We start from the raw sequence: 144179 nt of genomic DNA on the forward strand, positions 1-144179 counted from the left end.
GGAAAAAATATACTCTCACCCACTCTATTGGGAGGAGTTACAATGACACCTGATAATGTTATGTGAATGAATAATTTTCTAACAAGGAGAGAGTGAAGAATCTGTTATGGAGAACTTGGAAAAGTTATAGAGATCTTGGAAAGGTTACTTTAACCTCTCTGTGTCTTACATTTTTTCACTTGTGAAGCCAAAATATCAGGTTAGATGACTTATACTCTTGAATTTTAAACTTCTGTGACTGTAATTCTAGATCATCTTATTTTCTTCCTGGTTCTCAGGAGACAGAGACATTCCAAAGCATGAAACTAAAGACTATTTTTTAAATATAATTTTATTTGTTATTTTTGTCTGTGTTGGGTCTTCCTTGCTGTGCAGGCTTTCTCTATTTTCAGAGAGCAGGGGCTACTCTGAAGTTGATGAGCACAGGCTTCTCGTCGTGGTGGCTTCTCTTTTTGCAGAGCACAGGCTCTAGGATGCACAGGCTTCAGGATTGTGGTGTGGGCTCAGGAGTTGCATTTTGAAGGCTCTAGAGCAGAGGGTCAATAGTTGTGATGCACTGGTTTAGTTGCTCTGTGGTATGTGGGATCTTCCTGAATCAGGGATTGAACCCGTGTCTCCTGCAATGGCAGGCAGATTATTTACCACTGAGCCACCAGGGAAGCCCTAAAAGTGTGTATGTATTGATTAGGCTTATTGAACTTTAAATAAAGAAGGACAAAGCAGATGTCAGTGGGTATATTAGGGATTTTCCTCTATGAAATATCTTGTTCTCTTCATCTCATCCTACCCTTAAAATAATAAGGGGCACAGTCCATATAAATGTTCAGATTCAGATGGTAAAGTTATGTTACTGGAAGGTCATTAACATCATATATCTTGATGACCATATCTGCCCCGAGGATGTGGATATGCTAAAAATCGTCTAAATTGGAACAGAGAATGAAAATACATAGGGAGGAGGTATTATAACCTTTCTATAATCCTCTTTTTTGCTCAATGCCCAATACAGAAGACTCTTTTTCTTTTTTAAATGACTGTGCAAAGAGTACTTAGTTCAATTAAATCATAACAATAAGCTCTGAAGAATTGATGATGTTGCTGCTGCTGCTGCTAAGTTGCTTCACTTGTGTCCAACTCTGTGCAACCGCATAGACAGCAGCCCACCAGGCTCCCCCATCCCTGGGATTCTCCAGGCAAGAACACTGGAGTGGGTCGCCATTTCCTTCTCCAATGCATGAAAGTGAAAAGTGAAAGTGAAGTTGCTCGGTCGTGTCTGACTCTTAGCGACCCCATGGATTGTAGCCTACCAGGCTCCTCTGCACATGGGATTTCCCAGGCAAGAGTACTGGAGTGGGGTGCCATTGCATTCTCCTTGATGATGTTATCTGAGCACAAACTAGCCACAAAGTCATTCCCCAATGACTATGAATATTTTTCCATAATATGTAGTATTCTGCTTTAACAGAAAGTCTTAACACAAAGGCCACACACACGACCCAAAATTTTAAGCAAACTTTATATGATGTGCTTGGTGGGGGAAAGGGCCTATAGCTTTCACCAGATTCTGAAATGGGTCTGTGACTCAAGAAACTGAATCCTATTGAGAGAGTAACAGGCAGGAAGGCCAGCAGTCTCCAAATGGAGAATATAGGCTGCAAGTGTCAGACATTTTTTCAGTGCAGTTCAGGTCAGTCACTCAGTCGTGTCTGACTCTCTGTGACACCATGGACTGCAGCACGCCAGGCCTCCCTGTCCATCACCAACTCCCGGAGTTTGCTCAAACTCATGTCCATTGAGTTGGTGATGCCATCCAGCCATCTCATCCTGTGTTGTCCCCTTCTCCTCCTGCCCTCAATCTTTCCCAGCATCCGGGAAAGATTTTCAAGTGAGTCAGTTCTTCGCATCAGGTGGCCAAATTATTGGAGTTTCAGCTTCAGCATCAGTCCTTCCAGTGAATATTCAGGACTGATTTCCTTTAGGATGGACTGGTTGGATCTCCTTGCAGTCCAAGGTACTCTCAAGAGTCTTTTCCAACACCACAGTTCAAAAGCATCAATTCTTCGGCGCTCAGCTTTCTTTAGGGTCCAACTCTCACATCCATACATGACCACTGGAAAAACCATAGCCTTGACTAGACGGACATTTGTTGGCAAAGTAATGTCTCTGTTAAATGACAACGCACTCCAGTACTCTTGCCTGGAAAATTCCATGGACTGAGCAGCCTGGTAGGCTATGGTTCATGGGGTCGCAAAGAGTCGGACAGGACTGAGCAACTTCACTTCACTTCACTAGGCTGGTCATACCTTTTCTTCCAAGGAGCAAGCATCTTTCAATTTCACGGCTGCAGTCACCATCTGCAGTGTTTTTGGAGCCCAAGAAAATAAAGCCTGTCACTGTTTCCACTGTTTCCCCATCTATTTGCCATGAAGTGATGGGACAGGATGCCATGATCTTAGTTTTCTGAATGTTGAGTTTTAAGCCAACTTTTTCACTCTCCTCTTTCACTTTCATCAAGAGGCTCTTTAGTTCTTCGCTTTCTGCCAGACATTTTTTTACCTCTCCCTTAAGCAGCAGGAGGAAACAAACTACAAGTGTCAGGTTTTTTTTATCTTCTTCTCTGTACAAAATTAAAAGGAGGTTTTTCTATGGAAATGTTTTTCTTAAGCTATGTTAATGAAACTATTTATTTGCTTTGGAATTTGCCTTTCTTCAAAATGGTTCCATCTAAGACTAACTTTTTTTCTTTTCTCAAACCTTGGGCTGATAATAGGTCAATAAACCAGTATTCATATCAATTGTTTTATGGATGGGGAAGACACACCTCATGCCATCCTATCTCAAAAATGAATGTTGTGGGAGAGGGGCCTGGTGAGACTCCATCAGCCTTGAGGTGTCTCTCTTATCTGATTAATACTTTCTAACAGACATTAAACAGCTTGCAAAAGACAAGCAGGGGGACACTCTCCGTCCTGCTTCTGATGTATACGTCAGAACCTTTCTCTGTCCTTTTTATACTTTAATAAAACTCTGCTCTACAAAAGCTCTTGAGTGATCAATCCTGATCCCTGGTCCCGAAATTAAATCTTCTTCTTTGGAGATCACAAATCCGACACCGTTCACTGTAAGCTCTTACTATTGACTCCGAAACAAGCCATAGACACCCCTGCTTTCTCTCCTTTGGGCTTCTTTTGATATTAAGAACCATATATGGTTTTAAAACATTAAATTCAATCATTGCTTTTTTTTTTTTTTTTTTTTAGTCTACCATGTGTCAGACACTGTTTGAAGCACCAAGAATCTGGTCCCTAAATGTCTCCTCTGGGGATAGTAAGCCCTACAACAAAGAGGCTGATTTTCAGTAATGTGATGCTGAAAGATGCACATCAGGTTCTTGATCGCACATCAACAGAAAGGAGAAAAGATCATTATAAATGTGCAAAAAGTTGAGAGACTCCTGCAGGGAAATATAAAACAAGGCTTTATGGAACATAGTTTGAAAAATCAGTCTCCTTTGGAGCAATGTTATTAATCACTCATGAATTATGGCTACTTACTCAGCCATAAGTAGCCAGAATGAAAAGACCTAATGTTAATAAATATTGGTAACTTCCTCTCCCTGCCTCCAGAGTTTTCCTGATTAGTTGAAATCAATAAGGGAGATAACATCCCCATCTTTCAGATTGGAAAAAAAAAAAAAAAGAGTTGTTGGAAGGCACCAACCAGTTCCTATTTGGGGAACTAAATCTGATACAGATGTAATTCTCTGTCTCTACCTCCTTCATCCTCCACCCCTTTCTACAAAATAAGTCAAATGCCCTACAAGTAGAGTTGCAGAGACTGAGGACAAATGATTTCCTTTATCCTTGGTCAGTGGGTTCCTCAGACAGGCTTGGGGCTCTGGAAAGAGAATATAAACATTTATTTTCTTCCCAAGGCACTCCTGGCTGAGAAACAAAAATCAAACAATTGCTCAGATCTTTGAGGAGACAAATGCTTGTCTATTAGTTGTGTTTTTGATGATGATTGGTGTCTTAGTCTGCTTGGGTTGTGTAGCAAAATACCGCAGCCTGGGTGGCTGATAAACAACATTTGTCTTTCATAGTTCTGGAGGTGGGGAAGTCCAAGATCAAGGCACAGCAAGTGAGGGTCCTCTTCCTGGTTCATAGCCAGCAGCTTCTTACTGTGTCTTCACGTGGTGGGAGGGGACAGGGAGCTCTCCAGAGTCGTTTTATTAGCCCCATTTATGAGGGCTTCACACTCATGACCTAATCACCTCCCAAAGGCCCCATTTCCTAATATGATGATACCAGGCATTAGGTTTTCAACATACGAATTTAGCGGAGACACAAAAATTTGGACCACAGTGAACATAAGCTTTTGGAAAACTATACATCATCTTAAGAACTCTTTGAAATAATTAAAGTCCCGAAACAACGAAGTGGTGAAAGGGTTGAAATGAAGAATGAGTTCAGCACTATCCAGGGAAAAGCAACTCAGAAGGCAAATCATTCCCATTTCTGAGATAAGGAGCTGATTATAGACAAGAGGCCTTAGGATTCATGTTAGATTAGACAGTGCAGGTGGTTAGATATGTGGGCATGATTCCTGATTTCACTGAGGCTAATAGAAGTGTGACAGGGGACAGAGTTTGGGCTTGTGAACACTCTGAACCCTCATACTGCTTGTTTGAATCAATGACAGCTACTTATTGCAAGCGACAGAAATGTAACTAAAACTAGAGTAATAAAGAGGATGTAATGGCAAGGTACCAATGAAACTCCCAGGCCCAATACAAGATTGAACCTTTTAGAAAGGCAGGGATTAGACCAACTCTAGGAATTTCAATAACTAGAATGAAGGATTCAAATGCCATAAAGACTGATTTCTGCCTCTTGATGTTTCTTTTATTCACTGTTGCAGACATGTTTCTTCATATTGTGCCGTATGAAGGGATATGGCTGTGTACTCATATATTTATTACTTCAGTTCAGTTCAGTTCAGTTGCTCAGTTGTATCCAACTCTTTGCGACCCCATGAATCACAGCACACCAGGCCTCCCTGTCCATCACCAACTCCCAGAGTTCACTCAAACTCATGTCCATCGAGTCGGTGATGCCATCCAGCCATCCCATCCTTCTCCTCCTGCCCCCAATCCCTCCCAGCATCAGAGTCTTTTCCAATGAGTCAACTCTTTGCATGAGATGGCCAAAGTACGGGAGTTTCAGCTTCAGCATCAGTCCTTCCAGTGAACACCCAGGACTGATCTCCTTTAGGATGGACTGGTTGGATCTCCTTGCAGTCCAAGGGACTCTCAAGAGTCTTCTCCAACACCACAGTTCAAAAGCATCAATTCTTCGGCACTCAGCTTTCTTCACAGTCCAACTCTCACATCCATACATTACCACTGGGAAAGCCATAGCCTTGACTAGACAGACCTTTGTTGGCAAAGTAATATCTCTGCTTTTCAATATGCTATCTAGGTTGGTCATAACTTTCCTTCCAAGGAGTAAGCATCTTTTAATTTCATGGCTGCAATCACCATCTGCAGTGATCTTGGAGCCCAGAAAAATAAAGTCTGACACTGTTTCCACTGTTTTCCCATCTATTTCCCATGAAGTGATGGGACCGGATGCCATGATCTTCATTTTCTGAATGTTGAGCTTTAAGCCAACTTTTTACTCTCCTCTTTTACTTGCATCAAGAGGCTTTGTAGTTCCTCTTCACTTTGTGCCATAAGGGTGGTGTCATCTGCATATTTGAGGTTAATGATATTTCTCCCGGCAATCTTGATTCCAGCTTGTGCTTCTTCCAGTCCAGCATTTCTCATGATGTACTCTGCATATAAGTTAAATAAGCAGAGTGACAATATACAGCCTTGACGTACTCCTTTTCCTATTTGTAACCAGTTTGTTGTTCCATGCCCAGTTCTAACTGTTGCTTCCTGACCTGCATATAGGTTTCACAAGAGGCAGGCCAGGTGGTCTGCTATTCCCATCTCTTTCAGAATTTTCCACAGTTTATTGTGATCCACACAGTCAAAGGCTTTTGCATAGTCAATAAAGCAGAAGTAGATGTTTTTCTGGAACTCTTGCTTTTTCCATGATCCAGCGGATGTTGGCAATTTGATCTCTGGTTCCTCTGCCTTTTCTAAAACCAAAGCTTGAACATCTGGAAGTTCACGGTTCACGTACTGCTGAAGCCTGGTTTGGAGAATTTTGAGCATTACGCACCGGCTGCGATGGACCACGCAGAAGTGTGGCCAAGAGGAGCTACTCCTCATCCAAGGTCAGGGGCAGCGACTGAGAGTGCCAGGCTGCCTCCACACAGGGGTGGTGGAGAGGAGCTACCCCACATCCAAGGTCAGGGGCAGCAGCCGAGAGGAGCTACCGCACGTCCAAGGAGTGGTGGCTGCACAGGCACAGGAGGGCCGAGAGGAGCTACTCCATCTTCAAGGTCAGAAGGGGCGGCCATGAGGAGATACCCCTCGTCCAAGGTAAGGAGCAGTAGCTGCGCTTTGCTGGAGCAGCCATGAAGAGATACCCCACGTTCAAGGTAAGAGAAACCTAAGTAAGACAGTAGGTGTTGCGAGAGGGCATCAGAGGGCAGACACACTGAAACCATAATCACAGAAAGCTAGCCAATCTGATCACACGGACCACAGCCTTGTCTGCTGCTGCTGCTGCTGCTGAGTCACTTCAGTCGTGTCTGACTCTGTGCGACCCCAGAGACGGAAGCCCACCAGGCTCCCCCATCCCTGGGATTCTCCAGGCAAGAACACTGGAGTGAGTTGCCATTTCCTTCTCCAATGCATGAAAGTGAAAAGTGAAAGTAAAGTCACTCAGTTGTGTCCAACTCCTAGCGACCCCATGGATTGCAGCCTAGCAGGCTCCTCCGTCCATGGGATTTGCCAGGCAAGAGTACTGGAGTGGGTTGCCACTGTCTTCTCCTACCTTGTCTAACTCAGTTTATTACTTACTGCTCCCGTTTTAACAGTCTCAGGGAAGGACTCTGATTGGCCTGCTTGAGTCGTGAGCCCATGTTTATCTTCTCCTAAAACACAAGACTGTTTTAGAAGTGGGTCTCAGAAGGTTGGTTATTTTAAAGAACAAATTAGAATAGGCACATATTAATATGTATCTTTCTTTTTTGTTTGTCTTAAAAGGATATACATTTTCCAAAGAAGGTTGGTGTATCAGTTAACCATCACTGCAAAACAAATCACCCCAAAACTCCATGACTTAAAACAACAGTACCTTATTTTTCATGCTTCTGCAGGTAGGCAGAGGGCCAGCTGATCTAGGCTCAGCTCAGTTGGGTTAGCTTCAGTCCATATTCACTCATTTTCCTTGGACCAGTGGACTGGTTGTAACCAAAGGATAGTCATCTCATGGACACGAAAGAGACACAATAAGCAAACAAGACACAAAATCTCATTGTATGCCTCTATTTGTGTTACATCTGTTAATATCCTTTCAACCAAAAGAAGTCATGTGACTCAGGGATTTCTGACCTTCAAGATCTAATGCCTGATGATCTGAGGTGGAGCTGAAGTAATAAAAATAGAAATAAAATGCACAATAAATGTGATGTGCTTCAATAATCCTGAAACCACCCCGTCCCCAACCAGTTCATGGAAAAATTGTCTTCCATGAAACTGGTCCTCGGTGCCAAAAAGGTTGGAGATGCTGATGTAGCTGAACCCACCATCAAGGAGTGGTCAAATATAGTCCGCCTCGAGAAAACTGCAAAGACACATGGGAGATGGCATGGACCCAGAGGAGGGTAAAGAGTTTGGAAGATTTCATGCAATCTACCATGAGACAGTTAACACAACTATTTTGGATTTTCAAGTGATAGTATTTTAGTTAACTATTACTCTGGATCAGGAACTCAGAAAAGGCTCACCTGAATGATTCCGGCTCAAGGAGTCCTGTGCAGTTGCAGTCATATGATGACTAGGGTTGGACAGAGGGAGTGATGAAGCTGATGGCAGCTAGCTGGATATCTTGCCCTCATGGCCTGACCATGGAGTCTTTCTACAAGAGTTAGTTTGGGTTCCTTATAGCATAGTCTCAGGCATCATGGACTGCTTACTTTAAATAAAAGCCTTGAAGAACAAATATTCTAGCTCATGAAGTTATCACTGAAAGGCAAAATAATTTCACTTTTGCCACTGTATTCTATTAGTTACAACTACATCACAGCTGGTCCACATTCAAAGGAAAGATAATCTTCTATTTCAACTTCACTTCTTGACAGGCGGGTACCAAGCTACGATACACATTACTATGAATGTGTATCCATTGCAGAAGTGGATATACATTCATAGCAAGTGACAAACAAGAACTACAACAGAAGTCCAATTTTCTGCTTTATCATAATGCCTGTGGCAGATAACATATTCCAAAATATAAAAATCACCAACATCTCTTACCCCACATGCTCTAGAAGCTTCCTACTTCCCTGTCAAGAAATGAAGTTGAAATAGAGCATTATCCTTCTTTTGAATATGGACCAGCCGTGATGTAATTGTAACTAATAAAATACAATGGCAAAAGTGAAGTTACACTGCCTTCCAAGTCTAACTTCATGAGCTAGAATATTTGCTCTTAGCAAACATCAAAGGAGCATTCCACCCAAAGATGGGCACAATAGAGGAATAAAATCGTAGAGACTTAGCAGACGCTGAAGGGATCAAGATGAGATAGAAAGAAAACATGGAAGAAATGTATAAAAAAAGATCTTAATGAACTGGATTACTACAATGGTGTGGTTAGTCACCTAGAGCCAGACATTCTGGAGTGGGAAGTCAAGTGGAACTTAAGAAGCACTGCTGTTAATAAAGTTAGTGAATACAATGATATCCAGCAGAACTATTTGAATCCCTAAAGGAAGATGCCATCAAGGTTTTGCATCATTATGTCAGCAAATCTGGAAGACTCAGCAGTGGCCACAAAACTGGAAAAGGTCAATCCTCATCCCAATTCCCAAGAAGGGTAGTATCAAAGAATGTGCTAACCATTGGACAACTGCACTCATCTCCCATGCTAGTGAGGTCATGCTTAAAATCTTGCATTCTAGGCTTCAGCATTATGGGAACTAAGAACTTCCAGATGTCCAAGCTGGATTTAGAAAAGGAAGAGGAAGTGAAGTGAAGTGAAAGTCGCTTCGTGTCCGACTCTTTGCAACCCCATGGACCATACAGTCCATGGAATTCTCTAGGCCAAAATACTGGAGTGGGTAGCGTTTCCCTTCTCCAGGGGATCTTCCCAACCCAGAGATCGAACCCAGGTCTCCTGCATTGCAAGCGGATTCTTTACCAGCTGAGCCACAAGGAAAGCCCAAAGAAAGAGAAACTAGAGATCAAATTGCCAACATTTGCTGGATTATAGAGAAAGCAAGGGAATTTCAGAAAAGCATCTATCTCTGTTTCACTCTAAAGCCTTTGACTGTGTGGATCATGACAAACTGTAGAAAGCTCTTAGAGAGATGGGACTGCCTGACTGTTTTACCTGTTTGTGGGTCAAGAAGCAACAGTTAGAACCTTGTATGGAACAAATGATTGGTTCAAAATTGAGAAAGGAGCACGACAGGCCTGTCTGTTGTCACCATGTTTGTTTAACCTGTAGGCTGAGCATATCATGAGAAAGTCTGGGCTGGATGAGTCACAAGCTGGAATCAAGACAGGCGGGAGAAACAACAGCCTCAGATATGCAGATACCACCACTCTAATGGCAGAAAGCGAAGAGGAACTAAAAAGCCTCTTGATAAGGGTGAAGGGGAAGAGTGAAAGAGCCACCTGAAGACTAACTTAAAAAAACTAAGATCATGGCATCCAGCCCCATTACTGCATGGCAAATAGAAGGGGAAAAGGTGTAAGTAGAAACAGATTTCCTCTTCCTGGGCTCCAAAATCACTGTGGATGGTGACTGCAGCCATGAAATCAGAAGACAATGGCTTTCTGGCAGGAAAGCAATGACAAACCTAGACAGAGTGTTGAAAAGCAGAGACATTACTCTGCCAACAAAGGTCTGTGTAGTCAAGGCTATGGTCTTCCCAGTGGTCACATATGGTTGTGAGAGCTGCACCATAAAGAAGGCAGAATACCAAAGAATTGATGCCTTCAAACTGTGATGCTGGAGAAGACTCCTGAAAGTCCCTTGAACAGCAAGGAGATCAAGCCAGTCAATCTTAAGGGAAATCAACCCTGAATATTCACTGGAAGAACTGATGCTGAAGCTGAAGCTCCAGTATTTTGGTCATCTGATGCAAACAGCTGACTCACTGGAAAAGTCCCTGATGCTGGGAAAGATTGAGGGCAGAAGAAGAGGACGGCAGAAGAAGAGGACGTCAGAGGAGACGGCTGGAGGGCATCATCGATGCAATGGACATGAACTTGGGAAAACTCTGGGAGATGGTGAGGGACAGGGAGGTCTGGCATGCTGCAGTCCATGGGGTCACAATGGATATGACTGGGCAACTGAACTACAACCACAACAATGAATGTGTAACTTTAGACATATTCCCTCATCTACCAGTGTTGGTCAGTAATATACATCATGTAATATTTATCAAATGAGTGATTGAGTGGCTTCTTCAGAATTCAGTTTCTTCCTCTACATGGGATTAATAATGCCTAAAGAAAGTCATAAAGAATTAATGAGATGAAAGACTTGAAGATGTTTTGAAAATTTGAAAGGACAATTATCTATGGATATTCTTGTCCTTGTTCGTCAGTGCCTAAAACATTGTCTTGGGAATATTCTCAACAAAGACAATTATTTTGTCCTAAATAATTTGACTTTTGTAAGAGCTGAGAGTTATTTGAAGCAGGGAAAGGACTTATGATTTCACTGAGTAATAACATTTTGGGGTCTAAAATGAGATACCATTATGATATGATGAGACTAATATTTTTAAATTGGCTGGTAACCTGTTCTGAATGATATTTCTAAGAAAAGATTACAGAGAATATTTCAAGCAAAGGCAGGGAAATTGAAATAACTGTATGATGGCTGCAAATAAGGGAAAATGTTAATTTGAATATTTGCTTAAAAGTAGGATTAAATGCTTCCTCATCATCTCTCTTGTCTAGTATCTGGAGAAAGACTCAAGCATCATTTTTAAGATGGAGAAATTTCTCTTTTATTGAAGATGAGTTGAAAATGAAAGCTAATAGGAATTAAGTAAAATAACTGAATTTACAGGTAAGAACCAGCTATAGATTTCCAAAAGTTATTCAAAAGGCATCTTAGTTTAGTCATATTCATCACTTTAAGGTTAAATTACCTTGTCATTTTTTATTTATATATGTTTATTTCCTTTTTGTGGTCTTAAAGATGGTGAATGGGAATTTATTTTTAAGTACTACTTATATGGGTTTTTCTTTTCTACTTACAAAAAATAAATTATTTCTTAGTCACTGAAGTAAAAATGAATAAAAAGGAAAATGATTTCAGCAAATGGGGCTAATCAGTTACTGGCATTTTCTTTCTTAAAGACATATGGTAATAGTTCGTTTTCTCTAGGGAAACCTCATGTATCTGTGATAAAGTGGACAGCACTCTGATACCAAATTCAGCCAAGAAGAGTCCCATGAGACTACTTAGGTAATTTTGATATTATTTGCACATATAAAGTTTTTTTAAGAAAAAGATTTTAAAATAAAATTTTGTATAATTAAATTTTATTCCACATAATTTATACCTATGTTATAATAGGATGGATATATTTTATAAGTATACATAGTAAAATTGGGTGAGAGCTTTTAAAAGGTAAATATGCTAGAATCATGCACCAGACTAACAGTCTAGCTAATAGCATACTCTCCTAAAAAGTTCTCCAAAATCCATTGCATACTCATTTCTTCTCAAACATGAAAGTAGTGAGCAGCAGTCAGAGATTTTTTTGGTGGCTTATGGTCTGCTTGACTTTATGGAAAAGGCCTCCACTTAACTTCACTTCCCCACTTCCCTTTCCTCTCCTTCGATAAGGTCAAACTCAGTCCTAGACAGTTCAGACAGCCCACGGGCCATTGCTGATTGAACCACTGGCTGGTCTAGCCGAGAAGGAGGATATTTTTTACATTAGCCTGACAGGAAGTTATGAGCCCTGATTGGTCTTATATGAAAAGGGCCGGGGAATGTAGAATTCATGAATGGCTCTGATAAATGATGCTCATTTCCATAGCATGAATAGGATGTATAATTGCTGCTGCCTTGCTCCACATCCTTAGAGAGTTCAGATCCTAAACTCAAGGACCATCTCTCCTTGAGGGGCTTCTAACCTGAGACCCAGATGGGGCTGAGGGTAACTTATAACACAATATTTATAGCTCCTATTGATTAAAATTGTGTTAATTAAGTAATTCTACTTTGTGTTAGAGGTATTACTATTTATCTTGATTGCAGTGGGAAAGTTCTTTATCTTAAAGAATACAATATTAAGTGTCTTTATGAGAAGAAAATATATTTTAGAACCTAGCTTAGAAGGTAAGAAATATACAATAAACTAGCTTCAGAAGTATCTTCCTCAACTAAATGTCTGTTCAAATGTGCTGTATTACACCAGGTACCACTGAGCAGATATATATTTTGTAACAGAAGAGATATTTTTCAGTAATAGGAAAAAACTGAAACCTGCTTAGACATAATAAAAGATATTGGTTTTCCTAATGAGGTGGATGAAACTGGAGCCTATTATACAGAGTGAAGTAAGCCAGAAGGAAAAACACCAATACAGTATACTAACGCATATATATGGAATTTAGAAAGATGGTAACAATAACCCTGTGTACGAGACAGCAAAAGAGACACTGATGTATAGAACAGTCTTATGGACTCTGTGGGAGAGGGAGAGGGTGGGAAGATCTGGGAGAATGGCATTGAAACATGTAAAATATCATGTATGAAACGAGTTGCCAGTCCACGTTCGATGCACGATACTGGATGCTTGGGGCTAGTGCACTGGGACGACCCAGAGGGAGGGTATGGGGAGGGAGGAGGGAGGAGAGTTCAGGATGGGGAACACACGTATACCTGTGGCAGATTCATTTTGATATTTGGCAAAACTAATACAATGATGTAAAGTTTAAAAATAAAATAAAATTATTTTAAAAAATCCAAAAAAATTTTTTTAAGATATAACATTTAGTTTTTTAAAAAGCGCACAGTCATTTTTATCTTTTCTTAACTGATGCTCAAAGATACAGGTCACTATTTGTAGCTCAGTCGGTAAAGAATCCGCCTGCAATGCAGGAGACCTGGGTTAGATTCCTGGGTTGGGAAGATTCCCTGGAGAAGGAAATGGCAACCCACTCCAGTATTCTTGCATGGAGAATCCCACGGACAGAGGAGCCTGGCAGGCTACAAGGGGTCACAGGAGTCGGACATGACTTAGAGACTAAACCACCACTACTCCTATTTTTTGCCCTCCAAATTATAGCTCCACTCACTTTCCTAACTTTTTTTTTCCATTTTACCCTTAACTCATTCTTCCTCAGTGCCATGGTTCTTAGTTCCTTTTTTCCCCTCCACTTCCGGTCATCTTTGTCCTCCTTTCTCTCAGACTGTTCTTTCTGTGTGCTGAATTTATTCTTTCTCCTCCACCCTGGAATTTTTTTCCTATATCAGCTTTTCTACCTTTCCTATTAACTCCATGACCACAGGAAAGCCCCCCATTTCCTGCCATTTTTGTTGCCACTCCCGCTGCTCCCATTGGATCTTTCTTGGAGTCTTTCAGTAGCCTCTTAATCAGACCCCTTGGATGTGAGAGTTGGACTGTAAAGAAAGCTGAGTGTCGAAGAATTGATGCTTTTGAACTGTGCTGTTGGAGAAGACTCTTGAGAGTCCTTTGGACTGCAAGGAGATCCAACCAGTCCATCCTAAATCAGTCCTGGGTGTTCATTGGAAGGACTGATGTTGAAGCTGAAACTCCAATACTTTGGCCACCTCATGCGAAGAGTTGACTCATTGGAAAACATCCTGATGCTGGGAAAGATTGGGGGAAGGAGGAGAAGGGAACGACAGAGGATGAGATGGCTGGATGGCATCACTGACTCGATGAACATGAGTTTGGGTGAACTCTGGGAGTTGGTGATGGACAGGGAGGCCTGGTGTGCTGCGATTCATGGGGTTGCAAAGAGTCGGACACGACTGAGCAACTGAACTGAACTGAACTGAAATACAGGCAGATGGTGAAAGACAGGGAAGCTAGGTATGCTGCAGTCGATGAGGTCTCAAAGAGTTGGACACAACTGAGCGACTGAACAACAAAAACACAGGTAAGTTCTTTTTTAGGCAAGCACAAATTAGAACATCTTACCCCAAAATAGCTGAACCTCAGAATATAGGGCTAGAGATAGAGATGCTTTTATGATGAACCCCTATAAAATTTTATGCTTGCTTTTCCTGTGGACTGTGGGGACAGTTACATGTATCAGTCCATTTAACAGTTTAATTTCTGCCCACCCCCTAACCCAGTGTGGAAATTCAGCTTGGTCCCTGAAAACTCCGGTATACTATCTAACAGAGTTGCTTGCTCCTTCATGGAGGAAACTGTATCACATTGAGAGAGACCTTTGTTTAGACATCCCAGGATGAGCAGCAGTGGAACTAACTACACCTTCATCTATTATTGGTTTCATCATCATTAAACTCTTTCCAATGCAATGCACAAGAAAACACAAAGGCTTCTTATCCTATTTTGCATTTTTCTTATTGCTAACAATGGGGTTGAGCTTGTTTTATACATTTGTTGATAATGTGATTTTTCTGTGAATTGCCTACTTTTGTCTTCTACTCTGTTGGTTATTGGGTTATTTGTCTTGTATTGATTTGTAAAAGCGCGTCATAATATTGAATATTGGGATGGATACGGACATGTGTCGCCCAGATCCCCCTTTCAAGGAGGAGCTTGTTGTCTCAGCTGCAGGGAGTACTATTAGCAGAGAGCCTTCAGCTATCAGCTTCTTCTGGGATGGTGTCAGAAGTGAAAAGCCACATAGCCCAAGGTCACATCCTCACCACAGTGACTGATAGCCAAAGACTGACATGATGAAAGAAAGGTTTAAAGGTCCAGCCATTCTGGCCCAATAGGATATGATCCTGACAGGCCATTTTACCTCTAGAACTCCCTGTGTGGTCAACCAGAGTTGTTCTTTGGCTCTGTGATGCAGTGAACTTATCCCTTGGCCAAATCCTAAATCCTTCCCCTGCATTCACAGGGATTAATCCAAAAGTACTTCCTAACAAATATTCTGTCTCAGGTTCTGCTTCCTGGAGAATCTGGCCTGCCAAAAATATATATATTTCATATGTCGTGGCAAATGTTTTCTCAGAAAATATTTCTTGGGCACATATTGCCTTAGGACCTTTGCACGTTCTCTTCCTATATCACTTTACCCTGACTATCTCCTACCTCTCCTTTAGGTATCAACTACAATGTCATATCCTTACTGAGGTCTTCCCTGTTCTTCAACCTCATTCAAGTTTCCCTCTTATTTTCTGTCACAGCTTCCTATGTTTTCTTTCATAGCACTTACCTCAGCTTTTAATCCTATCAAGAAGTTTATGTGATTATTTGTTTATGCCCAAATTCTTCATCAGATTCTAAACACCATATGGATAATAAGTCTATTTTTCATCATTCTATATCCAGTTACTATCATAGTTCCTGACACATGAAACATCTTTAGTTAAATATTAGTTAAATGAAAGAAGGGATGAAAAAAAGGAGGGAGGGAAAGGATGAGTTCTCTTTCTAAAAACTTTCTCAAATATGGAAAACTTTCCAGGTACTGAGTTTCTAATATAAGCTTCACCAGCTGAAATTGTGAAACCATTCTGCATTCTTTTATTGGACCCTGAGATTCTTTTGTGGTATGAGCATTAGGTTTGATATAAACTAATCCTGTCCATATTTTTTTGCAATGGGTTATTTTAAATTTATTTCAAAGAACTGCCTTTAGAACCCAGGGTTCTTCTGAATTCAATTGGAAAATCTTTATTCCATGTAATTAGAACAGTATAAAAGAGGGAAAAAAGCAAGTTCTATGGTTAAGCCATTTAAAAACAGAATTAATTCCCACAGCTCAAGGCCTAAAGGGAAAAGCTAGAAAAGGGACAGAGAAAATGGGTTGTCTCATTAGATTTTGTTCAGGACCTATTATTACCAATATAGCAGCTCACCCCTGAATTGGATTAGAGTATTACTATGATCACTAGATTTATAATATTATGAGGGACTTATAATGTGTCATTTGAGGCTGAAATTTCTCATGATTATTTTAGCCTAGAAGCAATAACAATACTTAATCAAGCAAAACTTTCTATTTTTTTCATGCCATTTAACAATGTGTAGTTAAATCACATATGATTCTTGTATGATGGATAAATTTTATTACATCCAATTTAGTAGATAGCCAGAAAAACCAAAAGCTTAATACCAAATACATTCTGTATATCACTGGGACTTAGTTAAAAACAACTTGATTATCTTCTATTTTTAAGAGGTATAATGGCCTCAGGACACGGACTTATTTTCACATATATACAATCATTCAGAAAAGGATTTCCACATGCTAACAACATTTTTTTTTTTTTCAGACAAAGGGGAATAAAACTAATTTCTTATCTTTCAACCAATTACGTCTCTACTTGCTGGGTGAGTTTGCTTCTTGGGCCATTTGTTTCATCAAATCTTGGATCAACATCTTTTATAAAATAGGATAGAAAAAAAATAGAGGACACACAGATGTCTTATCTGCTCTTCAGTTTTAGTGATCTTAAAGAGGAATTCAATTCACCAACATACTTTTTTCCTTTGTCCTGTATTCTTCTATTCAGCTCTTCTTAATCACTTCTACCAAATTACTCCTAAGATCAAAGGGGAAATAATAGATGTCCCTTCCCCTAACTATATGTTTGCCTTTGGGGATTCTGAGGTAGAATTTTGGGGGTCAGTGAGCTTGGATTAAAAATAAGGATTATGCTTTCATTTTCTCTTACTTTGATTAAAATTTAGCCTTTATGAATGTAGGCAACAAGCCCTATAGTAGTGTTAGTACTATCTATGATTTTTTTTTCCAATAGAAATGGTACATAATTATTAAATTATTTTCCTGATATTGCAGACATCTCTGAAGATCATTTATACCCATCATTACTTCAAAATTATGATAGTTATTAATTCCATTTCACTTAATGCTTCAGTGAAGAAGCATGTCTATTGTTAGTTCACAATGTTTTTTCAGTATTTTTGTAAATACATTTCAGTGTAACTGGTCTACTTTTTAGCTATGTGTTTTATTTTATACATTTAGAAACACTGTTTTGAGGAGTTTTACAGGCCTTACAGGCAGCTAATGGGTTATATAGAACAATAATGATTAGGCATCTATAAAACATTTATTTCAAACTTCCTAGACCTAACTTTTTCCCTTTTTAAAAATTTAGGTGAAATTCACATACTATATAGTAAACCTTTTTAAAGCATACAATTCAGTGGCATCTCCTGCACTCAAAATATTGTGCAACCAACCATCTCTCTAGCTTCAAATGTTTTTAAAACCCCAGAAGAACACCACTTACCCTTTAAGTATTCACACCTTGTTCTTCCCTCTCCCCATCTCCTGAAAACTACTAATCTTTTTTTCAAAATATCTCTAAGGATTTGCCTATTCTGGGTATATCATATGGAAGGAATCATACAACACATGACCTTTTGTACCTGATGTCTTTCACTTAACCTTGATGATTTTGATGCCTATCCAAGTTGTATAATGCTTCAGAACTTCATTCCTTTTTATGGCTGAATAATATCCATTGTATGTGTATACCTCAACTTGTTTATCCAACTCAACAACAAAAAGACAAATGATCTAATTAAACAATGGGTAATGAACTTGAACAGACATTTTTCCAAAGAAGATATACAAATAGCCCAAAAAAGAACCACACAGGAAAAGATGTTCATTGGTCATTAAAGAAATACAAATAAAAACCAGAATGAGATACCACTACACGCCCAATAAGATGGCTATAATAATTTTTAAAGAAGGAAATAATTATGACAAGGATGTAGAAAAATTGTACATTGCTGTGGGAATGTAAAATGGTAGAGTTGCTTTGGAAAATAGTTTGGTGGTTTCTCAAAGTTAAAAATAGAATTGTCTTGTGACCCAGGAGAAATGAAAACATGTTTACACAGAAACTTACATATGAATATTTATAGCAGTAATATAACAGCCAAAAGATGGAAATAATCCAAATGACTATTAATGGGTGAATGGATAAACTAAACTTCCTTTTAAATAAGAAATCTTTTTGTAGCAACATCTTTACTTTCTTGAAATGGAATTGATAGATAATAAAACCTACTATGCTGATAATTTTTTTTAAAAGTCAATGTAATGCCCAACTTTCATATAAAAAAGATGTAAAGGAAAATAGTTTGTAATAAAATCACACATATTTCAATATTCAAATACTCAGGCACCAGTCCTTGTGATCTATGAGGTAGCTGTATGTAGGGACCCCTGCAGAGAATAACAATGAATTGAGTTGTAGGCACAGACTGATACAGTATTAGAGACTCAAATATCATGAGCATATTAAAAATGCAAAAATACTTTGTGTCATATACAAAATGACATTAGTTTTTAAACTGAGATAATTTGGGGGAAAAAACAGATTCTGTAGCTAAATGAATGTCTGAAGGGAAATTTGAGAGCAATGAAGGATGTAGGATAATACTTTCTTGGGTAGGGCTTCTAGACTTTTTGGTGTTTTTGGTATTAGGAAACTTTATGGTGTTAATTTAAGGAAGAATTCTCTAGGGAAAATTCTTTTTGCCATTTTCAAAAGAAAGCCATTGTTTGATTCTATTCAGTCGTAAAAAAAGAATGAAATTTTGTCATTTGTAACATCATGAGTAGACTTGAGGGTATTATGCTAAGTGAAATGAATCAGACAAAGACAAATACTGTATGATATTTAGAACCTAAAAGAATACAACGAACTAGTGAATGTAGCATAAAAGAAACAGACCCACAGATACAGAGAACAAATACGTGGTTACCAATGGGGAGGGGGAAGGAAGGAATGGCAGGAAAGGGGCAGGGAGTTTAGAGGTACAAACTACTACTGTAAAATAAATAAGTTCAAGGATATATTGCACAACACAGCGTATCTAGCCAATAATTTATAATGACTACAAATGGAACATAACCTTTAAACATTGTGACTCATTATGCTGTACCGGAAAGTTATCTATACCTCAATTTAAAAAAAAAAGGTCACTGTTTTGAATGCCACAGAACAATAATGTCTAAGAATCACACATCTGGAATGTCTGATCTTCTTCTAAGAGTATCTGGATCATTGGAAAATAGCTCACAACTTTATCTCAATAGGATTTTGTCTCGTTGAAACATCTGAACTTCAAAGGTTGATGGAATAATTACACTTTTTTTCTATATGAGGAAACAATCAAATCATACTACCACTCTGATATAAAAGAAATTTCCCTCTTTTTTAAGGGGAGAGTCCACCATACAGTTTTTCATCTGATCAAGATGACACATTACAAAGCAACTACTGTTGACAGAAACACTTTAGGATCTACTACCTAAGTAGGGAGTCTGTCTACTGACAGTATCTCCTAGAGATCTTTTTGGGAACTTGGGTAGATCAGTCTCCTAATTTTAACTGTCATGAAATAGTAATTGGAGATGCTAAAAGAACTCAGGTACCCAAGAATGTGAACCTTGTTCACAGCTGGAGTAGAAATATGTAAAACTTCTCATAGACCTAAGGAAAATTGAACTATAGGAAAAGAAAATGACATTTATGGCAGGCTGCTGGTTGTTCTCCAATTTCCTTTTTTTCCATAGTAGTATGGTTCCTAATTTTTATCTGGGCTTTTGATCATCCAGAAAAAGGACTTCTAGTTTATAGTCAGTGCATCACCGACTCAATGGACGTGAGTTTGAGTGAACTCCGGGAGATGGTGATGGACAAGGAGGCCTGGCGTGCTGTGATTCATGGGGTCGCAAAGAGTCGGACACGACTGAGCGACTGAACTGAACTGAACTGAACTGATGGGCAGTCAACTAGGTGCTGCTCAATGGGATGCAAATATATGTGGTATATGCAATATCTGGGATGTGTTGTTAAGGAAAGAGCACATCCTACTTTTTTTTTTCTTCTTTCTTGCTAGGTAGAATGAAGATGGGATGCTTGGAGCTGTGGCAGTCATTTTGAACTACAAGGGTTACCTTAGGACTGGAAATGGAACACATCAGTGTAACAGGATAGAAGTAATGTGGCTCCCTCATATAGGAGAGCCCTGTATCACTTACCTCCAGATACTGATGTTGATCAAAATCCTGGCTACTGCCTAGACAGATGTAAGTATTATCCCCTCTATTTAAGCTACGTGCTGACTATAGAGTCACCTTAGTAGGATTTCTGCATTCAGATTTTTGTGAGTAAAAGCTTGTTTGCACCAGTTTTTAAACATCTTATTTTATCTTGCTAACATTAAGAGCCAGAAGATGTAGTTTGTAGCCATGGAACAGAGAGTGTTTAACTAGTTTGAATTGAATCAGATCTGTACTTTTGAGTTAATTACTAGTAATTAACATAATATACATAAAAATGTTTGTCTTATCTTGCGAGAGCCAGGATTTTAAGTTAGAATTATATTTTTCATAAATTTATGTATTCATTGTACTTAACATTCCATTTATTAGCTAATTTTTATTATAGTAGTTTAAGAGACTATTATTTTAAAATGGCTTCTCTTTTAATTAAAACTATTTCACTTAGTTTTTGCAAAGATTGTAAGTGAACTTTTTTGCCTCTTGTAAAATTGTTACTCTTCTCTTTTTATTTTTAACTAAAAATGTATTGAGGTATAGCTGATATACAATATTGTTTCAATATTATGTTTATGTTGAACATAAAATTACTAGTCTTCTTGTTACACTTTTATAGACTAAATAACTGAAGTATTTAATTTTCTTTAAAAGTTTTAATTTCTAATGGAAAAGTACCTTATTTAATGTTCTCTTCTGGATTCTCTCATTCTGATTTATTATGGGAATTGACCTTTATATTCAATGAGTCACTGATAACCTGGTGAAGGTGGAGAAAGGAACCCATCTGCGGAGATGAGGGAAGAATATGAAAAAGAGATGGTACCTGTAGATGATATTTCCATAAATTTTTCTGGAAAGTTGATAATTTCATATGCTCTTAAGCTTAGAATTTCATATGCTCATGGCAGAGGTTTGGTAGAGAAGGAGTTCCAAGAACAATTTAACTCAACAACAAAGGAGCCATTATCTATGTAAGGCATGTTGGATGCTCCATTCTTCAAAAGTACTAAATCTCAAATCTTAAGTGCTTGGCATGTAGACAATTCAGTGCGCAGATCACGATGAAATGGGGAAGATGGTAAGTTTACAAACATAGGAGGCACAGTACCAGGTGCCACTGTAGGAAAGAAAATGTAAGAAAAAGGAACGATGAATCACCTCTACTTGGATTAAGTAGGAAGGGCTTCATGGAGAAGGCATTTGAGGAAGTTACCATTTGGGGGTCTGTAAGTTATGTCAAGTCTTCATAAGGAGGCCTGATTATGTCTCACAGTGATGTTTTCATGTGTGTGCATGCTTGTCTCCTACATTGGACAGGATATAGAGGGTGCTTGGGACAGAGCAATCAGTCAATATTAAGTCACTATGGCTGGGTGGCCACTAGTGGTAAAGAACCTGCCTGCCAATGGAGGAGATATAAGAGACACAGGTTCGATCCTTGTCGGGAAGATCCCCTGGAGAAGGAAACGGGAACCCACTCCAATATCCTTGCCTGGAAAATCCCATGGACAGTGTAGCCTGGCAGGCTACAGTCCATGGGGTCGCAAAGAGTTGGACACGACTGAAGTGACTTAGCACACACGCATGATAAATACGATAGTAAATGCTGTCTGGATGAGTGAGTAACGAGTGAATGCATGTATACATTAATAAGTGGCAGTGAGCTCCTCAAGGGTGGTGGGCCTTGAACCTCGGTCTCGCTGCGGGTACCCTTGTGCAATCCTGCCAATTTGCCAGGCGCTCTAATTTCTAGGAGCAGTCTCCACAGCCAGCGTGGCGGGGGCGGGGTTCCAAACCTCCGCCTGGGAGTGCCCACTCCGGGCGGTAGGGGGCGCCGGCGCGCGGCCGGGCGGGTCCCCCGGCACCACCCGCGCGAAGCCGAACCAGTGTCTACGCCATGCGCGCGCTGCTGCCACTGCTGCGCACCAGCTGGGCCTGGCCCGTGGGCGCTGCCGCCGCTGCCTCCGCCCGCCTGCTGCGGGGAGCCAGCGCAGGGCCCGGGCCGCGTCGGACCATGGCCCTGTACCGCACGGAGGAGCGCGGCCAGCCCCACTCTCCCGATTACCGCCTCTTTTTCAGTAAGTAGCTCGCGGGAGGCCCGCCGCGCGTCGCACCGGAGGTTGGGGATGGGAGCGTGGCCTCCATCCCTGCGTCCGGCGGGCACAGCGCGGTGGCCGCGCGGTCCAGGCCACGTTCCCTCACGCGGGGGCCCGCGCCGAGCTGCGGGAGCTGCCTGTGAAGGGAGCCGCCAGGTCCCCAGTCACGGAGCGCAGAGACGCAGGGCGACAGGCGGGGCCGCGCTGGGTCACCCTGAGCCGGGGCCGGCGTCACCTGCCCTGGCCCGCAGCCGTTAGCCCGGCCCCCGCCGGCGTTCCGGATTCAACTGTGGTGAACGGAGTTCCTGGGTCAGCCCGCCCTCCGGGTGGGCGTAACAAAGCTCCTTCGGCTAGGGCCGCTGGCGATTGGAGAGGCAGGCGGGACTTCGGAGATGCTTGGTCCAGCCGTTCTTCTTTTATGGGGCGGGGCTCTGATGAAGGCTCTCTCAGCAGCCTGAATTTATACTTGCGAGTTTGCACCTTGAATGTGATCCACGATCAAGGACCTCGTTGGTTCCGAAGTAACCCCTTCTCCTCTCCAAATTGAGCAAATCCAGAGGGCGAAGCGACTTAGGACCTTGACCTGGCCAGCTAAAATGGGAAAGACCCAGGTCTCCCTTAGTCTCATTTTTTTTTTTTTTTGCACCTGTATGTTTCACTGTGCAGGTTAGCTAGGATGTGAAGCAGCGAGGTTGGTTGAGTTGCTGTCATCCCTCACTGATCTGAGAGCCCCAAGGGGAATAGTACCTTTTTTTGTTTTTTCTAAAGTCGGCTTTGCCTTGCTGCTGCTGCTGCTGCTGCTGCTGCTAAGTTGCTTCAGTCGTGTCCGACTCTGTGCGACCCCAGAGACAGCAGCCCACCAGGCTCCTCTGTCCCTGGGATTCTCCAGGCAAGAACACTGAAGTGGGTTGCTATTTCCTTCTCCAAAGCATGAAAGTGAAAAGTGAAAGTGAAGTCGCTCAGTCGTGTCCGCCGACTCAGCGACCCCATGGACTGCAGCCTACCAGGCTCCTCCGTCCATGGGATTTTCCAGGCAAGAGTACTGGAATGGGATGCCATCGCCTTCTCCGACTTGAGCCTAGGCTGGAGGCATATTTTATAGGAGAGAAGACTCAATTTGCATAGTTTTGTGGTTACTATCTTTGGGTTGGAAGATGCCCTGGAGCAGGAAATGGCAACCCACTCCAGTGTTCTTACCTGGAGAATCCCATGGACAGAGGAGCCTGGTGAACTACAGTCTATGGCATCGCAAGGAGTTGGTCAGGACTGAGCAACTGAGCACACAGGCACGTGGTCATAAGGCAGCTGATACTAAAATTCCCGTTTTCTTTAAACTTTTCTCCATATTCTTTCCCATCCTTATTTGGTCAAGGCTAATGAAGTAGAGCAGAGAAGGCAATGGCACCCCACTCCAGTACTCTCACCTGGAAAATCCCATGGATGGAGGAGCCTGGTAGGCTGCAGTCCATGGGGTCACATAGAGTTAGACACAACTGAGCGACTTCACTTTCACTTTTCACTATTATGCACTGGAGAAGGAACTGGCACCCCACTCCAGTTTTCTTGCCTGGAGAATCCCAGGGACGGGGAGCCTGGTGGGCTGCCATCTCTGGGGTCACACAGAGTTGGACACGACTGAAGCAACTTAGCAGCAGCAGCAATGAAGTAGAGAGGAACCATTAACAGGAAGACCCAAATTTCTGATGGATTGTTGTAAAATGTTACAACACGATGGTTTGAGGAATAGCTTTCCATAGTAACAGTGTTAACAGATTGGCAGATTTCAAAGTAGATAGAAGCTAACTCCTAAAATGGTGAAAGTATTTTAGATTTGTTATAAATAGAGTAATAAATTATGAAGTGTGTGCTGGACCTGGTAGATGTGGCACTGAGAAAATTTTAGTTATGGGCCCAAGAGTTTCATAATATCGATATAATTAGTTAAGGAAAATATAAAAACACTAAAAAATATTTTATTTGAATGTTGGCTGAGAAAAAAACAGCCTTGAGGATCCTGGAGCATGTGGTGTAGCCTGCTGAGCACGGACTTTGGAATGGAGAGTCCTAGGCCTTGATTCTGGCTCTACAAATAACTCGCCGTATGCTGTTGGCAGGCCGTGGCGTCATCTCTTACGTCTGTAGCTGTGAAAGAAAGCAGTTGACCTACCAGTGCTCTTCAAGGCCCTCCTTAGTGCCAGTATTCCCTGGAGGGGATGACTAAGAGATACTCCTAACATTATCTATTAGGCATTTCTGAGGCTCTGTTGACCTCTTGCTGTGGTGTGGTTTTTTTAGTTGCTTTGTGTTTCAGACTCATGACTTTTCTATAGCTGGAATGCCACAAAATATATTTTATATAAATATAAAATATATTTATATCTCATTCAATTGAAATAATTGACAGAAAAGAAGAAAAATGATTTTACTGAGGTTGATGGGCAAAAATTGGAAGGAAGTAGTTTGGAGGAGAGGCCAGGCGGTGAGATAGCCATCGAGATTGTTGGGTTGAACAATTCCTCAATTAAACGCCAGATGGCGTCCTTGACCCAGGACAGTTTATAGTTTGCTGGAAGGGGTAGGACAAAGTGAAATGAAGCCCCTTCAGTGTTAGGTGGTATGCGGGAAACAGTGAGCAATTTACTCTTTATAAAGATAAATAAATTGGATATTTGTACTCTGGCAGTATCCGTGAGCAGTAATATGGTGCAGTTCTCTCCCTTCAAAGAAGAGCATCAGTATACCGCTTTTTTTGAAAAATGTTGTTTAGTATTGTTTAGCAGTGAAATCATTTCCCACATTTCCAAATATTTCCCAAGCCTCTGTAATACTAGTGAAGTTGGGAGGTAGGCTTTTTTCAATTTCATTTCTGTAAATGGTTCTCTGTACCACCATTCAGAAGAATTAGAATAAATGATAGATGCAGTACTTGGTTTTTCCCTTTTAATTGGTGTTAAACCTTGTAGGAATAGTATTGAAGTGAGACAAGGTGATGGGGAAGAGCATCCTGGTGGTAATCATGAGGCCTCTTGGCCCTGTAATTTACTTTTTGTGGGGACTTGTGTGAGTAATTGAACCTCTCACTACATCATTTTATTGAACCATGGAAAGAGGAGATCGGAATCAGTCATTTTCCAAACTGCTTAGTTGAGCACAAGCATCCCATGGTGTGTTATTAGATTTTCTTTAAAGGAAGAGCTTCATGGTTTATTAAATTAGCAAACCACTTCCCATTTTATTACCTTGGGGAGTCACCGTGTGCATATTAAAGTTCTTGGAAATTTTTATGTAACGTAACTTGTCCCAAACTTTTGAATCCCAAAGCCCCTGTTTCTCAGAACATTTGTTGACATTTTAGTAACTCTGGAGTTTCGTAGAATTCTATTTGGGAAGCACTGAGTTCTAGATTAATAGTCAAAAGACTTGGGTTGTAGAGGGGCGGGATGGGGAGGGAGACGGGAGGGAGGTTCAAGGGGGAGGGGAAGTATGTATACCTATGGCCAGCTCATGTTGATTTATGGCAGAAACCATCACAATATTGTAAAGTAATTATCCTCTAATTAAAAATTTTGTAAAATGGAAAAAAAAAATAGGTTGTAGGCTTGGCATCACTTGATTTCCTTTAGCTCAATTTCTCCATCTGTAAAATGGGAATGGCACTGATGATTTTATAGAATTGCTGTGGCAGCTAAACGATACCATATATGTAAAGATTATTAGTGTCTCCTGCTTGGTACACGGTTAATGTTTAAAAATACGTATTATTTCTTTTTCCCTTTTGACTTTAAGACACTAGACCAAAATTCTTGTTAGATTTTATAAAGGATGAGAACAGTGGGATATGGATAGAATTGGATACTTTGACTGTGTCCCAATTTATTAATTCCAAGTCTCAGGAGTTTTAATGGGTACTGATGACCTGTGATCTTTTGAATTAGTTGTGAAATCATAATGAAGTCAGACTTGTTCATATAGGACTAGAGACATAACATTGTATGCCAGTATTCATTTGGTAGTCTCCATGTGTTTCTTTTGTTCATAACTTATAATTCATTATTTTAAATTTTTTAAGTTTTCTGAAAGGATGAGGAGAAACTATGCTTTTCATAATTTGGATTTTTGTTACTGTGGGGTAGGTGACTGGTTCCAGAGAAGGCGATGGCACCCCACTCCAGCACTCTTGCCTGGAAAGTCCCGTGGATGGAGGAGCCTGGTAGGCTGCAGTCCATGGGGTCGCTAAGAGTCGGACACGACTGAGCGACTTCACTTTCACTTTTCACTTTCATGCATTGGAGAAGGAAATGGCAACCCACTCCAGTGTTCTTGCCTGGAGAATCCCAGGGACGGGGGAGCCTGGTGGGCTGCCATCTATGGGGTCTCACAGAGTCGGACACGACTGAAGCAACTTAGCAAGCAAGCAAGCAAGCAAGGTGACTGGTTCACTTAGAGAAATAATGCCATAGATAATTCCAGTTGCTTTTATTTAGCATGAGAATGAATCATGCAGGTTTTAAACAATGAATTTGTTTTATCATTTATAGTAAGCATATGTTTATGTTGAAATTATTAAATGTTTTCTTAACGTACATCATTTGAATAGTAGGAGCAATCTGCCATTGAATGTATCCCACATCTGGACTTAATAAAATTTACAATGAGTACTACACAAAAGGTGTGTTTTGATTCTTAAATATATGAGTTCTTATAACCTTTTTTTTTTTTAATTTTGCCTATATCATAGAACTTGAATTAACGTAATAGAACATAATGGTTATCGTGTGGATATAGAAACATTAATTGTATTTATTTGGTTTTGTCATTGCCACAGCTTCCAGTAAGAATGTCTATAAATGGTTTTAGTAATCATATGTGATAGTATGTTGGTACTTGGCCTACATGTAGCTATTTGATGTATATGATACATATAATCAGATACAGGTTTTGTAGTTCATTTGATTTTATCACTTGCTGATTTAAATGAACTTTCATTCTGAAACAACTTGCTATTCTAAGAGAAAAACATGTAGATAACTTACAAAGTGACAGAATGAAATCTCATTTCAGTCCAGTTGAAGGTAAAATTTTGACATTGTTTGGCAACATCTAATATATTTCCAGTGGTCATGTATGGATGTGAGAGTTGGACTGTGAAGAAAGCTGAGCGCCGAAGAATTGATGCTTTTGAACTGTGGCGTTGTAGAAGACTCTTGAGAGTCCCTTGGACTGCAAGGAGATCCAACCAGTCCATTTTAAAGGAGATCAGTCCTGAGTGTTCATTGGAAGGACTGATGTTGAAGCTGAAACTCCAATACTTTGGCCACCTCATGTGAAGAGTTGACTCATTGGAAAAGACTCTGATGCTGGGAGGGATTGGGGGCAGGAGGAGAAGGGGACGACAGAGGATGAGATGGCTGGATGGCATCACTGACTCAATGGACGTGGGTCTGGGTGAACTCCAGGAGTTAGTGATGGACAGGGAGGCCTGGCGTGCTTCGATTCATGGGGTCGTAAAGAGTTGGACATGACTGAGCGACTTAACTGAACTGAATATATGTTGATGGGCCTGATAGAATTTGTTAGCTAATGCCTAGTAGGTATGTAGTCTGATTTTTGACAAAGTGAAATACCACAACAAGGTGGTGGGGGTGACTCCCATTGTTTTTCTCTCTCCTCATAAATATCCAAAAGTGATAGTAGGTGGATAAAAAAAGATAACCCTGAAACAACAAATAAGAAGGAGCCATTAAAGCTGGTGATTTCAGAATATTTATAAAGGAAGAAAAGCAGATGGAGGTGTGGTTATTGGTGAAGAGGCACAGAGGAAGTCCCAACTTAAGTCTGTGTGCTAAGGGTCTGTAGTTTCAGAGGAAGCTGAGCTGCTTTGCAGAACCTCAGGGTCTGAGGACATGTTGATATATGGGAGAGAGTGTGAGAGAGAGAGAGATGTGGAGCTTGACACAGGAGGAGCCGTGTAAGTTGTATTATGGAATGGCAGGCACATGGATGTTTACTATGCAGGCCTGGGGCTTAGGCCATGGACTGATTCCTTCCCCAGAGGTTGAAGGACGTGTTTGGAGATCGGTAGGACAGCCTGATGGCGTTGCTGTCCCTCTGACTCGGGGATGTGCCAGTGTCACAGCGAGCTGCTTAAGCGCACATCTTCACAGGAAGCTGGCCCTTCGCCAAGCCTCTCCCACACACATCGCCTTTCCTAGTCTTTTATTCTTAACTATAGACCAGCTTGTCAGGGATCACCTTCAGACAGGTTTTCCTCACTGCTACTGTTATCTACCAAACTGCTTTGTCGAAAGGTGACCTTCATGTGGCAAATTAATGATCAACTGAAAATTCTCCTCCCAGGTGAATTCTCAACAGTATTTTTACAGTCTAACCCTCTTTCTGCCTTGAATTTTTTTTTTTTCCCCTCCTGGGACAACACTTTCTTTTATCTTCTTTTGATAGCTTCTCCATCAGCAGTTTCCTTTGCTGGATTCTCTGATCTGAACTCTAACCTTTGAAATGGCCCAGAACTCAGTACTTTGCACATATATCTATCTTTTCTCTCTCTAGGGCAGGGGTTGGCAAGCCCTTTCTGAAAAGGGCCAAATAGTAAATAGTTTAGGTTTTGCAAGACCGGTGGTCCCTCACAAACTCTGTGTTGTGGGGCAAAAGCAACCAGCGAGTAAAGGTATGGCTATGGCTATGTTCCAGCAAAAGGCTGTTTATAAAAGTGAGGACAGCCCTTGTGCTGTATTTGGCCTGTGGGCCAGAGTTTCTGTTGTTGCTTTTGATGTAGATGATCCCATCCATCGAGATATCCCTGCCTCCCAGATTTGTAATGTTGGCTCCCAGATTTGTAATGTTAGGCCTAGTCTCTTCTTGAGCTCAAGATTTACACATGCGGTAAATGTACTCTGTATTTCCACTGAAATGTCCCAGAAGTTAACCTAAAGTTAATGTGTAGAAAACAGAACTCCCTGTCCCTCACCCCTACCCAACTATTTCGGCCTTCACACTTATGACCAGTAACTTAGGAACCATTGTTGTGGCCAGTCTTACCCTGTATCTAGTTACTAGTCTGTCCTTTCAGTCCAGCTTTTGAAATGTATCCAGAAGACACTCATTTCTGCTGCCACCTGTGCTCCTGTATCCACGTCACCGACATCCTTCACTTGACCGATTGCAGGGGCCTCCTGGTTCTTCACCCTGCTCCACCACTGTCCCCTGAAGCCTGCTTTCCACCAGAAGTCATGACACATAAGTCTGATCATGCCAGGTCCTGCTCTTACTGTTGCAAGGTCCTGTGTGAGCTGATCCTGGGCTTCATCACTGAAGCCTTTGCTTACCTCTCTTCTTTCTGATCATTGTGCTCCAGTCTTCCTGGCCTCCGAGTGTCTCCAGATGCCCTGCGTTTTCTCGCCTCAGCACCTCTGTGCTTGCTCCTCGTGCAGTGTGCCTCCCTAGATGTCTGCTTGACCCTCTTCCTTGCTTCATTCCGCTTCCCTGGCATTTCCATATAAAATATTATCTCCTTCCGCCATTCTTTTCTTGCCCAATACCTGATCAAGTTAAAAGTATATTCATTGCTTCTATGCACCAACCCCTGACCAGAATATAAATTCCACAAAAGCAAGGACTTTGTATATCTAGTACCTAAAACAGTGCTCAGTATACTGTGTGTGTTCAGTAAGTATTTACTGAATGAATGATTTTAAGAAAACCGTATAAACTAAATGGGAAAAAAGAAAAGAGAACCAGAATTTTTCAGAGTCACACAGGTATCCACTGAGATTTCAGCAAGTGATTGCACCCATTAAGAAGGAAAAGGAGGCTATGAAGAAAAGGCAGTCAAAGAACAAGAGCTTTTGGAGATTAAAATCTGATAAAGACACAAAAGTTGATAGAAGGGAAGTGGGTAAATTGGTGTTCTGTTATTTTAAGCCACCAAGTGTGTAGTAATTGTTAGGGCAGTCCTGGAAAGCTGATGCAGAGAAGTTAGAACATACGGTAAAGAAATCTACCAGAAAGTAGAACAAAATGTCAAAGAGACAGCGGCGGGGGGATAAAAAAAAGGTAGAAGGGACATAGAGATTTACTCTAGGAAGTCTTAACATTTGGATACTATGAGTCCCAGAAGGAAACAACAGACAAAATGAAGAATTTTCAAAGGAATAGTGAAAGAGATCTAAGAATTTAAGTACCCAAGTGCTCTGAGTCCCTGACTGTTTACTGTGAAAACTCAGAAAACAGAGGCTTTTATAAAGAAGACCCTGAAAATCCCTGGGGTTGGGAGAAGGGGAAGGGGGGAGAACAGGCCACCTGCAGAGGACCAAGAACAAACTGGTATCTGACTACGAGCAGCCCTGAAAGCTCAGACTGGAGTAACGCTTCCAAAATTCTGAGATCGTTTTCCTTCTAGAATTTACCCTGGCAACCATTAATCCAGGGTGTAGGCTGAGTTAAGACACTTCAGGCATTTAAGGACTTTGGAGACTTACCTCCCCTGCGTCCTTTCTTACACTACACAAGTTAGGAATATGCTCTTGCAAAACAGGTAAAACAAACAAAGCTGAAAGCATGGAATCCAGAAAACAGATCTAAGTTGGAAATCAACAAAGCAGAGTCTAAGATGCCAAGAAAGCATCCAATCCAGATTGCAACAGAAAGTATGATTTCCAAAGGGAGCTATTTGGTTAGAGAATTCCATAGTTTCTGTGGAAGCTGTGAGACATTTGAATAATTGATAGATATGATTTTGACTGACTAAGGAAGAAAATTAGAAACACAACACAAAATAGAAGTTGAACAGAAACGGAAATTATCTGTAAGATTCTACTTGGCCAAAAATCAACATCTAGCAATGCTTCTTAAACTTGCCTGACTCGTATGCTTACTAATAATATAAATACCCAGATTTCTCTCCTTATGATTCTGATTAACTAGGTATGAGATCTGCTTAACAAGCAATCGAGGCTTTTCTGATCTTTAGGAAATACACTAACAGGAAAAGCATGGAAAACTCAACAGGATTATAGAACATTTTATCAGCTTTGAAGTGAAAAAATGTAAGTGCAGAAGATAAAAAATAAGGAAAAAGAATGAAGAAAGAGAAAAAGCCTTGTTAGTTGAGTCAAGAAATGCTGTTTATGTTTTGATGAAGCAAGGAGTAAAGCTGTAAAGTATTGGCCAATAGAGAATTTAAAGGGATTAGGTTGCAGTCAGATGAACTAAACTTACCTTTCAGAGCTGAAATTAGTAGATAATATTCTAATATTGTAAATTAAAAACTATATGAATATATTACAGTATTTGAAAAAGTAAATTGGCAACAATTTGGTTATAATTCTAAAGAAACAACCAGTCTGAGCTGCAGATAATGAAGTTCTAACCTAAGATTATCACTACTTTATTCTGAGCCTCTAAGAAAGGGCTGTTTCTGATGTGTGCTTCAGTTCTGTCTTGAAAAGGTGGCATGCGCTGCCACAGTGCTTGCTGTGTGTACCAAGTCTGTCCATGGCTCAGAGGTATAATATGGATTACCCCATTCATTTTAGACCGGATCAGAGAGGAGGCAATGGCACCCCACTCCAGTACTCTTGCCTGGAAAATCCCATGGACGGAGGAGCCTGGTAGGCTGCAGTCCATGGGGTCGCTAGGAGTCGGACACGACTAAAGTGACTTAGCATGCATGCATGCATTGGAGAAGGAAATGGCAACCCACTCCAGTGTTCTTGCCTGGAGGATCCCAGGGATGGGGGAGCCTGCTGGGCTGCCATCTATGGGGTTGCACAGAGTCGGACACAACTGAAGTGACTTAGCAGCAGCAGCAGCAGCAGGATAGATAGCACAGGTTTCTCTATCTATAAGTGGAGTGGTCCTATGAAATTATCCATCAGCTGAAATGTTTTAAAGAAGCAATACCTTAGGAGACCTCTTGCTAACGAATCACAAGATAAATGGAGAGAAAACACAGGTGCTCATGGACGTAGTTCAGAGCTCTGGCAACTTGCTGCTGAGATGCTGAGTGTAGTTCCCAGGAAAGGAGCTTGCCTGGCCACACTCACCGTTCAGGGCTGCTTGATGCCTCCATTAACAGCTGCTGAAAACACACTGAATGCTGCTTTCATTTCTTTTTTTTTTTTTTTGTAAAAGTTAAAATCCTCTTTGGATTTTTTGTTGTTGTTGTTGTTAGCAAAAACAGGCACTAATGTAGGTCTTTTATAAAAGTGAAGTGGCTTAAACCAAACTTTTGAAAAGCAGGGGATACCAGAACCAATCTTTAAACCTACCTTTAGAGAATCTTAATGTGTTTAAGAATCTTAATGCATTTCATGTTGCTTAGAACTCAACATTCAGAAAACTAAGGTCATGGGATCCAGTTGCATCACTTCATGGCAAATAGATGGGGAAACAATGCAAACAGTGAGAGACTTTATTTTCTTGGGCTCCAGAGTCACTGTAGATGGTGACTGCAGCCATGAAAGATGCTTGCTCCTTGGAAGAAAAGCAATGACCAACCTAGACAGCATATTAAAAAGCAGAGACATTAGTTTGCCAACAAAGGTCCATCTAGTCAAAGCTATGGTTTTTCCAGTAGTCATGTATGGATGTGAGAGTTGGACTTTAAAGAAAGCTGAGTGCAGAAGAATTGATGCCTTTGAATTTGGTGTTGGAGAAGACTCTTGGAGTCCCTTGGACTGCAAGGAGATCCAACCAGTCTATCCTAAAGGAAATCAGTCCTCAATGTTCATTGAAAGGGCTGATGCTGAAGCTGAAACTCCAATACTTTGGCCACCTGATGCGAAGAACTGACTTGTTTGAAAGGACCCTGATGATTGAAAGATTGAAGGCGGGAGGAGAAAGGGACGACAGAGGATGAGATGATTGTATGGCATCACTGACTCGATGAACATGAGTTTGAGTAGACTTCAGGAGTTGGTGATGGACAGGGAAGCCTGGCGTTCTGCAGTCCATGGTGTCACAAGAGTTGGATACGACTGAGCGACTGAACTGAACTGAATGTGTTTAAGTGAAGCCTAATATACTTATAGTACTGACTTTAGAACACTTCTGATGGATTCTTATCCTTTCTTTATATATTAGGTCAGTGATTCGCTCTCCGATTGTGCCAAGAGGACTTCTTTGTCTCTCAGTTTGTAGGATGATGCTGATCCTGATAATGTGTAGTGCGCACTAACTTAGCTGTAGGCATTGCTCACATTTTAGCACTTTTGTATTATGACATCTAATACATTGCTTTTTGCATACTAAATTGTATATTACTTAATTACAGGAAATTGAGAAAAGTGTCAGAGAAATCGAGTGACTTTATCAAACTCAGCAACTACAAGGCAGACTCTTGCCCTCTGTATTCATTGCTCCTGTACAAATTTATTAGTATTATGCCCATCAAAGCATTATAATTATCAGAGATCTAAGGCCTTTTTTTATTTTCCCAGACGTTTTTCATTTTTTTCTTTATTATTATGTTTTTATTTAAACTATTTCATGACCCAAATGGCTTCTAGTAGGTTTGGTTATCTGAGTCAAACCATTCATTTACCTGTATATTCTTTCTGCCTTCCAAAATGGCAATTAGAACATTATTTTAATGTATGTATTGGCACTGCCTTAGTGTTTGAATATATTTAGACCCCATTTTGAAGTGATAGATGTCAAAGAACACTTCTCACAGATCTTTAGCTTTTAATGATCACAGTCTAGGCCTATTTGCCCTCATACTTGAGTAGCACATACTTCTCTTACTTCTTAGTATTTGTTGAGACTTGTCCCCAGTTAACAAGAGCTTTAGGTAAACTTCACACCAAGTCAGTGTGCTAGAGGTATCATTTAGTCTTAATTCCAGGTAGCCCAGCTGTTCTTTCAAGTTTCCTGTACTTCATTAAGTTTAGTAACAAACTTTCCTGGTTTGTAGGATTTCCTGAATTCTTAGAGCTGCGGTGGTTGTTAATTTCCATCAGTGATAGGTTGCAAATGTAGCAACGTAGTAATGTGCTAAGAACCGCAGCTGGGTGATTGTTATTTGCAGTAAGTGCTCCTGTTTATACCTTAAAATGTACTATAGTTTTCTAAACTGCCTTCTTTTTTGTGTGAACAGTTCTGAGCTTTAGTAGAAATACAGACTCTTTTAAACACCAGCACAGTGATGGTGCAGAACAGTCTGTCACTCCCCCAGATTTTCTCCCGGCTCCTCTTTTAAGTCAACTCCACCCTATCCCCTCAACCTCTGGCAACCTCTGGTCTGGTTTTTAATCCCTATAGTTTTGCCTTTTCCAGAATGTTATCTTAGTGGAGTTGTTTGAATCTAGCTTCTTTCACTTAGCATAATTGCATTATAGATTTTTTTCATTTTCTTCTGTGTATCAGTAGTTCATTTTTTATTATGGACTAATGGCTGCTGCTGCTGCTGGACTATTGAGTAAAATGCCATTGTGTGGGTTTAATAGTTTGTTTATCTGTTTACCAGTTGGATATTTGAGTTGCCTCCAGTTTTTGTGATTATTGAGTAAAGCCACTATAAACATACACTGAGAAGTTTTTGTTTGAGCATAAGTTTTCATTTTTCCTTATTTCTGGATCATACATTTATAAGAAACTGTCAAACTATTTTCCAAAGTAGCTGTACTGTGTTCAATTCCCCACCACTATGTTTTATTTTAATAGAAAATATGTAAATGTGACCCACTTAAGTAACTTTGTTATGTATAGAAAAGTAAATAATCTTGCAGCAAACTGATAGTTTTGTTTTCTGTTTTTTTTTAAATTTTTTTTTATTGAAGGATAATTGCTTTATAGAATTTTGTTGTTTTCTGTCAAACCTCAACATGAATCAGCTATAGGTATTGTTTCCTGTTCTTTGTGTTGCTCATAGATGTCTTTAAAATCAGGCAGAGAATTTGAAATTTGAAGTGGTATGTGAAAGAGAAGTTTTTTTTTAAGGTGCATCCTTTTTAACTGATGGAAAAGAGCTTTATAGATCTTCAGTTCAGTTCAGGGAGAGTTTTATATCCTTTGCAACTTGTGTGCTTTTTCTTATCTTTATCATAGTTTGTGCATCGGGTCATACATAAGTCACTTTGTTGCTAGGGTGGGAGAGGGTAAATTATAGTAGAAGCTTGTACAGAAAAATGAAATAATAATAGAGATATTTGCTCAGCACATATTAACTGAATGCCTACTAAGTGCTGGGAACTTTTCTGGGTTCTGAGGATCCAGTAGAGAGCCTAATAGAACAAACAGAAACACAACAACAAAAGGTCTTCTTTCTTCAGGAACTTTAGTGATAAGTGGTAAGGAAAACCCACACAGCATGAGACAAGGAAATTAAATTTTGGTGGAGTGTGGGCCATTGTTAAGTTGTATATTTCTAATTTTATTGGACAGAAGCCATTGTTTGTGTTTGTTCATTTGTTTAAATAAACTTTATTTTGCAATAATTTTAGATTGGACAAGGTTGCAGCAATTGTACAGAATTTCAGTACATATCTTACCATGTTCCCTAATATTAACATCTTTCATTACCACTGTGCATTTGTCAAAGCTAAGAAACCAACATTGTTACATGTTATTAACTAATTCCACATTTTATTTCAGTGTCACTGATTTTTCCATAATATCATTTTTCTGTCCCAAGATCCAGTTCAGGGTACCACATTCCTCTTAGACATTATATTTCCGTCAGTCAGTTCGGTCGTTCAGTCGTGTCCAACTCTTTGTGACCCCATGAATCCAAGCACGCCAGGCCTCCCTGTCCATCACCAACTCCTGGAGTTCACCCAGACCCACGTCCATTGAGTCAGTGATGCCATCCAGCCATCTCATCCTCTGTCGTCCCCTTCTCCTCCTGCCCCCAATCCCTCCCAGCATCAGAGTCTTTTCCAATGAGTCAACTCTTCTCATGAGGTAGCCAAAGTACTGAAGTTTCAGCTTTAGCATCATTCCTTCCAAAGAAATCCCAGGGTTGATCTCCTTCAGAATGGACTGGTTGGATCTCCTTGCAGTCCAAGGGACTCTCAAGAGTCTTCTCCAACACCACAGTTCAAAAGCATGAATTCTTCGGCGCTCAGCCTTCTTCACAGTCCAACTCTCACATCCATACATGACCACAGGAAAAACCATAACCTTGACTAGACAGACCTTTGTTGGCAAAGTAATGTCTCTGCTTTTGAATATGCTATCTAGGTTGGTCATGACTTTCCTTCCAAGGAGTAAGCATCTTTTAATTTCATGGCTGCAGTCACCATCTGCAGTGATTTTGGAGCCCAAAAAAATAAAGTCTGACACTGTTTCCACTGTTTCCCCATCTATTTCCCATGAAGTGATGGGACCGGATGCCATGATCTTCATTTTCTGAACGTTGAGCTTTAAGCCAACTTTTTCACTCTCCACTTTCACTTTCATCAAGAGGCTTTTGAGTTCCTCTTCACTTTTTGCCATAAGGGTGGTGTCATCTGCATATCTGAGGTTATTGATATTTCTCCCGGCAATCTTGATTCCAGCTTGTGCTTCTTCCAGTCCAGCGTTTCTCATGATGTACTCTGCATATAAGTTAAATAAGCAGGGTGACAATATATAGCCTTGCCGTACTCCTTGTCCTATTTGGAACCAGTCTGTTGATCCATGTCCAGTTCTAACTGTTGCTTCCTGACCTGCATACAGGTTTCTCAAGAGGCAGGTCAGGTGGTCTAATATTCCCATCTCTTTCAGAATTTTCCACAGTTTGTTGTGATCCACACAGTCAAAGGCTTTGGCATAGTCAATAAAGCAGAAATAGATGTTTTTCTGAAACTCTCTTGCTTTTTCCATGATCCAGCAGATGTTGCTGACACCTTCTCAGTCATTCCTTTCATAAGTTTGTTTCTTGATGACCTTGAGACTTCTGAAGAGTATTGGTTAGGTATTTTGAGAATGTCCCTCAGTTTGGGTGTGTCCAATATCTTGTTGATAATGAGACTGGAATTATGGGTTTGGGGGAAGAACATGGCAGATGTGAAGTACCTTTATCCCGGTGTATCAGGGGATCCATGCTATGAACACGACTTGTCCACTGGTGATATTAACCTTGATCACTTGGTTAAGGATACTGATCGTCAGGTTTCTCCATGGAAATGTTTTTCCCCTTCCACACTCTGTTCTTTGGAAGCAAGTCACTAAGTCTAGTCCACACTTGGGGAATAGGGTAAGCTTTATTTTTTTTGTTAGGGGAAACATCTATATATATTGTTTAGGATTTTTTCTGAAGGAAGATTAGTCTCTTCTGTCATTTTTATTTATTTATACAATCATTTATTTGTATTACTATGGATCATATTTATTGATCCATATAATCATATTTATTGATCCATATATTTATTGTATACTTTGGATTATAATGCATTACAGGCATACCTCACTTTGTTGTACTTTGAAGATACTGAACGTTTTACAAATAGTTTTGTGGCAGCACTGTGTCGTGCAAGGCTGTCAGTGTCAGTTTCACAGAAGCATTTACTACTTGGCGTCTCTGTGTCACGTTTTGATAGTTCTCGAAATATTTAAAACTTTCATTATTATAATATTTGCTGTGGTGATATGTGGTTGATGATCTTTGGTGTTACCAGTACGATTCATTGAAGACTCAGATGATAGTTAGCTATTTTTTTTTTTTAGCAATAAAGTATTTTTTAAATGTATAAATTGCTTTTTTAGATATAATGCTATTGCACACTTAATAGACTAAATGTAGTGTAAACATAACTTTTATGTACATTAGGAAACCAAAAATTTGCATGACTTTCCTCATTGCGATATTCGCCTTACTAACAGTGGTCTGGAACCAAGCCCGTAGTGTCTCCAAGGTTTGCCCGTAACTGTTATTTATTTTGTTGCTCAACTTGCTCCAGCTTTGGCCTTTGGGAGCTCTTTCAGGTTGGCTCCTTTCCCCTTTGACGTGCCTGTGAGTGAGTGATCATCGCTCAGTCATGTCTGACTCTTTGCAGCCCCATGGACTGTAGCCTGCCAGGCTCCTTTGTCCATGGAATTCTCCAGAGAAGAATACTGGAGTGGGTTGCCATTTCCTTCTCCATTGACATACCCGTAACTTTTTGTTTTTTTGAGCACTTGGTCACTTTCTGGTACTCCAGGATATTCCAAGCTCATCTTGTATTTTCTTTGCCCCGGGCATAGAATAAGCCCCTTCTTCAAGAAATCCTAGTTCTTCTCACTGGAGAATGGTACTTAGAAACCAAGATTTGGGTGTTCTGTATACTTGTTGCTACTGGAGTGTTAGCCAGTCCTCACTTTATTTATTAAAATATTTTTAAAGTCTAAATTTGAAAATTATACCAAAGAAGTAGCAGGCCAGAAGTAGTACATACCTTGACTTTGGAAATTACAAAGTGAAAATTTTCTATGGCTATATTAAGCCCAGCTTTTGGAAACACACATTCCAATAAAAGTATGCATTCATATTTTATTTAAATAATATATACTTTTAAAGTTATTTTACATATATATTTCAGTATGCAATGAGGATAAAATAGTTTTAGTTATTGAAGTTTGTTTTTGTTTTAAGCTTACCTTAATATTAGCATCCTTATCACTGAGTGGAACAAATGACTTGTTTCTTTTATTTTGGTAGGACTTTTAATCCTTTGTTTCATGTGGGTTGTAGGTGGAAATGAGGAATTATGTTGTTAGGTTTTTCTTGGGAAAATTGACATCAGTTTTAACCCAGTTCACCTATTCATGAGCCTCTTTTCAAAAGTCAGATTTTTTCATATTTGGAGTTTTAGTCTAATTTAGACTTTTTACTTTGGATATTTAAGCCACAGGGGTAAGTGAATGGTTTCAGCAGCCCAGATATAGTTGATTTGGTGTGTACAGCAGTCCCCCTTATTTGTGGTTTTGCTTTTCACGATTAAGTGTTCAGTTACGTGCCACTGTGTTCTGAGTAGCATGGTGAAGTCTGGTGCTGTCCTGCTCTGTCCCTCTCCTGGGCCTGAGCCATTCCTTTGTCCAGCCTTAGTAGGTAGATGTCTTGGTTGTCAGACCTTGTGTTCAGGTAACCCTTACTTAATAATGGCTCCAAAGCGTAATGATGCTGGCAATTTGAATATTCTCTTACTGTGCCTAACTTGTAAATTAAACTTTATCATATGTAGGTGTGTACAGAAAAACAAAACAAAAGCTATGTGGGGTTTGGTAGTGTCATTTTCAGGCACCCACTGGGGTCTTGGAAGGCATCCCCCAAAGATAAGAGAGGGCTATCGTTTTTCTCTTTGGTCATCAGACTGGAGCAAGTTTTAAAAGTTGAATTAAACCTTAAATTGGGAGTTAAAGTTAATTTTGAAAAAACATTATCAGCTTGTTCAAAATTTAAAAGTGGGTAAGAGTACAGTTGCTCTAAAGAAGAAGCTCGTTCACTGCTTTAATTCTGTGTTTTTGTTTGTTTTCCTTTGCAGAGAATGTAGCTGGTCACTACATTTCCCCTTTTCATGATATTCCTCTGAAGGTGGACTCTGAAGAGGTATTGTTTTAACTTGTTTGGGGCATGAAAATATCTACTTCTAGTATCACCATAAGATGCTTTTTGGAAGCATTTCAAAAGAAATGTTTTGGTTGGCGGTAGAGAAGGGCAGAGGAGAATTAGCATCAGTTATCTTTGTAACAGGATTATAAGCCTTCTTCATGATTAGAATTTGGATAAGAATGGGTTTCTTCCAGGAGGACTTGGGAAGAAAGAAGTGTTAGTAGTTTATGAGGCTTAGAATTTGGTAGCAAATAAAAATTTAAGGTTAAGAATTTGGAAGTTTAACCAGAGGCTTATTTTTAATAAGAATAGTAGTGGTATTAGTAATAATAAGATAGTAACATTTGTGGATTATCTGCTGTTTGCTAGCCACCATGTCAACATATGCCATTTTATTTAATCCTTATAAATTGCTATTATCATCCCCAAGGACACTGGAGCTGAAGCGTCGTTGACTTGGACACTTTGTCTAAGGTCACATAGCTGGTGAGTGGCAGAACAAGGATTTGATTTAGCATTTCTGACCACAGAGTTCATGCTCTTTAACTACTCTACCAGATCGATGCTAGAAAGATACAGTTGGAAAAATGGTAGTCTTTGAATAGCTATTCTTTTAGAACCCAAAATTACTTGAGAGGTGGGAGGGTAGAAGGGACGTAAGTCAGGTTGGAGGAAATCTGCTGAAGATGGACCTAGGAGGGACTCAGAATATCGGCGCACTCCTGGGGCTCTCCTGACTAGTTGGCGAGATGGCATCGTTGGTGGTGGATGTTAGTAGTCACCTCAACCTTGGCAGTTCTTTCAGTAAGATCCGAGTAGTTAACTGGCTTATTTCATTACCACGTTTTTCAGTGACCAGAACTACATTCCAGGATGAGATTCCATGGGGCTGGTTAGTGGGGTTGGGTTTTCCAGAACCGTGGTGGGATCAGTGTGGAGCAGAGGCCAGGGAAAAAGTGGGAAGCTGCTGCAGCTGCAAGTCTGGTTTGACCTTTCCAGTGTTACCTCAGGGGCCGACTGCCAGGTGTCACAGTCAGGTTATGGAACATGGGAATAGGATGTATGCTGCCTTCTGGGTCTTCACAGGGTTGGACTGTCCATAACAGTGATAACGGGGGGCAATGAGAGCCGAGAGTTACTGAGTGCCCCTCGTGCTTAGCCAGGCACTGTGCTCAGAGCTTGACTTGCATTATTTCAGTATGTCCAGGGCTACTGTTACCGTTTTTATTTTGCTAATGAGGTGAAGTGCCTTGCCCATGGTCACAAACATGGTCTGTTGTGGAGATGAGACTTGAACATAGGACTGTAACTCCACAGACTGTCATTTTTTTTTTTTTAACATTTCTTCGGGTTTTATTTTAAATAATAGCAGGTGTGAAGTCAAGAAGACAGTAGGCAATGGTGACTTGATCCAGTAAGCAAAAGGAAAGGTATTTTATTCTAAACTATTATTTACAAACACATTTAAAACTATAATCATTTCCTATAATGTCTATAAAATTTTCCATAAATAATTATCCCAGAGACAGCCAAGGAAGAGGACGTTCAGCAGCATCCTCTACAAAGTCTGTATCTTAGCTGCTCTTGTGTAATCCTTCTAGCTCACTACTTCTGAGTAATATTCAGCTACAGGACAAGGAGTCATGTAATCTGGAGAGAAAGGAACCGGTGAGAGAGCGTAGAGAACTCTACAGTACTATGTGTGTCTCTGAGTGTGTGTGTGTGTGTGTGTGTGTGTGTGTGTCTATGTCTTGTTTTGGCCAGTGAGCTGTCCAACCTAGGTATCTCACATCTCCCAACCACTCTCTTTGTTTTGGCTTAAAGAGGGTGCATTCATCTATTTATTTGTTAATTAATTTATTCATTCAGTAAACAGTTATTGCATGGTTACTATGAGTCAGACAGTATTTCGAGCACTAGAGTTGCAGTGGTGAAAAAGGTGAATATAGTTCCCGCTCAGCCAGAGGAGACTAACAACCTGAAAATAAACAAGACAATCAAATACTGTAAGGTGCTAGAAAACTAGAGGAGAGTAGTGAAGAGTGACTGCTGGTGCTGCTTAGCGGGGGGTGGTGCACTGTGACAGTCTCTATACCTCATAGCAGTAGCAGTGATAACAATATTATATGGAGGAATTGTGTAGTAGGTCGGGGTGTAAGTGGAGCAAAGAATGGGCTTCCTACATCCCGCTGAGTAATAATACTCTGCCTTAGGAGGATGGGTTTGGGGGAACATGAGATTTGGGCTTATGAAAAATTGGTAACGGCAGAACAAAGTGAAACAGGTTGTGCGAATGAATTCTGGGCCTGTGGAGATTGGTACATACAGTGGCTGTGTAAATAGGCTTCCCTTGTTCCCAGACATAATGATTAGAGAACTCTTGCACCTTATACTTTGGGTGGTGGTATTTTAGGAAAAGAAATGGTGTTTCAGGGCTGACTTGGAATAATTGTTTTTCTGTTTGTTTCCTTCATTAGCTGTTTCGGTGTGTAAAAGTTACATATAATGTGTGAGCATTTGTGAATGGTGTAATTTTTCTTCCCAACCCGCCGAATAATGCTCTTTTAATTTAAAAGTGCTTGATGGAGACTTGGTAATCACACCTTGGTGGAAATCACAGGCAGGCGGCGCAGCCGAGTACTTTCATGGCTTGTTAGTCACACTCCCTGGAGTTTCATTTCAACAATGAAATGACTGTTTTAAGCATGATTACTGGAAACTGCCAGTCTTTCCTTAAAGACTGAACTGAGCCTTTGCTTATTTTGTAAAAACTAGGAAAATATACTTGAAAGAGATTTAGCTTTTCTAATAATTTGTTTTATGAAGCGCTGAAAACTGCATGAGTTTTTGATGCTCATGCACTGGGGGTGTAAATGCTGAGAGAAAACTGCACTGGGTATTTGGTGGATTCTCTGTTGAATCAGGTTTCTGGAAACCTCTGGTGGAATGTTTATACGATAGGCATATTTTTATTGCTGTACGGTCAATACAGCTGTATTTGTTCATGAAATATTAGAGTCAAAAATAGCATCTTTTAAAAATTGAAGTGTAGTTCATTTACAGTGATTCAGGTATATAGCAAAGTGATTCAGTTTTATATTTTATATATATATATATATATATATATATATATACACACACATATTCTTTTCAGGTTCTTTACCATTATAGGCTATTACAAGATATTGAATATAGTTCCGTGTGCTATACAGCAAGTAGGTCCTTGCTGTTTATCTATTTTATATCCAGTAGTGTGTATCTGTTAATCCCAAATTCCCAATTCATCCCTCCCTGCCTTCCCCTTTGTTAATCATGTTTGTTTTCTATGTGAGTCTATTAATATTTCTGTTTTTGTAAATAAGTTCTTCTGTATCATTTTTTAAGATTTCACATATAAATGATAGTTTATGATATTTGTCTTTGTCTGTCATACTTCACTTAGCATGTTAATCTCTATTTCTATCCATGTTGCTGCAAATGACATTATTTCGTTCTTTTTTATGACTGAGTAATATTCCATTATATGTATATAAAACATCTTCTTTATCCACTCATCCGTCAGTGAATATAGATTGCTTCCATGTCTTGGCTATTATAAATAGTGCTGCTATGAGCATTGGGGTCCAAGTATCTTTTCAAATTAGAGTTTTTGTCTTTCCAGAATATATGCCCAGGAATGGGATTGCTGGATCATTGGTAGCTCTTTCAAGGAATCTCCGTGTTGTTCACCAAAATAGCTGCACCAGTTTCCATTCCCACCAGTAGTGTCAGAGGGATCCCTTTTCTCCACACCCTCTCCAGCATTTATTATTTGTAGGCTTTATTATGATGGCCATTCTGACCAGTGTGAGATGGTACCTCATTGTATTTTTGAATTGCATTTCTCTAATAACCATCTTTTCTTTTATAGGAAAATGGCATTCCTACAAAAAGAGCACGAAATGATGAATATGAGGTATATCTAAAGGTTTTTATTTGTGTGTATCACTTATATTGTCTTTTAAAGACCCTGATGGTAGTCTGCATTTGTAAAGTGATGCTGAATTATTTTCCGTCGCAGAACTTATGAATGCATCCTGATGTTTTTATTCTAGTCTCTCTTTAAGGCAGCTAGGGACAATATTATCATTTTACTTTATTCCCTTATGGTAAAATATATGTAACATGACATTTACCGTATTATTTATTGTACACTTTTTAAGTGTACAGTTCAGCAACATTAAATTCTGTACCATGTTATACAATCATCACTGCTATCCATCTCCAGAACTTTTTCATTTTTTCAAACTGAAACTCTGGACCCATTAAGCAATAGCTCTCCACTCCACGTCCACACAGCCCCTGGTAACCACTGTGCTACTTTCTGTTTATAAATCTGACTATTCTAGGATCCAGGAATATATGCTATATTCCAACTATATGCTAAAATAAATACATTCTAAATCCATCTTTAAATATATGACTGTCAAACTTTTAATTGTTTTTGACTTAGGACCAGAACATTTAACTGATATCTGTCTTCCCATTTCTTTCTGTTGATTCCTTTTTATCTTGCTGATTCCAGGAAACATTTCCTGCCTCTTAGCCTTCTTTTCCCTTCCTAACCTTATTGCCCTCTAGTCTCGTCTGGCTGAAACTTTTGACCCCAGCCTTTGAATCTACTTCCAAGCATAGCTGTGGGGCTGTTTAATTCCTATCAGCTTTTCCTGCCCCCCATCTTGTATTTTACTAAACTGATGTTTGTCAGATGGTCCTAAACCATCTGCATTGGAACTGCTTAGGGCACTTGTTAATATTTCAGATTCCTGGTCCATTCCGTATCTACTAAATTCATGCGGACTGGGTAGTCTTCACATTTAAGTGTTCTGTGCTCAGTCACTCAGTTGTGTCCGACTCTTTGTGACCCCTGGGCTATAGCCCTCTAGGCTCCTCTGTCCATGGGATTTCTGAGGCAAAAATACTGGAGTGGGTTGCCATTTCTTTCTCCAGGGACTCTTTCAGACTTAGAAATCGAACCTTTGTCTCTTGTGTCTCCTGCATTGGCTAGTGGATTCTTTCCCAGTGTGCCCAAAACAAGTGTCCCAGGGCATCCTGTACGCTCGGAAGTTTGAGAGTCATTGCTCTCCATAATGGATAAATAGACATCCAGGGGCTCAAGTCTTTATGGGTTCCTAGAGACTGTGAGTGTTAACCTGAAAGCAGTTGTTTCAGTGGCAAAAATGTTTACTGCGTATATATAGTAGTAGTGCTTAGTGAGTCAGTTGTGTCGGAATCTATATGACCCCATGGACTGTAGCGCGCCAGGCTCCTCTGTCCGTGGGATTCTCCAGGCAAGAATACTGGAGTGCGTTGCCATGCCCTCCTCCAAGGGATCTTCCCAGACCGGACCCAGGTGTGCCGCATTGCAGGCAGATTCTTTACCATCTGAGCCACCAGGGAAACCAACTTAAACTTTAATTTTTAGAACATAGTTTGTGTGTTGGTGACTACCTGATTTTTGATTTGAGATTTTTTTTTTTAATTCTTTTCTATTTCCCCCACCCCTCAGGCCGTGGCAACTACTTTCCTACTCTCTTTCTATGAATTTGGCTTTTTAAAACTTTTCAGATTCTACCTGGAAGTGGTGCATGCAGTATGTGTCTTTTTCTGTCTGACTTCTTTCACTGAGCATAATACCTTCCAGGTTCACCCATCCTGTCACCAAGGGCAAGATGTCGTCCTTTCTCATGCTTGGATACTATTCTCTTGTATATATAAAAAATGTATTTGTCCATTTGTTGACAGGCACTGAGGTTGTTTCTGGGTCTTGGCTATTGTGAGTAATGCTATAACGGGCTTAGGAGTATAAGTATCTCCTCGGTATCCTGTTTTCCTTTTTTTGGATATATATACAAAAGTGGGATTGCTGGGTTATGTGGTAGTTCTATGTTCAGTTTTTTGAGGAACCTCCATGCTATGTTCCATTGCGGCTGCGCCAGTTTACATTTCTACCAACAGCGGACAAGGGTTCCTTTTCTCTGCATCCTCGCCAGGACTGTTATTTCTTATCTTTTTTCATGATAATCATTCTAATGGGCATGACCTGGTATCTTATTGTGAGTTCGATTTGCTTTCTTTCTCTTGATGATTAGTAATGTTGGCCATCTGTTTGTCTTCTTTGGAAAAGTATTTAAGACCTGTGCCCCTTTTTTTTTTTTTTTTGATGGATTGGTTTTTCACTATTAAATTACATGATTTCTTTATATATTTTGCTTATTAACCCTTTAACAGATATATGACTTGCAACTGTTTTCTTCCATTCCATAGGTTGCCTTTTCATTTTGTTAATTGTTACCTTTGCTGCGCAGAGCTTTTTACTTGAGTATGTTCCCACTTGTTTATTTTTGCATTTGTTGCCTTAGCTTTAATGTCAAATCCAAGTTTATTTGATATTTTAAGGGTTAGAACAAGGATAGAAGGGTTATTTCCTTTCTTTTTACACCCCAAGAATATAGATAATGCAGTGTTAGAGAATCTGCCTGCCAATGCAGGAGACACAAGCGACAAGGGTTCCACTCCTGGGGTCGAGAAGATCCCCTGGAGAAGGAAATGGCAACTCACTCCAGTATTCTTGCCTGGGAATTCCCATGGACAGAGGAGCCTGGCAGGCTGCAGTCCATGGTGTTGCAGAGAGTCACACAGCACTGAGCACACACACACATAAAATCTACTGACTGCTTTTTCATCCTTTTTTTTTTTTCCCTGCAATAAAAATAGAAGGGAAAAAAATAGAAAAAAGAACTGAAGGAAGAGGTAAATGTCCCTAACCCAACATTCCGAATTTGAAACATGTCCCCTTGTGTCTTTGTGATTTTCTAATAAATTTCAGCAGGCTACTTTTGGTTTGTAATTAACATTAATCTTAGAATAAACAGACTGACATTAGCTTTAAAAAATTACAGGTCATGTGCATTTTAGCCCAAGAGAAGAAAAGCAGACTGGAAGTACACTCCTAGAGATCAGGAGCAAATGATGAGGAAGAGTGTAGTTTGCAGGCTTAAAATTCAAACCTGATCCATTGTTCTCCTGGCGTAATTCAAGTCTCTGTGAGGGGTTTTGGTGGGTGTCATTCTGTAAAAGGATTGGCACCAGCTTTGTCTTCTCTGTCACCTCTGAGTATTCATCTGCATGCATTTCTTCTCTTATAGCCAGACTTTCAGGGATGAATAAATTATGTGAACATCTGCCGTTTACTTAGGTTTTTCTTTTTAACAGCTACTTCAGACATATTTAAACAGGTGCTGGGGTACCTCATGAAAGAGCATAGAAAATGAAACATAACGGCAGGCCTGTATATAAGGCTGCTAAGATAGATATGAGGCGTATTTCTCAGGAGCAGTTGTTGAGAGTGCATTCTCAACTTTGTTCTTTATCTCATTATGAGTGTGCAGTTTTGTCGTGGTAAACTTCAGTCTTATCTAGAAGAACTTAAAAACCATCATTATTTCTTTGGCTTGATTTATATTTAATTGTGTAAATGGCATTCTTTAAGTTAACAGCATTCCTGTTTCACTAAGAAAACCCCAGATATTGTTTAGCAGTGCTTTAAACCAGAGGTTCTCAACTCTGGCTGCATATTAAAATTGCTTAGAGAGCTTTTAGAAATAAGCAATGCCCTGGCTTCACCACAGAACCACTGAATTCAAATATGTAGGAGATGGGGGCTCTAGAAATCTCTTAAAAAAAAAAATCAATTCCAGCTCTCCAGGTGATTTTACTGTGTGGCATAGTTGAGAATAACTATATTTAATCACTGCTTCTCAAATGATCTGTGGTAAAAGATAGTTTTTTGGTTTATTTCTAATCTTTCGTGAACTGATATTGATACTTTAAAAATTACAATCAAAATGAACTATTAGAAAAACTTAATTCAAGTTCCAAATACTTATTAATAGGTCTGACAGTCATAAAAATTACTTGGTCAAATTGTTATAAATGTTTCTAAAGGAGCCGGTAACAAGTTGGTAACAGTCAACTTGCAGCTTAGCCCTGGTCCATGACCACACTTGGATGAAGACTGTTTTAAACCGTTGCTTTGATAAGTTGTTAGTTACTGATATCAGAATGGGAAGCAAGCCAACTTTAAACATAGACCTTTTCTCTCTCTTTTTATAAAATAATTTTGTTTATTTTTGGCTGCGCTATGTCTTCTGTTGCTTGGGCCCTCTCTAGCTGCAGCGAGCAGGGGCCTCTCTAGCTGAGGTGCTCAGGCCTCTCATTGTGGTGGCTCCTTTTGTTGTGGAGCACAGGCTTTAGGGTGCATGGGCTTCAGTAGTTGCAGTTCCTGGGCTCCAGAGCACAGGCTCAGTAGTTGTGGCACATGGGCTCAGTAGTTGTGGGGCATGGGCTTATTTGCTCCTTGGTATATGAGATCTTCCCAGCCTAGAGATCAAATCCATGTCTCCTGCATTGGCAGGCAAATTCTTTACCACTGAACCACCAGGGAATCCCTAAGGCTTTTTCTTTGTAAGGCCATTACTGTAGAAAATTATTTTTAGTCACCACTGATCTAGAGTTTCCTTTGTTAAGTACGCTACAAGTTCAGAAATGGTAAAAAGAAGCAGTGGTTCTTTTGTAACTTTAGGGAATCTGAGATCATTAGATAATGTAAGCTAAGCTTTGTAACTCTTTGTAAGCTTTATAACTACCTATACTGATGGCCTCAATTTTACATTATGATAGAAATAACTTGGATTTAAATTTTTTTTTTTATGATTTTCAAAATATTTTACTTCTTAATTGTCTGTGTATTTTCATTTAAAGCACATAATTCGTCTTCACAACTTTGTGTGGGATGAGGACAGAGATTATCACATTTACTTTGCAGACTGGAAAAGTGAGACACTCAGTGCTCACTTTTGTTTTAGTTGGAAAGTAATTGAAACATGTTTCTTGGCTCCATTCTGATTCTGTCCCTACCTTGCAAAGGTATTTCCAGAAATGTAGCAACTTCTGACACCGTGCAGTAGTGGTCAAGTAACATAATCAGGCTTAAATTCTGTTATACTTTAACCAACTTCTCTAATTTTTTAGTAGGAATTTAAGGCATAGGCAGACATATGATGCAGACTTTTTACATTTTTTGTAGGAAAAAAATAAAACATTCTCATGCAGGAGATAAGTGAAAAAATAAAAGATGACAACATTAAAAAAATGTTTTCTTTGTTGTTTTTTATATTGCAGAATGTGTTTAACATGGTTGTGGAAGTACCTCGGTGGACAAATGCTAAAATGGAGGTATGAAATATCCTATTAGCATCAAATGGAATAATTAATAATGATATAAAATTTTGTTTCAAGTTGTTTGTCATAATATTTTGAATTTGGGATGGTTGACAAGTTTCTTTATAATGGACAATGGAAAATATTCTTGCAAACTTACTTTGAATCTATTTTCAAAAAAGAAAATATTATTCCAAGCTGAATTTACACTTTAAAGAGAATATATTCTTTTTTGCCTCTCTATTTTGTTATACACATATTTATTTAATTTTCCTTGACTCCTGTGTCTTTGAAAATAGCAAATACTTTTAAGGTTTTCTTAAATAGGTTCTGAGATGTATTTTGTTCATAGACACAATTGCAGCATATTTGGGGCTGACAATTTTGGTTCCTAAGGACTTAATTCTCCGAGGAGTTAAAGTGTTTTTCTGGCCAACTCTTGATTTCTGAGTACTTTCTAAGAGCATCTAGTATTCCCCTGGTTAGTTTTTAAAATTAATGACTTTTTCTTGATTTTTCTTGATAGGTGTGAACCTATCAAGAACTTCCTTTTTGCTTTTCAGAATTTTATTGTTTGATCTTCAGTTAAGTAAGGTCCCTATTTCTGAGTGAAATTTAATTTATGGTACTTTGTTTCGTTATCTAAGTTTTCTGCAACTTTGGATGTGAAGGTAGGTATTATTTTACATGTTTAAGTTAAGATAGTTTTATCAGTATATGTTTTGCAGATTCTATATTTGGAGAATTATTTCTCTAAATATAAAATAGTAGGTTTTTTGGTCAATATTTTAATAGGAAAAAGTAATTAGATTCTTCTTTTGCTCATCTTGCTTTTGGTACAATGTTTTATTGTTCTTGGCTACTCTCTACCTCACTTGGGTGTAGGATCAAGAACCTATGAGATCTTACCTAATTTAAGCAGTGTTTATTCATTCAAACATGGCTTCAGTTATTTTTTGTTTACTTTTGTAGGATAGTTTTTTTTTTTTTTTTTGCCATGGCAATTTGAATATGTTTGATTGAAAGGTAACTTTGAAATGAAATCACTTAGTGAAAAATCTTTATTATAAGATTGATGGTAGAAAACCCAAGTAGTAACAAAAAGCAACTTGATTAATCCTTAGCTTCTCGCCATTTCAATAATATTTATTATTTGTGTTAAAAATAATGAGTTCATAAGTAATAGAGTGCCAAAATATATTATCTGACGTTTCCTTTCCAGTTTAATACAAAACAGTAAATTAGAAATAACAACCAGCTTAACTTATTTTTAAAGTTATCTTTGATCAATAAGTTGGAATACAAATATTTAGTCTGATAATGGCAGATTTAAAAATCCTGTTTGAATGTAGGATTAACCATTTTATGTCCCACACCCCTTTTCTCCCACAACCTGCTTAGATTGCCACGAAGGAACCACTGAATCCCATTAAACAAGATGTAAAGGATGGCAAGCTTCGCTATGTGGCAAATATCTTTCCTCACAAGGGTTATATATGGAATTATGGTGCCCTCCCTCAGGTAACATTTTTGTTATAATGGTAAAACTTCTCTGTCTTCTGAAAAAATTGCCTTGTAAATCCTGTGAACTACTTGAATTTAAATTGAGGACATGTCAGTGAGAGATTTGTAAATTTAAAATTTTTTTAATGTGGAATTTTATTGTATCAATAAATTTTTTTTCAAACTGTATATATGTCTGTACTCAGATTCTCAGAGTTAGGTATTTAGAATACTCACATTTGGCATTTTGAACACATTTCTGTTTCTGAGCTTGGCTATTAAGAGTCAGTGGAAAATATTTTATCTCCTTTATCTGCAGTCATTTTTTTGGATATGACAAGTTATACTTGTATATACATTCATACATGACAGCATGAATTTTATTTTTTAAACTTTAACAGATGAACCTATTAAATTGTTACCTCTTTCAGAACTCATTGTGAATTGAATAAGGCAACTTAATTATATATTGTTAAGAATTTATGACTTTTCAGTAGGAAGCAATGAAAACAATGGCTAAGTGATGGTAAAGCAGCATTCCGATTAGAGAGTAACACTTGCTATTTGCTTTTCTTCCTTTTTTCTCCTTTTTTGTTTTTTTTCTTATGTTTCCTCATTCCTAGGAAGTGGTAACTCCTTCCAGATAATTTAGTGAGTAACACTCAGAATATGCAGAATCAGAAGTCTAGGTTTGGAGACATAAAGAAGCATCTGCCTTTATGTTTATAAAAACCTTTAGAGCATCTGTCTATCTGGATATTTTTATATTTTAATTTTGTTTATTAATTTTAATATTTTGTGTGAAATTCCAAGATTCTATTTGGGAAATATCTGAGAAAAGGGGTTCTTGTTTTATCTAACTCAAAAAAAAAAAAAACAAAAAAAAAACCAGCTGCCCATGTAGAATAAACAGTTGCAGGAAAAGAAAAAAGAAAATTGTTTTCTAAAGAGTCAGACTGCCTTTGATGGCAGTTAGACCACCCACATGGATACATTCTTGGTTAAAACAGGCGCTTCTAAAATGGTGTGCTAAGAATGAGGATGTTTGTTGAAACTAAGACCACAGGATTTCTGACTTCCCAGGTGCCTAAGTAGACATTCTGTTTGACCTGGCAGTGAAAGGGTGAGAACCTTTTTGTTAAGCTTAGGGGATACTGTCTGCAGAAGATGGAGAGATGAGGAGAGGGCCTAACAAGCCACTGAATTAAAGGAAGACAAAAATAGACCTTTGAAAAGTAGAGTAGTTGTTATTGATCAGTCCTGTCCAACTCTTTGCAACCCCACAGACTGTAGCCCTCCAGGCTCCTCTGTCCTTGGGATTCCCCAGGAAAGAATACTGGAGTGGATTGCCATTTCCTTCTTCAGGGGAAAAGTAGAGTAAGCAGAGGATAAACTAAAGTTCATCTATTTATTTCATTAAACATTTATTAAGGATTTATGTGCTAGACTGTATTTAGGTGTTGGGTAGACACAGAAAAATGAGATATAAATATAAGATTAGTGCAGCATAAGTGATAAGAATGTTGATTTTAGAGCCAGCTTGCCACCAACTAGTAATGTGACTTGGGCAAGTTCTTTTGTTTTTCTGGACCTCATTTTCTTCATCTGTAACAGAGAGATGATAAGATACTGCATGTGGTCCTGTTGAGGTTAAATGAGTTATTGTATGTTCATGTTAGAATAATGCCTAATGGACAGTGATCACATTGTTGTTACCACTGGTACTTTTACTATTATCTGGTTGTTTTTTTTTTTTTTTTAAAGCATTTATAGTCTCCTGGAGGTGGGATGATCAACAACTAAATTAGTGGCTACAGTGGAGCATAATAGATTCTAATTAACTCATCTTTTGTAGTTTATCTATTTAAAGTTATGACGTATTTTTGTATTCCTCTGGATGTGTTTGAATGTTCAAGGTGCTCTTCCATGCTATTATATTAGTCTGTGAGGTGCAATAGTTCTTCAGCTAGAGCAGAAATTAGACTCTTAATCTTGGTTCTTAATGTCCCCTGCATTCACCACTGCCTACTGAAATTTCATACTCCACCTAGTATCCAAAAATACCATTTTTGTCCATATGAGACCCTTTTAATGCCTTCCTATTGCTGAAAGGATAAAATGAAACATTCCTAACATAGCTGCTCAACCCTTTCATGGTCTGGCCCTACTTAGCCAGCCTTACTCTGCAGCCTTTTTCCTCCTCGCTTCCCTCCCACCACAGCAGCATCTTCAGTGTCTCAAGTTTCCCTTGTCATTTTCACACCAGCTCTTCCTTCACAGAGCTGTTCATTTCTTCAGGACCCATTTTTTGAGTAACTGATGTTTGCCAGACCATGTTCTAAGTACTGGAGGTAGAGCAGCGATATCAGTGACAAAAATTCGTATGGAACTTTTATTCTAAGAGACAGACAAAAAAAAAAGTAAGAACGTATAGTATGTCATATGGTGGTAAGTGTGTTGGAGAATAATCAAATAGGAAATGGGTCTAGGGTGTGTGGGAATTGTTGCAGTTGGGAGGAAGACCTCAGCGTGGAGCTATTTTCTAACAGGAGACCAGGAGAAAGTGAGATGGTGGCATCTTAGAAAGTGAGTGCCATCCCAGGCCATTTAGAGGAGCTCATCAAGAAACATGAGGTATAAAAGTCTAGAGGTGGAAGGAGGGCTCGTGTGTCTCAGAAAGGAGGCCACTGTGGATAGGATGGAAGTGAGGAAGAGGAAATAGACCTGTATTCTCTCTGCCATTTTTAACCAGAGATCTTTACTCTCTTTTTAAACCTAAACTGATGGTGGTGGTGGTGGTGGTGTGTGTGTGTGAGAGAGTCCTCAGCAGAAAAATAGATTGCACAGAAGTTAACACCAAGCAAAAATAACTACATTGATTCATGTTTATATAAAGTTGAAATTAAGCCAGTTGTTTATGGACAAGGTAATGTACCCAACTGTCTGAGCAGTGAAGAACTCACCTGCCAATGCAGGAGATGTGGGTTTGATCCCTGGGTGGCAAAGAGCCCCTGGAGAAGGAAATGGAAACCCACTGTAGTATTCTTTCTGAAATTTCATGGAAATTTCATGGACAGAGGAGCCTGGTAGGCTGTCACAAAAGAGTCATACACAACTTAGTGACTAAATAACAACAAATGTACCCAGTATTTTTTTTGCATCCTTGTCAACGTTAAGACAGAGTGAGCCTGTTAAATTGAAAGCCAGCCTCTGGCGCATTTATGTTTTTGATCTCATGTCCAGCTTCTCCTTCTGCTCCTCCTCCTGCTCCTAACCCCAACACTGACCTCCTCATGATTCCTCTGAGGCTCTAGGCGTACTCCTGCCTCAAGCTTTCACACTCACTGTGTCCCCGGCTCTGGATATATTTTCCCAATGTACACAACGCCCTCCTTCCTTCAGTGTTTGCTCATCAGTTGCCTCCTTCATGATGTCTGCCTCTAACATCCTTTACTGTTTTAACCCTGTGTACTCCCATCGTTCTTCCATACTTTTTTTTTTCCCCTTTTCCATTACACCTGTCAACTTCTGACACGCTATATAATTTGTGGTGGTTTAGTCGCTAAGTCATGTCTGACTCTTGAGACCTCACGGACTGTATGTAACCTGCCAGGCTCCTCTGTCCATGGGATTCTCCAGGCAAGAATACTGGAGTGGGTTGCCATTTCCTTCTCCAATATATAATTTAGTTTTTAAGTTTATTGTAAATGTGTTCTAGTTAGAATGTAGTCTCATGAGGGCAGGGATTCTGTTTGTTTTGTTTGCTGTTGTCTTTCAACTGCCCTGGTTAGTGTCTGGCACCGAGTTAGGTGATCAGTAAATATTTGGGGGATAAGTGAATCCATGAATGCATGGTGTGTATTGCATATGGTTTGTAGGCATGTGTGGGTTTTGCTATTCTCTTGTGATACATCTTGTAACAGTGGGGAATTTGTTCAGAGCAGTTACCAAGCCAACCATGCTTGGAAGAACACTGAAGCAGCAGAATACTGTTTAAGCAGAAGCCTCTCCATGTAGTCGTCAGTGCGCTCTTGTTGTTGCAAACCTTCATCTGCCTAGACTGTGTAACCCTACTGATAACTTCTCCTGCACTGGCGATGATGACTTCCTCAAAGTTTGAGTTTGGACTAGGCAAAATCATCTTTGTTTGTCTTCCCCTAATTGTTCATATTTCCCACATATTATTCAAGTGTTGTAACTTTCTGTGTAAATATTTAGAAGACTCATCTAAATAATGTCAAAGGACTAGAATCACTAAATTCAAAATTTCTTCAGTCTTACTGGTATATCATTGTGTTATTATTTGAACTTCATTATAATTTGGTTCCTTGACCCCAAGTTGCATTTAGTACTACTTCTTAGCTTTATAACCTGGAACCAGTGACTAAATGTAACCAGGCCTATTTGTTCATCTGTGTCACCCTGCCATCTACCCCACAAGGCTATTGTGGAATTCGAATGAGATGACCAAAAACAAGGTTAAGCCCTCAATGAGTGTTTGGTGGTATTATCTCAGTGATGACACTGTTGCCACTGATATTAGCTGCTACTAGTGAAATAGCTTTTGCTCCAAATTGAAGCTGGTGAAGTACCAGTAGAAGTTGAGCAGATCTTACTTGACTTGGAGATAGGAGTTCTGCTTGATCAGGAAGTAGTACTCAAGAAGTCTGTATACTCAGTTCTGTACCATTCAGTGATATTTTGGCAAGACTTAAGGACCAGAGCATGGTAATTACTGATGTATTGGTTAATATTTATAAGATTATAAAGTAATGATCTCAGGTACCTGCATGAGGATGAGTAGATTTGTTTTAGGTTAGATCAGTAATCTGTGTATATTGAGGTTTTTTTCATAGCTTTATAGCTATGCTTTGTATTAGTTTAACATTATTTGTATTCTTGAGAGATTTTTAAACTTCTTTAAAGCTTTTCATGAATCTGTGCTAAAATTTTTCTGTGTACATAATATGTATACATATATACTACTACTGGGTATATATCTATAAGTCAGATTGCTAAGTTCTGAGTTTATTTTACTAGATATTCCCAAATGGTTTACAAAAGAAGTTGTAACAATATGCACTCCTACCAGTAGTAGCGTTTCAGGCTTCTTACATAATTATGAGTATTTAATGTTATCAGATTTTTTAAGTTTTTGAAATAGTGACTCATTTTGGTTTTAATTTGTATTTCTCTGATCAGATTGGTTATCTTTTCATATATTTATAAGTCATTCATGTTTCCTCTAAGAATTACCTGTTCCTGACTTTGACCCATTTTGTATTGTTTTGCTTTCTCATACTTAGTTGTAGAAGTTATTTCTAAAGTCTGGATGCTCGCCCTTGTCAGTTTTGTGAAACAAATATTAAGAATAGGGATTTCATCTTCTGGATATTTCTTTGCTAGCTTGACTGCTTTTCAAGTTGTTTCTCTGCCTAGTTTTAAGCCTAGACACTTAAAACTCCACTAGAGAGTGTGATTAAAGTTTTAAATTTGTCAAGATTTCTTCTGGTGATTGCTTGAAATTATACTGTATTTTCAAGTTAAGTTAGAAATCGTTTAGTATGACTCTCTTTTTGTAGTAAAAAACCAAGCCCTGAAGATATAGAGCACTGAATGCGGAACTAGAAATAGAAAGAACCAGTATGGTGTTTTTTCTGGTGAGGGAGATCTTGAAGAACTGGCCCTAAAATTGACAGCATTGTTATAGGTTAAGAAATTTGCCTGTATGTATTTATTTCCTCAATAGAAAGAACTAAATTGATAGGTAAAAAATGTAATTGGAGTTTCTGAAGAGAATGAAGACAGTTTTTGTGTCAATACGAAGAAGGACTTTTGTAGAAAAATTAACTCTGAACACAGTGGGTTAAGTTATTTCATTAATTTGTGAGCTTCCTGGTTACTGGTAGTATTTATGCAGATTATGAAGGACCACTAACAATCATAGAATTCAGAGATAGGATGTATCTAGCAACTGTCTTATTGAAGACCTTCTTTTTATAGGTGAGGATACTGAGGTCTGAATGTTTTGGCCTAGGTAGTTTGTGGCTAAAATAGGACTAGAATCTAGGTATTGTCCTTCAGGCTAGAGTGACTTCTAGCTTATCACATTTGCTCCCTTCTGAGAATGAGAAGATACCCCTCGTCCAAGGTAAGGAGCAATGGCTGCGCTTTGCTGGAGCAGCCTTGAAGAGATACCCCATGCCCAAGGTAAGAGAAACCTAAGTAAGACGGTAGTTGTTGCAAGAGGGCATCAGAGGGCAAACGCAAATGAAACCATACTCACAGAAGACTAGTCAATCTAATCACACTAGGACCACAGCCTTGTCTAACTCAATGAAACTAAGCCATGCCCCTGGGGCAACCCAAGATGGGTGGATCATGGTGGAGAGATCTGACAGAATGTGGTCCACTGGAGAAGGGAATGGCAAACCACTTCAGTATTCTTGCCTTGAGAACCCCATGAACAGTATGAAAAGGCAAAATGATAGGATACTGAAAGAGAAACTCCCCAGGTCAGTAGGTGCCCAATATGCTACTGGAGATCAGTGGAGAAATAACTCCAGAAAGAATGAAGGGATGGAGCCAAAGCAAAAACAATACCCAGTTGTGGATGTGAACTGGTGATAGAAGCAAGGTCCGATGCTGTAAAGAGCAATATTGCATAGGAACCTGGAATGTCAGGTCCATGAATCAAGGCAAATTGGAAGTGGTCAAACAGGAGATGGCAAGAGTGAATGTTGACATTCTAGGAATCAGCGAACTGAAATGGACTGGAATGGATGAATTTAACTCAGATGACCATTATATCTACTACTGCGGGCAGGAATCCCTCAGAAGAAATGGAGTGGCCATCATGGTCAACAAAAGAGTCCGAAATGCAGTACAATCTCAAAAACGACAGAATGATCTCTGTTCATTTCCAAGGCAAACCATTCAATATCACAGTAATCCAAGTCTATGCCCCCAACCACTAACCCTGAAGAAGCTGAAGTTGAACGGTTCTATGAAGACCTACAAGACCTTTTAGAACTAACACCCAGAAAAGATGTCCTTTTCATTATAGGGGACTGGAATGCAAAAGTAGGAAGTCAAGAAACACCTGGAGTAACAAGCAAATTTGGTCTTGGAATACGGAATGAAGCAGGGCAAAGACTAATAGAGTTTTGCCAAGAAAATGCACTGGTCATAACAAACACCCTCTTCCAACAACACAAGAGAAGACTATACATGGACATCACCAGATGGTCAACACTGAAATCAGATTGATTATATTCTTTGCCGCCAAAGATGGAGAAGCTCTATACAGTCAGCAAAAACAAGACCAGGAGCTGACTGTGGCTCAGACCATGAACTCCTTATTGCCAAATTCAGACTGAAATTGAAGAAAGTAGGGAAAACCACTAGACCATTCAGGTATGACCTAAATCAAATCCCTTATGATTATATAGTGGAAGTGAGAAATAGATTTAAGGGCCTAGATCTGATAGATAGAGTGCCTGATGAACTATGGAATGAGGTTCCTGACATTGTACAGGAGACAGGGATCAAGACCACTCCCATAGAAAAGAAATGCAAAAAATCAAAATGGCTGTCTGGGGAGGCCTTACAAATAGCTGTGAAAAGAAGAGAAGTGAAAAGCAAAGGAGAAAAGGAAAGATATAAACATCTGAATGCAGAGTTCCAAAGAATAGCAAGAAGAGATAAGAAAGCCTTCTTCAGTGATCAATGCAAAGAAATAGAGGAAAACAACAGAATGGGAAAGACTAGGGATCTCTTCAAGAAAATCATAGATACCAAAGGGACATTTCATGCAAAGATGAGCTCGATAAAGGACAGAAATGGTATGGACCTAACAGAAGCAGAAGATATTAAGAAGAGATGGCAAGAATACACAGAAGAACTGTACAAAAAAGATCTTCATGATCCAGATAATCACGATGGTGTGATCACTGACCTAGAGCCAGACATCCTGGAATGTGAAGTCAAGTGGGCCTTAGAAAGCATCACTACGAACAAAGCTAGTGGAGGTGATGGAATTCCAGTTGAGCTATTTCAAATCCTGAAAGATGATGCTGTGAAAGTGCTACACTCAGTATGCCAGCAAATTTGGAAAACTCAGCAGTGGCCACAGGACTGGAAAAGGTCAGTTTTCATTCCAATCCCAAAGAAAGGCAATGCCAAAGGATGCTCAAACTACCGCACAATTGTACTCATCTCAGACGCTAGTAAAGTGATGCTCAAAATTCTCCAAGCCAGGCTTCAGCAATACATGAACGGTGAACTTCCTGATGTTCAAGCTGGTTTTAGAAAAGGCAGAGGAACCAGAGATCAAATTGCCAACATCCGCTGGATCATGGAAAAAGCAAGAGAGTTCCAGAAAAACATCTATTTCTGCTTTATTGACTATGCCAAAGCCTTTGACTGTGTGGATCACAATAAACTGTGGAAAATTCTGAAAGAGATGGGAATACCAGACCACCTGATCTGCCTCTTGAGAAATTTGTATGCAGGTCAGGAAGCAACAGTTAGAACTGGACATGGAACAACAGACTGGTTCCAAATAGGAAAAGGAGTTCGTCAAGGCTGCATATTGTCACCCTGTTTATTTAACTTATATGCAGAGTACATCATGAGAAACGCTGGACTGGAAGCACAAGCTGGAATCAAGATTGCCGGGAGAAATATCAATAACCTCAGATATGCAGATGACACTACCCTTATGGCAGAAAGTGAAGAGGAACTAAAAAGCCTCTTGATGAAAGTGAAAGTGGAGAGTGAAAAAGTTGGCTTAAAGCTCAACATTCAGAAAACGAAGATCATGGTGTCTGCTCCCATCACTTCATGGGAAATAGATGGGGAAACAGTGGAAACAGTGTCAGACTTTATTTTTCTGGGCTCCAAAATCACTACAGATGCTGACTGCACCCATGAAATTAAAAGACGCTTACTCCTTGGAAGGAAAGTTATGACCAACCTAGATAGCATATTCAAAAGCAGAGACGTTACTTTGCCAACAAAGGTCCATCTAGTCAAGGCTGTGGTTTTTCCTGTGGTCGTGTATGGATGTGAGAATTGGACTGTGAAGAAGGCTGAGCACTGAAGAATTGATGCTTTTGAACTGTGGTGTTGGAGAAGACTCTTGAGAGTCCCTAGGACTGCAAGGAGATCCAACCAGTCCATTCTGAAGGAGATCAGCCCTGGGATTTCTTTGGAAGGAATGATGCTAAAGCTGAAACTCCAGTACTTTGACCACCTCATGTGAAGAGTTGACTCATTGGAAAAGACTCTGATGCTGGGAGGGATTGGGGGCAGGAGGAGAAGGGGACGACAGAGGATGAGATGGCTGGATGGCATCACTGACTCGATGGACATGAGTCTGAGTGAACTCCGGGAGTTGGTGATGGACAGGGAGGCCTGGCGTGCTGCAATTCATGGGGTTGCAAAGAGTCCCACACAACTGAGGGACTGAACTGAACTGAACTGATAGGGTTTAGCTCTAAGTAGCATTCCTTTTTAATTATCTCTGTAAAATTAGAGGAGCCAGGCTTAGATAATCTGAAATTCTAGATAAGATTCTTAAGATGATGTTTTCTGCCTATCTTATAAATATGAGAGGATTCATTTCAGGGAACTTCTACAGTTCTATTCAGAATCAGCTAATTATGAGGGTCTTGAGGAAGGATGGTGCATAAGGGATCCTTAAACTTGATAATAAATTTCTGTTATGCTGTTCATTGGAGAAGGCAATGGCACCCCACTCCAGTACTCTTGCATGGAAAATCTCATGGACAGAGGAGCCTGGTGGGCTGCAGTCCATGGGATTGCTAGGAGTCGGACACAACTGAACGACTTCACTTTCACTTTTCACTTTCATGCATTGGAGAAGGAAATGGCAACCCACTCCAGTGTTCTTGCCTGGAGAATCCCAGGGATGGGGGAGCCTGGTGGGCTGCCATCTCTGGGGTCGCACAGAGTCGGACATGACTGAAGCGACTTAGCAGCAGCAGCAGTAGCATGCTGTTCATTTATAAAAATGCCCATGTATATAGTTTGTAGGCAACAAGGTGTAATCTCTTCAGAAAACTAAAGAGTTGACATCTTTTCATGCTTTTGTCAAATTCTTGAGATTTGATGAAAAGGTGGAGGATCTTTTAAATGGAATGAAATGAGACAAAAATGAATTTTTCTTTTCTTTGGTAGATACTCTCTTGTTCTTTAGTTTATGAAGGGAAAACTGGGTTTGTTCTATTAGAAGTCATTTAAAGTATAGGAAGTTTATTTTCAAATCTGTAAAGCAAGACTCAATGCTCTTACCATGTCAAAGAAAGCAAAAATGGAGGCAGCAATTCAGACATTTTGAGAAACAAGGGCACAGACAGCAGGAACATCGGAAGTGAAGCTCCAAATAAAAGTGAGCATGAATTTAGACAATGACTAAACTTTTTTTTTTTTAAACTTATATTTGGCAAAACTAATACAATATTGTAAAGACAATGACTAAACTTGCAAGAAGAGTGTGTTTGGAAATACCACCCTTTCAGATGTGATTATACAGACAAGTGAGAGACAGATGGGAGGAAATAGTATAAATCTGTTTTAATTATTATGATGCTTAAGAATGTATTGCCATGTTGGCATTGAGCCTATTTAATTTCTGAGAATTTTTTCCTTGGATTATGACTATCTGTAAAACTTTATGATGATGTGGAGAGATTATAGAGAGTATTAACCTATATTCCACCCCTACTTCTGTTTTTTAGACTTGGGAAGATCCCCATCGAAAAGATAAGAGCACAGACTGCTGTGGAGATAATGATCCTATTGATGTTTGTGAAATAGGCTCAAAGGTTTGTTTCATAGAGTGTTGTTCTAACATATGTTCTACTTTAGTCATGCCATAAAATTTCAGTTCTTTTCAGAAGGCACCAGTTCTTCAACTCTTCAAAGTTCTTGCCTGTTTATCCCTCTCATAAGTGAAGTCACTCGGTCATGTCCGACTCTTTGTGACCCCATGGACTGTAGCCTACCAGGCTCCTCAGTCCATGGAATTTTCTAAGCAAGAGTACTGGAGTGGATTGCCATTTCCTTCCCCAGGGTATCTTCCTGACCCAGGGATTGAACCCGGGTCTCCTGCATTGCAGGCAGACACTTTACTGTCTGAGCCACCAGTCCTTTTTTGTATCTTTACTTCCTTCTCTTAAACTGTGTGTTGGTAAACCCTAGCCCATGGCTAGTCAAATCCAGCTTGCCACCAGTTTTTATAAAGAACACAGCTCCGGCCTTTCATGTACATGTTGTCTGCGCTGCTTTCGAAGCACCACTGCAGTTGAAGAGGTTGGAAGAGATGCTGCAGTCTCAAGTATTTGCTGTCTGTCCTCTTACAGAATGAGTTTGCTAAGTCCTGCTTCGTCATCCTTGCCCGTTATCCAGGCAGAATGTACAATGCTGATGAGAACTAGCTGGTGCTTTTTTTGTGTGCCTGCTTCCAGGTTACTGGGGACAAGCAAAACTTCCACCCTCATAGGTTACTACTACCTGCAGAATTCTGTGTGTCTTCGCTCACATTCTTTCTCCTGTTTTCTGCTGCCTTTATCGCCAGTATTTATTATTCTCTGTTAAACTCCTTGTACTTGGTTCTCACTCTCAGCAGAGCATGTTGTCTTTAATTTTGTAGAGCTCCTAGAAACCCGCAGATAAGCATCCCTTTACTCTCCCCTTAGGCTCTCAAACAGATGTGCCTGTAAATACTCCTCCTTCCCTTCCTTCTGTTACTGAGACCAGGACTTCCCCTGGGTTCTCAATCCTGTCCCTTCCTGCCATTTGAATGACACTGTTTTCTTGACTCTGTTCTGTATTTACAACTGCCCTTTCTTTATTAAGGGCTTCCCTGATAGCTCAGCTGGTAAAGAATCCGCCTGTAATGTGGGAGACCTGAGTTCAATCCCTGGGTTGGGAAGAGCCCCTGCAGAAGGGAAAGGCTACCCACTCCAGTATTCTGGCCTGGAGAATTCCAGGGACTGTATAGTCCATGGGGTCGCAAAGAGTCGGACACAACTGAGTGACTTTCACTTTCACTTTTCTTCATTGACTTCCTTCCATATTCCTTTTCATAAGAAGACCTGTAAAAAGAGCAAACACTCATCTCTATCTCCTCCTTCCCACTTAATCTTCAGTCAGTTTAAAATTGTTTTCATCCCCCCATTATTTCAATGAAACCACTCTTACAAAGATCATCGGTAGCTTTCTTTTAACCAAATCCAACCTGCCCATTTCATATGTTTTGTATGACTTGAATTTACCTTGGAATTTTATGCCCTTAACCTCATCTTCCTTCTTCTATCAGTCTCTTTGCTTGACATCAGTTGTATCAGAGTGACTTGGATATCCTCTAATTCCTCCTTGGTTTCTTTTGTAGGCTGCTTTTCTTCTGCCTGCTCCTTAAGCATTGCTTAGCTTGAGAATTGTGCCATTGTTCAGCTCTTTTTCTCATGTGAGGACTCCCTTGGTGATCCAGTCCCAACCGTTTGTGGTTTTGCTCTCAAATTACTATCTCCAACTCAGACCCACATTCTCAGCTATCTGCATTTACACTTGACTGTCTCCCAGGCATCTCACACTTGTGTCCCAAACTGAATTCCTCGTTTCCTCCTCTCCACGTTACTCCTCTCAGTGAAGGACACCTGTCTTCCTTCCCTCCTTGCCTCCAGATTCTTAAGACAGAAACTGAGAAATCTTACAGATCATCCTTTGCTTCTCTTCATCTCATTAGTCTTGAGGTATTGACTCTGTGACCTAAATGGCCTTTAAATCTCTTTCTTTTGCATTATCACTGGAGCTAGCTTTGTCTAGTCCTCAATTATATTGCACTTGAATTATTCCTGCCACGGCCCAGTTTCCTTGCTAAGTCTTATTTTCCCCACCATCATTCATAGCAGACTGTTCTCCTGCTGTGTCCTTGTTTAGGCCTTGTCCCCTGCTTTCTGACTTTCTCTCCCGCCGCTCCTTGTTTGCACGCTGCCCTGTAGCTGTACTGCCATTTCAATTCCCGTTAAGGTGTCTGCCCTCACTCAATACAGGCCTTCATACAAACTGTTCCCTCTGCAGAATGGAACACTCTTCTTCCTTCACTTTGTCTTACTTCCCCCTTCTTTTCGCTGCACATCCCCCTGCTCATCCGTTGGATCTCAGCTCTAGTATCACTTCTCGGAAGTCTCCCGTTACCCGCCATAGACTAACATACTAGCTCTTTGGTCTGTGGTTCCGTGGTACTAACTGTCTGTGTTATTTGCCTCATTGTCTCCTCTCAGATGGCTGTGAGCTCTCGGAAGAGAAGAGCCACCATTGCAGTGTTTAATTCAGTGTCTGGCACAGAGCATGTGCCTAATGAAAGACATGCCAAGTGTGGTCACTGCTTGAGCTGTATTCTTCTAGCTAAGATCAAATCAGTTATCTCTGGAAATTCATATTAGCACTTTCAGGCGTCCAGACTGTTGTTTTAGTAAGTAGTTTCCTCTGCTTCTTTGTTGCTTGTTTATGTGCTGTGATGCTTTGTTATTCTCTTCTTTCCTCTTTCTCCTCTTCTTCCTTATTCTCCTTTCTTTCTCCTGTTTCCTCCTCTTCATCCGCTTCTTAGATTTTCTGTGCCCTCTTTCGCTTTTTCTTCTTCTGTTTTTCCACTTCTTTTTTCCTTCCTTATACTCTTCTGTCCGCCCTCTCCCTCTGTCTTCTCTTCCTTCCCCCTGTCCCTTTCTGCTTTCCTGCAGGAGAGATCTGCATCCAATCTTGATTTCTAGTTTTATACCCAGATAAGGATGGACAGGGACTAGAGTTCGTTGGTGTGTGTGTGATTCAATAGTTCCTCTGTCTCTCCAGCAGAAAAATGGCCAGACTGTTTGCTTTAGTTCAGATTAAGCTATAGTTAAGAAAATTTTTTGGACATTTTCTCTCCAGAGGGATAGTAAAGGATATATAAAATGCATAGATTAGAAGGAAGAATATAACTATTTTAACGAGTACCTCCTCTCTTCTATCTTATAATAGATGCTCTGTTATATTACTTTGGTCATTTCCCTGTGTCTTCTTTTGTAATAAGAAGAGTTGCTAAATTAAGTAACATTACCTTGATAGAAAGGTTATATAGTAGAAAACTCTTCTTCTTTTGTTGAAAATTTATTTTATTGAGATGTAGTTGATTTACAGTATTGTGTTAATTTCCTCTTGGAGCAAAGTGATTCAGTTTTATATATATGTGTGTATACACACACACACACACACATTCTTTTTCATATTTTTTCCTCTATGGTTTGTCACAGGATATTGAATATAGTTCCCTGTGCTATATAGTGGCACCTTGTTGTTTATTCATTTATAGGATATATAATAATTTGCATCTGTTGATCCCAGAATTCCTCTGCAGGAGACTCGGCTTTGATCCCTGGGTAGGGAAGATCCCCTGGAGGAGGGCATGACAGCCTCCTCTAGTATTCTCGCCTGGAGAATCCTATGGACAGAGAAGACTGGTGGGCTATAGTCAATGGGATTGCAAAGAGCTTGCAATTGCAAAGTGACTTAGCACGCATGCACACATAGGAGAAATTGTATGGTATTTGTCTTTCTCTTTCTGACTTAACTTTATTTAGTATGATCATCTCTATGTCCATCCATGTTATTGCAGATGGCATTATTTCATTCTTTTTATGGCTAAGTAATATTCCATTGTATATATGTGCCACATCTTCTTTATCCATTCATCCATCAGTGGGCATTTAGGTTTTCTATGTCTGGCTGTTGTGAATAATGCTGCTATGAATATAGGGGTGCATGTATTTTTTTTTTAATTATAGTTCTGTCTAGATATATGCCCAGGATTGGGATTGCTGAATTATATGGCAATTCTATTTTCAGTTTTTTGCTAAACCTCCATAGTGGCTGCACCGATTTACATTCCTACCAACAGTGTAGGGGGTTTCCTAGAAAACTGTTACTCTGAAGGTATAATCCTTGGGGCCACTTGGCTTGTATAAGATGCAAGTTGTTAATTTAAATTCCTATGCAGATATTTAGTGAGTGAAAAGATTAAATGAAAATATCTTATTTTCACTGATGTAAAAATTTGACAGTGAACCTATAATTAATGAGATTGGTAACTGAAAATCATGCAAATCTATATACCTGGTAAATTGATTTATTATCTCTAATTTGTTATTGACTAAACAAAGGGATCTAAAAAGACTTGATGTACAGGCTTTTAAATAAACTTGTCAAAGTCATTAAATATCTAAAATAAAATTAAAGGTCTTAAATGTAAGTTATTTTTTTAAAGTGTACATAATTAATCTTGAAAGCATGCCTTTGTGTTTTACATAGAATGCTTGGTACATAATAGGTGTTTAGTTCCTTACCACTCAAAAATATGCTGACTGTTGTTCAGTCACTAAGTTGTGTCTGCCTCTTTGCAAGCCCATTAGATGGCCGCATTCCAGGCTTCCCTGTCCTTCAGTATCTCCTGGAGTTTGCTCAAGTTCATGTCTATTGAGTTGGTGATGCTATCTAACCTTGTCATCCTCTGTGGCCCCCTTCTCCTTTTGCCTTCCATCTTTTCCAACATCAGGGTCTTTCCAGTGAGTCAGCTCTTTGTATCCAGTGGCCAAAGTATTGGAGCTTCAGCTTCAGCATCAGTCCTTCCAATGAATATTCAGGGTTGATTTCCTTTGGAATTGACTGGTTTGATCTCCTTGCAGTCCAATGTATATATTATTATATATAATATATGTAGTATTATATACTATATAATATATAGTATATACCATATGTGTTTATGCATATACATATGCATATAACCAGGGAATATAGAATTGTTGTACCTGGACTCATGATATATGGAAACTGTGAGATAATAAATTTACACTATTTAAGGCTTTAGATTTATAATAATTTGTTACACTGCAGTATATACCTAATACACAGGATAACAGGTTTTAAGCAGTTTTACTTTCCGTGGTTTTTCATATTGATTGGGTCCAGTTCAAGTTTTACCTCATTCTTCATATAAATCCACATAGACGTTTCACTGTGGGTCATTGTCATATTCTGTTGATTGCAGATTCCCAGGAGTTAGCAGTTGACAGGTGTGAGCAGATACGTGTAGAGCCCAGAGAGAAAATTAACATCTGTAGAAGACCTCTTAGGAGAAGGCAATGGCACCCCACTCCAGTACTCTTGCCTGGAAAATCCCATGGACGGAGGAGCCTGGTGGGCTGCAGTCCATGGGGTCGCTAAGAGTCGGACACGACTGAGCGACTTCACTTTCACTTTTCACTTTCATGCATTGGAGAAGGAAATGGCAACCCACTCCAGTGTTCTTGCCTGGAGAATCCCAGGGACGGGGGAGCCTGGTGGGCTGCCGTCTATGGGGTCGCACAGAGTCGGACACGACTGAAGTGACTTAGCAGCAGCAGCAGAAGAAGACCTCTTATGTTATAGTTCATGTGTCTTTTGTTTCCTTTGTTCTTTTTCTTTACATCAAAGAATATGCGATATGATTTCCACTTTACTGTTGAGAAACCAAGTCCTGAAGTACTTTGTGGCTTGTGTGAAGTAATTGACCTCAATCACCTCTAAGAATGGGGGAGCAATTCACTCCCGCATACTTGTGACTTAAAAATCCTATCTTTTGAAATATTTTTGTATAATGGCTAGAACAGTCTATGATAACCCTAGTCTAGTTCTGTGTAAAATTTTGAGGCATACCTGTATTCTTGTTGCAGAATGTAAATTCATTTTGAAACAAGGTCAACTGTATGATTCCCAAGGAATTAGTAACAGTATCTGCTGTGTACATTAATTTCCTTGCAGAGTAGATGGAGAGTTTTATAATGGAACTGAGAAAATAGGTCTCATCTTATATCCAAAGCAATTTATTCCTTTAGTTAATGAGATGTGAAATAATATTTAGTAAACATGAATTACTTAATCACCATCTAAACAGTGGACCTTGGTTGAGACTGTGTGCCTGCTAAGTGGCTTCAGTCATGTCCAGGTCTTTGCAACCTCATGGACTGTAGCCCACCGGGCTTCTCTGTCCATGGGATTCTCCAGGCAAGAATACTGTAGTGGTTTGCCATTCCCTTCTCCAGGGGATCTTCGTGATCCAGGAATCGAACCCAGGTCTCCTGCACTGCAGGCAGATGCTTTACCCTCTGAGCCATCAGGGAGGACCTGGTGTTGAGGCTGTCCTCCTTTATCTTGCGCCTGGCTGTGCCTGGCTAGTTCTTAAAGCACCTGTGAGGAAGAGCATAGAAAAAAAGCCTCTTTTCACACCTTATTTGTAAATGGGCAAAGGGAAAGGAGCAGAGTCCTGGAAGTTGATACTAGACTTAGAATCACAGATACAGACATTTTTAAGGATAAGTTCTTTGAGAAGTATTATTCATTTGATGTCTAATGTTATGTGTGCTGCAAAATTTGTTGAATTGTGGGATCTTCATTAGAATTTTACCATTTGTCATTAAGCATCTTATCCTGAGTTTTTGTTTTGATTGAGAGAATTTTCTTTTCAGATTTTAAATGTGTTATATATAGCAAGACAGTGTTTTGTCTACTCCCCTTCTGTTGCTTGTGAAATCAAAGGGCATTTATCATTCTGATGAAACTTGATAATGCCCAGACATGCTTCCTGCTTGTCCTTATAACCATAAAAGTCTCAAAGTTATATTATATGAAATTTCAAAGTAAATTGATTTTTATGGATAAATATAAAACAATTTAAAATGTGCCTTTAAAAACTATATCAGTTCAGTTCAGTTCAGTCGCTCAGTCATGTCTGACTCTTTGCCACCCCATGAACCGAGGCACTCCAGGCTTTCCCTGTCCATCACCAACTCCTGGTATCCACCCAAATCCATGTCCATCGAGTCGGTGATGCCATCCAGCCATCTCATCCTGTCGTCCCCTTCTCCTCCTGACCCCAATCCCTCCCAGAATCAGGGTCTTCTCCAAAGAGTCAACTCTTCACATGAGGTGGCCAAAGTATTGGAGTTTCAGCTTTAGCATCAGTCCTTCCAATGAACACCCAGGACTGGTCTCCTTTAGGATGGACTGGTTGGATCTCCTTGCAGTCCAAGGGACTCTCAAGAGTCTTCTCCAACACCACAGTTCAAAAGCATCAATTCTTCGGTGCTCAGCTTTCTTTATAGTCCAACTCTCACATCCATACATGACCACTGGAAAAACCATAGCCTTGACTAGATGGACCTTTGTTGACAAAGTAATGTCTCTGCTTTTTAATATGCTGTCTAGGTTGGTCATAACTTTCCTTCCAAGGAGTAAGCGTCTTTTAAGTTCATGGCTGCAGTCAGCATCTGCAGTGATTTTGGAGCCCCAAAAATAAAGTCTGACACTGTTTCCACTGTTTCCCCATCTATCTGCCATAAAGTGATGGGACTGGAATCCATGATCTTCATTTTCTGAATGTTAAGCTTTAAGCCAACTTTTTCACTCTCCTCTTTCAATTTCATAAGAGGCTCTTTAGTTCTTCACTTTCTGCCATAAGGGTGGTGTCATCTGCATATCTGAGGTTATGGATATTTCTCCCGGCGATCTTGATTCCAGCTTGTGCTTCCTCCAGCCCAGCGTTTCTCATGATGTGCTCTGCATATAAGTTAAACAAGCAGGGTGACAATATACAGCCTTGACATACTCCTTTTCCTATTTGGAACCAGTCTGTTGTTCCATGTCCAGTTCTAACTTTGCTTCCTGACCTGCATACAGGTTTCTCAAGAGGCAGGTCAGGTGATCTGGTATGCCTATCTCTTGCAGAATTTTCTGGTTTCCAGTAATTCTGATAGGCACACCTGCCCCAGAGTCTACTCAGCTGTGGCACTATTGACAGTTTGGGTGGATGTTTCTGTTACAGGAGACTATCCTGAGCAGCATCCCTGGCCTCTTGTCACTAGATGCTAATAATACCCACCAAGTTGTGACAACCAAATGTGTCCCAGACATTGCCAAATGTCCTCTAGAGAGCAAAATTGCCTCTGGTTGAGAACCAGTGCTCTAGTTTATCACTGAGTTAGCCAGTGTAGTTACCTTTCCTTGATGGTTATGTGATAACTGAACATTTTTGTTTTATAAAGGACCTCCTGGCACGAGGTATGTAAGTCTCTCCAAGACGATTGCAAACCTCTAAGAAAGGAGGCGCTTTCTTTTTGTATACAACCCACTCCAGTGTTATTGCCTGGAGAATCCCAGGGACGGGGGAGCCTGGTGGGCTTCCATCTATGGGGTCGCACAGAGTTGGACACGACTGAAGCGACTTAGCAGCAGCAGCAGCAAACATGTGAGAATCTGGTCAATATAGTTGTGTATGTTCTCCTAAAAGTGGTATTTCAGTTTCGTTTACACAGTCACATTAATCTGTTGGTGGAGAAAGAAATGGCAGTCCACTCCAGCACTCTTGCCTGGAAAATCCCATGGACGGAAGAGCCTGATAGGCTACAGTCCATGGGGTCGCAAAGAGTTGGACAGGACTGAGCGGCTTCACTTCATTTCACTTAATCTGTTGGATAAACTGATTCAGCTTCATGCAGGTTATATTAAGATTTTAGATTCATTTTGCAAATGTTCGGGAAAAGATGTATTTGACTTTATGGTTTAAGATCTGCTTTTTTCTCTCAAATAATTTCAAGACACAACAGTGACTTTAATTTGCATACCTTGATTTCCAGTTGTAAAACTGCATTTTAAATCTTGAAGGAATTATTCTGAAGCATGTGTTCAGATTTCAGTTTACAGTGAAATTCTATAGCCAAATAAACCTTTAAAAATAAAAGGCTATAGAAGGAATGCATGCATATAAACTTGGTGTTGGCAACTTAAAGGAACCACTGAAATAACTTTCTTTAGCACAAGGAACATCTGCTTCAACATCATGCTATTTCTTGATTTCTCTTAAAATCTTTTAACACATTTTGTGAAATCTGCTCTGTCTGTATCTTTAACATATTCATAATTCTTTGATTGTCATTCATTATTCTAAGGCTGCATTCAGATATGGTAAAAATTTACTTTTCATTAGTAACTGATAAATATAGCTTGCAAAAAAGGTACTGTTAAGCAGTTTCAAAGAATTCTCATGTCTCTTTTTACCCCCAAGCCGTGTAAGCCAGATTTATACTATAACATGATGTACGTGGCTTTATTTCCTGTTTAGTATGAGTTTCTGGGCCTGCTACATTCAATTTTAAGATCTATACATAATTTCAGTTTCTAAAAAGGGATTAAGATATCTATTCTAAAAAGTATATCATAAAAAGCTTTATGATTGAGTTTATAATGATTTTAATTATTAAAGCTTTATTAAGTTTCAATCTGTAGTGCTTTTAATTTTTCATATGAATTTTTATAATATATGAGTAAACTTCTCCAAAGCCTTGCAGATTCTGAATTTCTTTTCTCTTTAAAGGTTCTTTCTCGTGGAGAAGTTATTCATGTGAAGATCCTTGGAGTTTTGGCTCTTATTGATCAGGGTGAAACAGATTGGAAATTAATTGCTATCAATGTGAATGATCCTGAAGCCTCAAAATTTCATGGTAAGTCTGTAACTCTCCAGAAACAGAAGTAGATCAGCGTGTCATTGGAATTCTTAGGATTTAAAAGGGGCTTGTGTAAAGCACAATGTATGTATTTGGGAGTTAAATTTATATGCTTTTTTCTAATTCTCTCTCCATGGACTATGAAGGGCAGTTCAGTATGATTGTGTCTGAGTTGTGCCATACTACTGGGAGGAACAGGAGAAAGAAAAGGATGCAGACAAACATGGTAGTTCACACTAAGAAAGTACATTGGATGGCTTTCCTTCCCCCTCACCTCTGTCCCTCTCACCCTTCCTCCTTTCTTAAATCCCTATTTTGTTCATTTGAATAACAGGAGAAAATAAAGTGGGGGGGGCGGGTGTTCATCAGGGACATGTTGGTTGTGTTAGTCACTCAGTCGTGTCTATTACCCCATGAACTATGGCTCAGCAGACTCCTCTGCCCATGGAATTCTCCAAGCAAGCATCGTGGAATGGGTTGCCATTTCCTTCCCAGGGGATCTTCCCAACGCAGGGATTGAACCCTGCTCTACCACATTGCAGGCAGATTCTTTACCATCTGAGTCACCAGGAAAGTGACTAGGGAAGCCATCAAGGACATAGACTGTTCTTATACCTAGTTTTTGTTTTCTCTTGTACAATTGAAGGGAAAGATAACTGCCCTCTAGCAAAATTTTGATGTCCTGGAAATTTAAATTCCCAAAATAGTTTGTGTGGTGAAGACTTGACTTTCCTTGGAGTCAGACAGACTTCAGTTTTCATTCTGGCTGTGCTACTTCCTACCCAAGTGACTTTGGATAAATCATTTAATCTTTCTGAATATCAGTTTGCTCATCTATCAGTGGAGGTAATTATACCTACTTGTGAGGTTGTTCACAGTATAAGAGATGATTTACTTAAAGAATCTGGCTGTCACATCAAGTGTTGAATATATGGCCACTATTATTGTTCTTTCACCAATTTTTCCCCCTGTTTTTCTAACCTTTCTCCTTTTGGTTTCATCCTTATTCAGGATCCTGTTTTTTTCTAGGCCTCAATTCTTATCTAAACTGGAAAGTATACCATTTCTGAATTGACTGAAACTCATTAACACATTTTTTCTCCTAATTTATCTGCATTTAAAATCTTTTCTTGAACATGGAGCAAGAGAAATTTTATGCCATTCTTGCTTGCAATTGAGAAAGGAAGGGGTCTGATAGGGTAAACTACATATAACCTCAGGGCCAAAACTAAAACATGAAAAGTACAATTAAAATATGAGACTGAGCCCATATTAAACCATATATATTTCTTATCTAATTATTTTACCCTGAGTTTCTTTATTATCATATTTCTCATATATATATATATGTATATGTATGCATATATATGTGTGTATGTATATGCAACAAGAGTAAATAACCAGCTTAAGAGTTTTTTTTAATACATTAGCTTCTCCTCTAATGAGACCTGATAATATAATGATGAAACAGCCAGCAAAAACAAATCATTCAGCTAATTCACTTGTGATGTGGCACACTAAAGTCACAAAATGTGCTGACGAATGTCCCTTTAAACTGGAGAGGCTGAGAGTCTAAGGAAACTAGTCTTTACCCAATACTGTTGGAGATGTGATTTAACATCTTAAATTCCCTAACATAGGCAAACACTGGTTATTATTCTTAATTTAGAAGACTCTCAAAGGATTTAAATAATTTACCCAAGTTTGCACTTTTACTAAGTAGTAGAACCATGATTTGAACTCATTTTGGTCTGATTATAAAGTCTGCTATCCATGAAAGGAGAAATTAACAATAACACAATAATAGTGGGAGACTTTAATACCCCACTTACACCTTTGGATAGATCAACTAAACAGAAAATTAACAAGGAAACACAAACTTTAAACGATACAGTTAGACCTAATTGATATCTATAGGACATTTCATCCCAAAACAATGAATTTCACCTTTTTCTCAAGCGCACATGGAACCTTCTCCAGGATAGATCACATCCTGGGCCATAAAGCTAGCCTTGGTAAATTCAAAAAAACAGAAATCATTCCAAGCATTTTTTCTGACCACAATGCAGTAAGATTAGATCTCAATTACAGGAGAAAAACTATTAAAAATTCCAACATATGGAGGCTGAACAACACGCTGCTGAATAACCAACAAATCACAGAAGAAATCAAAAAAGAAATCAAAATTTGCATAGAAACGAATGAAAATGAAAACACAACAACCCAAAACCTGTGGGACACGGTAAAAGCAGTCCTAAGGGGAAAGTTCATAGCAATACAGGCACACCTCAAGAAACAAGAAAAAAGTCAAATAAATAACCTAACTCTACACCTAAAGCAACTAGAAAAGGAAGAAATGAAGAACCCCAGGGTTAGTAGAAGGAAAGAAATCTTAAAAATTAGAGCAGAAATAAATGCAAAAGAAACAAAAGAGACCATAGCAAAAATCAACAAAACCAAAAGCTGGTTCTTTGAAAGGATAAATAAAATTGACAAACCATTAGCCAGACTCATCAAGAAACAAAGGGAGAAAAATCAAATCAACAAAATTAGAAACGAAAATGGAGAGATCACAACAGACAACACAGAAATACAAAGGATCATAAGAGACTACTATCAACAATTATATGCCAATAAAATGGACAATGTGGAAGAAATGGACAAATTCTTAGAAAAGTACAACTTTCCAAAACTGGACCAGGAAGAAATAGAAAATCTTAACAGACCCATCACAAGCATGGAAATTGAAACTGTAATCAAAAATCTTCCAGCAAACAAAAGCCCCGGTCCAGACAGCTTCACAGCTGAATTCTACCAAAAATTTAGAGAAGAGCTAACACCTATCCTGCTCAAACTCTTCCAGAAAATTGCAGAGGAAGAGAAACTTCCAAACTCATTCTATGAGGCCACCATCACCCTAATACCAAAACCTGACAAAGATGCCACAAAAAAAGAAAACTACAGGCCAATATCACTGATGAACATAGATGCAAAAATCCTTAACAAAATTCTAGCAATCAGAATCCAACAACACATTAAAAAGATCATACACCATGATCAAGTGGGCTTTATCCCAGGGATGCAAGGATTCTTCAATATCCGCAAATCAATCAATGTAATACACCACATTAACAAATTGAAAAATAAAAACCATATGATTATCTCAATAGATGCAGAGAAAGCCTTTGACAAAATTCAACATCCATTTATGATAAAAACTCTCCAGAAAGCAGGAATAGAAGGAACATACCTCAACATAATAAAAGCTATATATGACGAACCCACAGCAAACATTATCCTCAATGGTGAAAAATTGAAAGCATTTCCTCTAAAGTCAGGAACAAGACAAGGGTGCCCACTTTCACCATTACTATTCAACATAGTTTTGGAAGTTTTGGCCACAGCAATCAGAGCAGAAAAAGAAATAAAAGGAATCCAAATTGGAAAAGAAGAAGTAAAACTCTCACTATTTGCAGATGACATGATCCTCTACATAGAAAACCCTAAAGATTCCACCAGAAAATTACTAGAAATAATCAATGACTATAGTAAAGTTGCAGGATATAAAATCAACACACAGAAATCCCTTGCATTCCTATACACTAATAATGAGAAAACAGAGAAATTAAGGAAACAATTCCATTCACCATTGCAACGGAAAGAATAAAATACTTAGGAATATATCTACCTAAAGAAACTAAAGACCTATATATAGAAAACTATAAAACACTGGTGAAAGAAATCAAAGAGGACACTAATAGATGGAGAAATATACCATGTTCATGGATTGGAAGAATCAATATAGTGAAAATGAGTATACTACCCAAAGCAATTTATAGATTCAACGCAATCCCTATCAAGCTACCAACAGTATTCTTCACAGAGCTAGAACAAATAATTTCACAATTTGTATGGAAATACAAAAAACCTCGAATAGCCAAAGGGATCTTGAGAAAGAAGAATGGAACTGGAGGAATCAACCTACCTGACTTCAGGCTCTACTACAAAGCCACAGTTATCAAGACAGTATGGTACTGGCACAAAGACAGAAATATTGATCAATGGAATAAAATAGAAAGCCCAGAGAGAAATCCACGCACATATGGACACCTTATCTTTGACAAAGGAGGCAAGAATATACAATGGATTAAAGACAATCTCTTTAACAAGTGGTGCTGGGAAATCTGGTCAACCACTTGTAAAAGAATGAAACTAGAACACTTTCTAACACCATACACAAAAATAAACTCAAAATGGATTAAAGATCTAAACATAAGACCAGAAACTATAAAACTCCTAGAGGAGAACATAGGTAAAACACTCTCCGACATACATCACAGCAGGATCCTCTATGACCCACCTCCCAGAATATTGGAAATAAAAGCAAAAATAAACAAATGGGACCTAATTAACCTTAAAAGCTTCTGCACATCAAAGGAAACTATTAGCAAGGTGAAAAGACAGCCTTCAGAATGGGATAAAATAATAGCAAATGAAGCAACTCACAAAGAACTAATCTCAAAAATATACAAGCAACTCCTGCAGCTCAACTCCAGAAAAATAAACGACCCAATCAAAAAATGGGCCAAAGAACTAAATAGACATTTCTCCAAAGAAGACATACAGATGGCTAACAAACACATGAAAAGATGCTCAACATCACTCATTATCAGAGAAATGCAAATCAAAACCACTATGAGGTACCATTTCACACCAGTCAGAATGGCTGCAATCCAAAAGTCTACAAATAATAAATGCTGGAGAGGGTGTGGAGAAAAGGGAACCCTCTTACACTGTTGGTGGGAATGCAAACTAGTACAGCCACTATGGAGAACAGTGTGGAGATTCCTTAAAAAACTGGAAATAGAACTGCCTTATGATCCAGCAACCCCACTGCTGGGCATACACACTGAGGAAACCAGAAGGGAAAGAGACACGTGTACCCCAGTGTTCATCGCAGCACTGTTTATAATAGCCAAGACATGGAAGCAACCTAGATGTCCATCAGCAGATGAATGGATAAGAAAGCAGTGGTACATGTACACAATGGAGTATTACTCAGCCATTAAAAAGAGTACATTTGAATCAGTTCTAATGAGGTGGATGAAACTGGAGCCTATTATACAGAGTGAGGTAAGCCAGAAGGAAAAACATAAATACAGTATACTAACGCATATATATGGAATTTAGAAAGATGGTAACAATAACCCTGTGTACGAGACAGCAAAAGAGACACTGATGTATAGAACAGTCTTATGGACTCTGTGGGAGAGGGAGAGGGTGGGAAAATTTGGGAGAATGGCAATGAAACATGTAAAATATCATGTAGGAAACGAGTTGCCAGTCCAGGTTCGATGCACGATGCTGGATGCTTGGGGCTGGTGCACTGGGACGGCCCAGAGGGAGGGTATGGGGAGGGAGGAGGGAGGAGGGTTCGGGATGGGGAACATATGTATACCTGTGGCGGATTCATTTTGATATTTGGCAAAACTAATACAATTATGTAAAGTTTAAAAATAAAATAAAATTAGAAAAAAAAAAAAAAAGTCTGCTATCTATCTACCATACTATACTGAGTAGTTCATGTTTGTGTAATTTTTACAGTATTTGTAACTAGCAGTTTTGAAACCAAATTACATAAGATAAGTATGTTACTCCTAGAGTTTCCTAAAGGTTAGAATGCAAATATTAATGGACAGAGATCATTCCTAACCTTACTTTTTTCTTCACTACTTAGCCTGCTGTGTTGTCTGTGTTTTCATTAGCAGCTCTAAAGAGGAGAATCGGAAGGGATGAGAACTGAGAGATGCTCGCTAACACAGGGGTTGAAAGCTTCCTAAATTTGTGAAGAAATTTTTACAAAATCAGATTATATGACTTGATCACAATATTTAATAGCTCTATCTTGTATCACAATAATTCATCTTCTAAAGATACATAACTTATAATTCAGGAGAAGTTTAAGTATTGTAAGTACATGGCTTATTTTATATAATGTTACAGGTTAAAAATAGAACCTTGGCAAGGGTGAGGGGACCTCAGAAATAAAGGAATCAGCTTCATGATTTTGAGATTAGGGGAAATGTCTCTTGTAACAACTCATGGTTTAAATGTAGCACCATAAGAATGTATGTTTGGATTCATATGATTAAATAAATACTAGCGAATAGATGTTAAAAGTTTGATGCTATTTTCTATCGACTGTAAATCTTTGAAAATAAATCAACAGTATTTAATCTTAAACCAGGTAACTTTTAAACATTTTATTATATGTTCCTTTCCTTCTAAAATCACAAACACATGATTTTAGATGACTTTTTTTTTTTAATTATAAAAATAGTCATATATTTAGAAATAAAAGCTCAGAAGTATAAAAAAGATACATAAAATGAAAAGTAATGTTCCCTTTCCCACCCCCACCCCCAGTCTTACTTCTGGTATCTCCTTCCCGATATGTTTTTAGTTCTCGATTGGTAGCTTCTCTTCTGTAATCAATGTGCCTCATACCTCTGATTCTTTTCTTTCAAGTTGCTGCTTTGAAAGATTAGAAATTTAACATCTTATACATTTCTCAATTTTGTTACCACATTTCTTCTTCTGTTACTTAATAGCTCTAGGTATTACACTTCAAACTATATTTATTGCTTCATTAATTTTGAACAGTAACTCGTGGCTGCCCAGTGTAAAACCAGGACATTGAGGTTTCTACCCTTCTTTCCTTCTCTGCCCCTTGCCTCCCAGCTTCTCTCAGCTATACTATGAGTTCTCTAGTGTCAGCATTTATAATGTGTAGGTTCTGTTCTTTCACCATAGATGTTTATCATGTTTTGTCTCTTAAATCTGATAGTTGAAAACTACCAAATGGCATTTACAATATTATATGAGTGTCATTCACTTCGTTTATCATGCTGTTTATTGAATGACTGATCTTGGACAGGCCTGCTGCATAGCTGTCATCATGGGGTTTCTTTTCATTGCCTTTCTGGGTTATTGGTCCTATTCTTTCTTAGATTCTTTCATATTCTCTTTTTATTTTCATTTTTTGAATGGTGTACCTTTCCAAAAATTTTTACAGAAGATGCCTGGGAAAATTGAGCTCATACATGTCAGAGTCCAAACATGTCAGAAATAGTTTATTTTGTTTTGTTGGTCAACTTATACTTAAATACTCTTAAATTATCTAATGTAGTAAACTTAAGTATAAGTTACTGTATATGAGTTGAAATTTCTATCACAAAGGAGTATGATTTTTTAACAGTTTTAAACATTGTCATCTATACTTGGCATTTTTATTCAATATGAAGAAGGGTTAAAACCATGTAAGGAAGGGTAACTATCTGGAAATTTTTAAAAAAATCAGTAGTTTTCTGAAGATGTGTGCAATGTAGAAATGTGTAGAGAAATTTTTTTAATATTTCCTGTATATTTTAATTGTTACTTAGAAAGTAACAAAAAAATTGTTACTTAGAAATTGTTACTTAAAAAATAAGTCCCTGCTATTCATTTCTACTACCTTAAGAAAAGAAACTGTTTTTTACATGGTCAGTACCTATTTTTTCTTATTTGAAAACAAAGACAATTTATAGACAGTACACTTTATCTCTCTCTTTTTTTTCCATATTAATCTGAACACATTTATGTTTTTTGCAAGGAAGTTCTGGTGTTGTTTTATTTGTTAGGTAATAACTTCTTTGATCCTAATGAACATGTACAGACTTCAGTAGACTGTAATATCCTGTTTTAATGTGTATAGGTTTTTAAACTTTGACTTGACTGAACTAAAAGTGTCGTTGCATAAGAAAGCACATTTCAATTAGAAACTGGTTGCTAGCTATATTTGTTATTTTAACATTAATATTTAAATCTTCAAGTTTTGCCTCCTGAAATTGGAGTTCAGTTCAATTGCTCAGTCGTGTCCGACTCTTTGCAACCCCATGAATCGCAGCACGCCATGCCTCCCTGTCCATCACCAACTCCCGGAGTTCATTCAGACTCACATCCACCGAGTCAGTGATGCCATCCAGCCATCTCATCCTCTGTCGTCCCCTTCTCCTCCTGCCCCCAATCCCTCCCAGCATCAGAGTCTTTTCCAATGAGTCAACTCTTTGCATGAGGTGGCCAAAGTACTGGAATTTCAGCTTTAGCATCATTACTTCCAAAGAAATCCCAGGGCTGACCTCCTTCAGAATTGGAGTAGCCACTTTGAAAATCTAAAAAAAGTCTAAATAACACTTGCAAACAAATTCCTTATACTGTTTGGTAGAAAATTGGGCACTTTGACTGGGTCATTAACACTTGATGAGCACCAAGACTGTTTAATGCCCTGTAATTAGGTTCCAGCCCCTAATGCTCCTAATGGTACCTTAATTTGTAAGAGTTAATAAGACTCCTTATGTAGGGCAGCTAAGTTGTTAGTAGAGAATGTCTTGGCTGTTAGGGATAATAGTTCTTGGTTATGAAATAACCAAGTTCAGAGCTTTTTAAGAAGATTGAAATTGCAATCCTAGGGCATATGTCATTTCTTTGGTTAAAGCAAGCAGTTCCTATAATGTCAAGGTTCATATACTCACCAAACAGATGTTTGAACCTCTTCAGAACTGCCAATGATGCCTAAGGACCTCATGTCAGGTAAAGTAATGTCATGAGGAGATATTTTAAGCCTGGAGGCTATGTCAACTTGCAGAGTAATAAAAATTTATTTTCTTTGGTATTAAATGAAAACTGCTATCTGTTGTCCTGTAATAAATACTGCCTGTGCAATGATGTTAAAGTTTTCAAAAATTGATAAGCAGCACAATTATATTAATGTAGATACATTCTGGGATGAATAAATCATATGAGTAATAAGGGATTATTTAAAAGAGGCAGTTGAGACTTTTTCAAAGGCCAGCATTACACTTGTCCTGAAATTATCAAAATTTATCTTTATTTCATATTTGTATAATTTCACCTTACATTTAAAGAAATTTGAAAGTCAAACTATGTAGTTTCTTTTCTTTTCTTTCAAAGAAAGAAAGTGTTAGTCACTCAGTTGTGTCCAACTCTTTGCGATCCCATGAACTGTAGCCTGCCAGGCTCCTCTGTCCATGGAGTTCTGCAGGCGAGAACACTGGAGTGGGTTGCCATTTCCTTCTCCTGGGGATCTTCCCAACCCAGGGATTGAATGGGTCTCCTGCATTGCAGGCAGATTCTTTACCTTCTGAGCCACCAGGGAAGCTCATTTTCTTTAAAGGCCAAATATATTTGACTTAAATTTTCATGTGTTAACTAAATACTTCTAGTGCCCCTTCAATTATTATTTTAAAAATAAGCCAAATTAACTGATATTTGATTTGCTTAATTCCTGAAAAACAAGCTAATCTTGTCATTTAGGGAAAAAATAGGGCACAACATAGTAATCTTAGGGGAAAATATTCATGTTAACCTCTGTAACCTGAAAGGATGGCGTTGCATTTGCTTTCCTGCACATGTACTTGGTGCAGACAGGGGCTGGCATGTCACCATTGTCATCCTCAAAGCTCTAACACTTCTGGAACAACTACTGTATGTCTGGTAACTATGCTGAATGCTTCTTTGCAATATCTGCTTAATGTTTGCCTAAGTTCAGTCAAGATGTGCTGGTGTCCCCTCTCTCTCTCTTTTTTTTTTGAAATTAGGAAACTGAGAAATTGGTTGTTGGGGGCAGGGGTCAGTTGGTGACTTCTCTAAAGGCTTATGGGAGCCACTGGAATCCAGTTGCACTCCAGAGCCCATGCTCTTCACCACTGCATCACATCGCCCCTCATAAAAGTATCTGTGGCCTTGGTGTTCTGGGAGTGCTGACCACTTGCTCTTAAATAATTGAAACATCAGTGGGATAATTATGATTAGAAGTCCTAGTAAAAAAGATGGCTCTTTTGATCTTCATTCTTTTGATTTCATTAATAGGTATTGCTTAATAGGGCCTGGGTGGGTAGGGATGGAGTGTGGGAGGAAGTGGTTGAGGAATAGGAACAAATTGAGTAAAATGTACTGTAATTAAGAATAGAGTTAAAAAAAAAAAAGAATAGAATTAAATTACTGGGAATCTTTAGCCTTTTTTTTTGAACCTTGACCTCTACCAGTGTTTTTTCAGGCTTCAGTTATAGTCGTATGATGTGAGGAGTAGAGGAGACCTTAATTCTAAAACCCTCCCTTGTATGTATTAGTTATCAGACCTTAGAAAGGTCACATAACCTCCTGACGCATTCTTCATCTCTAATGTTGTGGGGTTGATCCTCTAGTCAGTAAATGGTCCCTAGAGTTTTTCTTCTCTAAATTTTGGTTGTTTTAGGAATATTTCAATCCATTATTTTTAGCCTGTCGTAAGACATCAATAATCTTCAGAGTTAGTGCTTAATGAAACACTTATAGGATCATGAGATAGATTTCTTGGGGACATTGGCACGTTTTTAGGAACTTTAGGGACGCTTTAAGTGGTGGAGCTGAAACTTCAGTGAAGGGCTGGCTGACCCAAAGTCTAAGCTTTTAGCCACTGGATTATGTGCTTCCAATTAAAATTAGGTTAGAAAAACATTTGGATTACTACATACAAGGCACTCGGATGGTTTTCATTTTGTTGGTCATGTAAAATTTCTCATGAAATGACAATGAATATTTATATTTTGGGAAATAAATCTACCAAGTCTTTTCCAAGAGTTTCTTGATACAGTACAGATAGTCTTTTATGTAGAAATGCTGTGATTGGTTTTAACTTATTTTGAAGTGTATTAATTTCCATTTTTTCATGATGTTAGTATATATTTTTAGTACAGACATTGATAAGATATGTAGACCAGTGTGGAAAACGTGAGAACCTTTGAGAGATCCCGAGTAAGTATAACAAAACTGTTCTCTGAGCTGGAACCTCTGTTTTTGATGTGGAAAATACAGTGAGTATTACAGGAGGCAATTATTATTTCTTATGAATGTTTATAAAATGTCATTAGAAACATATGTTCTGCTTCCTGTGGACTTTGTTTAGAGGCCGGTCACGCACATGTTTGGGCCTGTGAAAGCATCCTCCTCCTCCTCCTCCTCCTCCTTTCTTTTTTACTCTCTTTGGGCAGAACTTCAAACATAAGCACATTATCTATTATCTTTATTTTTTTAAAGTAATGTAAGGAGATATGGCATTACATTTGAGTTACTGGCTTTTGTCTAAAAATAGAGACAAAAATCCTCATCTGATTATAATGCTTTCCTCAGTTCATGTTGTCGTTTGTGAAAATAATGCTAGAGAAACAGCATTTTCATTTTCTTTTATCTTTTTCATGGAGGTACAGTTCTCCATATGGGGATGTGGGTGGGAAGTTAGAGGTGTGCATGATATATAGTTTGATAAATCTCCCTGAGTGATTTTATGGATTCTTTCTAGTTGAAAACCGTTCTGTTAATCTATCCTTCATTGCTGGCTAGATAATCCAGTCTTGGAACTAGAATAATTGATGACGGTTCTGATATATGTTCAGTTAGGAGATGAAATCACCTAACCAAATTTGATGATATTCGTCTCGCCACACATGTCCCTGGCCTCCATATTTTTCAGAAGTCTCCATACAGTTTTCCATAGTGACTGCACCAGTTTGCAATCCTCCCAGCAGTTTACAATGGCTCCCTTTTCTCTACACTCTCCCCAACATTTGTTACTCCTTGTCGTTTTGAGAATAGCCATTATAGCAGCTGTGAGGTGGAGTCTCATTGTAGCTTTGACCTGCACTTCCCTGATAGTGATGTTGAACATCTTTCCATATGCCTGTTGACCATCTGTATGTCTTTGGAAAAATGTCTGTTTAGATCTTCTGCCCATTTTTGAATTGGGGTTTTTTGTTGTTGTATTGTTATTGTAATGAGTTCTTGATATATTTTGGATGTTAGTCCATCATCAGATATACAACTAGCAAATATCTTCTCCCATTCAAAAGCAGGTTACCTTTTCATTTTAATAATGGTTTCCTTTGCTGCTCAGAAAAGCTGTTTAGGTTGATGTAGTCCCATTTGTTTATTTCTGCTTTTGTTAGGCTCCTCGCCTTTGGAATCAGATCCACAAAAATATTATTAAGGCTGATGTCAGTGAGGTTGCAGCCTGTGTTTTCTTCTGAGAAGTTTATGGTTTCAGATCTTTAATTGATTTTGAGTTAATTTTTGTATCTATTATATTTAGACCACTCTTTGTTTCACAGGTCGCTGAAACTCTCTTCATGTCTTTTCGGTCTTTCTTGCTTACTGTTCTCCAGACTGCATAATTTCCATTGTTCTGTCTTCTACTTGCCTGATTTTTCTGACATATCCAAGTTCTGCTATGAAATTCATCATTTTTCATTTCCGACTGTCCGTCATTTGTCTTCTTTTTTTGAAAGTTTCATAGTTTTTATTCCTCATCTGAGATTTCCACGTGTTCATGCATTGTGAACTTTCATATATTCCTGAAAGTCCTGGAGTATATTCATAATAACTACTTTAAAATCCTTGTTTGTATTGGTTCTCTCAGGATTGACTGCTTTTTCTCTTGATTAACTCTAGCAGATATTCCAATACATACAATAAATCATATGATTATCCTGCTTTTACCTGACAGGTATTTTTGTTCCATATTGAGTCAGCAGGGTGCTTTTTTGTTTTTAAGTATTTTGAGTTTTCCTTTTTTATAGTTTATCTATCTTGCTGTGGGTTAACTTGAGTGAATTTGTTGAAACATGAATTCTTTGCCTGATCTTTGTCAGATGTTTCTATTTTTTGTAAAGCAAAATGCTTTGGAAAGTTGCTGCTGCTGCTAAGTCACTTCAGTCATGTCCAACTCTCTGTAACCCCATAGATGGCAGCCGACCAGGCTCCCCTGTCCCTGGGATTCTCCAGGCAAGAACACTGGAGTGGGTTGCCATTTCCTTCTCCAATGCAAGAAAGTGAAAAGTGAAAGTGAAGTCGCTCAGTTGTGTCCGACTCTTAGCGACCCCATGGACCGCGGCCTACCAGGCTCCTCCATCCATGGGATTTTCCAGGCAAGAGTACTGAAGTGGGTTGCCATTGCCTTCTCCGAATTAAGTAAGAAGTTAGTTACAAATTCATTTGAGGACTGGTCTTTACCATAAGGAAAAATAGTATGTTTATAGAAGAATTTTATGAATATGTTATTTTTAGTGCTTATTTATATTATTCATGTCTATGCCTAAGTGGAAAAAGTGAAAGTCACTCAGTCGTATCTGACTCTTTGCGACCCCATGGACTATACAGTCCATGGAATTCTCCGGGCCAGAATACTGAAATGCGTAGCCTTTCCCTTCTCCAGGGGATCTTCCCAACCCAGGGATTGAACCCAGGTTTCCCGTATTGCACGTGGATTCTTTACCAGCTGAGCCACAAGGGAAGCCCCTAAGTGGAGAAGGGAATGGCAAACTACTTCAGCTTCTTGCCTTGAGAACCCCATGAACAGTATGAAAAGGCAAAGAGATAGGACACTGAAAGATGAACCCTCAGATCAGTAGGTATCCAATATGCTACTGGAGAATAGCAGAGAAATCACTCCAGAAAGAATGAAGAGCCTGAGCCAAAGTGGAAACCATACCCAGTTGTGGATGTGTCTATTGGTGAAAGTCAAGTCTGATGCTGTAAAGAACAATTTGTATAGGAATCTGGAGTGCTAGGTCGTGAATCAAGGTAAATTGGAGGTGGTCAAACAGGAGATGGCAAGAGTGAACATCGACATTTTAGGATCAATGAACTTAAATGGGCTAATTTAATTCAGTTCAGTTCAGTCACTCAGTCATGTCTGACTCTTTGCAACCCCATGAATCGCAGCACGCCAGGCCTCCCTGTCCATCACCAACTCCCAGAGTTCACTCAGACTCATGTCCATCGAGTCGGTGATGCCATCCAGCCATCTCATCCTCTGTCATCCCCTTCTCCTCCCGCCCCCAATCCCTCCCAGGATCAGAGTCTTTTCCAATGAGTCAACTCTTCACATGAGGTGGCCAAAGTATTGGAGTTTCAGCTTTAGCATCAGTCCTTCCAATGAACACCCAGGACTGATCTCCTTTAGGAAGGACTGGTTGGATCTCCTTGCAGTCCAAGGGACTCTCAAGAGTCTTCTCCAACATCACAGTTCAAAAGCATCAATTTTTCTGCACTCAGCTTTCTTCACAGTCCAACTCTCACATCCATACATGGCCACTGGAAAAACCATAGCCTTGACTAGACGGACCTTTGTTGGCAATGTAATGTCTCTGCTTTTGAATATGCTATCTAAGTTGGTCATAACTTTCCTTCCAAGGAGTAAGCGTCTTTTAATTTCATGGCTGCAGTCATCATCTGCAGTGATTTTGGAGCCCAAAAAAATAAAGTCTGACATTGTTTCCACTGTTTCCCCATGTATTTCCCATTAAGTGATGGGACCAGATGCCATAATCTTAGTTTTCTGAATGTTGAGCTTTAAGCCAACTTTTTCACTCTCCTCTTTCATTTTCATCAAGAGTCTTTTTAGTTCTTCTTCATTTTCTGCCGTAAGGGTGGTTTAATCATATATTTTTAGTTTTAAAATAAAAATTCCATTAGGGAGATTCCATATAATCTTTGTTAAGTAAACTTTGAAATTTGGAAACAGCTCGTTTATAGCGTAAATCATGGCTGTACACTATTTGTCAGAACTTAAGACACCTATTACGAAAATTTTTAAAAACAGGGTAATACCTATTTAGGTGCCTGCTTTTAGCTGTATTATAATTTGAATTGCTACTTAATGTTACAGACTAGTCCATTTTAGCTCTTTGATTCTTTAAATATTATGTAAGTCTGATTTTGGGGGCTTCCCTGGTGGCTCAGATGGTAAAGCGTCTGTCTGCAATGCAGGAGACCTGGGTTTGATCCCTGGGTTGGAAAGATCCCCTGGAGAAGGAAGTGGCAGCCCATTTCAGTATTCTTGCCTGGAAAATCCCATGGACGGCGGAGCCTGGTAGTCTACTGTCCATGGGGTCGCAAAGAGTCAAACACGACTAAGCGACTTCACTTCACTTTACTTCTGATTTTTACTGGGTTTTGTTATTTTTTGTTTTTTATTTCATTAGTGATTCATCTCAGTTCTGCTTTCTAAAATTAATCCAAAACTAACCATTTGTCATCACCTTCCTACAGTTACAATTATCAAAGCCCTCCCTCCTCATATTTCACCTGCATGTACACTCAGTAGCCTCATGTTGGATTTCCTGCTTCCCCTTCTTCCTCTGCACAGTCTTTTCCCTAAAAGACAATTAGAATTCTTCCTGAAAACACATACTCCTCTGCCCAGAATCCTGTACGGTGTCTCATCCCAAAGTCAGGTCCGTAGTGTGACCCCTGAAGTCCTACGTTACTGCTTCTTTAATCTCATCTCCTGACACTCTCAACTCTGCTCTAAATCCGGGCTTTCTTACCGTCTTCCTCAAGCATTCAGTGCACACTCATACCTTAGAATATTGGTACCTAGTCTTCCTCCCAGGACTCCTTTTCTGGATGTTTGAATGAGTCACTCCCACACTTCATCTAAGAATTTACTAAAATACTTTTTGTTAGAAGCTGTCCTTGACCTCTCATATCTAAAATCCTCTCCCCACCTCATTTGCAGAGTGACTGACACATAATTGTAGATTTTTGCGTCTTTGTTTCATCTTTAACTTACCCAGGCCTATTTTGACAGCAGATGTTTTTTAACAGTCTCTCTTATTGATTTCCTTCAAAAACATTCACAGTAATTTTATAGAAACAAAATCTCATTTTTGTACTGATAAAGTCACTGACTTATATAACATTTTATTAAATTTCATAATTATAACACTAGACATCGTTGGCATAAATATTTGGAAATAAATACACCTGATGCTTGGCAAAGCTAAAATTTAACTCGTGGGAGCAAAGTGCAGGCCTCATTCTAGGGTTGTCTGCTAGACTCAGCAGACTGACTACTGGCAACATCAGGCAGAATATGCTACAGAAGTAGAGAGTCTTTGTTAATCGTCCAGGGAATTGATTGAGTAGATCTCAATTAAAAGAGTTTGATTTGTAGTTAAAAAGAGAACCGAAATAAGCTTAGCTTGATTATATAAAGGAGCACTTCTAGAGTATTTTTTTATTTTTGGATTAGTTCATCTTGAAAATAAATTATATAATTATTTATAGTAGAAACTTTCATATAAAATTAATTCCAAGAGTGGAAGTAGATGACCACCAGAGAATTGCTGCTTTTCTTACAATGAACATATATTTTAAAAATTTATGAAAATGGCTAATAGATGGTTGTGCAACACTGTGGATGTACTTAATGCCACTGAAACAAACACTTAAAAATGGTAAATTTTATGTTATGGATATTTTACCATAATAAAACCAAAATAAAAATACATCTATACTTAAAAATAATATAAATAAACCTGTGACATATTATTAATGTGCAATATAGAAGAAAAGCTAGGATTCATGGAATTAGAAGACTTGTATTTGTATAATACTAGTTCTACCATGAATGAGTTGAAAGCATTTTACCCAAATTTTACATTTTCTTAGCTGTAGTTTCTTACATTTAATACAAATTTACTTACTCTTCACAACTCTCAGGAGTTTTATGAGGAACAAATGAGGTTATTTATATAAAAATCTTTAAAGAACTGTAAATCAGTTTATAGTCTTAGGTGGAATTTTTCATATTTTTGGAAGAGTAATTCATTGAACTGATTTAGTATTGTATGTAAAGTCTTGGCTGGAAGCATTTGCTATTGAGATTTTAAAATATTTAAATTACTTATTTTAAATGTTTTGGTTTTTTTGAAAATGCAGCTGTTTTTGATCCAGGGTATAATTAATTGAGAATGGAAAAGTTTGACTTATATTTTGAGAGTTCTACTTCTTATTGGCATTATTAAATGTTCAGGTTTTTTGTTATTGATGTCATTTCTTAACAGATCCCCTTTATAACTTCTGAAGGGAAAACCTTGCAAACTGAGGTGCATACTAAATAACTTAGCTTTTCCTTTCTTATTTGAAGTCAGTGTGTTAAAAAGCAGTTATTAAAAAAAAGGTTTATGCAGTGGGACAAAAAGTGGCAGATTGGGCAAGGTATAATGATACCATAAATCAGACGTGTGTGTGTGTGTGTGTGTGTGTGTGTATGTCAGTCGCTCAGTCATGTCTGGCTCTTTGCGACCCCATGTACTGTAGCCCACCAGGCTCCTTTGTCCGTGGGATTCTCCAGACAAGAGTAAGTAATAGAAAATTATTCATTTTGGACATTGATTAAAGTGCATTTCTGGTTGCTCACCTTCCATAGTCTAAAAGATATTTTTTTCCTGCCAGTAAGAAAACAGTGATTTGGAGGAGTTCAGTTAATTTACAGAGGTTTTTTTGTTTTTTGCAAAAATAGAGATAGAATGTAGGAAAATGGTCAGTACAAACTCACTTTGGCAGGAACTTTTTTGCAAGATAAAGGGAAAAAATCAGAATTTAATTAGGCGAAATCTATTGAATGTGCTATTGGGGCCGTAACAAAGAGCTCTGTGACCTGGTATACAGTGTACAGTGCTAAAATAATGTGATCTTAATCTTTGGAATTCACTGTTTTAAACATCTTCTGTCAATTAATATGTACTCATTCTGATTAATAGAGCTGGTGTAGTCTGTGTTCAGTTTCAAGGGATTCTTTTTCCTCTTAGTTAGTTGTAGCATTTCTGCAGTTTGCTCCAGAATTATTATTTTCGATAATGTGGCCCATTGGCATATTTTAAAATTTTAAATGTGAGTGCCTTTAGGCAGCATACTCAGTCGTTTGCCATAGTCTCTGCCATTCCTATGGTTTCTGCCTTACTACACTTATTTCACTTATGTGAAACACCTGGCCTTTAGAGACATGTCACTCTTGCTCAATTTTTACATAAAGGCACGGGCAAGCATAAAAAGGAAAAGGATAATTTCTGTCTGTTCAACTCATACCTTTTCCCGTCATGCCTAGTGAGTGGGGATTCCCACAAGGCTTGGATGAGCAGATCTGAAACTGAGTGATCGTTAAATTATCCCTATGCATGGTGTCATCTCCTGGTTTATTTATAGCTTTCTAATTTTTCAAGTGCTATTAGTGTGTCATTTGCCATAACATATTGTGAATAAAGGACTATGCTAAATTTCTGTTAAGCCACAGTCTACTGGAGGTAAAGACTTCCAGTTTTATCTAGATATTTCTCATACTTTTTTTCCTAAGATATGCAAGAATTTTTATGCTGTTCTTTTTTTGTTAAACAGAGCAAAATAAATTAGTGGAATATAAAGATAAGAGCTGATGAGCATGCCACTAATGGAGAAAAAGGGGTATTTTCTAAGAATTGGTTTTTTCCCCCATCCCATCTACCTTTGATGTCAATCAAAACATACCATTGGCCATTCAGTGCAATATGCTTGCTGTGCACATACACCAGTTGCTTCATGTACAATAAAGGAATGGGGAAGGGGAAAATGAAAGAATAGAGAAACTATATTGTAGTAGTCAGAATGTGGTGGAACCAAATTATAGTTTTCTAGTTGAAAATGTCTTCTTGATCTGGAGGAACGGAATTCTGAAGTGAAGTGTGAAAATGAAAGTCACTTGCTCAGTCCTGTCTGACTCTTTGTGAACCCATGGGCTACACAGTCCATGGAATTCTCCAGGCACGAATACTGGAGTGGGTTGCCTTTCCCTTCTCCAGGAGATATTCCCAACCCAGGGATCGAACCCAGGTCTCCCACACTGCAGGCAGAATTCTTTACCAGCTGAACCACCAGGGAAGCCCATGAATACTGGAGTGGGTAGTCTATCCCTTCTCTAGAGGATCTTCCTGACCCAGGAATAGAACCGGGGTCTCTTGCATTGCAGGCGGATTCTTTACCAGCTGAGCTACCAGGAGTAAAATTTAAAGTTCCCTTTTTAGTTGACACCTCCTGTCTGCTGCTGAAATACATTAATGGTATCTGCATCTTCCAACTGTGCAGGTGTGTCTGTCTCCTTGATTGGATGCGCATCAAATTGAGATCTGATCTGTCTCCTTGACAAACCCTGTTGTTCACAATAGGCTTTCATTAGTTTACTAAGTGGTGTATGCCTCTTAATTTTAAACTACACCACAGAACCAACCTGCCCCACCAATTTCAAATTAATATGATCGTTGTTCTCAGTCTTGACTCATGCTTGGGGTTTTTCGTCTGCCATGGCAAGCACCGGGAGCATCCTCAGCCCAGCCTCACAGGAGAGGTACCAGGTCCGCACAGAATAAGCACACAAGCAGCACTAGGAACTGCAGAAGGAGGCGGCAGCACTGGAGGAGGGAGAGGGCTTATGCCTCTCAGGCTTTTTGAACTGATACCTTTGGAAATGATACATTTCTTGGGGGCCTCTTTTGCGGGAGGAGGTCTATTACTAATGCAGTAATATTTCCAATTATATTAATATTTAAATGAATGTCCTCAAAATGGAATGGTTAAGGTGTTTACATGGTATTAGAACTTGAAGATAAACCCTATAAACCATTATTAATTTGAAATGAAAAACTCTGAACCATTCATGTATCATTCTATTTAAAATTGCCCTGACCACATTCTCTGTCTTTCTTACTCTGATTTATTTTTCTTTATCAGACTTTTCACCCCTTAAATTTTGTATTTGTGTCTCATCTCTTACTTCTGTGTACTCTTGTGGGCAGGGACTTGTTTCTGATTACTGTTCTGTTTCGTGGCTTACAACAGTGTCTGATGTATAATGAGAAACTTCCTAAATATTTGATGTAGGAGTCCATGCAACCCTCTCATGCAGCTGCCGTGTTTTCTATTATGGGCATGCCCTCCCCAGTCTACCTTCAGTGTCCTTTAGCTTAGTACATACGCAGTACAGATCCTGATGTTGTAACTCTTCCTACTCTAAACCCCGCATTGTCTTCAGAATGACAGCTGTCCTAAGTATATCTCACTTTAATGCAATTTGCTGTTTATCTGCCTGTGCATTTTTGGTTTTGCTTTTAATTAAAACTTTGATCTCCTTAAGGAAAAGAGTTGTTGCCTTCACCAACTTATCCCCTATACCTAACATGGTATCTGAAGGTGCTCAAGAAATGTTTGTACAATAAAGGTGTAGCAGTTTACATATGAAAAAAATGGAACTTCAGAGGTGATATGATACATGTTGGTGATTCTGCAGCAGAATCGGACTAACTCCCTCAGTCCAATGCTCTACCACTTAAAGGAGTGGATTTCTATTTTTAATGAAAAGTATTTTTGTTTCTTCACTTGCAGATATTGAGGATGTTAAGAAGTACAAACCTGGTTACTTAGAAGCTACCCTTAATTGGTTTAGATTTTATAAGATACCAGAAGGAAAACCGGAAAACCAGTTTGCTTTTAATGGAGAATTCAAGAACAAGGTGAAGTTGATCATCTTTATTTTAAAATGTGCCTGTGATACTTGTACTACATTTCTTTCACTTTGGGGGATTTCTTATGTGAATATTTGTGGATAGTATGATAATAGAAGGACTGTTTACTGACTTTCATGTTTAAGGACATTATTTTTATTTTTTAAAAAGTTTTAGGAGCTCTAAGTAAATCAGTAAGACTGATAAATACCTGTATCCATCCATTTCTCTATCAATATATCCTTCATCTCAGAAAATAAAAGATTTCCATGATCAGTCTAACTCTATAAATTGTAAATGAATAAAAATCTTTCATTTTACTGTTCTGGAGAGGAGGGAGTTACTTACCGTTAATGCAAATCCAAAGGGGCTTCCCTCCTAATTGTTCATTCTATCATGACTGAATTCAGCTACTTAACAGTTAAGAAAGTAAAAATTATCTTACTGTCAGAGGGTTTTTATATTAGAAAACTAAAAAGTTACCAAAAAGTGACTCTAATATGACACAAATGGAGAAAATGGACCTGAATTAAAGTCTAAAACTATTAGACTACTTCTTTTATTTATTTATTTTTACTACTTTTAAACGTATTTCCACTATATAAGTTTCACATTATAATCCAGCCTTTAAGTGAAAGTGTGAAAGTGAAGTCTCTCAGTCGTGTCCAACTCTTAGCGACCCCATGGACTGCAGCCCACCAGGCTCCTCCATCCATGGGATTTTCCAGGCAAGGGTACTGGAGTGGGATGCAATCACCTTTAACTGGGTACTAATAAATACAGTGTGTTTTGTAAGTAAAGTAAGCTATGGTCATCAAAACTTCAAAATTACAGTAAGTATTTTGTTATACAAGAGCTTATTGCTGAACGCAGTATTTTTAAAAGGTATATTAACCCTTAAGATCTTGAGGGCTTTGTCTCAGTTCAGTTCAGTTCAGTTCAGTCGCTCAGTCGTGTCCGACTCTTTGCGATCCCATGAATCGCAGCACACCAGGCCTCCCTGTCCGTCACCAACTCCCGGAGTTCACTGAGACTCACGTCCATCGAGTCAGTGATGCCATCCAGCCATCTCATCTTCTGTCATCCCCTTCTCTTCCTGCCCCCAATCCCTCCCAGCATCAGAGTCTTTTCCAATGAGTCAACTCTTCGCATGAGGTGGCCAAAGTACTGGAGTTTCAGCTTCAGCATCATTCCTTCCAAAGAAATCCCAGGGCTGATCTCCTTCAGAATGGACTGGTTGGATCTCCTTGCAGTCCAAGGGACTCTCAAGAGTCTTCTCCAACACCACAGTTCAAAACCATCAATTCTTCAGCTCTCAGTCTAGGATTTATTAAATATGGATATAAAACTACTAGGCTGTGATCTCTCACATAAAAATAAAATACTAAAAATTTATAAAATAAATTATTTTTTTCTTTTTCCTGTAAAATGTGTGTTGTATTTTATGTTTGAAACAATACACATTTCAAACCTATGTGTACCTTTGTGGCTCCTTATTGCCTTGGGGTTGGACTGCTAAATCATTCCATGAATTTATAAAAGAATGAGGTAGTTTGAGAATTTGGGGGGTTTGATTTCAAAAAACATTAATTTTTTTCTAAATGAAGACTGGGTCATTTATGCATCCCTTCAGAAAATAATCATTTTATGCATTGCTTTTTATCACTGCTGTTTAATATATTGAGCTTAACCCAGGAAAATTGAATTATATCTCTTCAACATGGTTGAACGGAGAAGGCAATGGCACCCCACTCCAGTACTCTTGCCTGGAAAATCCCATGGACGGAGGAGCCTGGTAGGCTGCAGTCCATGGGGTCGCTAGGAGTCGGACACGACTGAGCGACTTCACTTTCACTTTTCACTTTCATGCATTGGAGAAGGAAATGGCAACCCACTCCAGTGTTCTTGCCTGGAGAATCCCAGGGGTGGGGGAGCCTGATGGTCTGCCGTCTATGGGGTCCCACAGAGTCGGACACGACTGAAGCAACTTAGCAGCAGCAGCAGCAGCAGCAACATAGTTGAAAAGATGACTCTAGGCTGTAATCTAGATTTTTTTTTTTCATGCTGACTGCTTAAAGCAAGTACTGGAATCTGTTTTAATAATCAAAATTATCTGAATAATATAGTTAAAAATCTTTCCATGTATTTTCTAAATAATAAATTGACTTTTTGTCACATACCTTAGGAGTCTCTCCTGCACCACCTCACCAAGCATTAAGCCGTCTCCTTCATCTCAGGCAACAGCAGACCTGAGGGAAAGTTTTCTTCTCAGAAGTATATTTGCATCATTTTCTTCACATCATAATGTGTTTAGTTGTCACTGAAAAAGAGAGGAGCGAGTATGATTTAGTTAATACATAAGGACTCTGCTTAAGGAAATTTAGCAACATTTTGGGGGAAAAAATAAAAATGTTCTTCTTTGAAAAAATTAAGCAAGTTTTCCTTAAATGGTCTTACTAGATATGTGTCTGTTGTTGAGTTTTCATTTTTAGACACTATATGAATTCATGCTAAGAAAAAGATTTTTTAAATGTTGAGGTTTATTACCTTCAGACAGTGGATAGCCTAAAATGATTATTCAGTTAAACTACTTGCAGCATTGTTGATGATGAAATTATTAAGTTTGTGCTTATGTACAATCCAGATAGTAGGCTAATCGATTTACATGCAAGTCTTATTTATTCTTTCAGCAACGCTATGATTTAAATCAGGGATTGGCAACTTTTTCTTTTTCTGTAAGAACAGATGTGTTCTCTGTCACAAATACTCAGCTCTTCCAGTGCAGTCAGGGGCTGTGCACAAATGCATGGATGGACATGGCTGTGCTCAGTAAAGCTTTATTTACAAAAGCATGTGGCAGGCTGGATTTGACCCAAAGGCCCAAGTGCGCCAGCTCCTGATTTAGTTGATTTTCATTACATTCCATCTTAAAGAAGAAGAAATTAAAACAATGAGTTTGAATAATCTGCACAAAGTCACACAGCTGGTAAATAAGGATATGAGAACTTACACTTAGGTTTGCCTGACTTTAGAGCTCATGTTCTTAATAATTAACTGTCATCCTATGACTAGTTCCAAGTTATTACTAGTATAATGATGTGATTGCTATGTCTGTTTTTGGTTTTTAACAGGCTTTTGCTCTTGAAGTCATTAAATCTGCTCACGAATGCTGGAAAGCCTTGCTCATGGACAAGTGTGATGGTGGGGCCATAAATTGGTAAGAATTTGTCTTTTCTATGTAGTGTTAATTTTTATTATTAATTGGTACTAAAGAGCCATATAATACTACTCAGATCTTTTGTTTGTTTCTTTTAAACAGAATTGCAATTTTTTTTTTTTTTTTCACTTAAAAAGTGTTTAAAGAGCACCTATTTGGAAAGCATTGCCAAGTACTGGGCACTGTGAAATTAGAAATTGACATGATCACTTTTCTCAAGGGATTTATAGTTTAGTAGGGAATATTGTCAAGTAAACAAGCATTTACTCACAATGAATTGTGATATATGCAAAGGTAGAGCAAAAAACAGTGATTTTTCAACATGCAGACATATGATTATTTAATATATGTTATATGTACCACATCATTTCTTGGTAAGAGTAAAAAAAAGCCTCTTATCCAACATGATCTGGGTCACCAGATAATTATTAAGGGGAATCAAACAAACATAAGATGTATAATTCAAACATTTTATTTTAGTTTAAAACATTTAAATGTATGTTTATTTATCAATCTGTGGATATAAGGCTAAGACTTTTTCTGTAGGGATTCCATGTAGACTATATAATAGAATAATATAATAGACTATATAATGGAGAATGAAGATCAGATCCTGCAATCTTTATACTCCTTATACTTAAAAACCTGTGTACATTCTTAGAATTCTTTTTATCTAACCTTTTACACTTGTCTTGGTGATGGTTTAGTTGCTAAGTTGTGTTTGACTCTTGTGACCCCATGGACTGTAGCCCACCAGGCTCCTCTATCCATGGGATTTTCCAGACAAGAATACTGGAGTGGATTGCCATTTCCTCCTCCAGGGGATCTTCCCAACCCAGGAATCGAATCCAGGTCTCCTACATTTCAGGCAGATTCTTTACTGACTGAGCTATGAGGGAAGCCCTTATAGCTGGGTTGTCTTACCCACACCTAATTTAACACCCAAGTTTTTATAGTAGCTCAGAGGTAAAGAACCACCTGGCAATGCACGAGATGTGAGTTCAGTCTCTGTGTCAGGAAGATCCCCTGGAGAAGGAAATGACAACCCACTCCAGTATTCTTGCCCGGAAAAATCCCATGGACAGAGGAGCCTGGTGGGCTACAGTCCATGGGTTCACAAAGAGTTGGACACGACCTATTGACTGATCACCGACAGCAGAGCCTTGACAGTGTTTGCAGCCTCAGTAGTTTTAGAGCCTACTTGGTGTCCATAGAAATAATTCTGTTTCCACATTCCCTTCATCAGGGAGTATCATATAGCTTAAATCATGAAGTTATAATAACAAAGGCAACTGACATAAAAGATTTGAACATGAAAACAACTGACTCTTGGTAAGCCTAACTAACAAGCAAAAATACAGTCTTTCTGGCAAGCAGAAACCTACCCAAGTTCATTGTCCTCTTTGAATCAGAAAATGGGAAGCCATTTATTCTTTCAGTAAGTACTGATTGAGGGGCTCCTGCCAGGTACTGTGCTGGAGTACAGTGAATCTACTCCTTGTGCTCTTGGAGCCCAAAGTCTGGGAATCAAGAGGGAAATCATTAAAAAAAAAAAAAAGGAAATCATTAGACCAAAGGAATATGGGATAAAGAATTAGTCAGTCTCAGGGAATGTTTAATTCAAGTTCAGAGGCTTACCTTGTAAATGCTTGGGCATTATAGCTTCAGATTCTATTGCTCTCTTTTTAAAAAATTTTAATTATAGATGATTTACAATATTACATTAGTTTCTGCCCTACATCAGAGTATATCAGTTGTATGTATATATCCTTCCTTTTTTAGATTCTTTTCCCTTTTAGGTCATTACAGAGTACTGAGAAGAGTTCTGTATGTTTTACAATAGGTCCTTAATTAGTTGTCTATTTTATATATAGTAATGTGTCTACGTCAATACCAGTCTCCCAGTTTATACCTCCCTCCCTTCAACTCCTCCTTTCCCTACTGGTAACCAGAAGTTTTTTTTCTACATCTGTGACTGTTTCTGTTTTGTAAATAAGTTTTATTCTATCATTTTTTAAATTCCGTATATAAGGAATATCATATGATATTTTTTCTTGTCTGACACTCCACTCAGTATGACAGTCTCTACTGGTCCATCCATAATATGACAAATGGCATTATTTCATTTTTTCTGTGGCTGAGTAATATTCCATTGTATATATGTACCATATCTTTACCCATTCCTCTGGTGATGGATATTTAGGCTGCTTCTATGTCATCAGATTCAGTTTCTAGCATGACACTGTGGACTTCATCTTCTTCCATTTTTATTTTGTAGAACACTCTTTTTTTCCAGCATAGTTTTAAAAGTTAATTATTTCTAACATAAATATTGCAGTTTATTAACAAGAAAACTGGGTATAAATTAAATGTCATCTAGCCATTGCTATCCTAGTAACTAATAGGCTGAATTCTTCTTTCTGGGCAGATATCCTAAGTCATTTATTAATCTGATGGGCTCCCAGGTGGCGCTTGTGGTAAAGAATCTGCCTGCCAATGCAGGGGATACAAGAGACATGAGTTTAATCCCTGGGTTGGGAAGATCCCCTGAAGGAGGAAATGGCAATCCACTCCAATATTCTTGTCTGGAGAATCCCATGGACAGAGGAGCCTGGTGGCCTACAGTCCATGGGTTTGCTAAGAGTCGAATACGACTGAGCACAGAGACACACACATACACGCACATCCTCTAAAAAGAGGGGCTTCTGATTGTTCAAACACGCACGTGTGCGTGCACACACACACGTTCTAAAAAGAGGGGTTTCTGATTGTTCAAAGAGGTATTTGCCTGCTGCACTCAATATGCCAGCAAATTTGGAAAACTCAGCAGTGGCCACAGGACTGGAAAAGGTCAGTTTTCATTTCAATCCCAAAGAAAGGCAATGCCAAAGAATGCTCAAACTACCGCACAGTTGCACTCATCTCACACGCTAGTAAAGTCATGCTCAAAATTCTCCAAGCCAGGCTTCAGCAGTATGTGAACCGTGAACTTCCTGATGTTCAAGCTGGTTTTAGAAAAGGCAGAGGAACCAGAGATCAAATTGCCAACATCCGCTGGATCATCGAAAAAGCAAGAGAGTTCCAGAAAAACATCTATTTCTGCTTTATTGACTATGCCAAAGCCTTTGACTGTGTGGATCACAATAAACTGTGGAAAATTCTGAAAGAGATGGGAATACCAGACCAACTGATCTGCCTCTTGAGAAATTTGTATGCAGGTCAGGAAGCAACAGTTAGAACTAGACATGGAACAACAGACTGGTTCCAAATAGGAAAAGGAGTTCGTCAAGGCTGTATATTGTCACCCTGCTTATTTAACTTCTATGCAGAGTACATCATGAGAAACACTGGACTGGAAGAAGCACAAGCTGGAATTGAGATTGCCAGGAGAAATATCAATAACCTCAGATATGCAGATGACACACCCTTATGGCAGAAAGTGAAGAAGAACTAAAGAGACTCTTGATGAAAGTGAAAGTGGAGAGTGAAAAAGTTGGCTTAAAGCTCAACATTCAGAAAACTAAGATCATAGCATCCGGTCCCATCACTTCATGGGAAATAGATGGGGAAACAGTGGAAACAGTGGCTGACTTTATTTTTCTGGGCTCCAAAATTGTGACTGCAGCCGTGAAATCAAAAGACGCTTACTCCTTGGAAGGAAAGTTATGACCAACCTAGACAGCATATTAAAACACAGAGACATTACTTTGTCAACAAAGGTCCATCTAGTCAAGGCGATGGTTTTTCCAGCGGTCATGTATGGACGTGAGAGTTGGACTGTGAAGAAAGCTGAGCACCGAAGAATTGATGCTTTTGAACTGTGGTGTTGGAGAAGACTCTTGAGAGTCCCTTGGACTGCAAGGAGATCCAACCAGTCCTTCCTAAAGGAGATCAATCCTGGGTGTTCATTAGAAGGACTGATGTTGAAGCTGAAACTCCAATACTTTGGCCACCTGATGTAAAGACCTGACTCATTTGAAAAGACCCTGATGCTGGGAAAGATTGAGGGCAGGAGAAGGGGACGACAGAGGATGAGATGGCTGGATGGCATCACCGACTCGATGCACATGGGTTTGTGTGGACTCTGGGAGTTGGTGATGGACAGGGAGGCCTGGCGTGCCATAGTTCATGGAGTCGCAGAGTCAGACACAACTGAGCGACTGAACTGAACTCAGTTCCTTACAGTGTACTGTGTTGCTGCTGCTGCTGCTAAGTCGCTTCAATCGTGTCCGACTCTGTGTGACCCCATAGACGGCAGCCCACCAGGCTCCCCTGTCCCTGGGATTCTCCAGGCAAGAACACTGGAGTGGCTTGCCATTTCCTTCTCCAGTGCATTAAAGTGAAAAGTGAAAGTGAAGTTGCTCAGTCGTCTCCAACTCTTCATGACCCCATGGACTGCAGCCCACCAGGGTCCTCCACCCATGGGATTTTCCAGGCAAGAGTACTGGAGTGGGGTCCCATTGCCTTTGATTACCAAACCTTCCCACCTTCCTTTTTTACCTGTTCTCTCCATGTAAATAGGTTTAAGTCTGAACTGAAGGCAGTGTTTATCACAGTAGTTCTCTCACACAGTGTATATAGTACAGCGCAGTTACCTAGGGAAACCATCAGAAAGCTCAAGTTTGTTGTCCTCTTCTTTAAATCTGATGAATTAGGATCTTTGAGGAGAAGGATCTAAGTATCAGTATGTTTTAGAAGCTCTCTGGCTTCTGATGAGCCATTTGCTTAAAAACTATAAATCTAAATTTTTCAGAGAACAGACAATTGGTCCCTCTTGCCACGCAGCCTCATTTCCCATCACTTTTTGCCTTTTATTTCATGTTCCAGTAACTTAGAACCACCTGTCACTCCTCACAACTCTGTGCTTTTATTGATCTCTGGGGCATTTCTCATTTTGTCTCCTTTGCCATGATTTTCTTCTCACTTCTTAAACTGGCTGGCTTACTCATCTGTTAAGACTTTGTTTTGACTTCGCTTTCTCTGGGAAACTTTTCCCTCATCCTAGCCTTGTGCTCACTAAGGTGCCATTATACCTAGCTAAAGTGCTATTCCTTGCCCTGCTGTATAGTCTTATCACTGCATTTATTCATTAACTGCTTTTTTATGAATTTGTCTCCTCTGGAGTATAATTTCCTCAAACGTAGATGAATGAATAAAGATGCCGTATTCTTCTTTATATTCTTCATAAATATTCATATTTATATTCTACATGCCTGGCATGTAATAGCCACTCAGTAAATACATGTTGGAGTGATTGTTGGATAATATTTTAAAGTAAAAAAATATATATTGTGTTTTAAGTCCAGTAGTAACTCTTCTGTTTCTAGGAGCCCTGCATTTACTAAATTACTTCTCTTTTTCCAAATAAGTTTTATTATTGTTGTTTTTATTCTTTTTCCCCACTGCTTACTGTTTACTCTGGAAGCTGCATAGTTTTTTTAGCAGGGATAATTAAGTTATTGCTGTTTTTACTGAAAGCAACTTGAAATTCTCTGGAGGAAAAATACAGTTTTTGTCATTTGGTTTTATTACTCTTCAACTCTTCTCAGATTCTCTTTAATCACGATTTATATATCTACTTTATTCTTAAGAAATCAGGACTGAACTCTTCATTTCACCAGTTTGTTTTATGTCACTGATCATTATTCTGATCCAGATTTTTCAAGTTTTGACTGATTCTCAGCTGCCCTTCTAATTATAAAACTGCTTTAATTTCTTTACTCATAATTGTTTTATATTGTAGCTACTCTGTTTAACATCATCTTTACAAGACATACCATTAGATTTATCTTTGAAAAATACAGATGTGATTGTCATTTTTGTGCTTAAAATCTTCTTGTGACTCTCTTCAATTATAGGATCTAATCCAGCTCTTCTCTGTATTAAACATTGGGTCTAAACCGACTTTTCCAGCCTCATGTTCTTTTCCTCCTCTTTCATTGTCTTTCCTCCATGAATGCCTGCTCAGTCGTCAAAAAAAGCAGTTGAGATGTTACTTCTGCAAAGTGGTTTCATTTGTTATGTGCATGATTAACTGTACCCTCACTGTGTTCTCATATCGCTGCTTTCCATACATCTAGGTAGAACTTGGAGTCCGTTTTATTACTTTTTTTATGGTCTAAATTGAGTTTGTATTTTAGCCCAAGTGATAGGACTTGGCACATAGTAGGTAGTTTGAACATGCTTACTGAATGAAAAAATTATATAAATATTTATATGACATTTTCAATATATGTATATATGTTTTTTCATATATATGTATATATATTGTTTCAAATTATTTAAGTCTTGAAGCTGTTTCTACCTTTCCAGAGAAAGATATATTTAGTCCATATATAACTCCAGTTCTTTTAGCTTTATGTAGATTTACATCAATGCTAGTTTTCTTCAATGAACTCTGGAGGTTATGGTCCCAAATCATCATCGTCATTCGTATCTCTTTAAATCTTCTCTCTCCGTTGTCCTTGACTGTTTTGCTTTAGAAAGAAAAACCTTGACCAATCTGAATCTTGGACCCTGTCCTTGGGGATGAGTGTGGGCCTTTGTCTGATTTGATTGTCTTGAAGAAAATAATTTTCTCTTCACTAAAATTCCATATTGTTGGTCCTGTAAATTTCATCTTTTAGATATTTTTTATTATTTGCAGGTAATTTTCTCTTTCTGTTTCTTTTTATTTAATCACTAATTTTCCTTATTATGTATCTGTTAATTTTTTTATTATTTGTAAGTGAAATTTGGTTTGTTGTGCACAGAAATTTTGATGTTGTTGATCTTTTGGGCTAGTATGTCTGCTTGTTTTGGTCAGCAAATGATGTAGTCAGCAAAGGCTATACAATGATTATAAATTTAGAGCAAAATATTGAATGTCTTACTATTAAAAGGAAAGCAGCACATTCTTCCTTGTGATGATGATGATGATTTTTGGCTGCACTACATAGCATGTGGGATCTTAGTTTCTCAGCCAGCAGTCAAACCTGTGGCCCTTGCATAAGAAGCCTGTAGTCTTAACCACTGGACTGCCAAGGACATTCCCCTGCGTCTTTATTTTTAATCTCATTTATAGTAAGCACCATCAGTTTAGTCATCTTTCCTTGAAGGGATTGTACTGCTTTTCCTCCCGTAGGGCATAGACATAGCTAGAAAGAACCCTGAATATTTTAATGTCCAGGGAGGTTCCATGGTTCAGTATTGTGTCCCCAGCATTTAAAAATGTCCTAAATATGTTGGTATAAGAATAATTTTTTGAATCAATCAATAAATATGAATCAGTATAAATTTTTATATAAGGGCCAGTTCAGAGGAAATAAAAATATTTCTTGATAACTTGCCTTTTATCATACCTTCAAACATCCAAAGTAAATCCTGAGGAAAGCATATCGCAACCCAGGTTTTATTCTTCATTAACTAGAAGGTTATTAGTGAGGAAGGTGGCACTATTTGTAGCAATAAAATGCTATTATTATTGTTGTTGTTATTGTTGTGGTTACTATTGCAGCAATAGTTACAAGGGGCTTTGTTACTTCTTATCTCTCCTCTTTTGTGTGTTATATATTATGCAAGAGTCTCCTAAGTCCATTTGTATATACCTTCCATTTCATGCCTAAAACAGCCATGCTAATAATTTGTCCAGGGTGAAAAATGGCAAAGCCTATTGACTTTCCTAGGTTTTACTGGTTACTTGTCGAGATATTTTATTGGGGATACTTTTTAACTTACTCGGTTTTTAAAATTTACAGTACTGGCTTGAATATTTTTTCTTGCCTAACATTTCTGTTGATGGCTTTGCTTTGTTGTGGGAGTAGAAGTTTACTTTAGAAATAGGTTATCAGGTTTAACAGATAAAAATATAGGATACCCACTCAAATCTAAATTTCAGACTTTAAATGTCTCATGTAATACTTGGGGCATATTTATACAAAAAATAATTTGCTGTTTATCTGAATTTCAGACTTAACTGGATTTTCTGTATTTTATCTGACAGCCATTTTTACAGAAGACTCCCTTTTCTCTCATCATCGTTTTCCCAGAATCCCCACTGAATGTTTCCCTTTGGTGTAGTTATAATGTTAATAACCTTGTGGTGTTGTTGTTCAGTTGCTAAGTCGTGCCCGACTCTTTGTGACCCCATGAACTGCAGCATGCCAGGCTTCTCTGTCCTTCACTGTCTCCCTGAATTTGCTCAGACTCATGTCCATTGAGTCAGTGATGCCATCCAACCATCTCATCCTCTGTCACCTCCTTCTCCTCTTGCCCTCAGTCTTTCCCAGCATCAGGGTCTTTTCCCATGAATCAGCTCTTCACATCAGGTGGCCAAAGTACTGGAGCTTCAGCATCAGTTTTTCCAGTGAATATTCATTATTTATTTCCTTTAGAATTGACTGATTTGATCTCCTTGCTGTCTAAGGAACTCTCAAGAGTCTTCCCCAGTACAACAGTTCAAAAGCATCAATTCTTTGGTGATCAGCCTTCTTTATGGTCCAACTCTCCCACCTGCACATGACTACTGGAAAAACCATAGCTTTGACTAGACAGACCTTTGTCGGCAAAGTGGTATCTCTGCTTTTTAATATACTGTCTAGGTTTGTCACAGCTATTCTTCCAAGGAGTAAGCATCTTTTAATTTTGTGGCTGCAGTCACTGTCTGCATTGATTTTGGAGCCCAAGAAAATGACACTGTTTCCACATTTTACCCATCTGTTTGCCATGAAGTGAATAGGACTGGATGCCATGTGTATATACGTAAGACCTTATGTATAGCATATTCATTATACACCATGCTTTCTTCAGAGGAGTAGCACTTAAGACTTTGCAGTGTCTGTTTTTTTGCCTTGTTCCTTTTAAATTTAGATTTTCTTTAGAGAAATATCTCACTTATAAGACCTTACCTTTTTCAGTTTTTAGCTTACTTAAACAAGGGCTGTGGAGAAGAGAGTAGTTTATTCTTAAAGATGATAATGCCAGCTTTCATCAAACATCAACATTCATGCAAGGAATGAAAACAAATTCCACACTGAGTCTGAGTACAAAGCAAAATGACCACTTTCATAATCACTGTGTATCCAGTATCTGATTATAGACATATGTAGTTTAAAAGATAAATAGCTAGACAGATCTTTTTATCATATATGTCCCAGAATATTTCATAAAGCCATCGCCAAAATAAATTTGATAATGTGTATGCCTAAGATCTACTTGGGGAGCCTGTGTATGTATGTGTGTGTGTGTTTCATCTATTAATTATCTCCCTTAGGGATCTGCTAATCATTTATTTCTTCAATTTTGAAAAAATTAATTTGGTTTTAACTCCCTTCTCTACTACCTTTTTCTGGATCCACTTTAATCTGATTTCTTTGATGAAATTTTTTTAAAAATCAGACTTAAAAAGTTTGACGGGAGTAATGCCTATGCTTTCATCTGGGAAGTAAGGAAGACGTGGTGGGCGGCATACTTGTGGAGAGAGTAGGCTGGTCCGCACTGTGTTTGAAGGCTCTGGCCTCACAGAACCTTCTCTGACCGTGGGAGGAGCTGCTGTCCGTGCCTTGCTGCACTTGCGTACCTGCACAGAAGCTCAGTCTTGGTGTCATGTGGCTTCCTCTCACGACTCTGAGCTCAGCCTTTCATACCTGTCTGAGCCTCTACAGTGTTTACCACCTCACTTAAAGGAAAATTCTTCCTTATGATCCTCGATCTGTGGGTCAAATTTGTTTCTCTTTTCTTCAGTAACGGTGAAGAGTAGTGAAATGCCTTTTACATATACCAGAGTAGTATTTACATTTGTATACTATCATTTGGTTTTTTTTTCAAGTTCTGAAGAGTGCAATGCTGTGGAACACTCTCTAACTTTGCCTGAAGGAATGTACAAGACTCTCATTTGTCCTAATTTATATTCATGCAGGTTCTTTTTTAGGGTATCTTAATCACATTCCTACAGTGCTGTAGCATTCTACATTAGAAGATCCCTTGTCTCCTTTTGAGGTGGGATTAGAGGGGCGAGAGAGAGAGTGTGTGTGTTACCAAGTGAGATCTGGAGACTCTGTAACTATTGGCTGGGATCATACACTTAAATGTAAAGTGTTTGAGAGTTGGTTTTATTTTTGGTAATTGCTCCTTTTTTATCCTGTCTAACAGTTATATTCTCTTTTCCTCTCCAGCACAAATGTGCAGGTATGTGATAGCCCTTTCCATTGCTCTCAAGAGGAAGCAAGATCATTAGTTGAATCGGTAAGCAACAGATGTCCAAAGCATCCTTTATTCTAGTAAATGTCATGGGGAAGTCTAACAGAAATTCTGAAAAATCTATCAGTGAAATGTATCATATCTTTTGGGGAGGATAACATTAAAAACTAACATTAAAATTATTTTGTATCCAAGGAATTTAGATTTCAAACTTGTTACTGTTGTTCTGTTTTCTGAAGTACATTAACCATGTAACTAATTTCATATGATACTATTTTTCACCAGTTTATTATTGTTTAAATCCATTAGTGCTCCTCTGCACTAACCTGTCCTCACAAGTTATCTACTCAGTGTCTAAATTGTGACTGGCTGCTGGCATGGGTGCATTTTGTCTCAAGAAAAAAAAAAGTTTCTTTTCCTTTTTTTTTTCCATTTAGTTTGGTTACCTCACAAACTTTCCTTCTAAGGAGAATATCTTCAGATTTTTACAGGTCTTAGTGATAATGCTGCCTTGAGGCAACTGAATTTATTAGTAAAGTAATACTTGACTTGGAGACCACTAAATAAGAAAATTCAAATTCAGATAATCAAGTAATATTGCTGTGTAAAGCATGTTCAGGAGTGATCTTAGGCTAGAAATCCCATCTATAAATTAAAGGTTTCTGGGGTTTTTTCCTTAAACTAATTATCAGATAGAAAACTAGTGAGTTTAGCTCTTTACTTCAGGACCAACAAAAATGTTTACTCACAATGGCTGCTTTGAATTGTTTTTCACTAATTAATCAGCTGTTTAATTATTGCCTACTATGTGTGGTTAGATTCTAGGTACTGGAGATGCAGTATTACAGAGAAGATACAAAAACCTGTCCTCGTATAGCTAACATTCTAGTTGCAGTGATGGATAATAAATACTCAAGTGAAATATAAAGTGTTTCTGAATGTGATAAATGCAGTGATGAAAAATGAGCCAGGGAAGAGGGGATACAGTGCCTGGAGTCGGGGGTGGGGCGGGCACTGTAGTGCCTGGGAAGCAGTGGGGGATAGCCGCATGAACCGAGAACTGACCTGAATCTAGATTTGTAGATGGTCAGGGACTATGCCATGTGACTGTCTGAACAAAGAGCATTCCACACCGCAGACCGAAGGCCATGAGGCAAGTGGGTGCTTGATGTGTTCACGAAACACCCAAGAAACCACAGTGACTGGTGGAGTAGGGGAGTCTAGGGGAGAAAGAAGGAGCTGAGATCAAAAATGTTTGGTCTAGGGTGAAAATGGAGGCAAATTATTATGAAAGACCTTGTGGAAAACACCCTGTAAAGATTATTTTAAGAATTTCATTTCTTATTCTGAATAAGATGGAACCATTGAAAGGTTTTGAGCAAAGGTATGATATAATGATATGATCTGACTTAGATTTTAACAAGATCACTCCGGCTGTGTTGGCAAGAATGGGCTCCAGGGAGGCAAGGAAGGTTCAGGAGAGCCCTGATAATCATGCACGCTACGATGTCAGTTTATTTTCTCCAAGTTTTCAGCTTTGTATCTGTGTCAAATACATTCTGAACTTAGTTCTCATTTATTATTCTTTAAGAAAAAAATAGAGGAAAACAAGTTAATAACTTTTTATCTTTATTCATGTAGTCTCCCCTTAATCTCAGATTAAGACCATTCCACTTTATGGGACTTCACTGGTGGTCCAGTGGCTAAGACTCCACACTCCCAATGCAGGAGACCGGAGTTTGATCCCTGGTCAGGAAACTAGATCCCACGTGCAGCTAAAAAAAGAAAAAAGACTATTCATTTTTAGTTTCAAATTTATAAATGATAGGTATAACAGACTTGTTTTGAAGTTAGCTGCAAGATGAAAGTTTCTGTCTTACATCTTAAAAAAAAAAAAAATCCTAACATTTTAGTAGGGAAAGTCCTCTTAAAATAATTGGAGAACATGGATATGATCTAGGTAGTTAGATATGGGGGACAAGATTAGAATTCAGAAACATTAACATCCAGATTTAATTATATGGTTTGGTAGCTTTGCTCTGTTTCATAATGATGAAGAAGGTGCTATGCTGATTTTTCACTGAGAAAGCTGTAGTAGAAAATAAAAATGCAGAGAAAGCAGTCCTTCATCAGCTCTAGTGAAAATTACTGTATATGGGATTTCACCACTAAAAATTTGTAAGTCAAAGAATTGCTCTTTTAGCAGCCTCATTAGTGATTTTGGAGCTCAGATTAGGTAACATTTAGTCAAGAGGATTTTATCAGCTTGTAATAATGAAATTTTTTGTAGTCAGAGCATTTTGACTTGGCATTTTATCTCTTCCCTGGTAGCTCAGCTGGTAAAGAATCCGCCTGCAATGCAGGAGACCCCAGTTTGATTCCTGGGTTGGAAAGATCCCCTGGAAAAGGGATAGGGTACCCACTCCAGTATTCTTGGGCTTCCATGGTGGCTCAGCTGGTAAAGAATCCACCTCAGCTGGTAAAGAATCCGCCTTCAATGGGTTCGATCCCTGGGTTGGGAAGACCCCCCTGGAGAAGGGAATGGCTACCCGCTCCAGTATTCTGGCCTGGAGAATTCCATGGACTGTGTATAGTCCATGGGGTCATAGAGTCAGACATGACTGAGCGACTTTCACTTTATATCTTCAAAACCACATTGAGATGTTTGAATCAGCATTGCTTAGGTATAGATTCCCGTATCTCTCTATTGCTATATACTGAATGTTGCACTGACTTCAAAGGACTGTCGACTTTTATTTGTCCTTTGCTTGCTCAGAATAACTTAAGACATCACAGTCATCCATCAAATTTGATCATATTCATACCACATCAATCCTGGGCCTTTATGGAAACAAACTATAACCCCAAGGTTTATTAGTGGGCTTAAAATAAGCGAACTCATTCTTACAGGTTAATCAACTTAGGTAATATTATCTTAAGATAGATTTGAAGATGTTAAATGAGTCTGATCAGATCAGATCAGTTGCTCAGTCGTGTCCGACTCTTTGCGACCCCATGAATCGCAGCACGCCAGGCCTCCCTGTCCATCACCAACTCCTGGAGTTCACTCAGACTCACGTCCATCAAGTCAGTGATGCCATCCAGCCATCTCATCCTCTGTCGTCCCCTTCTCCTCTTGCCCCCAATCTCTCCCAGCATCAGAGTCTTTTCCAATGAGTCAACTCTTCACATGAGGTGGCCAAAGTACTGGAGTTTCAGCTTTAGCATCATTCCTTCCAAAGAAATCCCAGGACTGATCTCCTTAGGCCACAAAAAGAGTTGGAAAAAAAATGCTAAGGAGTTGAGGTAATGCAAACCACGTTCTCTGTCAGTAGTATAACACAGTTACCAATCAGTTAAAAAATATTAAAAGAAAAAATCCAAAATCCTTGTTGTTTGGAAACTAAAAACACTACTATATGTCATGCCAAAAAAATGAATTGTAACAAATTATAAAATATTTAAAATGAATAACTAAATCGCTCTGTGTCAAAACTTGCATGATGCTGCAAAAACAGTTTTTTTAAATATACAGCAGAAATAAAGAAAGAAAGTTGAGAGGCTAAATGTTCAACTCAAGAATTTCTGTTTTTTTCCTGTCTTTTCACATTATCGGAAAGAAAGTTATATAGGGTAGAGCAAATATTTAATGAAATAGAAAACAAGGAGATATGGAAAGGATCTGTTAAAACAGCAGCTGGGTTTTCATCATATAGAGCTGACAACATGGACAGACTTAATTCCCTGGTGACTCAGTCGGTCAGGAGTCTGCCTGCAGTGCAGGAGACCCGGGTTCAATCCCTGGGTGGGGAAGAGCCCCCAGAGAAGGAAATGGCAACCCATTCCAGTATTCTTACCTGGAGAATCTCATGGACAGAGGAGCCTGGGGGGCTACAGTCCACTGAGTCACAAGAGTCGAACACAACTTAGCGACTAAACCACCATTATAGGAAGGACTGTGAAAGAGAGAAGACATAAATAACAATATCCAAAATTAAAACAAAGACATTACAGACATAGGAGGTTTATAGGTGATCAGAAAGGAATACTCCAAGTTGCTTTTGGCAATACCTTTCTAAACATAGATGAATTGCCAGTCTTGTTTAAAATATAAATAACTACGTTAAATCAAGAACAAACAGACAACCCAAATAGACTTATCAACAGTTCAAGAGAATACTTAGTTATGAAAATGACAGTATCTCCCATGTTAATTAAAGAAGTCAATCTGTTTTTATAAGAATTCCAATAGGATTTTCACTGAACTTGGTAAGATAATCCTAAAGTTTATATGAAATATTAAAGGGGCAGGGATAACCTAAAGAAGACTGATAAATTTAAACAAAGTTTTTTTAATCTGTAAACAATTAAAGATACCACAGAATAAGTTAAAAGATATGCCACTGATTGGGAGATCTTTGCATGATGTGACAAAAGGATTAACAATTTATTCAAATCAACAGGAAGAAAATAACCCAGTAGGGGGGAAATGGGCAAGCAGTATGAATGGGCAACTCACAAGAGAGGGTATTTACGTTACCAGAAAACATGTGAAAATTTGCTCTATTTCTGCAGTGATCAGTGAAATCAAACTTAAGACACAGTGCAATTTCATGGTTATCAGATTGGCCAGCATTTTTAAGTGTTTTTAAACATGTGGAAAGGAGACCTCTCATACTAGTTGATGCGCTTGTGGGAGTATAAATTAGTATAACTACCTTGAAAAGCAGTTAAGTAATTTCTAGTATGGTTGAAGGTGCTTATAACCCACTACTCTGAAGTTACCTTTCTAGATATACATTCTATAGAGACACTAATACCTGTCTTTTTATAATCAGACATGGGCAAGTTGGAAACTGAACAAATGCCTGTCAATAGAAAACTGGGTAGATAAACTGTAGTATACTTATACAGTGGAATACTATACCATAGGTAAAATGTGTGAAATAAAACTATGTAACTCCACATGGATAAAATCTGAAAGTGTAGTGTTGGGTGAAAAAAATGTTTGCAACATTGTGTGTATTGTTGAAATAAATTTTAAAACACTCCAAGTAGCACGATAGATTTTTAGTGAATATAAACAGACATGTTTTTCACATTTTTAAAACATAAATAAGAACAATAAATACTGGTTTCAGCCAGTGTTCCTCCTAGTGGTTAGGAGAAGTTACTTCTGAGAAGGAATAAAAATAAATAAGGTTTTTATTTTTGATGAATAGGGAGAAAAAGAGACTTCAGTTATAAAGTTTCTGAAATAACAAAATGTTAACTCTAAAAAAAATCCAGAGAATAGATATTTGTTATAATGGTCTTTACATTTTCTGTGTTTTTGTAGTATTTAATAATTAACAGAATTTGAATGCCCAGAAAAAAAAATAATGAAACCAAAACTTTATTCTTTGTGAAGACCAGCAAAATTGATAACCTTTTAGCCAGAATGATCAGGAAAGAAAAGAGAAGACAAATCTTTAATGTCAGGAATGAGACGAGTGACATCACTACTGATTTGGGAGATAATAGGAGAACAGTCAAATGGCACCCCACTCCAGTACTCTTGCCTGGAAAATCCCATGGACGGAGGAGCCTGGTGCAGGGCAGTCCATGGGGTCGCTAGGAGTCAGACACGACTGAGCGACTTCACTTTCACTTTTCACTTTCATGCATTGGAGAAGGAAATGGCAACCCACTCCAGTGTTCTTGCCTGGAGAATCCCAGGGACAGAGGAGCCTGGTGGTCTGCCATCTATGGGGTCGCACAGAGTCGGACACGACTGAAGTGACTTAGCAGCAGCAGCAGCAGCAGAAGAACAGTAGAGAAATATTAGAAAAACTTTGCATCAGTTAATTTCAGAATTTGGATGAAACTGGACAGATTCCTTGAAATACATAAAATACCAAAGCTAACTGAAGAAGAAATAGGTGTAAACAAATTAAATCTGTACTTAAAATATCTTTCTGTAAACACAACCCTGGGCCTTGACTCCTGCTACTTTTATTCAGCATTTACCAAAGGTTCTAGCCAGTACAGTAAGGCATTAAAAAGAAGGAAAGGCATACAGGTTGTAAAGGGAGATGCATGAATGTCTATATTGAATATTCAATAAAATGAACCTAAAAGCTATTATAATAAGTGATTTTAGCAAGGTTGCAGGATTCAGGCTCAGTGTACAGTAAACAGTTGTGTTTTTATGTATTAGCAACAAAAATTAGAAACTAAAAATAAATACATTATTTATAATGGCTTCAAAAATGTGAAACACTTCAGAATAAATCTGGAAAAAAAATATATGAAGATCCTGAACCCTGAAAACTATCACATATAGCCCATAGATGTAGAACTAAATAAATGGGAAAATATTTCATGTTCATGATTTGGAAGACTCAATATTGTTATGATGTCAATTCTTTAATTGATCTGCAGGTTTAATGCAGTATCAATCAGATTTCAATACACTTTTTTTGTAGAAATCAGCAAACCCATGTATGTAAATACTAAGGACCTAGAATTAGACTCAATAACTTTGTGAGAACAAGGTTAGAATACTAATTCTACCTGACTTACAGTCATTTTACACAACTACAGTAATGAAAAGAGTGTAGTAATGGTGTAAAACTACAGAAAAGATCACTGAAAACAAGCCCACAGATAGACCTACATATATGTAGATAACTGATTTTTGAAGTAATAATCTTTTCAACAAATAGTTCGTGAACAGTTGATTATTCCATATGGAGGAAAAAAACACACTTTAATCCATACATTGCACTATGTATTATAATTCTCTAAAGTGTATCCTAGGACAAAATTTAAAACAGAAAACTAAACCAATTTTGACCTTGGGTTAGTTAGGCAAGATTTCTTAGATATAACACTAACTTCAGTTCAATTCAGTTCAGTTGCTCAGTTGTGTCTGACTCTTTGCAACCCCATGAACCGCAGCATGCCAGGCCTCCCTGTCCATCACCAACTCCTGGAGTCCACCCAAACCCATGTCCATTGAGTCGGTTATGCCATCCAAGTATCTGACCCTCTGTCGTGCCCTTCTCCTCCTGCCCTCAATCTTTCCCAGCATCAGGGTCTTTTCAAATGAGTCAGTTCTGTGCATGAGGTAGCCAAAGTGTTGAAGTTTCAGCTTCAGCATCAGTCTTTCCAGTGAATATTCAGGGTTGATTTCCTTTAGAATGGACTGGGTGGATCTCCTTGCACTCCAAGTACAATCTGTTTTGTTTAAATGTTAAGTTGAACTTCATAAAAATTAATTTTTTTTCTGTAAATGACAGTCTTAGGAGAATGAAAATAAGCTACGTGCTGCAAGAAAATGTTTGAAAGTTGTATGCCTGATAAAGGGACTTGTATCTAGAACTTAAAGAATCCTCATAATTGAATAATAAGAAAACAAAACATCACCCTCCCACCACAAAAACTGCAAAACATACGAATGGCTACTTTGCCAAAGAAGGTATGCTGAAAACAGGAGATGATGCTCAACTTTACCAGTCATTGGGAGGATGTGTATCTGCAAACCAAAAACCAAACTGGAGATCCCACACCCTGCTTGTTGGGATGCAAAATGGTAAAACTACTTTGGGAAACAGTTTGGCATTTTCTTAGAAAGTTAAACATATACCTACCATATGATCTAGCCACTTCACTCTTAATTAGATATTTCCCCAATAGAAATGGAAGTCTTTGTTCATACAGAGACTTATTTATGGTGGCTTTATTTGTAATAGACAAAAATTGGAAACAAACCATATTTCTATCAATAGAAATAAATTGTGGTATATTCGTATGAGGAAATAGCCATAAAAAGAAATGAATTACTGATACATGCTATGACATGGCTGAATTAAAGAAAAATTATATGGAATAGAAAAAGGCAGATATACATGTATTATACCATTTATAATTTTAGAATTTGCAGACACTAATGTATACTGACACAGAACAGGTGATTGGTTGGAGGGATTACAATCACTTACAGGGATGGAAGGGACTTGGGATTGATAGTGACTATGATTATTATCTTAATAGTGTTAATGGTTTCATGAGTATGTGTGTGTGTGTACATGTCAAAACTTATCAAACCGTACACTATAAATGTGTGCAGTTTATCCCATGTCAGTTTTGGTTCAGCAAAACTTCAAGGAAAAAAAAATTGTTTTCTGGAATCAGATTGCCTGCATCCAAATCCCAACTCCTATTCACAGTTGGAAACAAATTGCTTAACTTATTTATGCCTTGGTTTCCTTATTTATAAAATAAGGAACTAATAATAGTATCTTCCTTGTACTGAGGGCTGTTGTGGAGAACTGAATTAGGTAGTCCAGGTAAAATGGAGAGCAGCTAGAAAGTATTAATTAAATATTGGGGTTTATTGTCCCTATTGTATTAATAGTATTGTTGAACTAATTTGACCACGGAGAGAAGGTATCTTGAATATTTTTTGAGTATTCCAGCCTCTTCACTACTTCCAGTGATGAAGAGAGCACTTCTTCATGAGGTATCCCATTCCATTAATGCATGAGCAGTGGAAGAGTCAACCTAGTTTACATTATTGTATGAAAAGTAGTCTTTTTTCAGAGACTTAGCAGAAAGGATTAGGAGAAAGAGTGAGTTAATGTGCACAACATAACAACTCAGTGTAGTACTTAACCATTTATCCTGTCTGGGAATTTCTTGCCCTAAAATTCTCCCACACACTTCTTTCTGTTCAAGTACTTTCCTTGTATTCTGCTCTCTCTGGAAATGGACACCCTCTGGGCAGCATGCAAAGTTGGGAGAAGTTTGAATTAGGTTATTTGGTAAGAACTTAGTATGCGCTGATTATAGTTACTTTACTGGAAGGAAAAGAAACCAAAGTTTCAACTTTGTGAGATTCTGCACACAATCTCAGCGCACATAGGACTGAGAGAACCAGACCCACTGCAGTGGGATCCTGGCCTAGCCTCAGACCCTACGCAGCCCGGTGGCCACAGAGATTTAAAGCTGTTAGATTCTGCAATTCAGGCCAAAGAGAATCAGTAACCATACTCCTGCCTAGCTGCAGGGACCCAGTCCTGTGATACTGTGGACCTTTAGATCACAGCAGTGATGGAAAACTTCCCAAAAGGGGAAAGACGTCTAAAACTGGGAGGATAGAACACCTTCCAGGGAAGTCTTGGCTGTCTCAGTCTGACTTGTTTTCACCTTCGCCTGACCAGACTTCCACTGTAAGCTGTTTCCGGAGTGCAAATCTGGGGCACAGCAAGCTAGGAGATGACAATGCTGATGTGCATGGAGACATGGAGAGGAGTGCATTGAAGGAAAAAAGTGAGGGGAAATTTCAAGTTTAATTAAAAGTATTATTCTGACTACCTTGGGTAGATCTTATTTATTCAGTAAATCAGTATGTCCACAGTGCTGTGTGAAATTTTGGATGGTCATTTTATATTTGAGGTAAAGACTTCTTAGCTGAATTGTAAAGAGCAGTGCATTCAGGAGACCAGGGCCTTAGAAGGAGTTCCAATGGCATTTAACGCCATCAATATATACTCCAGCTGTCTCTCATCACTAAAGTTTACCAGCAGTCTTATAAATTGCATGTTTGTATTTACATACTAAATCAAGGATGAATCCAGATGAAGGACTTTATAAATCCATCATCAAGTGTCTCATGTGAGTGTGAGTCTTTTTTTAAAAAAAATTCACATCAAAGCCATATTTAGGTTTTTCTTGAAGTCCACAACAAAGATAATCGATAGACCAGGTAGTTTAGAAGTGTGTATTTTGGGGTTCTGTGGCCTAACAGGAAATTACCAGTGAGTGAATATTGTTAAATAGTTTCAAATATGAGGAGTGATAACCAGCAGAATAATGTTGCAGTTCATTAGAGTTGTTGGATAGGACTTTTAGCTGCGTGCTTCTCAGATGATCTCCTTTGGGCATGCCCTTCATCTCTGCTTAGAGCTACTGAGGATGGCAGCCACAGTTTCCTTGCACATCTCAGAACAAGATGACCATCCTTGGCGTCTGGTTGTTGAAATCAAGCCAACTCAGAACTAAGTTCTGAAGTCAGTCTGACTGGGAGGTTCTCTTATCTGGACTGCTTGGACTGCCTCTGCAAGAGACCTTCCCTCTGTGGGCACTCACTTTACATCTCTATCAAAGAGGACTGTGTTTCCCTTTAGAGGGGAGACTTTTTGTGGGTGTGATTTTTCTAATGAGGTCACACCACAATATTCATGCCATACAGATCTCTCTTACTTGTGATTCTGAAAATAAGCATCTTTGTGGCAGTTCACTATTAAAAAAACTTTAAATAAGGTATTTTCTTGATAAATCCAGATCCGATTCTAGTCACCTTATATCTCCTTCATTTTCCTTTTTTGCTTAAAAGCTTCACTGCATTACCACTCAAAGATCAACAAAGAAGGTGAAAGTAAAATAGAATTTTAGCCGATTGTATATGTTCATGAAAGGAAGAGAACATTTATTAAACTTAGACAAACTTAAAATACTCTTACATTTTGTTTATGGATAAATAAGAACTGGTCATGTTTTATTGACTCATAAATCAGAAAAGAAATTGTGAAAACAAAGTGAATGTACTTCCAGTTACCAAATAGGTGAATCATGGGATGAAGTGTACAACAAGGGGAATATGGTCAGTATCATTGTAATATCTCTGTGTGATGAAAAATGGTAACTAGATTAATCGTGGTGACTATTTTGTAATGTATAGAAATACCAAATCACTATATTGTGTGCCAGGAACTAACATAGTGTGGTAGGTCATTCATCACTCATAGAAAAAGAGATCAGATTTGTGGTTGCCAGAGGTGGAAAGTGAGAGGAGGAAGAATTAAATGAAGGCAGCAAAAGGTACAAACCTCCAGTTAGAAGTAAGTACTAGAGATATAATGTAAAGCATGATAAATATAGTTAATAGTGCTATATGTTATATGTGAAAGTTGTTAAGAGGGTAAATCCTGGAACTCCCCTGGTAGTTCAGTGATTAAGACTTCTTCCATTGCAGGGTGTATGGGTTTGATCCCTGGGGGCTAAGATCCCACATGCCTCATGGCCAAAGGGAACAAAACCAAAAAATAGAAGCAATATTGTATTAAATTCAATAAAGACTGTAAAAATGGTCTGTATAAAAAAATCTTTTAAAAAAGTAAATCCTGAGAAAAAATTATTTAATTTGTATCTATATGATAATGATGGATGTTCACTAAACATATTGTGGTAATCATTTCATGATGTAGATTAAATCATTATACTGTACACCTTAAACTTATACAATGCTGCATCTCAGTTATATCTCAATAAAACTATAAGAAGAAAAACATGAATATAGAGTAATTGCTTTATGAACCATGGAAACAAAATGCCAGGAGAGAATACCCAAGGTAATGTCATTCAACTGAAACCCTACTGCACTTGAATGAAAAACCAGAAGCTTTTTTCTTTTTAATTTTGAATCCTTCTAATAGAGTAAAAGAATATCAATTCTCATATCATGTAGTAAAGCAAGATTTTATGTTGGTTGAGTGTATCATGTTTATTAATTTGAACAAATGTAACCTACAGGTGAAAATGCTTTCACAAGGATCCAGTGGGACTATCTGAAGGAGTAAAAAGCAGTTGTATTAAAGTTATATTAATTTAACATGAAGTTTATACATGAATAGGGACAGAGGCCAGAGTAAGCCTTCTTTGGTTGATTAAAAGAGTAATATTTCGGTAATGAAAACACTAGATTTGTCTGAAAGAAATTAAAGAAATGATTATTCGTGAGAAATATTTTTGGAGCCGGAAAGGAGAGGAGATCACATGTTTAGAATGGGTGCATATTGTGGCTCAGTTGGTAAAGAATCTGCCTGCAATGCGGGAGACCTGGGTTCAATCCCTGGGTTGGGAAGGTCCCCTGGAGAAGGGAAAAGCTACCCAATCCAGTGTTCTGGCCTGGAGAATTCCATGGACTGTATAGTCCATAGGGTCGCAAGGAGTTGGACATGACTAAGCAGCTTTCACTCACTCACTCATAAAGCCATTCATTTTCCTGGAGAATTTATCTTCGATGAGTAGAGGGTGCCCGCATTCATCCCCTATAGAGAAATTAGGAGAAGGAAGTAACTGAAAATCCTCCCTTTATTTCTTACAAGGAAAATGTAGTGATGGTGACTCCTGGGAGTGAGGGTTGGGATTAGGTCGCTTTACAGTGTAGCTCTGTGCATTTTTGTTGTTGTTGCTGTTCTTCCATTTTCTGTAAGTGTTATGTTTAAGAATCAATTTAATGTTGCTCTCCCTTTTGGCATATATTAATATTATTATAGAAAAATGTGAAAAAACTTTATTCCCAGACTTTCATAGTTATTGTCTCTGAGTGTTATGGTTCGTTTTCTTTGACAAAATGGGGCTTTATACATTCTGAATATATTCTACCAACCAAGAAATTTATTTTAAGAATAAATAAATAAAAAGTTCTTAGAATTATCTTTTAAATGTAATGATAAATGTTTTAGTTAGAATAGTTTGTTCATTTCTTTTCTGTAATGCTTTTTAGGTTGAATACTCAGGTGTGTGGTACATGGTTCCTTTGGTACATTTGCCACTGACCTCAAATATCAGCCTCTTTCCCCCCGAGGCTGAGCAGATTGAGAGAATTAGAACTTGATGATTAAACTTGAAATCTGAAAAGTGTGTTATAAAATCAGAGTGGTGGTTATTCCTCAGGGAGAAGAGCCTATGATTGGGGAAGTGCCTGGCATGTTCCATTTCTTGACTTGGGTGATGGTTACATAGATTTTATTCTAATATTTTGGAGCTTTCTGCATTCTTTTCTGTGAGTAATAGATCTCCCAATAAAGTTTGAGAAAAAAAAAAAAAACTTTAAAAATGTATTCATAATTAGGAAAAAATCTTATATCTCAGAAAAACTTTTCTTTCAATCTTGTCTACCACAGATTATATCTATTCTAAGAATCTTGGCACAGTCATCAAAATAGAAAAATTAATTTAAATACTCTAGCACTCATGCACATGTGTGCTTGACAAAGAAGCACACACACTATTTAGCTGTCTAAATAGCTAAATTTAGCTGTGTGTGCTTCTTTGCACATGTGCATGCACGTCTATGAACGTGTGTGTCGGATTTTTATTCTAAAGCCCCAGCCAGGGAAGCAACTGAAAGAAAATGTCTCTTCATATTCTCAGTAGTTCCCATGGGTTAATGAGAGAAAATAATTTTAAGAATGCTTTTTATCTTATTTGACTCTTAAGCCTATGGTTTGTTTATTTAAAAGAATAGGCAATAATAATAAAAAGGTAAAGAGGAGTATTCACTTTTTTTAGGTTAGAGAACCATGTGTGTAAACTTTTTTCTATAATTTTATGTTTTGTTTTGTTTTTTAAATTCTGAGTATAGTTTGCACATCTAAACATTTGTTATAACAGAGACTCTGTTCTTGTCTTTCAGGTTTCATTTTCATTGAATAAAGGAAGTAATGAAGAAGGTATGGTATATGTTGGTTCTTAAGGAGCTAGATATGTAAATTTATTTGTTTACAGTAGTGGAGACCAAAAACAATACAATAGATTAAAAATGATATAAACTAAGTAAAGTACATTTTAAAATAGTTATTAAAACTTTCAGATGAAATCAGTTATTTTCTAATTTCAGACAATACATGTTTATTACTTTTAGTCTGGAAAGTAGTTTGTGCAGTGACTTTGTTGGTGAAGTTATCCAGCTAGTTCGGATAAATTTTAAGACTTCTAATGTCCGCGTTGGTGAAATTTTATTTATTATCTATCATTATTTTAATGAACCACTCATTTTATATTCTTACTCTTTGTTTACTTGGCTGCATCGGGTCTTGGTTGCGGCACGCGGGATTTTGCTGTGGTGCATGGGCAGCGTGTGGGCTTGGTTGCCCTGCAGCGTGTGGGATCTTAGCTCCCCTGGTCCCGACCAGGGATAGAACCTATGTCCCCTGCACTGGGAAGGCGGATACTTAACCACTGAACCACCAGGGAAGTCCCCATTCATTTTAACTGAAGATGTTAAAATCAAAATTTAAAGTAGAATTAAAAATAGAATTTTAAAATTACCGTTATTTAAAGCTGTTGTGAGAAAGAAAAATGTTCCGTAGTAAAAATTTCAAAATATGTATGTATCATCTGTCTTTTAAAATATTGCAAGGTTTTTTGTCTTTTTGTTTTAATATAAAATATTAGAATACTCAACTTGCAAGTTTGGAGGAAAAAATTAGAACTATTTGGAGCAAATCTATAGATAATAATTTCATGGGGAAGCAAGCTCTATTCCGTATAGGGGGAAGTAACATTGTTTCTTTGCAATACTATCCCATCTGGGCTATTTGACAGGCAGTCACATTTTACAGTACAGGGTTTGCCTAGACCTTTCATGCTGTAGCTAGGATACTTAACCTCAGTATTAATCAGTAAAGACTAAAGAACCCAGCAAGATGTATAAAATAAAGTGGGAGTCTCTAGAATATCAGACCTGAGCCAAATGAGAGAACTTAGAACAAGAGTTTAAAGGTGAGTGACTTTAAGTATAGAAATGTGTCACCCTAAGTTCTGATTGTTTTTATCTGTCTGAATACTTCTGGAAAGTCTAAATTTAATTTGTCTTCTCCTTTCTTCCCTCCTCCCTCCCTCTTCACCCCTTCCCTAACACCCTGCTTCCCCATTTTAAATACAGATCAAGTATGGCACTTCCTTGGCAAGTGATTAGAACATCTGAAGACCTGCCATCAGGATTCCAGTCTCTAAGAACGCCAAGATTCAACCTCCCCCAAGTGCTAGAAACAGGCAGAATTTGCTAATTAACTTCCTGTTGAAACTTTTTTTTTCTTCAAGCTTTTTGCAATATGCAATGTGTAAATAAACATTGACATTTTTGAATTAGTCGCCTTTGAATATTTATTGATATGAAAAGATTTTGTTGAATTTCATAGCAGAAGTTTAGAGGCACTGAGTTTTTTTTTAATTAGTTTATTTTAATTGGAGGCTAATTACTTTACAATACTGTGGTGGTTTTGCCATACATCACCGTGAATCTGCCTCGGGTGTACAGGTGTCCCCCTCCTGAACCCCTCTCCCACTGCGTTGTCCCAGTGCACCAGCTTTGAGTGCCCTGCTTCATGCATCAAACTTGCACTGGTCATCTGTTTGACCTATGGTAATACACATGTTTCAATGCTATTCTCTCATATCATCCTGCCTTTGTCTTCTCCCACATCATCCAAAAGTCTGTTCTTTACATCTGTGTCTCTTTTGCTGTCTTGCATATAGGGTCATTGTTACCATCTTTCTAAATTCCATATTGGTGTTTCTCTTTCTGACTTACTTCACTCTGTATATAATAGGCTGTAGTTTCATCCACCTCATTAGAACTGACTCAAATGCCTTCTTTTTTATAGCTGAGTAATATTCCATTGTGTATATATGTACCACAATGTCCTTATCCATTCATCTGCTGATAGACATCTATGTTGCTTCCATGTCCCAGCTATTATAAACAGAGAAACACTGAGTTTTGGCCAGTCCTAATTTATATGCATGAAGGAACCCAATGGTTTTATTAGCTTTTATTTATAAGGGTTAATGTAAAAAGGATAAATGTAGTAAACTAATAAGATTTTTGTAGATACAATGGTTCTCATTTTTATACAGTGTTATGTCTTTTTGAGTCCACCGCTGATAGAGACTTATTTAGCCAACCGCTGTCCTCTTAGTCCTGTGTAAATGTGTTTACATTTATTAAGACTCTTTCCTATAATTACTTTGTAAATTCTAAACTCTGATTCTCATTGAGTCCTATCAGATTTACTTCTCATCTCTATGGTGATGACTCCCAAGTCTACATAAGAAACTCAGGTCTTTGTCCTGGCATCTATTGGACATCTCTTTCAATGCCTTTGATTCCTCTTGTACGAAACTAAACTCATCCTCCCTTGTTCTTGAATTAACATTCTCCTAGTCACCCACGCAGGACCTTGATACCATATTGAATGGGCTTTCCTGGTGGCTCAGATGGTGAAGAATCTAAAGAATCTGCCTGCAGTGCCGGAGACCTGAGTTTGATCCCTGGTTTGGGAAGACCCCCTGGAAAAGGGAATGGCAACCCACTTCAGTATTCTTGCCTGGAGAATTCCATGGACAGAGGAGTCCAACGGCTACAGTGCATGGGGTCACAGAGAGTCGAACACAGCTGAGCAGCTAACACCTTCACACTTTCACTTTTCTCCTTTCTTTACTCAAGAAGACCATCTAAATGTTTCTTTATCCTCTTTTATTACTTTACACCCTCAACATACCCATTACCCCTTCATTTCACTTGGACCATTATAACAGCCATCTAGCTCTTCACCTCCAGACCCAGTGCCCTGCCTCATTCCCCTTGTTTCAGCCCAATTTCATGCCCTCTTGTCTCTTAACCAAGTTGTTGTCCTGCCCCTGGCTTTTCTTCCTCCAGATCATTTTCCACATTCCCAAAAAGTATTTTCCTAAAGCATAGATACTGCCTTAATGTTAGACTTTTCTCAAAATGCCTTTAGTGGCCTTTTGCATTCTTGAGAATAAAAATCCAGAGCACTATCTTTCAGCTACGTCATGTTACTCCTCTCCAAGCACATCTTGTACTTTTCACACTCCCAGTACTGTGCTTCTATTGCCAGTTCTGTTTTTATATTTTTCTCCTCTTTCTTTCTATTATCACTATGAACACATGGCATTTACATAATATGTTTTATGGTTTACATGGCACCACTACGATTATAGGTAGCTTTTCTTGAGCATCTGCTGTATGTTGTGCATGCATATGCCCTATAAGGTAGAGACTGCCCACTTCACATTGTGGCTCCGAGAAGTTCAATGACTTGACTGAGGTTGCACAGCTAGTAAGTTTCAGAGCCAGAAGTAGAATTCATGCATGGCTCTGAATGCTATGGCTTTTCCATCCTGCTGTGCATGCTGCTTGCCACCTACAGCCACCTTGTGATATGGGCAAAACCCAGAGCATGCCTGTTTTATAGATGAGTTTAAGTGATTAGCCCAAGTGAAATAGTTCACTTGAGATGTCTTTGGAAATGTGTAAACCTCTGATGGACATCAAAGAATGTAAAGCGAGAATCTATTGTTTTTAATTTTGTATGGTATAACAACTTGATTTAAGTTGAGGAAATAATAATACATACAGAGAGATACAGGGAACAACCATTGATACAGTCCCTTGAACAGCATGAGTTTGAATTGTGTGGATCCAGTTTTATGCACCCTTTTTAAGTAGTAAATACTACATGATCTGCTCTGATACTTAGTTTAATCCATGGGTGTGAACTGCAGATACAGAGGAACCACATATACAGAGAGCGAACTGTAAGTTTAAATACAAATTTTCAATTGTGAAGAGGGTCTGTGCTAAAGAATAAGCTGAATTATCAAAGAATAGATTATTGGCTTGTAACATGTAGCATATTAATCTCCTAAGAGTTGGAGAAGAAGCCATGTCTGGTGGCCTCTTGTAGAGTAACTCACACCTTGCGTTCAGCTCCCCTTCTCCTGGTGGTCAGTGGTACTTAGATGCTACTTGGTCAGTGAGTCTTGCTCACCACAGTACAGTTAATCACAGTTGCCTTCATAGTATAGGATTTTATGTAGTTATAATCTTAAATACATCATTTTGAATTTTATCTTTTCTTATAAGAATCTACATTGCCACATAGTCATTGTTATTACAGTGACAATTACATTTCAGTGAACATCTGTTTCATGCTGTTTGAGAGTATCTTCCAGACATATCTGGTTTTTGCCAGCCCATTCTCAAGGAACTAACTTTAACCTGAATAGATTTTACACTATATACTTATAAAGGAAAACTCCTGCAGGGATATGAAGGGGTAGAAAAAGAATGATTCATTTTTAAAAGTGCCTAAAACAAATTAGGAAACCCAAACCGACCCATGGATGGGATTTTAGGTAACACCCACAGCCAGTTCCATGGATATGAAAAAAATCAAGGGATGAACTGTCCAAGATTTATTTTTCTCAAACTACCTATTATTGCAAATATCTGAAACTTTTTATGAGCTTTTTTTTTCACTTACAGACTGAATCATTTTATATATGATACATTTCGTATTGCTCCATTATTCTGCAGAGGAAACTCACTGAATTTCATAGAATCCAGTCCTCCATCAAGGACTACATGCATTTTTAGCACTTTGTTTGCTCACCAATAGCAGCATTTGATGATTTGCTTCTGGGAATAAATCACTGCCTTGTCATAGGTACAGATGTCTTTTGTGACTGCTGATTTATTTTTATTACTTATTGTTGCCATCTTATTATACGGTGGATCACGTCTTTAAATTCTTGGGTCAGGTATGCTCTTTTCAGCCTCCTTGCTATATTCTGTCCAAGGTGTATATTGGTGTTTGCCACTGGGGTCTGTGAAACACTTGCTCTGAAATCACTTAGAATACTTCTTAAAGTACAGATTTCTGACTTTCCCTAAAATCTGTTAAATCAGAATTTCTGGGGGTGAAGCCATAACCTTGTTTTCCGTACCCCCATCAGTCTTCTAAAATTTTAAGCTCATTGGTTTAGATGATACAGGGATAGATCACACTGGGAATTTCGTCATGTTAATGTTCTGTTTGAGGTTATCTTCACCCTAAAAAAGAGCAGAAGGAAAACTAGATGTCTGCCTTCATAGTAGACTCATGTATAATATTATCACAACCTCCTGTTAGGAAAAAAATGAAAGGGAATAAAAGTTATATGAAGTTTAGTATTAAATACTAAATATAGTAATATTTAATATTAGTATTAAATATATGAAAATATTTTCCATTTCAAATCAGAAAAATCTATAAGTTTTTAAGATTTATAAGTTACCAAAGTTACTAGTTCCTTATTGCCAAATTCAGACTTAAATTGAAGAAAGTAGGGAAAACCACTAGACCATTCATGTATGACCTAAATCAAATCCCTTATGATTATACAGTGGAAGTGAGAAATAAATTTAAGGGACTAGATCTGATAGATAGAGTGCCTGATGAACTATGGACGGAGGTTCATGACATGGTACAGGAGACAGGGATCAAGACCATCCCCGTGGAAAAGAAATGCAAAAAAGCAAAATAGCTGTCTGAGGAGGCCTTACAAATATCTGTGAAAAGAAGAGAAGTGAAAAGCAAAGGAGAAGAGGAAAGATATAAGCATCTGAATGCAGAGTTCCAAAGAATAGCAAGAAGAGGTAAGAAAGCCTTCCTCAGCAACCAATGCAAAGAAATAGAGGAAAACAACAAACGGGAAAGACTAGAGATCTCTTCAAGAAAATTAGAGATACCAAGGGAACATTTCATGCAAAGATGGGCTCGATAAAGGACAGAAAATGTAGGGACCTAACAGAAGCAATAGATATTAAGAAGAGATGGCAGGAATAAACAGAAGAACTGTACAAAAAAAGATCTTCACGACCAAGATAATCATGATGGTGTGATCACTAACCTAGAGCCAGACATCTGGAATGTGAAGTCAAGTGGGCCTTAGAAAGAAAGCATCACTACAAACAAAGCTAGTGGAGGTGATGGAATTCCAGTTGAGCTATTTCTAATCCTGCAAGATGATGCTGTGAAAGTTCTGCCCTCAATATGCCAGCAAATTTGGGAAACTCAGCAGTGGCCACAGGACTGGAAAAGGTCAGTTTTCATTCCAATCCCAAAGAAAGGCAATCCCAAAGAATGCTCAAACTACCGCACAATTGCACTCATCTCACACGCTAGTAAAGTAATGCTCAAAATTCTCCAAGCCAGGCTTCAGCAATACATGAACCATAAACTTCCTGATGTTCAAGCTGGTTTTAGAAAAGACAGAGGAACCAGAGATCCAGTTGCCAACATCTGCTGGATCATCGAAAAAGCAAGAGAGTTCCAGAAAAATATCTATTTCTGCTTTATTGACTATGCCAAAGCCTTTGACTGTGTGGAGCACAATAAACTGGAAAATTCTGAAAGAGATGGGAATACCAAACCACCTGACCTGCCTCTTGAGAAACCTGTATGCAGGTCAGGAAGCAACAGTTAAAACTGGACATGGAACAACAGACTGGTTCCAAATAGGAAAAGGAGTATGTCAAAGCTGTATATTGTCACCCTGCTTAGTTAACTTCTATGCAGAGTACATCATGAGAAACGCTGGGCTGGAAGAAGCACAAGCTGGAATAAAAATTGCTGGGAGAAATATCAATAATCTCAGATATGCAGATGACACCACCCTTATGGCAGAAAGTGAAGAGGAACTAAAAAGCCTCTTGATGAGAGTGAAAGTGGAGAGTGAAAAAGTTGGCTTAAAGCTCAACATTCAGAAAATGAAGATCATGGTATCTGGTCCCATCACTTCATGGGAAACAGTGGAAACAGTGTCAGACTTTATTTTGGGGGGCTCCAAAATCACTGCAGATGGTGACTGCAGCCATGAAATTAAAAGACACTTACTCCTTGGAAGAAAAGTTATGACCAACCTAGATAGCATATTGAAAAGCAGGGACATTACTTTGCCAACAAAGGTCCATCTAGTCAAGGCTATGGTTTTTCCAGTGGTCATGTATGGATGTGAGAGTTGGACTGTGAAGAAAGCTGAGCACCGAAGAATTGATGCTTTTGAACTGTGGTGCTGGAGAAGACTCTTGAGAGTCCCTTGGACTGCAAGGAGATCCAACCAGTCCATTCTAAAAGGAATGATGCTAAAGCTGAAACTGCAGTACTTTGGCCACCTCATGCGAAGAGTTGACTCACTGGAAAAGACTGATGCTGGGAGGGATTGGGGGCAGGAGGAGAAGGGGATGACAGAGGATGAGATGGCTGGATGGCATCACTGACTTGATGGACGTGAGTCTCAGTGAATTCCGGGAGTTGGTGATGGACAGGGAGGCCTGGCGTGCTGCGATTCATGAGGTCGCAAAGAGTCGGACACGACTGAGCGACTGAACTGAACTGAAAGTTACTAGAGTCCATAATAATTGGCCCACAGCCCCACACCTGGCTTCTGGCTTCCTAAGACACAGTGAGAGTGAAGCAGCTTCCTGATGCTACAGCCTGTAGGAGTCAGCCAAGAGTTGGCTCTGCTCTGATGGGAGGAGAGAAAACAGTGGTGGGAGCAGGAGACAGGAGAGCTCCGTGAAACATGCGAGTCCTTGTCAGTCAGGGGCCAGGGTTTCTGTGGCGGAGCTGACATTTACCCTATTTGTTGGAAACAAACTCCACTTCTCAGGTTATTCCCCACCTTAAAAGGAGCCAGGAGCCCAGTGCAGCCAGGACAGAAGGCATAAGCTGTTCTTTCCTTCAGTCAAAAAATATTGAGCTCTCTCTTGTCAGGTCCAAAGCGCAGCTGTCCTTTTCCTGAGCACCAAGACTCTCCAGGTGTCCTCATAGCCCGCGAGGGAAGCCGCCAGTGCTTCCTCTTCTCTATTCAGAATCCCTGACACAGAAAGGGCTCTGTCCTCTTTTTAAAGTACCTGGTTTGAATGGGTCCAATCAATGCAGAAAGATTCAGGAATTTGATGACATCCATCCAGAATGCATCCCATTACTGTGATTTTGATTAGCCAACCCTCTGTTTTCAGACGTGCTTCCTCCTTTTTGCTATTTTAAACTTCACTCATTCAACAGTTATTTATTGACTCTCTATGTGTAAGGGCCATGTACTAGCCCAAGTTTTTAGGATATATCAGTGCAAAACTGACAAAAATCCCTGCCCTTGTGGATCTTGTATTCTGTGTGGGAAAGAAAGAGCACAAATATTGTAAGTAATTCTATAGTATATAGAAGAGAATGAGGGAAGGGAGAATCAGAAATCCAGCTTTTATTCAGGGCTGCTGCTGCTTCTAAGTCGTGTCAGTCATATCTGACTCTGTGCGACCCCATAGATGGCAGCCCAACAGGCTTCTCTGTCCCTGGGATTCTCCAGGCAAGAATACGGGAGTGGGTTGCCATTTCCTTCTCCATTGAGTGAAAGTGAAGTTGCTCAGTCGTGTCCAACTCTTAGCAACCCCATGGACTGTAGCCTACCAGGCTCCTTGGTCCATGGGATTCTCCAGGCAAGAGTACTGGAGTGGGGTGCCATTTATTCAGGGCTAGGAATGTGAATTAGAGTTTTGAACTGAGGAAGTCAAAGACAGGCATCTTAGGAAGATGAAAGCCAGGAAAAGGGTTGAGAAGCAAAATCGGGGTGGGTCTCTGCGGGAACAGAACTGAGGCAAAGGAGACCCTCAGGACAAAGGCCCTAAGGTAGGAGTGTGACCAACTTGGAGGGACAGCAAGGAGGCTGTGTGGCTGGAGGGGAGAGTGAGTGCAGAGTGACAGAAGAGGCAGCAGGGAGGGCCTTGCATAGCCTTGTCAGCCAATACGAGACTTGGCCTCTGGTTATGAATAAGGAGCCACAGGAGAGTCCTGAGTGGAGGACTGGGTTGCTGCCACTGCTAAGTTGAAAACAGATTGTGCTGGGTGGTGGAGAGGGTCCAGGGTTCATATAGCACAAGGATGGAAACAGGAAGACCCCTTATGAGATTTCTACAGTAGTCCAGTCAATTGCCAGGTTTTCCTTCTTTGAGCTCATTTTCTTAGTATAAATTCTATTAGATGGCATCATAGAATAAGGAACATTTTTTGCAAAAATATATTCTCATGAAAGTTTTTCCACTTACATTGCCAGCAGCTGTATTTGAGATTTTTAGTTTCTTCTTTACTATCCTTTCTAGGATAGGATATTTTGTTGTTGTTGCTACTATGATAGTTTTATATAAATAAATACATATCAGTTCAGTTCAGTTCAGTTGCTCAGTTGTGTCCGACTCTTTGCAACCCCATGAATCGCAGCACACCAGGCCTCCTTGTCCATCACCTACTCCCAGAGTTTACTCGAACTCGTGCATCGAGTCGGTGATGCCATCCAGCCATCTTATCCTCTGTCGTCCCCTTCTCCTCCTGCCCCCATCCCTCCCAGCATCAGGGTCTTTTCCAATGAGTCAGCTCTTCGCATGAGGTGGCCAAAGTACTGGAGTTTCAGCTTTAGCATCAGTCCTTCCAATGAACACCCAGGACTGATCTCCTTTAGAATGGACTGGTTGGATCTCCTTGCAGTCCAAGGGACTCTCAAGAGTCTTCTCCAACACCACAGTTCAAAAGCATCAATTCTTCAGCACTCAGCTTTCTTCACAGTCCAACTCTCACATCCATACATGGCCACTGGAAAAACCATAGCCTTGACTAGACGAACTTTTGTTGGCAAAGTAATGTCTCTGCTTTTGAATATGCTATCTAGGTTGGTCATAACTTTCCTTCCAAGGAGTAAGCGTCTTTTAATTTCATGGCTGCAGTCACCATCTGCAGTGATTTTGGAGCCCCCAAAAATAAAGTCTGACACTGTTTCCTCATCTATTTCCCATGAAGTGATGGAACAAGAGCCCAGAAAAATAGTCTGACACTGTTTCCACTGTTTCCCCATCTATTTGCCATAAAGTGATGGGACCAGATGCCATGATCTTCATTTTCTGAATGTTGAGCTTTAAGCCAACTTTTTCACTCTCCACTTTCACTTTCATCAAGAGACTTTTTAGTTCCTCTTCACTTTCTGCCATAAGGGTGGTGTTATCTGCATATCTGAGATTATTGATATTTCTCCCGGCAATCTTGATTCCAGCTTGTGCTTCTTCCAGCTCAGCGTTTCTCATGATGTACTCTGCATAGAAGTTAAATAAGCAGGGTGACAATATACAGCCTTGATGTACTCCTTTTCCTATTTGGAACCAGTCTGTTGTTCCATGTCCAGTTCTAACTGTTGCTTCCTGACCTACATATAGGTTTCTCAAGAGGCAGGCCAGGTGGTCTGGTATTCCCATCTCTTTCAGAATTTTCCACAGTTTATTGTGATCCACAGAGTCAAAGCCTTTGGCATAGTCACATATATGTATGTATATATATATATATATATATATATAGTATTTAATTACTTTTTCCCTACATTTTTACTATAGTGTCTTTTGTGAATGTTGTCTTTTTTTTTTTACTTTCCCTGTTTATTTACTGGATCTTAATGTTTTTAACAATTTGTATAATATCCATATTTTCAGATGCAAAATTTGGATCCTGAAGGCTGGATTCATGTGTAAATAGATTTACTCCCATTCAGAAATCTAAACCTGGGCCCTGAAAATATTTATCCTGAGCTAATGTGGAATGCATGGGTTAGTTGTACTAATTTTCCTGGTTTGAGGCAGGACTAGCTGTAGGACTATCCTTATTATGTTCCCTTATTACTGCTTTTTGTTCTCTGTTAAAAGTAAAAAATGAGGGGAGGAATGGAGAGTAAAAATGGAAAGTTAAATTTTTTAAAGGTAATACCTTAAATGAAAAACAGATAAAATAGTACAACCAGTACAGTTTTAAAAGAAACATTGGAAGAAGGACAAACAATGAGTTTACCCAATTAAAACAGCTAAAACTGGATGGCAGGTGTCCATCTGTGGCCCTCCACCAGAAGAATTTGGCAGTTAGCAAGGTCGGGGATTACTATCCTAAAGCATGGGTTCTCCCCACTTGGGGAGTAGAACATGAAGACTAGGATTCAGGCCAGAATCTCATGGGTTGGTCTCATTGCTGTGAACAAGTAGGCCAAAACAGCTCAGCCCACATGAAATCTGTAAGTAGCCTTTGCTGTTCTTCCCTGTCTAAGCAAGGCGGACAAAGCCCCGTGTTCAGGGCCCTTCCTGTGCCGGAAATGCCTCTAGGCGAGTGAATGGTGCGGGCAAATGTGGAGCAGAACCCGGGATGTTAACGCCAAGACTAATGCCCTTTCCCCTATATCTCCTTTCTTCTTGAGCTCTTTCTTATCCTCCAAGTTCAGCTCAGATGTTGCTTTTCCTGTGAAACCTTTCCCACTCTTGACATTGCAATCAATCATTTTCTCCTCAGGAAGAAGAGTATAGCACTATTGATTCATTCCTCCATTACAGGATTTCAGTCAGTCTGGCTTATATTAATATTAGAATCGCTCATACTGCCTTTGTTGCTGGATTATACTCACCAAGAGCGGAGACTGTGTCATGACAATTTTAGCATTTTTTTCATACATTAACAATTCATTTTGGTTGTATTAAACTGAAACAGCATCCTGTGAGGAAGACAGATACTCTGTGTCTCTCTCTCTCTCTCTCTCTTTTTTTTTTTTTTTTGTCTTTTACTTATTACATTAACTGAAGTTTAGAGGTTCCTGGAAATCATCTGAACTTGGTGTCCTATTATTGCATAGAAAGCTTTTTGAGGGTGTCTTTCTGCTCTATTCCAAAGCCAGGTAGGATTTTTGACATGTAAGAATCTGTTCCTTTTAGGGATCTCTGAAAGAGGAGATTTAACATATCTAGCCTACATACCAGTGCTGTTGTTGTTACTTTATATTGGAGTATATTTGATTTACAATGTTGTGTTAGTTTCTTTTGTACAGTGTAATGAATCAGCTATGCATATATCCACTCGTTTTTAGATTTTCCCACATAGACCATTACAGAGTCTTCAGTTGCTTGTGGTATACAGTAGGTCCTTATTATCTATTTTATGTATAGTAATGTGTATATGTCAATCCCAGTCTCCCAGTTTATCCCTCCTGCCCCCCTACATACCAGTGCTTTTAATTTCACTTTATTTTTAATGTGTATGAACCTGATCAACTATACTCAGAAAACTCCTCATAAATCTTAAGGCATAAACTTAAGTATTAAATTTTATTTTTTTCTTCAAGCCGAATAATTCTTGCTTCCTAAAATTCTATTCATCAGTGATATTTTTCTCGAAAATCCTTCTATTTTATTGGGGTTTTCTGTTTGCTTGCTATAGAGTCCTCAAGTGAAAACAGTAAGCATCTCTCTAGTGTTTAAAAAAAAAAAATCACTTTTATGCATTCCATATACTTTTTTACTACAGCCTAGAATATTTTGTGCTTTCTGAAACAATGATTAGCATTATTCATCTTCATGTTCCCAAGTGAATCTAAATGATATAGAGAAAGTAAGATTTTCTGGGCATGATCTTATCTATTATTAGTATTTAAGGCATCTTGAGAGTTCTTACATGAGATTTCTCTAATGCCCCAGGGGAAAAAGTTCAACTTACATAAAGACAGTACCTTAATTGTGAAAATGCAAAGGCTGATCATCACATGTTTACTGCTGCTTTTTTTTTTTTAATGGAGTATGAGGCAAAAATAAACATGGAATACATCAAAATAAAAATAGGCTCAGGGCTCAAAGGCCAAAATTCTTGTCCCAGAGTGGCTTCTTACATGAGTTTTGGTTTAATTATTGATAATAATTTTCATATTTGAAACTTGACTTTCTGAGCTTAAAAGCAGATGTAATGTATTTTTATTTTCAGATTAGGAATACCATAAGAATATCATAAGAAGCACCGTGATGGAAAACCTAAATAATCTCGAAAGAGTGGTAGAAAAAATAAGATTAATATGCAGAGAGAAAGGAGAAAAAGGAATACAGATCTAATATAAATAGTTCAGTGAATCTAATATAAATACTTCAGTGGATAACTTCTTATTAAAAAAAAAAAACAAAAAACTTAAAACTCCACTTAACTCTAAACTACTGTATTTCAGAGACTATTTTCTCACAGAAAAGTTAGCTGTTCCTATTTTTCCCACAATATCAGATTTCCCTCCTCTGATTTCTCCTTTTCTTTCATTTTTGAAAACAATTTAAAATTCAATTTATTCATGAATACTTTAGAAGTTCTTGGTAGGCTTTCAAACCATAATTTGATTTTTACCAACATCCATCCCAGCCTCGATTCTTCTGCCCCTCAAAACAAGTCTTATAAATGTAATTTACAGTAGTGTTAATATTATCTGTAGTATAATATACCTAACTGCTTATGAACAGATATTCTGTAATTCAGAAATGTGCCGAAAGCACAATAGCTATAGACTATAGGCTGCTTTTGTGAATCTGATGAAAGATTTAGAATAAAGAATATTTTGAACTGGAAAAAGTCTTGCCTGTGAGTTGAGATAAGGTGGGCCCAGAGAGGTTACTTGCTAAAGCCGCCCGGCCATGGAGAAGGGAAGACGGACCTGAGACTAGATCTTCTGAAGCTGCTCCTGTTGTGGTTTTGCTTCTGGTTTTTGTCATGCTTTTCTGTGTACTTTGCAGACTTTAGAGTTGAAAGGTAATCGTTGACCCTTTCCTGTGGTATGCATTGAAAAATAATGTGTGACTATGGAAATGAAAATATGATCAACTGAAAAAAAAAAAGCACAATGAGAGAGTTGTGAGTTAAGTTTTACTGGACGCCAAATGAGGACTGTATCCCAGGAGACAGCATCTCAAATATCTCTGAGAAACTCCTCCAGAGGGACGGGGAAAGTCAACATTATATATGCTCTTAGTGGAGGCGGGTACGTGCAGTCAGGCACACAGTAGAGCCTTGCTGATAATCACAAGGAGCAAATGTCCCAAGTGATGCTTTCAGTGTGTTTCTGGATATGAGGGGATACAAGGGTTCGGCTCAAGAAATCTCCTCCTGGACTCAACAGAGTTAGAAAGTGAACTGTGGTTGCCGGAGTTGGGGGAGTCGGGCAGGGTGAGAAGGGGTAGTTAGGAAGTTTGGGGTGAACACGTACATACTGCTAGATTTAAAATGGATAACCAACAGAGATCTATTGTATAGCATATGGAACTCTGCTCAGTGTTACGTGCCAGCCTGGATGGGAGAGGGGTTTGGGAGAGAATGGATACACGTATGTGTCTGGCTCAGTCCCTTCGCTATTCACCTGAAACTATCCCAACATCGTTCATTGGCTATACCCCAACACAAAATAAAAAGTTCAAAAAATATAAAAAATAAAACCTGGTTGCTGTTTGAGTTGAAAGCTAAAAGAAAAAAGAAATCATCTCCTGAAAATACCTATCTGAAGACCTATTCTGCCATTTTTTTCCCCCAGAGCACAGAAGGTCTCATTCTTTTTTTATTTTAATTTTATTATTATTTTTAATACCAAAAACATTTTGTATTGGGGTATAGCCAACTAACAATGTGATAGTTTCAGGTGAACAGTAAAGGAACTCAGCCATACATATACATGTTTCCATTCTTCCCCAAGCCCCTCTCCCATCCAGGCTGGCACATAACATTGAGCAGAGTTCCATGTGCTATATACAATAGGTTTTTGCTGGTCATCCATTTTAAATATAGCAGTGTGTACATGACCTTCCCAAAGTCCTGAACTATCCCTTCCCCCAGCAACCATGAGTTTGTTTTCTAAGTCTGTGAGTCTCTGTTTTGTACATTCATTTGTATCATTTCTTTTTAGATTCCACATATAAGGGATGTCATATATTTCTCCTTCTTTGCCTGGCTTACTTCACTCAGTATGACACTCTAGGTCCATCCATGTTGCGGCAAATGGCCTTGTTTCCAAATGCCGCATTCTTGATGTCCATCCTGAACTCCTTTCATCGGGTGTTGAAGGTCAGCAGCTGCAGCGGCTCACGATTTAATCCTTATAGAGGTCGATGGCAAGTGCAATTTGTAATTGGCAGTATACATCAATTTGTACTTCTGTAGTGTAAATTTTTTCCCAATTAATAGCTCTTAAAAATGTTTGTGCTTATAATACAAAACAGTATTCTTTATATGGAGATTTCTTTTTTGTAATTGAACTTTTTGGTAGGCTCTCAAACCATAGTTTGATTTTTTTCCACTGCCCAGTCTGATAATATTTCTTGTAACGTGGCTTAACATTTTAAATTGAAAAATAGTACTTCTGATTGACTTATAGCAACTTTACCTGGGTGGGGGGCAAAATTATGTCTAATTTTTGTATGCACATCTGACAATATGCTTTTTGTTCATCTTTGATGTGTTTCCCTCTTGTGACTCCCAGCATCCTGTGCTGGGAACAGGAGAAAGATGAATGAAAATCTGTGGCTGTTCTCCCCTTAATGCTTGCATTAGACAGTGAAAGTGTGGATCAGTCTTAAGTTTTTCATGATGTGTTACTATGTTGAGCAAGTGGGAGGAACACAAACCACCATGCTATTAAAAATACATCTTTTTGCTCACATCTGTTTGGGTAGCTGTTTTCCCATGGTATAAAACAAAAAGTGCAACAAATTGGGTTTGCCACTCCTTAGTGCTTTTTTCCAATGTGCACTGAATGAAAGATTTAAAACAGAGATGGAATTCCAAAGAAAACAGGTGGTGTGAGAGCTGGACTTGATGTTGGCCAGATCCTCTGTGGCACAGATTCACTCTCTCTAAGCAACTGTCTGTCCCATGAAAGCTTTTAGCAACTGATTACAAGGAACATGACATATGATGAGTGTTGAGAGTTGACCTCATGGTTGGACACTTTGGGAGGACTGTGAGAAAGGATTATTTGCTGATACCTACATGTACATGAAAAATTATCCACTTTATAATGTAATTTTGAGTTAGATTAGTGCTTATTTCTTTGGAAAAGGAGATACATTTTATACTCAGATGGCATTTGGCTTTCTACCTTTGTTTCTCCCCTAGGAGGGATGATCTAACTGGCAAACATGATTATACTTGACTATGCATGCCCATCTGTGAGTATGGTTAGGGTGATGCCTTTTGAAGAAAAAAGGGTAAAACAATGAGTCTTTGTTTATTTTCTTCACAAACTGAAATATGGCAAATGCTTTACATAGGACATAAATCTTCGATGACAGGATCAGTCTAAAAATTATGTTCCCAAGAAAATAGTTCACAGAAACAATTCTCTTTCTGTAATTTGTGAAAATAGGAGTACAACAACTTCACATACAAAGAAATAAGGTTATAATCAGGTGGTGGGTGCCACTTTGGCTTTTTACTGTCAGCGAGAATATGGTCATTAACACCAAAATTGTGACAGTCTCATAAGAAGAGATAATTACTTTATTACAATTGATAATTAATAGACTATCTGGCAACCTGCTTTGCATTTCACTTGGGATTAATTAGTTAATTTCAGATCATAAAGAGACTTTCCCCTACTATTCTCATTAATCTTATGAACTAATATGTTATATTTTTACATTTTGAAATTCATTTATTAATTTTTTCAGTTCTAGTATTTGCTTTTTTCAATTTTTATTTTATATTGGAGTCATGAAAAGCATAGGAGATACAAAGGAATGCATGATTTAAAGGGAACATAAACTAATATACTTAACTGCCTAAAAAATACCAACTATGGAGAACTGTAGAGATTTTAACCTACAACTGTCAAGGAACATAATCCTGGAAGTGCCAATAGTTTGGGTTTCTCAGGCTTGAAATTCTCCAGGCCAGAATACTGGAGTGGGTAGCTGTTCTCTTCTCCAGGGTATCTTCGCAACCCAGGGATCAAACCCAGGTCTCCCACATTGCAGGCGGATTCTTTACCAGCTGAGCCACAAGGGAAGCCCAAGAATACTGGAGTGGGTAGCCTATCCCATTTTCAGCAGATCTTCATGAGCCGGGAATTAAACTGCAGTCTCCTGCATTGCAGGTGGATTCTTTACCAACTGAGCTATCAGGGAAGCCCTGTCAGGGATAAGTGAGGAATTTGAGGTGGCAGCATGTGACAATATTGAACCCATTTTTCTGTTCCCAGGTAAAAGGTTAAGTCTGGAGGTGACGGGAGCTACTGTGTTCTAATGACCACTTAGTCATAGTTGGTCAATCCTAGGTGAGCACCTTACTCTTTCCCTTGACTGGACCCACAGTCAAAATTGATTCATTCAAGACCCAAGCCTAAGCTGAGCCAATCCAGATCCTTTCTTAGAGACTTGGAATTGAGATCCAGACACTGGAGCCTAGTCTCCGTGGTCTCTGTGATGAAAGAGATGTAAATTCGGTTTGCACAAAAGAAAATGAAACAGACACAAAAAGAAAACAAAACAGGCAAAAGAAGAAAAGGTCACATCTTTTGAGTCCCTATTCTCAGGGCTTCCTAAGGCACAGCTTCATTCTTGCCTGGGATCCTTCAATATCTTTTACCCTTTTATACTGATTCACTTTAGGTTTCTATTACTTGCTGCTGCTGCTGCTAAGTAGCTTCAGTCGTGTCCGACTCTGTGCGGACCCCATAGACGGCAGCCCACCTAATCCTAAGAAGCCACATGCAGATGATAATTGCAGGTATTTGGAGTGAATGAACCCCCTAAGGAAACAGGAAGAAGCCATGCAGGGAGCAGTAAAGGTGCAGTGGCAAGAGCAAAGCTGACATAGTTGTGGGTGCGGCGGAGCCAGGGCAGGGATGGAGGGGAAGGTGGACAAAAAAGCCAAATGCCACAGAGCGGTCAAGGAGAATAAGAGAGGAGGGAAGTCCATTTGCCTTAGTTTTTCATTTTAATTAAGGTTTTTAATTAAAATTCAAGTTTTTCAAGTTACCACGGGTGGGTAACTTTAAAGCTGTCTGTCATTCTCGACAGATTATTGTTGTTGTTTTGTCTCTAAGTCACGTCTGACTCTCTTGTGACCCCGTGGACTGTGGCCCGCCAGGCTCCTCTGTCCATAGGATTTCCCAGGCAAGAATACTGGAGTGAGTTGCCATTCCTCCTCCAGGGGATCTTCCCAACCCAGGCATTGAACCTGAGTTTCCTGCGTTGGTAGGCAGGTTCTTTACCACTGAGCCACCAGGGAAGCCCTCTCAACAGATTACCTGTAACAAAACCTCTAGGTTAAAACTATTTTGAGGCTCAGCAAATACTATTTCCTTCTTTAGAAGCTTCCCTAGCACACATGTTGAATATATACATATTTAATTTAGAATTGTTGGGAAAATGGATTGACTGCATTACCTCTATGTTGGTTATGGTTTAAAATGATCTGATCTTTAACAAGGTTACTGATTATGGCTGAGTTACTCAGTCTTAGTCTTACAGAGAGTGACATCATTGTGGCCACTATAACAGGCAGGAGAAGACAGGGTATTTCAGGCAGCTTCAGGAGGAATAGAATGGAGACCATCACAAAACAGAGCAGCTCCTGATGAGAAGTACTTGTGATCTGGAAGAACGATGGTGACCAGAGACAGGCTTCTCTGAGAATCAAGAAAGACCCAGAATAGGCCCACTGAGTATATCAGAGCTTTTGGCATCTGAGTAACACAGTAGCAGAGAGTCTACTTTTTTCAACATTGAAACTTGACTTAGAAAGAAGAGTGAATCCCCTTATAAAGGTAAGGCTGAGTAAAGGTCAGCATAAACACATACTATACCTGAGAAACATACGATACCTCTCTTTTAACTCCTTTTGCTTTTTGTGTTACTGCATGGTTCCATGTCTTTGTGTTTGACAAGGAAATTGATTTGTTTTGAAGTGTGTGTGTGTGTTAGGATAATTAGTAGGTTTTTGCTTGCCCAGATTTACATTCCTACAGGCCTAAATCACTGCCTTTTCCACTAGCCAAAAAAAGACACACAAGCCTTCTAGAATCACTGAGTGATGGTCTAGAGGAAAAAAAATTCAAAGATCTCCACTAATAGTTCCAGAGGTATCTCAGGTGCCTTTGAGTCTTAGCCCTGGTCAGAAGGGAGAAAATGCAATCTTGGATTTCCCTGTCACGCATCTGGGACCTATTAGCACTGAAGACAGAGGCACACGACCTTTAAGTGCTCGTGAAAGATACGAGTTACTGTCGGAACTGCATGTCTCCTACTGACTGGCATCACTCTCAGGACAAAAGACCTCGTTGCCTTGATCCCGAGCTTCTTTATCTCTTGCTTTGGGTCCCTAAATTAGGTATGAAGAAAACTCCCAAAATCTTCTGCCAAAGAAGTAATGGGTGTGTATTTACCCACTTCCAGGCAGATGCAAAGCTGGTCCTATCCTGGCATTGGCCCTCCTGTTATCATCTGGGTTTTTGATTGCATATGGCCTATACTTGTCAACACTCGTGCTAAGGATGTGACCATGAGCTTGTCACCTAAAAAGCTAAGTAGTTACCAGATTGAGAATTGTTTAAAGAAGTAACTGGAAGCACTGAAAGTTTTTAGCATCTGACATAGGTGAACTTCCTGATGTTGAAGCTGGTTTTAGAAAAGGCAGAGGAACCAGAGGTCAAATTGCCAACATCCGCTTGGTCATGGAAAAAGCAAGAGAGTTCCAGAAAAACATCTATTTCTGCTTTATTGACTATGCCAAAGCCTTTGACTGTGTGGATCACAATAAACTGTGGAAAATTCTGAAAGAGATGGGAATACCAGACCACCTGACCTGCCTCTTGAGAAATTTGTATGCAGGTCAGGAAGCAACAGTTAGAACTGGACATGGAACAACAGACTGGTTCCAAATAGGAAAAGGAGTACATCAAGGCTGTATATTGTCACCCTGCTTATTTAACTTCTATAGAGTACATCATGAGAAATGCTGGGCTGGAAGAAGCACAAGCTGGAATCAAGATTGCTAGGAGAAATATCAATAACCTCAGATATGCAGATGACACCACCCCTATGGCAGAAAGTGAAGAGGAACTCAAAAGCCTCTTGATGAAAGTGAAAGTGGAGAGTGAAAAAGTTGGCTTAAAGCTCAATATTCAGAAAACGAAGATCATGGCATCTGGTCCCATCACTTCATGGCAAATAGATGGGGAAACAGTGGAAACAGTGTCAGACTTTCTTTTTTGGGCTCCAAAATCACTGCAGATGGTGATTGCAGCCATGAAATTAAAAGACACTTACTCCTTGGAAGGAAAGTTATGACCAACCTAGATAGCATATTGAAAAGCAGAGACATTACTTTGTCAACAAAAATCCGTCTAGTCAAGGTTATGGTTTTTCCTGTGGTCATGTATGGATGTGAGAGTTGGACTGTGAAGAAGGCTGAGCGCCAAAGAATTGATGCTTTTGAACTACAGTGGTGTTGGAGAGGACTCTTGAGAGTCCCTTGGACTGCAAGGAGATCCAACCAGTCCATTCTGAAGGAGATCAGCCCTGGGATTTCTTTGGAAGGAATTATGCTAAAGCTGAAACTCCAGTACTTTGGCCACCTCATGCGAAGAGTTGACTCATTGGAAAAGACTCTAATGCTGGGAGGGGCTGGGGGCAGGAGGAGAAGGGGCCGACAGAGGATGAGATGGCTGGATGGCATCACTGACTCGATGGACGTGAGTCTGAGTGAACTCCGGGAATTGGTGATGGACAGGGAGGCCTGGTGTGCTGCGATTCATGGGGTCGAAAATAGTCGGACACGACTGAGAAACTGAACTGAACTGAACTGATAGGTGATGTGGCCTCTCAAATGATAATTTAAAAAATTAGCAGTGGAGAAAAGTGCTTCCTGACTAAGCTGAAGGGAAACTCAATACAAAGTAGCATCTGTTATGAGTACAACTAGGTAAAAAGGATACACGTGTCCAAACAGAGCTTATTTCTTTGTATATTTTTTATGTAGACAAACTGAGGGGGGTAATGTATTAGAGTGGTGGGAATCTGGATGATTCTTTTAAAATTCTTGTTGAAGTTATAATACTTGGAGTGTAATGAATTTAAAGTAATGAAAAGTAACGGATTTGTAGCAAGTGATGGTTTTTCGCTTGAACGACAATAAAAACACCTTGAACAACAATAAAAACATCTTAGCCTAACCCATGCACATAATCACTGAATCAGAGTGGCCAGAGTCCAGATTCTTGTGAGCTGAGTAGTTATATGGGGTGATAGAGAGGCAGGCCTCCCGTCCCAGGAAGGGAGCTCAGAAAGGGTAATAAGATCATTTAAGTGTGCTTTCATTCTCCATAAAGGAAGGCCTATAGCTCAGCTCTAAAGCTGGGCTGTCCAGAAGTTACACCAGTCACTCTGAGTTCATGGCTAGTTAAGAAAAAAAAAAATGTCAATTTCTTCTGGGAAACAGTCCATGAAGCTAAACAATAAGGATGGTCTAGTGATGATAAATTGTGCATAGAAAATTGACCAGAGGAAAATAGAATTTTTTCTTGAGAGGAGATGCATCTAGCTTACTGGAGATCTATGTGTACTGCAAAAGCAATTAGAATTAGAGTCCTTGAGAGACGGCCAACTCAGCTAGAAAGCAGGAAGTTTCACTTCCCTCAACTTAACGATGGAGATGAAAGTACAGAAACTCTATGCCTGTCTGCCTCCAGTGAGCATTTGTTTTTGCATATTAAACTTAAGAATACATGGTAATAACCCCTGAAATCACAGAGGCTCTAGCTTAGTAGATTCAAATAACTTTAATGATACACAATGTATGTTGAAATGTTTAGATCTAAATTTAATCTGTGGTGAAAGCACAAACTTGGGGTTGAATTCCACTTTTTACTATCTGCTTGATCTTGAGCAATGTCTTGCTTAGACTCTCTGAGTCACAACAAAATGAGAATAAGAATACTCTCTTAGAGACCATTGTGTTGTATTGAATGAAACTTGCTCAAGGTAATTTAAGAAGAAAGGAGAAATGATTGTAAGGATTCAGACTGTCTCTTGAACCTCCAAGAACAGGAAGTGTGGCAGACCTCATAAGCAAGTGAATCCAGGAACTGAAATACAGCCAGGTACCAATGTGACTTCTGAGTCAGTCAGTCTCTTCTAAGGCCAAGCTGTCTCCATCTGCCTCATTTCTCATTCTCCCCAAAGACTTGCAGACGGATCCAACATGGCCTCTCCATCAGACATTTATCAGTTCTGATGTTCAACCGAGACTAACCTGGTTTGTCTATATCCAACTGAGAATTCCTAACAACATGAATTTGATTGGCACAGTCTACCTGTTGTCAAATGTTTGGCTCTGGTCAAGTCCACCGTGAGTGGTGGATCAGGATTTTGTCATATGAAAGCCAACCCCTCCTTGAAATATGATGATAAGCAGGTGAGAGTAAAGAGAAAATGATAGGCATCTCTAGAAATGAAACTTGACTTCCTAGGGACAGTATGAGGGTCAAATGAAATACCGTATGTGAAGGATACAGAGCAGCTCCTGACAAGCAGCTCTATAAATGGAGTCTGAAGTAAACACAGCTGATCGGCAAGGGCCATAAAATCTCTTCCACCGAATCTTTGAAGTCATATTTTGCCGTGCCTGCCATTAAAGAAGGAAGCTCACGGAATCATTAATTATGTGAAATCCATGAGAATTTTCTTTTGTGGCCAATATGAGAAGAAGCTGCCTGGGCAGCTGATTTTATTGTGATCAGATTCTTCCAAGCCGGTGAATGGTCATGTCCCCGTTCCCATCTCTGTGGTCTCATTTGTGTTTCCTACGAATGTTTACTGAAAGTGGATCGTAACTTGAAAAGCTACCTGGCAAAATGATTAAGTTACTTGGATACTTTCCATGAGTTTATGTAAAAGACATGTGGCCACTAAATTTTTTTGTTGTTGTTAAATTGCTTTCTCCTCCTGTGTTGGTTTTGATGAGATTCGAGAGCATCAGAGGCAAGACACTGGGCTCAAACGAAAGATCCTGCTTTAACATTGAAATGGTATTTACCTTTCACAAGCACCTCTTGTCTGATTCTGGAAAATAGCCTCCACACAGAAAGAAGCAGTCAGTCCCCCAAATAGCCAAGCTCAGCTGAAACACAAGCTCCTCCCTGAAATGTGTTATTTCATTCCTGCTTAAATCAGGTTGTCTATTTTTAGAATTTAAATATCCCCTTTAATTAAAGAAACATTAGGAAATGAGGATGAATGTGCTTTTTCTTCTGCACCTGCAGCAGTCCTGTTGTCCAGAGGTGGTGCTATTTATAAAAGAAAAATTATCCCAATAAACTTGAGTTCTGTACTTGATATTGTATACTAGAGAAATTTTTGAAAAATTCAAAAACCCAAATGCACTGAATAGTTCCTCTTTGAGATGATTCGAATTTATTGTACCAATTTAAAGCAATGTCGTTCCTTGCTACACTGTCAGGTTTTAAAAAACCAAAAATTATAAGTAAATACACACAGAAAGTTAAGTTTTCTCTGAAGATTTTTTAACGATTCCATACTTTAGGAAAACACTATCTAATACATTACCTTCTTTTCTTACTTGCAGCTTTCAGACTTTACCTTTCAGGGCTAAATTCTGCTTTGGTCTAAGGTCAGTATTTATTTCAGAAGGAAGGGCATCAGTGCAGTTATCAGGAAATGTCTCAAAAACCATGATGTGCACAAGCTATGAGATGCATATCTTGCGCCTATCTGTGAAGTGGCTATAGCTACCTCTGGTTTTAGGCTGAAGGCTTTGGGGAAGAAGTCCAGTCGTCACCTGGCTTAGGATCACATAAGAAACCTGCATTTTTCCTCAATGGATCCAATCCACTTTGGTGCAAATTTCCTAAAGTTGCCCCCAGATAGCCTTCATAAGAGGGCTTCCCTGGTGGTTCGGACAGTGAAGTAATCTGCCTGCCAGGTGGGAGACTCAGGTTAGATCCCTGGGTCAGGAAGATCCCCTGGAGAAGGGAATGGCAACCCACTCCAGTATTCTTGCCTGGAGAATCCCATGGACAGAGGAACTTGATGGGCTATATAGTCCATGGGGTCAAAAGAGTCAGACATGACTGAGGGACTTTCACAACCTTCATAAGAAGGACTTGATCCCTCCACTGCTGGGGAGTAGAGATGATATGGTTCTGGATACATCATATCAGTCCTGACATGTCCTGGATTGCATGAACGTTGTGGAAGATGTCAGAGGGACCCTGGTTATTAAATGGATGGTACTGGATAGGGATAAAGTGAACGTACCAGACCTTAATCCTGATGCTGTAGGACACTGCTCTGGGCCTATCATAAGGGCCCTACCCTCTTATCAACTCAAAGTTCTTTCCTGAGTCCGACCTGTTATATCCAGCAGCCTTTTTATATCTCCATCTGGAAAATGTACAAATCCTCACCAAGTCCAAAAATTGAACATATGGTTTTTCCTTCCAAAACCTTGCATATTTCATTGGTGAATGGGTTCCAGCCTCCATCCTCTTGCCTCAGCCAGAAAGCAAGGTGCTGCTCTTCACAATTCCTCTTGCATTTGCCTCCATATCCATTTCACTTAGTCAAGTCAATTCTGCATCCCAGTAAATCTTTGACTTTGTGGTTTGCAGCCCTCTTGGGTTCCTTTTAAAGTCCATCCCTTATAATATTTTCTTCTTTCAATGGAAGTGATGATTAGTTTCCTAAAAGTGGGCCATTTAAAAAAAAATACAAATGAATTTTCCATAAGAAAAACAGCAGCATTAGAGGTATACGTTCAAGTGGATAGAATAGTTATGCTGGAGTAATGTGAGCTTAAAAAAAAAAAAAAGAATATATAAAATGTTTTTCCATGAAAAAAAAAAAAGTTAATGACGATGACCAAATAAGCCACTGATTTAAACTCATGCTTCCTCAAGTGCTAATGTGCTCACAAATCATCTGGTTGTTGTTGCTCAGTTGCTATGTCATGTCCGACTCTTTGTGACCCCATGGACTGCAGTGTACCAGGCTTCCCTGTCCTTCACTATCTCTTGGAGTTTGCGCAAACTTATCCATTGAGTCAGTGATGCCATCCAACCATCTCATCCTCTGTTGTCCTCTTCTCTTCCTGTCCTCAGTCTTTCCCAGTGTCATGGTCTTTTCCAATTAGCCAGCTCTTTGCATCAGGAGGCCAAAGTATTGGAGCTTCCGCTTTAGTGTTAGTCCTTCCAATGAATTTTCAGGGTTGATTTCCTTTAGGACGGACTGGTTTGATCTCCTTGCAGTCCAAAGGACTCTCAAGAGTCTTCTCCAGCACCGTGATTTGAAAGCATCAATTATTCAGTGCTCAGCCTTCTTTATGGTCTAACTCTCACATCTCTACATGACTACTGGAAAAGCCATAACTATGACTATGGGCCTTTCTCAACAAAGTGATGTGTGCTTTTTAATATGTTGTGTCATTTTGTCATAGCTTTTCTTCCAAGGAGCAAGCATCTTAATTTCATGGCTGCAGTCACTCTCTGCAGTGATTTTGGAGCCCAAGAAAATAAAG

General features: G+C 38.8%; 1 protein-coding gene and 1 pseudogene across 4 annotated transcripts; one reads left to right on the forward strand and one right to left on the reverse strand.

Moving 5' to 3' along the window:
• Nucleotides 1-22226: 22226 nt before the first annotated feature.
• On the forward strand, nucleotides 22227-120078 carry PPA2 (inorganic pyrophosphatase 2). 4 transcript variants are annotated; one of them, XM_061419476.1, is made up of 12 exons: nucleotides 22227-22458; nucleotides 39936-40000; nucleotides 43914-43958; nucleotides 49226-49279; nucleotides 50666-50785; nucleotides 61531-61617; nucleotides 71232-71358; nucleotides 91648-91775; nucleotides 94898-94983; nucleotides 105135-105204; nucleotides 118625-118661; nucleotides 119876-120078. In XM_061419476.1, the coding sequence occupies exons 1-12, from the start codon at nucleotides 22278-22280 to the stop codon at nucleotides 119902-119904; spliced, it is 1029 nt and encodes a 342-aa protein (XP_061275460.1). In that variant the 5' UTR covers nucleotides 22227-22277; the 3' UTR covers nucleotides 119905-120078. The 4 variants fall into 4 exon arrangements, with proteins under 4 accessions (XP_061275460.1, XP_061275461.1, XP_061275462.1 ...); XM_061419477.1 differs by lacking the exon at nucleotides 43914-43958 and having other exon boundaries at nucleotides 22238-22458; XM_061419478.1 differs by lacking the exon at nucleotides 61531-61617 and having other exon boundaries at nucleotides 22263-22458.
• LOC133249296 (small ubiquitin-related modifier 2-like) lies at nucleotides 89621-90571 on the reverse strand (annotated as a pseudogene).
• Nucleotides 120079-144179: the final 24101 nt, after the last annotated feature.

Source organism: Bos javanicus, chromosome 6 (genome assembly GCF_032452875.1).
Source record: "Bos javanicus breed banteng chromosome 6, ARS-OSU_banteng_1.0, whole genome shotgun sequence".
Classification (NCBI taxonomy): Eukaryota; Metazoa; Chordata; class Mammalia; order Artiodactyla; family Bovidae; genus Bos; species Bos javanicus.

Excerpts from the sequence above, each read along its gene's own strand:
- PPA2 (XM_061419476.1), top strand. The coding sequence starts at position 22,278 with ATGCGCGCGCTGCTGCCACTGCTGCGCACCAGCTGGGCCTGGCCCGTG. Across the intron at positions 49,280-50,665 it reads GGACAAATGCTAAAATGGAG|ATTGCCACGAAGGAACCACT; the intron begins GTATGAAATATC and ends CAACCTGCTTAG. Across the intron at positions 71,359-91,647 it reads TGAAGCCTCAAAATTTCATG|ATATTGAGGATGTTAAGAAG; the intron begins GTAAGTCTGTAA and ends CTTCACTTGCAG.